The sequence below is a fragment of the Electrophorus electricus genome, chromosome 2 (genome assembly GCF_041902795.1).
Source record: "Electrophorus electricus isolate QZ-2024a chromosome 2, ASM4190279v1, whole genome shotgun sequence".
NCBI classification, from domain to species: domain Eukaryota; kingdom Metazoa; phylum Chordata; class Actinopteri; order Gymnotiformes; family Gymnotidae; genus Electrophorus; species Electrophorus electricus.
Genome location: NC_137498.1, coordinates 29386110 through 29523118, shown reverse-complemented (window position 1 = coordinate 29523118; position 137009 = coordinate 29386110). Strand labels below are relative to the sequence as shown.

The window sequence follows — 137009 nt, the reverse complement described above, 5'->3', positions numbered from 1 at the left end:
CGAGTAGCCTGGATGCTTGAATCTGGAAGCTGGGCTGTACTTGAAGTTTAAAGGGCTCAAGGTACAGGTTGGGCTTTCTCCTTTGCCATCAAGGGAGCATGTTCTTCTTTGGCCTTGTACTGGCAGCTACAGCAAGCCAGTGAAGTGAACCGAGTAGTGGGGTGTACATGTGTGTCTATAGCCTGTGTGTGTATGGGTGGGTGTATGTTACTGTATGTCAGTGTAATGTATGTTAATGTCGGTGTGTATTAGTCTGAGCATGTGAGGTTGGAAAAATGACATCTGTTCAGGTGTTTGAGATTTTGGCAAGACTCAAATCCTTATAATTTCACCAGATAACTGATTACAGCCTCTATGACTTCAGATGTTGCCTCATTGTTGTCTGCTGTTAATTGTACCGTCTTAAACTAGACCGACACAGGGCCACAACTAAAAACAACAACAACAACAACTGGCCTTACTGTGAATCCTCAGAGATTTTGGATGGTTTTAAGTGCTCAAGCTTCTCTGGATAAACGTTGGAAAAACAAACGAAGCCTCCTATTGCTCCAATTCAAACCCACCACCAAACTGAAATACTGGTCTCTGGTTCCACCTAATGGATAGTTTATGCACAGCAGCGATGATAAAGCGATCCAGCCATCCACCCATTCAGGCATCTATTTAGTTAGCTTTTCAGTACTTTCGAAGCTCTTGCTTAAATAGATCTTAAATGTGTGCATATTCCACGGGGTAACTCTTGCTTAACTATTTCGGTTTATGATTTTCTTATTTTATATAAAATATGAAATATCTTATTAGCTTAAGACCGACAAAGAATCAATTAAAGCATCTATTCCAAAAACAGTAGATTATCTTCTATACATAATTTCGTGTAGTTTCTATATACCTCTTAGATTTTCCAGAACAGCAGACACAGATGCTTAAAATTGACTGTCTAAAATTATGTTTTGTAAAACGAAATAAAGTGTCTACACAAAATGTATTTGTCAAATCAAAGCATATTTGTGGTTTAACTATTCCAGTCGTGGATTACAATATGAAGCGGTCATCATACGCTACAGAATAGGCTACAGTGGAAGCAGACTACACAAATAAGTTTACTAAAGGAAGCCACTGACTGCACAAAAACATTTTAGCAAATTAAAATTTTAAGACCGATGAAATTAACTCGTTTTAAAAGCGCTGCAGCCTACAATTGTGGTAAAACTTTACTAGAATATTGTGTTGCTGCGATACCCCCGCCATTTTCGTGAAGGAAAGTTTAAATAAATCAAGCGCACAATTGGGCAGTATAGTTACATTTTTCTCAATGACCACTAGGTGTCACACTACAACATAAAACGTACGTTCTCACCAGAACGTCACCTCTACTGGAGCGCTTAGGTGAACAGTTCGGTGCGTGCCCCGGAGATGGACGAACAACGACATCATGTCAAACTATGATTTAATTTGCCAAGGGTTAGTAAATGTCGTCTCGTTTGACGTGATATATTACTAGTAGGACAGACTATTTAAGAATGGCTTATAAATTGATGCATGCCAGTGAACAAATCCTTCTGACGCGACGTCATGTGTAAATATTACAAACACAAACATTACAAACTTTATGGACAGAATCTATCGGCGCCCATTAACTTCAGTGTTTCAGAGTAAGCGCATGTAATAGATAAGTAATACACTGACGCCACTTGCATCTTTTACAGTCAAGTTTAGAACGTTAAAAGGCCTGTATTCTCTCTCTCTCTCTCTCTCTCTCTCTCTCTCTCTCTCTCTCTCTCTCTCTCTCTCTCTCTCTCTCTCTCTCTCTCTCTCTGTGTGTGTGTGTGTGTGTGTGTGTGTGTGTGTGTTCTCAATTAAGAAGGCATGGCACCCCTAATAGATATGTAATTCGAAATCTTATTTTAAAAGATAGAATTTTAGGTATTTATAGAGTAATTGCTTTTAAAAAGGGAGAATCCCTTGAGGTTGTCTTGGTACATCAGCAAAATGACACGTATACAAACACTTACACACACATAAGTACATCTGCACACACACACACACACACACACACACACACACACACACACACACACACACACACACACACACACACACACACACACAGACACACACACACACACACACATATGTACATCTGCACACACACACACACACACACACACACACACACGCACACATATACACACAAATATGTACATAATTACTAATATGCACACATACAGAGGCATACACACATACACACTTATGTGCACATATTCTCACACATATGCACATGTATACACATACCCACACATAATCACTCCTATACACACACACACACATGCACACATAGTCACACACTCATACAAAAATACGTTCACATACACAGACATATACATTCATATAAAAACATATGTACATGCACACACATGCACACAGATATACATGCATACACACACACATATATGCACACATATGTACACATACACATATAGACACATATGTTCTATCCCTCCAACTCTCAAGCACATATGGCAGTGTCTGTAACATAAAGTGTTAGTTGAGCTTGCCCTTTCCACTGAAAATTTCAACAGTCTGGAGATCTGGCTGAATACCCATAATTCCTGTTAATTGCAGTAATTTCAGTGTGATGAGTGATGTCTAAGTTAATGCCTGCCTGTCCAGCTGCAGGGGACAGTAATGTGACAGGCGGAAGCGGTCAGGTGACCTGTTTAGGGGGCGGAGCACAGGGGCTGGATAGTGGAGATGACCATGACCCTGTTCACCTTCTGTCATTTGTCTCTATCAGAGGGAGATGCCTGCTATCCTGAAGAACACTGAACCCAAAAAATGCGAAAACAAAACGCAGGGTGGGATGTATAACACACACACACACACACACACACACACACACACACACACACACACACACACACACACACACACACACACACACACACACACACACACACACACACACACACACAAACATGCTGAGTCAGGTCCAATGTCATAAGTTTGCCCCAGACAGCACTTCCTTGCAGACACTCAGGGCCTAACTGGAGGTAACAGCAGGTAAACATTTTGCCTGTTGAATTTAAACAGATCCATAGATTTATAGATTATCACAAAAAGATTATTGCTTCTAGTTTTCTATGGCACTGATGTGAAGGGGGTCTTATCTCAGAGCACCTTTAACCCTTAACATCACAAACAAGACCAGTTTATCATCCTTCATAAGCATGCACCCACACACACACACACACACACACACACATAAACACAGGCACGGACAGTCAGACACACGAGTATACAGATCACACACATGCGCGCGCACACACACACACACACACACACACACACACACACACACACACACACACACACACACACACACACACACACACACACACTCACACACACACACTCACACACACACACCCAGTCATGGAACAAAGGTGTGAGGGCTGATAGTGCCACTGCAAAGCAATGGCTAGAGAGACACCATTAATTTCCTGTTTCTCTTCTACACTCTTCCTGTCAAATCAGCTTCTTTCCCCTGCTGTAAAGGAAAGCCTTCACCCTTGGTTATCTTTTAGCTGCTCTCCAAAATCACACAATCCTCTGCACTGGGTGATGAGCAGAGGAGAAGAAACATGAAGAGTTATAATATACATATATAATCGTTGACAACTGATTTCTAAATTCTCTGTCTTCTCTTTCACAAAGTTTCTCTCTATCTTACACTACCTTTCTCTCTATCCCTCTGTTTCATATTCTCTCTGTTTCTCTGCCTTCCTCTCTTTATCTTTTTCTTTCTTACTCTATTTCTCTCTCTCTCTCTCTCTCTCTCTCTCTCTCTCTCTCTCTCTCTCTCTCTCTATCCCCTCCCTCCTCCCTCCACTGTCTCTCTCTCCATTTGTATGCTTTGTTAATGGTATGCGTGCTGTGCAGAGAGATTGGAGCCTAGCCAGAGGTTCAGCTGCATGTCCAGGGATCAATGAGCGGTCTTAAGTTTTATCTGATTTCCTGATGGCCCTGGCGGAGGGCAGGTCGATGGGGACGCCGCCTGTGTCAAGTTGACCTTTTCAGGGCGATGGTGGGCGGCGTCCCCAGGGCTCCGCTCCGGTCCCCTGCCGGATGCTGAGCGACACCGGTCTGCTCCACTCAAACACAAAGTCGCGCCGGACGTCTATATCGCACTGTCGCCTCATTGACAGGGAAGGGCCGCTGTATTTGGAACCTGTCCTTTGCCTGTGACACTTAGCCAATGAGCCACCAGCTAATTTATGCGGATGAATCTCCTCAGCACAAAAAAAAAAAAAAAGCTAATTGAGTCATTACTGGCTAATTCGGGGATAGATTGCTTCTGTCTATTGGCTTAGGCCAGCCTTGAAATGCTGTACCCCGATAGTCTCTCCCTACATGTGCTCCCCCCCCCACTCAGAGCCCCCCACTGTATGGCTTTAAGTTACTAAGTGTGTTTGAAGGTTTATCTGCAGTATACAGTATCACAGGTTCTCTAACAAAGTGTTACAGCATGGCCTCTCTAACACAGCATTTCAAAACAAGGCTGTTGTGATTCTGTGGATTGCAGTGGCCTACTGTTCTCACTGTGTTCCTGATAGTGACAAACTGTCCAGGGTCCTTCTCTGATAACCCTACATATGTGGATATCGACTGCATATAGACTGACTAGCCCTACATTAATCTGAAAACATGAAAATTCTCAAACTTTGTCTATAAGGGAAAAATATTTTTTTAGATAAAATAGAACAAAATAAAAAGATTTCCATTTTACAGTAGGCTTTAAGTGTCTGCATAGTATGTATGTACACACACACGCACACACACATGCACGCACGCACGCACGCACGCACACATGCACACGCACGCACACACACGCACACACACACACACACACGCACATACACACATGCACACGCACACACACACACACACACACACACCCACACAGAGACATACAGACATTGATTTTGGCTTTGGTCCTAGTGCACTCATCTTCAGATCAGAGTTGAAGAGTGGACTGAGCAACTAGTGTGAGAGAGAGAGGAGAAGAGGGGAGGAGAGGAGAGGGAAGGAGCGAGGAGAGGAGAATAGATGGGAGATGTTGTAAGCCTGCAGGACCACTTAACTGTCAGATCAACCCACAAACCAACTTTTACAACCTTCTCTATTTATTTAGCAAAATTAACAGAATAATTAATTAGCTGTGCTCTAGTTAATGTTTTATCTGTAGCATCATTCGTCATGCAGCTCAGTGACCTGTTTATGAATCAATGTGGACTTCTCCAGAAGGACAGATGCACTGTCATCATCAAGATTAATCAACATGTTTCCTGCATAGCTAATGTCTCTACTGCCTTCACCATAACAACCAGCAAGCACCTAAACTGTGTGTGTGCCTACTTTGTCTGTGTGTGTGTGTGTGTGTTTTTTGTGTGTGTACCTACTTTTTGTGTGTGTGTGTGTGTGTGTGTGTGTGTGTGTGTGTGTGTGTGTGTGTGTGTGTGTGTGTGTTCTATGAACGTGTATATTTAATCAGTCAAGTTTGAAGTAAACAACTCTGACTGCAGCTGTGGTTTCTGGTGGGATTGCTGTAATGATCTTTGTTTGTCTTTAACTCTTAGTGGAGTTAAGCTGTCCATTTCTGTTCTTCTGTGGTTTTTGATGTGAATAAACACAATGATTTGTTCTTTTCTGTGGTTTTTCATTTTTGTCTAGTGCAGTAAATGGGAATGTAACAACCAAAAAACACTGCAGAGTGACTGGACAGCTCCTTGAACATCGACTTACAGCTGGTGTTAATTACTCAGTATAAAACTTTGGAACACAAATAGCAATTTAGATCATCAGCACAAGACTTTGCAAAAATCCTTTGCTTGCTTAAAAGTTAATTGAGTTATAGATTAGCCAAATAACAGTGAAACAAACCCTTCAAAATATTTACACATGTGAATATGAAAGTATATCATCTTAAATTTCCTTGAATATTGATTCTTCAACAAGATACCCTATATCTTTGTATCTTTGACAAGCTATGAAAAAATATGAAATTAACTATGACTCTCTTTAGTCTCTTTTTAAGTGATTATTTATCTGTTTTGTAGGTGGTTGCTGATGATATGGTGTTTGAAACCGCCAGATGATGATGTGGTGTTTGTAATGGTCAGGACAGACTACTCAGGGACTGGTAACCTGTTTCTGCCAGCAAAATGATGGATTATTTCATCTGCTTTAAAAAGGCCCCACAATGCCACTGCAATATTGGGTCATGCTTCTTGGATTCTCCACAGAGAGGAGAGTAGAGGAATTAAGAAAATGACAATGTTTCATGGTTCATTAGCAACATTGGCAATATATTTTTGAAAATTAAAATAACTTCCCATTTGGCAATTCAAAGTGTATTCTAGGAATGCATGTGGGAATTTTAAACACCATTTTAACAATAATTCCTGAAAGTCTGCATGAAAAAAGATCTTGCAGTCCAACATTTTTGAAAAATATTTCATACTGTCAGCTAAGGAAATACAATTGAAGATGTAACTGTGTCCATTAAGAGACACGAGTGGTTGTGAATGGCAAGAGAAAATAATGTCACATAATTGTCACACATATTTAACCTACAGTTGAACGTACATCATCAAACTTTGACCACCATAATGAACATAATGAACAGATCTGTTGTTTGTTAATAAAGCATAGCTGTAGTTTGTAAACAATCAACATATCTCTGATTCAGCAGATAAAGTGCAATCACTGCTCCATGTTAGCAAACATATAAAGATTCCATGTTTTTTTAAATCCCATTTTAATAAATGGCAACTAGAGGAAGAACTCAGCACGCACTTCATGCCTTTTTGTGGAGTTGCCATAGAAACCAGGTGTCTGATTTTGGATAAGGTCACACCCACTTCATGTCGAGTGACTTATCATAGGTGATGAGATGTCAAATCAGTCAAATTACCCAAGTGTGTGTTTTTATATCTTGTGCTGACAAGCCTTTCACAGATGGGATTTAATGGCTTAGTAATGTTCCCATCTCCATGTCTCTGTCCATATCTGTTCATGTCTACTAATCAAATATTTTTCAAGGCAGGAGGGATGAGAGTGAGAGAGTTAGAGTTCCAGATGATATCTTGGATTTCTGAATGAGCAGAAAGAGATTAAAAAAACTAAAATAAAACAAACAAACAAAAAAACAACAATACACACACACACACATATATATATATATATATATATATATATATATATATATATATATATATATATATATATATATATATATATATATATATTAGAGCTTCTCCCATTTGGGAACTGAGAGTCAGAGGCATATGTTGAGAATTGTGAATTGTTTTCATTATGAAGATTGTCTTTGAGGTGTTTCATTATGAAGATTGTCTTTGAAGTGTTTGACTGTGCCAGTATGAAGCAGGAGTGATCAGGTTATTTTCTTCCTGTCAGACACTGTACCCACCTAACAGCAAACACATAAAAGCAGCTCAGGTAAAATGTTTTTGAATGGTTAATGTTCAGAACAGGGTGATGTTAGCAATCTTCTGTCTAAATTGACTTCCTGTACATTTTTGTGCTGTCTGACTGACCTGCTGATGTGAACTTACTTAACCACCTACTTCAGGTTGTGAAGCTTTTTATGTAGACACTAAATCACTCAGTCTTAGCCCCACATTTACACTTTTACATATTTACACATTTACCATTTATTCATTTCTGAACATAACCTTCAGATGCTGCAGAGTATGGCTCTGTGACACGGCAGTGCTGGAAAGAGGTCTGCCTCCCATAAGAGCTGAACTGCGCAGTGACCACATGCCTGAACTGTGCAGTGCAGAATCAATGATGGGGTTTGCAGGTCCTGTTGCCTACACACCTCATCTGTCACTCTGTATCTTCTCCATAGCCATGAAAATCAGTGCTTTAGGATATGAAACATGATGTCGTGGTGGTAATAAAGAGCATCTACATCGTTCATGTTTTTCCCATGGAATATTTCCTGTTGGACAAGATGGCTGTTAGTTAATCAGCTAATTAGAGCCCTTGGGTTTAATTAGGACAATATAAAACACACACACACCACACACACACACACACACACACACACACACACACACACACACACACACACACACACACACACACACACACACACACACACACACACACACAGAGAGACTGCATTATAGCTCAGTCAGGATGCTCGTTAATTACTCCAGTGTTCATTAGTGACAGAGCCCCAGGCTCTAATTAGAGGAATACATTCACAGACATGCACACACACACACACACACACACACACACACACACACACACACACACACACACACACACACACACACGTGTGCATTCACACACACACATATACACACACATGCATGCACACCATACAGAAAGTGCATTGAGATCTTACTCCTCTGCTACATCTCTCTGTCCTTATCTGGTCTGAACTGTCTGTCTTATCTGCTCTGATCTGTCTTATCTATCTCACAACTGTGTTCTGATGAGATTCGCATGTTGTGTAGTATGGTGGCAATGATATGTTGGTTTTTACATAGTTCATCTAACTTACTTTAAATTAATTCATTCTAACAGCATTTCTCCTGTTTTACTTGTGACCATGATAACATCTGGCTGTCGCAGCAATGCTGCCTTCATGTGATACACTGAGGACTGAAAGATTGATGGATTCATTGGTTAAGACATCAGTTGGTGCAGACAGATGCTCTTAATTTAAAAAAGCAAATTTAGTAATTTTCAAAACATCTCACTGTAGTGAAGTGAGCTGTTTGAGCTGTGAGAAAAGATGAGCACAGTGTATCGGAACCCCATCCTCTCTGTCCTGTGCCAGCCTCTTCATTTGGGTAATATTGTCTGACTGGAACAGAAAGGTTCCCCTGCTGGAATTCCTAAAACACACCCTTCTCCTTTGTAAGCCACAATGTGCAAAAGTATCCTTATTCATTTACAGCATGCAGCAGTTCAGTCGTTTCCATTAAGCTGTATTTCTTTACTAATTTCTCTCTCTCTCTCTCTCTCTCTCTCTCTCTCTCTCTCTCTCTCTCTCTCTCTCTCTCTCTCTCTCTCTCTCTGTGTGTGTGAGGAAATGATCAGAGGATTAGTGGTCTTTGGCAGGTGAAGTGCACCAGACAGATGAAGTGTTTGGGAGGGGTATGTAGATGGAGTGTCTATGTGGGGATGTGTACATGTGATGATTATGTGGAGTGTGGGTAAAGAGTTTATTTGGGGTGTTTGGGTGGATTATGTAAGTGGGATGTGTGGGGGGTGTTTATGTGGGGTGTTTTGGTGGGGTCCATGTGTGTGTGGAGCTTAGGCCAATAAGTCCAGTAATAAATCATTCAGAACTTTCCTCTGAAATCACAACATTCAAGAGCTGTGATATATGAGCCATGTTGGGAAAAGTGACCCATGACACACACACACACACACACACACACACACACACACACACACACACACACACACACACACACACACACACACACACACACAAAGGTGACCCCCCCACCCCCCCAAACACAGACATGCTCGGGGGAGAGGAGGAGATGTTTAACTGGTACATGGTGTCTCTCAGGTGGCAGTCTCACCCCCATCTCCCATTCATCTCCCGCACTCATTGACCTTCTTCCCAATTTCACCCTGCTCTTCCTCCCAGAAGTTTCTGTTTCCTGTAAAATGCTGCCATAAAATCATGCTCTAAAACATTTACTCTGTTTTTTGGCAGGGGAGTATGTCCTGAATCTAGGCATAGCTGTCTCTGGAATGTACTCTGAGTAGGAAATTTCACTGTAGGCAGTCAGACAGGCTTGAACACATACAAGCTCACAGCCAGATGTAGTCTTGCATTGCAAAGAGGAGAAGCATATAAGGCAAACATGTTGACTCATCAGGACATAAAAAAGAGAAAGAGGAAGAGTAGGAGAGAGAGCAAAAGAGAGTGAGTGTTGCAAGAGAGTGAGTGTTCAAAAGAGAGAGTGTATGAGAGAAAGAGTCAATGAGAGGAAGAGAGAGTGAGTGCACGGGAGAAAGAGAGAAAGAGTAAATGAAATAAGAGAAAAGAGAGAAAGAGAGAGCGGGAGAGACAGAATGAGTCCAGTGGGACAGGTGAAAGCTTGTGGTTAAGCAGTTTCAACAGTGAGGCAGGGGAGGAAGACAGTCTGTCAGTCCATAATGAATATTTTAGGATTTTGGATGAGTGAGGCCTCAGCAAACAAACCCACACATGTACAGACAGCCCAAACACACGTACACACACACACACACACACACACACACACACACACACACACACACACACACACACACGCACGCACGCACGCATGCACTCGCACATGCACACACACACGCACACGCACACGCCCACACACATACACACACACACACACACGCACACACACACACACACATACACACACACGTGCACACACGTACACACACATACACACACACATGCACGCACGCACGCACACGCACACGCATGCATGCGCACACACACACACGCACGCATGCACACACACATGCACGCATGCACACACACACACACATGCATGCATGCACACATGCACACATACACGCACACACACACACGCACACACACACATACACACACACATGCACACACGCATGCACACACACACACACACGCACGCACGCATGCACACACACACACACACAGACAGACAATAGTTGCGGACAGCTTAATAGGTCGTAGGTGTGGTTCATTCTGGTAGCACTATAGACAATGCACTTTCTGTCTAAAAAAGCTATTTCATATTTCTCTTTCAAGCACCATAACAGGCACAACATACATACATGTTTTTAAAAAAAATGTCAATCTGGGAAAAAAAATGTATACTGCTCTATATTAATAATATTGTATTTTTAATTTGTGGACTTTCAGTAGAAGCAGATGGTTTGGCATAGAAAGAATTTGAGTCTCTATGCCAAACTTGTTCTTACAGGCTTCCCAGATCAATACAGTAATTCATTGTTTGGGTCATTTTTTACACCTCCTCAGTCATTGCTGTATTTTAAAAAGACACCTGTAGAGGTCAGTATGAGCAGGTGGTAAACTACAGCCTTTGAGACTCAGCAGGAAAGATGTACTACAACCAGCACACCATATTATGTACTCTCCAGTCCACAGGCATGTAGGTAGCTCTGACATAGTCTCCAGTTCCCTGACATGGTGTAACATAGTCTCCAGACCATAGGTATGATGTAGCTCTAACTGAAGCTAACTAAAGGAGTAGACATCCAATCACAGGGATGCTTCAGAGAGGTGAAATGGAGGTTATGAAAGCTCCACCTTTACCAGTTCCCCCACTAATAGACAAATAGTCCCACCTTGGTTGTCAAGGTAACTGGTGATGAGTGGGTGATTCTGATGGGAGTTCCAAGTGGTGATTGACTATGTGTGCATATGTTTGTGTGTGTGTATGTCTGTGTGTAAGCAAGAAATATCATTTAGAATTTAAAACAAATTTTAGAATTTGTCAGAGTAATGAATTGTGTAATGTTATCTCATTTAGTTCACCTAAACGCTTAAAAAAACAGAATATCAGACAGCCATACTCACAAACACAGAGCGCCTAATGGCCATCCTCTTATTGGGCTGGTTTAGAAGCAGTGGGTTGCTGTGGTAACGGTGTGCTGTTCTAGCACAGCTGTGGTGAATGTGTAGACTGGGAGCTAACCCCAGCATGACCCTGGAGGCATGGGGTGCCTGGTGTACATACCCCAGCCTCCTCCCACTGCTAGCAGACACATGTGAAGCACACATACAGCACCCTGTAGAGGGGATGAACCGAAATGAAGCCATGAAACTTTGGAAAGTGTATGTGCTTCATAGACCTGAAGGATATAAACCATCATTGCTGATGTTTCCTTTGTAATTTTCTGTCTGCTTGCTCAGACTTTCAACCACCTTGGTCAAATTCCTCAAGACTGATGAGTTTCGACCATGACAGTGATGTGCTCTCTGGTGATTGATTTACTATGGCTTCTTTAAAGTAATGTCAGAAGAATTGGTGTTCATGGAGAAGAGGGAAACATAGTTAGAAATTACAAATATTATATTATACACTGAGCAATCCCTTTTCAAATACATCTACTTCATAGCTAGAACCTAGTAGGTGGTCATATATGTTACAGTTAATCCACCACTCCTTGCATCTCTGCTGTGATCTGGTGTTTGTTGATGGATTCTACTGGATTTCTGAATCTGATGTTGACTGACTGTACTGGAGTTCTGAATGCTGTGTCAACTTTAGGCCAGTTCTTAGCAGGATGTCTTTATACATGTGTACTCTAAATGCATGTAAGCAATGTTTATGCCACCATTTCTGAATACAGCTGATACAAACACACACACATATATATATATATATATATATATATATATATATATATATATATATATATATATATATATATATATATATAAACATATATATCCAGTAATGTCAGTACTTTCTGTGGGAGTAATGAAAGTAACATAATATGCTGATATATTACTAATGTCAGTACATTGGCGTGAGTAATGGGAGTAACATATAATACACTGATATGTCTGTAATGTCAGTACTTTCTGTGTGAGTAATGGCAGTTACAGGTAATACAGGTCAACTGATATGTCAGTAATGTGAGTAATGGGATTTACCTGATATACGCTGATATGTCAATAATGTAAGTACTGTGTGAGTAATGGGAGGTACATGTAATATGCTGATATGTCAGTAATGTCAGTACTGTGTGAGTAATAGGAGTTTCATGTAATACAATGATGTGCCAGTACGTGTTGTTCTCTGGTTATATCCTTCAATATTCTAAAAGTGTGGCAAAAGATTTTATTATTACCAGGAAACTATAAGAAAATGGTTATTGTATTTCCATTATAATTACAAATGCAAGTCTGTTTTTGGCATAGCAAACTGTATATCTTATATCTAATAGTATACTATATCTACTGTATATATGTATGGGTTTGGGCTTGGTTTTAGGTACTAATTGTATCACTGTCCAACAAGTACTAATAGCCTATGTTCAAGTATAATAACAGCATCTAAAGGATAACATAGTGCAGTGACTGTGTAAATAATGTATATGTTGGTTGTGAAGATATGATAGGCTCTCACTCCTGAACTCCCACTTAGATTCACTCTGATATCAAGGTGACCGCCTTCGCTTTGCTCCTGGCACCGTCCGAATCACCAATAGTGGTATTTTGGGTAAGGGTGCATGTTTGTGGTGAGGAATGACTAGAACCCTGGTGACTGGTCTTCTTTCTGTGTGTATCTTTGTTCTACTTCACCTTCATTCTGTTTGCATAACAATAGATGTGTAATTTGCAAAGAATACACACTCAGACACAGACCCACATGTGTGTGCTTCATCTTCAACAGAGAGCACTCCTAACCCTTAAAGTCATTCTGACACACACACACACACACACACACACACACACACACACACAGACACACACACACACACACACAGACACACACACACACACACACACACACACACACACACACACACACACACACACACACACACACCTAACCCTTAAAGTCACACACACCCCCACCCACCCCCCACCCCCCGCCACACTCCTTACTCCTAAGAGAGAGATACACACATACACTCTCTTTCTCAGAGTAGGCCTACACACAAACACACCCACACTCTTTCAGTGCCTGTTTGTATATGGTTGTTCAACACCAGGGGCAGTAGTGCTCTCTGTTCATCTGTACTTTTTAGTCAGTGACTTTTGAGCTATAGCTCTTTCTGCACAAGTGTTTGACTCTCTTATATTATTATTGATATTACAATTTCTTTACAATTGTGCTCACACTTGTCTCAATACCATGTCCACTCTTTCAGAACACTTAACACATTCACCATATCAACAGACCATGTGAACTAAACAGTCTAAATATTTGCATTGCTTTGATACAAAAGGAATTCAATCACCACTTCTTCCAAAATTCATGAATACCTCTCTGTGAGAGTTCACCACTACCAAACATCTGTATAACTGCAGCAAATGTTACTGTAGATGCTGTAGACAATTATACTTTGTTCAAAACAGTTAACTTCCAGTACAAAACCAAACAAAATTCTGATCAATGTTGATGGAAATATGTTGCATTTTGACAGACAAATGAAAACATACACTTGAAATATGTAAGACAGATTATTCTGGTTATAGCAGAAGGTTACAGTTTATTGTAAATTTAAAACACTCAGTCATGATATCTATTGTGAGAGGTAATCTGACAAATCAAGTTTCTTTTAGCTGACTTGAAATATTTGTGCATGCAAAAACAGAGGAAATGGAAACACATAGTCTATGTATCTTGCAATGTTACAAGTTGTTTGCATTTTGAAGTTTATAGTACATTGAGTGACAAAGTCTTGTGGGAGAAAGCATGTGTTATATATGTTATAGTAATGGCAGCATGAGTCACTGTTGGATTAAATATTGTGTTTTAGTGGTTGAAGTTCATTTTGTACCAAAGGATAACTGATGTGCTGAAGTGTGTGTTTCAAAAGAATACTGTGAAGAGTTTTAAAGAAGTGGATACAGTATTGATATGTGTGAAAACAATACATACACACTTTCATACTACTGTGTTTCTTATTTGATGTAATTTGATCTAATATTTGTGTTTTTTGTGTATTTGTGTAAGTTTGTGTGTGTGTGGGGGGGTATGTGTGTGTGTTTGTGTGTGTGTGCATGTGTGCATATGTGTGAGTGTCTATTTGTGTGCATTTGTCTGTGACTGTCTGAATGTGTGTGTGTGTGTATGTATGTGTGTGTGCGTGTGTGTGTGTTTGTGTGTGTTTGTGTGTGTATGTGTGTGCGCATGTGCACATGTGCCAGAATGAGTGGTCAATGGAAAGAAAACAAAATGACAGAAAGGAAAACATTCCTTTTCTCTCTGCTGTGTCCATGGAAACATTTGTTGAGGTCATGACATCCTGTGGTTGTGACCGCTTCTGAGTCACAATGTCAACTGGATGTAATCATACTAGTGTACATAGACACATACAACCACTCTCATAGTGTACGGGTACAATGTATTGTAAGTGTGTATGTTTATATCAAACTGTCATAGTGCACTTTAAAAATATAAAACTACTATCATACTGCAATTATACCACAGCGGTGTGTCCACAGAGTTGTGTTTTTGTAAGAGTTGAGTGTTTTTATGTGTGCTTGGATGTTTCTGTGTCTGTTTGAATGTTTTTATATGTTTTTAGTTTTTTGAGTTTGGGTGTTTTTGTGTGGATTTGGGTGTCACTGTGTGAGTTAGGGCATTTTTGTGTGAGTTTGAGTGTTTTTGTGTAAGTTTTTGTTTCTGCACACGTTTGGGTGTTTTTGTGTGGGTTTGGGTGTTTCTGTGTGTTTGGGTGTTTTCGTGTGAGTTTTTGTGTTTCTGTGTGCTTTTGGGTTTTTCTGTGTGTGTTTGCATGTTTCTGTATGTTTTGGCAGTGCTCATTACATTGGTAATGGTCATAATTGCATACTCTTCACCTCACTGTATAAACGTAACTGCTTTACGTGTGTGTGTTTAATTGCAGCAGCTCTCTGGGGAGGCCACAGACTGCATCTTCATTCACTATACAGGGTGAAGCATCCCCTATTCTTATTCTCTTTTGATTTTGTCTTTATTTGGAGAGGAAACTAATTCCTTTCTTAACGTGTTTGTTTTAAGGATAAATAAGTGGAGTATGCTCTACTGTTGATAGGGTGAGGTATTGCATGGGGCTCCCTTGAGAGAGACACAATGAATGGTGTGAGCTTTGACCAAAAACTCTTTTAAATAAGAAACAGGATGTGTCAATGCAAAACTTACAGCCCACATGGTGAGTGGATGTGTGAGGTTTTCTGGTTGTTCACCACCTGCACCTGTGACAGTGTATCAATGGTCATTAGACCACAGTGTCTGTATTTCTTTTGAACATGTTTCTTCTTATTATTGTTTGTAAGAAATGTGCATAAAACCATGTGGTTAGTCATAAATGATGCAAATTGTCTTTATTGTACCAAGCAAGGAGGGCAAAAAGGAACAAGAACGCTGCTTTTTTTCCACTTTTTTTCTAATATTAGGATGTAAATAAAAATAAAATTAAAAATAGATTAACTGAATTTTTCATCTTATTGTAGCAGTTGCCATTACTATACGTGTTTATTTAGAATAATGCACAATTGTTATGAAAACAGATTACTGATGCACTGGTACAGAGTTCATTAACACTAACAGTCCTATAACAGTTAAGGATGGTTTAGCGTCATCAATTTCAGTTTAGTTCATAGAAATTAATTTTTGTTATCTGCGTATATTGTATTTTTTATTACTTAATTGTATGTGTGTATTAGTATTTGGTTTATTTGTTTGGTTGTTTGTTTGGATTAATTTATTTAGCATTTTAAATATTAAATACCATTAAAACTGCTAATCATTTGTTTTAATTCTAATGTTAGCAGTCATGAATAGTATTTCTTTAGGCAACCAGCAGTAGGGTGTTGGCCAGCCATCCAACAGGGCAAGAAAGAAATATAAGCAACAAATATTCTGAGAATTATTTGCAAGAAATATAATTCTGCATATAAACCACCAGTGAATGAGGTGTAATACTCTGTTTTAAAGATTAATCTTCACCTGATATGTTATATAACGCTTTATCGTCCTCATCCTCTAGCTGTTGGGTTAGCATTTTCCATAGAAAAATCTGTGCAGAATTATATTACATTTTTGCCTAATGTTAATTTAACTGAACTCTGTTGGTATTTTATATAAAACAGTGGGTTAATCCAGTAGCTGCAATGTATAAAGTCTTGCTGATCAGTGGAGAAATGTTTTCTTACTACCACTGTGTTTTTTCTACAAAATGCATTAAATGGGGTAAGTTCCCATTTCTGGACAACTTTTGATCCCGGTGTTCATCATTGTTGTCTGTTGAATATTTCATGAGGGGGCACTAGTGTTGTTGCTCCACTACCCCACCATGCCCTACCTCACCTGACTCAGCAAAATTGCTCAAAATGTTTTCCTCATTCTAGAATGTGTTGACAGAGGAGGGCATTTTCCTTCTTAATTGTGGAGAAAATGGAAATCTTTCATCTTGTGATCATCCGCAGGCTAAATAAGAAAAGACAGGACTCATTAAGTCGTCACATCATCAACCATAAGCATCTACATTAAATTATGGGAAATATTATCTTCTGCATGGACATGTGGCATATCAGTCCAAATTTTGTAAGTGATTTTGTAAGTTGTGGCAAAACTCTAAAGCAAAATAAAGAAATAATGACACTAGGTACATGTATGCTCATGTTGCATTTCTGTGCAATATCCTTTACAGAGATGACTTTTGACCTACATTTGGCACATTGCAGGTGTGGTGCTTGGTCTCTGACAGACAGCAACATTCACTGATTCCTTGCTGCATACTTTGACATGGAAGATTTCCCTGCCCTTGTCTCCAAGGTGTTTTACCTTAAAGAAGAATTGTGGTAGAATATGAGGCTATTGCAGTACTATAGCAGTGATGATTACAGTATGATTCTCTAATAGATGGTTCAGTTTTCTTGTTCCTTGGCCCTGGTTTCTGTGTAGTTTTCTTCTGTCTTGGCCCTGACCTATGTGTGTTGTTTTGTTGTGTATGGGCCCTGGTCTCTGTGTAGTTTTGTTGCTTCAGGACCCTAGTCCCTTTGTGAAAATTCCTAATAATAATTATGATTTATTATCTTCTGAACATATATGCCATATTTGCACTAAGGACTCCTACTGTGACTGTAAAACTGAAACCATGGAAATTCTTTAGTTCTTTAGAATGTTCCCAATGCTAGTCCCATGGGTCTCATGCTCTTGAAATATCCTCTTCACATGGACTTGCTCAGTGACTTATCAGGGAATCAGTGGGTTTGGGAGATGATGGGAACCTCCAAAATGTTTCCAGCTCGGGGTCTCTGGGACTGGTACCTAAAAATGGTGTGCGTGATGGTGCAACATATTCTCAGAGAAGAAATGCTGAAAAAAAGGTTTAATCAACTCAGAATATTTGTTCATATTGTCTGACTTAAAAACAGAATGTGGTTGCTAGATTTTCTTTGTCTCTCTTTAACCAAATGTAACCTACTGAACCCATTACTAATTTTGCAACAGTTTACTGATAAGGGATTACCTTACCTTTGCTCTGGTCAAGGTTTTCATGAACGAGTAACCTAAAAATCACAATGAAAACAAGCTCACCCTAAATAAGGGTTTCTTCTCCAGCCCTATGAGAGACTGGAAATGGATTAGAGGGATGTTTGTCTCACTAAGCTAACAGGCTAACACCCTGCTAATCCCACTAAGCGGCTGTTTATGTAAAAGCTTGAACGAGGAATTCCTGATGAGGCCTCTATTGACCTGGAGCTCAGACACACACACACATGCACGCCACTGTGCATTCAGATCACCTCACACACCCATGAACGTGTCAATGGAAAGATGGACAGATTGTCCCAGAGGGACTGACATAAACACACGTGCACACACACTCTCACATACACACACAGTTTTTGTTGTCAGTTTGTACACATACAGAAAGAGGGGGTAAAGCATACACAAACATATACAGTAGGATAACAAAATGCACACACTGAACAAAAACACAAACACTGTCTCCATGTAGCTTTAACAGGTATCTTTAACTTATCCAAACCAACACCTCAGAGTTCAACAAAGCTGCTCAGTTATATACAATTGCATAAAAATCTTATTCATGATTTTACATTTTCACTTATCTGAATGTTTACAACATAGTCAGAGAAACATATAATCTTATTCCCTCTGAATTTTTTCCTTAAGCATTTTCAATTAATTATTCATAAATTGTTACTTATTAGCAAATCACTCAGTTGCTACCTATGAATTATTGCATTTTAATTTGGACTTGAGAAGTATTAATTGCACATTCATCTAAAAAAGCCTTGTTAATGTGGCTTTTTGAAGCAGCCATTATGTGGTGACCTCTGATTGTCCCCATGGCAGTGTTTCTCTCTGACCCCTAAGTTAGCCATGACCACGAACAGCAGACCAATTCTCGGCCAGCAACACACGTGTCCCGCTGGTTCCAGGCTCTGAATATCACCTCAGCAGGATTAAGTTGGTGTTGTGATATCAGCGGGCTGTGTGTTTAGTATGCACAGGGGGATCTGGTGCTTGAATGGTCAAAATGCCAGTATATGGATCCAAAGGGAGGGCTAAAGATCACGTCAGTGGGCGAATGGACATGCGGGTGACGTGTCACGCAGCAGTGGACTGATCTCTGCCAGGGCATGGCAGTGACGGCCCTGTGAGGACAGCTCTGTCATTAAACACTTTGTGTGTGTATGTGTGTGTGTGTGTGTGTGTGTGTGTGTGTGTGTGTGTGTGTGTGCGTGCGCGTGCGTGTGCGTGTGTGTGCGTGTGTGTGTGTGTGTGTGTGTGCACGTGTGTGTGTGCGTGTGTGTGTGTGTGTGTGTGTGTGTGTGTGTGTGTGTGTCTGTCTGTCTGTGAGTTTCTAAAGACAGCTCTGTCATTAAACGACTTGTCCCTTCAGGCTTCAGCCAAAGCCTACTGCGGCACAGATGTCTACAGGCATGTGAGTGAATGTGTGTGTGTGTGTGTGTGTGTGTGTGTGTGTGGGTGTGTGTGTGTGTGTGTGTGTGTGTGTGTGTGTGGAGGTCAGTGGTATGCAAAGTAGATGCATAAGATCCCAAACATGCTCTTTGTGCTATCCTACAAATAGAAAATAAAAACTATGTTTGCACTTCATGTATGAATGGTGTTTAAATAGGATCAAATTGTATGCATGAGGAATTAACAAAAATATGTGAGAGTAGTATGTAAATTATGCATGCCACACATAAATCCTCATGCAAGTTCAGTTGTGCATATTTCTATGAATTTCAGTCATGAAACTACTTTTCATTTGGTTCCAGTGCAGGTGTGTTTCTCTTAGGTGTCTATCTCTTTGGTGTGTGTCTCTCAGATGCAGGTTTTAGCTAGAGGGGACAGATCCCAACTGCTCCACTCTCACTGTCTGTCAGAGGAAAGGTGTCACACTACTATACACAAGTATCACTACTCTGGAGTATACTCAAATATCACACTACTGCGCAGTATACTCAAGTATCACACTACTATACACAAGTATCACTGCTCTGGAGTATACTCAAATATCATACTACTGCGCAGTATACTCAAGCATCACACTACTATACACAAGTATCACTGCTCTGGAGTATACTCAAATATCACACTACTGCGCAGTATACTCAAGTATCACACTACTATGGACTATATTCAGGTATCTCACTGTTATGGCATATACCTGAGTACCACACCACGATGGAGTATATTCAAGTATCAATGTACACTACAATGGAATATATTCAAGTACCTGCCACAGCAGCTAGATTGAGTGAAACAAGAGAAGCCTTGTACTGTATGTGTTTGTCTCAGTAGAAAAACATCAATTTGTTTGCTTGTTTCCATGTTTGTTTGTTACGTTGGTATGGTGGAAGCTTTTACAAACTCTTAAACTTGTGTAACAGCTAAAGTAAACTATCAATCCCAAGGCTTTGTCCAGCCTTCTTCTGCCAACTGACTAATTGCTTTAATTCCAGACAATGCTTCAAAGACAGGTCTGTTACAGTGCACATGAGTACTAGTTAAATATGTGGTCCTGGATGTGTGCGTGTGTGTGTATGTACAGGAGAAATTGACTTCCTCACAGCTAAACAGTGCAGGTAGGAGTAGGGCTTGAAATAAAAGTTTCATCAGAAGTGTTGAAGTGATGTTGTCGCTTGTGGGCAAAACCTGATGAACCTTACGAATGTCACTGTTCTCTTAGACTCTCACACACACCCCACTCTGTAGAGCATTTTCACAGGAGTGTTGTCTCTCATTTAGCTTGTCCATCTGCACTAGGTAATGACTGTATATGTGAATGTTCACTGCAAGTGCTTAGGTGATGATTTCAGTTTCTGTATTTCTGTGTTGGTATACATGTGTGTATGCATTGTATGTTGCTGTGAATAATTAGAAAGTCTGTTTCTAGGGTCACAGCATGGACCAAATATTTCTTTTCAACTAAAACCATTTAGACTGTCTTATTATATATCTATATCTATATCTATATCTATATATACATATATCTATATATATATATATATACATATATCTATATATATATATATACATATATATATATATATATATACACACACACACACACACACACACACACACACACACACACATATACATATATATATATATATATATATATATATACACACACACACACACACACACACACACACACACACACACATATCCATATATATATATATATATATATATATATATATATATATATATATATATATATATAATAACAAAACGGTGGACCAGTATAGACTGAATAAGGCTAAACAATAAGGCTAAACAATAAGTGTAGACTATGGTCTCAGTTTCATTCCTGGAATAGCCTCACTTTTGCAGCTGCAGTCTTGACCCTGTGCTAACATGCCTGTCTCCCCCCATCAGCTCTTTCTCAAAGCTCTCAGCACTGCAGGAGGTTGAAAGAGTGTGCTGAACAGGAGAACACCAGCCATCACCAGACAGAACACCAGCCAGGCTCATCATAAAGCACATCTAAATGGAAACATTTCTCTGTATTTGGCCTTTTGCCTTAGTTTAAAGTGGATATATGCACTTCTCTAAGGCATTGGGGAAGAGGAGATATAAAAGAGGAGATATCAATGGCGTTACCTAATAATGTTAGAATTATAGTTTGAAAGCTATAATTATAACATTACTAGGCTGTCATTAATACTAGGCTATTGATACTAGTTTGAAAGCTACAATTATAAAATTACTAAACAATTGACATCAGCTAAATATCACCAAGCCAAAGTAATGTGAAACTACTACAGCACAGTTAAGACAACTGAGCAGCAGTATTCCATCCACACTCTTCCACATCAGGTGTGGTAGAACCACACTTCTTCCTCCTGCTGACACCCACTTTACCTATTGCCACACCTCCTTTTCTCATTGCCATGACTTCGGCATGAGGTTTATTGTACACTTGTGGTTCTCATCTCTACTCCAGGAGGCCCTGTCTACTTTAGAGTGTATCCAGCTCCTGCACACTTGATTTAACACATCCCTCTATTAGTACAGGGTTACTGTGACATGTGGAACACCACCTCACCACTAGTTATACATCAATGTCCCAGAACCACAAATCACTCTCAGAAGATTAGTTATCTATGCCCATGGTCATTCTGAGAAAGTGATGTTATGATCATCAGCCATTTTTAAATTGCTTTGCAACTAACTAGCGCTTTCGTTTAAAATAGGTGTAGGAATGGCCTGTTCATTTTGCTTAGGATTAAATCAGAAACCTGGTTTAAATCCCACAATAACACATGGGAAAGAGTGTCCATATGCACATTCATGCTTAACAGCTGCTTCGGCTGTGCATTCACGTTGGTCTATTAGAGGTACTCAACATTAGCTGCCTTACGGCAAGGCATTCTGGGAGGGGTTGATGGACAAAGACAAAACAGCTAAAACATTCAGCCCATCACTACGGTTACCCAATTTCTTGTATAGAGGGGAGGTGCCTCATTGGCTGCCTGGTGGGGGTCACCATGAGGTCAAGACAGTGTGATGGATGGACCTCTCTCTGAGTTGATCCTTCTTTTCCGCTACCCTTGCTGGCTGGCTGTTGGACTCCTGGAAGTATTCGCTCTACCCTTTCTGTCACAACCGCAGTTTTAAACTTGGTGGAGGCGATGTTCAGTGGCCTATTGTGTGTGTTCCAATAACTAGATTTGTTCCCCCCTATGGGGAGTAATGAGAAGCCATAACAACTGGAGAAGATGACAGGGCCTAGAAATTTTTATTTTTGTTAGCTCTGCATGTTGGATTTTAGCCAAATGTTTTTGTTTGTTTGCAAACAACAGCACTGGGTTCTGCAAGTAAGCTGAGGTCTTCATATTTCATTGTTTGTTGTTGTATTTTTTTCCTTTCCAAATCATATTCAATCCATATCCTATCTAGGGAACTAATTCCAAAACAATCCAAAAATTTACTACATGGAATTACAGTTACCTGAAGATGAACATACCATACAATATGTAAATATGAGCTAAAAGTGCATTTCATTGTTGATGTGAGACAAAAGTTGTACAACATAGTTGCTTTGTAGTAATTTGTTTAAAAACATGTTGAGAACAGCAGAATAATCTAAACATATAATAACATAGAATATAATAACATAATAATTTCAACACTAACAGCTTGAATGGTGCCATTCATAAACTTTGTCTATTTTCTTAAGTGGATGTTTATTTGTTTGTATGTGCTCTTGAAGAGGATAACCTATCTTTTCTACATGTGTGACCTGTGTGTAATCTCTCCTGGTCAAGAGAACAAATTCAAGAAGCCTCAATCAGTCACTCACTGTTTGATTGAAATGTGTGTGTGTGTGTGTGTGTGTGTGTGTGTGTGTGTGTGTGTGTGTGTGTGTGTGTGTGTGTGTGTGTGTATGCACATGTATGTATGCATGTGTGTGTGTGTGTGTGGGTGTGTGTGTGGGGTTGCTTTCCATGCAGTCAGCTGTACAAAATCATAGCATTTTCAGTATTTTCCTCACGTGATTATTTCAACTGCTGAAGGCTACAGGGTTGTAATGAAAGAGAGTGAATGAGTCTGAGTGCCTAATCAATGGTAAACCTTGGGCAAGAAATACACAATGAGTCTGAGATTTAAAAAAAACATATAATGAACAGAAATGTACAGTGAGCCTGAGATAAAAATACATATAATGAACAGAAATGTACAGTGAGCCTGAGATAAAAATACATATAATGAACAGAAATGTACAGTGAGCCTGAGATAAAAATACATATAATGAACAGAAATGCACAGTGCGTCTGAGATAAAATGACATCTTAGGTAGGATTAATAACCAGTTTGTTTTAGTTTCCTCCTGCTTTCTTCTTTAATATAGATTGTGGTCTATCTAGTGTATACCCATGATAATGGAGAGCTATTTCCTGTTTGATGCTGCAAATTATATTTTGTTCCATTTAGTGGAATGCATTTCATTAAATTACCTACAAACACAGCCTGCACTGCAGCATATGAAAGGGTTGATGGTATTATGAAATCTTGTATTTATTACTATCCTGGCCTGGCCTATTTATTGGACAGAGAGAGAGAGAAAGAGAGATTTTCGTAAATACATAGTAGCATACACGGGACTCACTAGTTTATATTAATCTTAAATACATACATATATGACTACTGTCTTGCGCGCTCTGCGCGTGCGCGTTGTTCTTTGCTGGCGTGAACAATTGAGTTATTCTCGTGGTAAAGTTATTTGTGCGCTTTTTTCTTTTCCTGGTCTGTGAAGGTCATTGCTATTTACAGTTCGAAATTAAATGTTCTGAAGCACTTTGCGGGAATCGGGGTGTCCAAGCAGCGATAGAATGATTCTTGAAAAATGGTTAAATATATCAAAATGTGCTTTTGAATTACATGTTGTAGGCACCTCAGGAAAGCGATGTCTGGCCAGTACTCTGCGCGAGGCTGAAAAAAATTGCAGCCGATTAGTTGCGACAACAGACCCCAGGACGCATTGACCGTGCGATGACCCGGAGTGTTTTCTCTCGGTTTAGTTCTGCTTTTGATTCAGTTGCTTCTCCCTGGTATCGAGGAAAATTAAACATTCTGCGCAATAGGCCTAGGACACATAAACAAAAAAACATTACTTTCCATATAATTTTAAATTAATTCCATATAATTATACATTTTGTTTATTTTCTACTTCGACTCTAATTGTCTCTACTACTAGTACTACTACTACTACTACTAACAACAACAACAACAACAATAATAATAATAATAATTGTGAAAACTATAAAACAATAATAAGGAAACATTATTTAATTAAGAGCAAAATGGACGATTAGTAGCTGAAGTTAATGATTAGGCCTATCAGGCACTCATATATTAACAGAATAATAATAATAATAATAATAATAATAATAATAATAATAATAATAATAATACATTATTAGTATTATTATTGTTGTATGCGTTTTAATTTGTTAATTTCAATTTAATTTCTGTTTGTTTATTTCTCTGTATGTAGTGCACTTCCTCTATTTTATGTTAACATTGCATTGCCAGGAATGTTTTTATAACTATCAAACTTTTTAAAACCGTATTGCTATAACAATAGCTATAGCCTACATCGAGAGAAAAAAAGGTCTGTGTCAAAAGCCCACATAAATTCATGTTTAACCCCCCTCTTTAGGTATTAAAAACTGTGTATATTTTATCATTATTGATATTCTTTCTTTTCAAGGACAATCTCGATTATGTTTTCAGAGTCACGAGCTTTGACTGGGTCCAGTGATTAAAGTCATGATACGGTGTTTAACGCCCGGGTACAAATCCCGAGGAATTAAGTTTGTGATATTTTGATTGATCTGGCCCATTTACATATCCTTCTTGTTCTCTCTCCCGTTTGACTGTATTTTAACTCGATTCAAAGCTATTTCTGATCATACTCTAATTAACATATTACTGTTGTATTATTTAAGTTGTCAGAGTTACTGAGAACCGAACGCTTAGCAGAAGAGATACATACAACAGTTTCAACACCACTGACGTCAGCGATATATTCCAGAAATACTGGTTTAAAAAGGGAACCGAGCTATTGGCAGTTATTTTCGCATGTATTGGCATTTTGCGTATATTTAAAATGTATATCAATCCAAACAGCTAAACATAGAAGTATGAAAGTGTAAACCTATTCCTAAGTATTTGTCGAATTAATTAACTTTTTTAAAAAGAAAAACTAAAACTGTTCAATGGAAATTTCTCGCACAGAAAGGCTCTATTTCTTGGAGATAAATAGCACAAATATGTGGACAGTTCTTTTGTAATTTCATTCACAAATAGAGTTGTCCTTTTTCTATACTTTATGAATTTTAAGGTCACGTATCAGATACAAGATAAACGAAAATATAACAGATAACACTGACAGTCACAGTATGCGAGACAACATCACAGCCCTGGTACATTCCGATTCCGCGCAGAGGCGCATATTACCCTCTTACGCAGGTGTAGTCAAGGTAAAGATGAATGATGATCATCAATCTAGGACAAATTTCACTCCTACGCACATTTTTGATGTGAATGGCGCGCTCTGTGCACACGAGGAATTAAAACATTATAACAATGAAATGGTCTTGGTTGACACAAGTAACGTGCGGAATAACTGACAAATACGCACAGTTTAATAACTACCATTAAATCGAATTTATAATATTCAGCTTTGCTCGTTTGTGTTAACAACACTGCGCTATGAATAAGTTTAAAAATGTACTTATATGTGTATGTGTTTGGGGGGGGGGGGGGAGATACTCAGAGGGGGAGAAAATTGAATCCCCTCAATCGGAATTGTCTGAATACCTCTTCCCCCCCCCCCCCCCCCCCAAAAAAAAAAAAAAAAATATATATATATATATATAAACGTTGAAAGTGCGGCTAATAATAATATAAGCGAGGCTAATAAGCTTATTCAAGTGTCAATGGCATGTCGGCTTACTAATTTCATTTTACTCGTAGCTTTTCTTATATTTTTATGTATTTGTTGTTGAATGCCCATTGTTGAATTAAGACCTGATGCAGTGTTGAATATACTCGTCCAGTCTTCAAATGACACCTACAGTTCCTGAGAGAATTTCCTGAGTTACAGAGTCCCGCTGGACTTTATATAAACAGCACAAGGAGATTTGCTTTTGTAGAGTGTTCCCAAGTAAACAAATACTAACAACCTTTATATTCGGGAAAGAATTTAGCTTTAACTATTTCCTTTCAAATCATATGCCTAGAAAAATAAGACGCTGAAGACGAGCTCCAACCACACTCACCGAGAACTGAACGCTTGCTGGCTTCAAAGTACAGTTTAATGCGGCTTACAGACACCCAGGATCTTATTGATAGTTTCGTCCAAAAGAAGAGAAGGGTATAGACATCGGTAGAAAAAGTACTGGAAAAACTCTTAGGCAGTGGGGATTTGCTCTTATTAACCAAGTTCGTCATGTCTGAATGAGCATTCAGGTCTGATATGTCATGTATCTTGAGGCCTCATTGACAGCAGTGAGGTACATGATTAGGAAATATTCTGGGTCTATCAGTAATAACAAGACGCTGGTCTTCTAAAGAGGAACTAGGAATGCGAAACTGCACAAGGGGTAACTGGCAGAGGATATTACGTCTAAAGACGGCCTTCTGTTCATCAGTCGAGATTCTTGGCGTTAAGGCTTTCTGTCCTAACTGAGGTATTGACAACTCACCAGCACTGAAGGGATCAAATGCCGATTAGATGAGAGATGATTTAATCGATGTTATTTCTCTTTCCTTTTGCCCTAGCTTTCTCTTCTGTAAACCAACAGTTCGATAAGGTTGTCATCGCGAATGACGGTGACAGCCTCGCGAATCTCTCTCCCGCGCATAAACAGGCTCAAAGTCTGCCAATACCGCTTCCTCCCCGAGGACGAGCGCGCGCGCGGACGCATATATTCACTAGTGTTAGAGAGTGCATTCCCACTGAGGATGAGCGTATTGACAAGAAAATCAATGGATTAAAGAAAGCACTGAAGTTCCCACCCAAACGGATCAGATCTTGCAAGAAATTGGGATATGGCAATAGGGATATTATAATAAAAGTGTTCATTAATGTAGATTATTTAAATTTTGTTATTTAGCCAGCGTACTCAGTTCCCTGGTAAAATTTCAGGTCATATAAATGTATATCATCCAGAGTGACATGTTGTAAGATAGAAGATACCCAAACAAGCACTGGGAATGGTACAAAGAGGCCATAAAACTATGTTGTAACAAAAAAGCTGTTTATTACACAGATATTGACCCGTATTTCTATAAGGTTTCACACTTTTTCCAAATCACGATTAATGAGCTAAAGCCATCATCCTCGACTGATAAAACTCAGCGCGATTTGTCACATAGGCTGAGTGTTTAGCATCATGCAAAAGTCACACGAAACACTAGAGCAGCTTGCTTTGTCTCCACATACAACCCCTGAGACAGAGGCTGTTAAGACAAAGTAGCCTGTCTGATTTAGGCAGATGTTACCGACAACGGTTCCGGTCTATCTCCCCCTTTAAAATAGGCTCAGTATGTTCTATTGCACTTTGACCTTCGATCCTTTGGTAAGCTATATGAGGTAGGCATTATGACGTGGTGCAAGCTACGTTCGTCCAAAGGCATTTGCATTAACACCGCATATGCCCTTTTGTGCATAAAAATGCACTTAATGGAAAAACTGACTATGGATCCAGAATCTCTTACAACAACACAATACACCGAATACACAAAACTAAGAAGAGTGCATTGTGTCAGACAGTTCCGAACATGTCCCGTTATATACTTTCATCACTGCTATAACTTTGCGGCCAGAGTTATAGTACTGGTACTTATTATCCCATCAGCAGAACACAATGATCACGCCTTTTAGCCCGAGGAGTAGGGGTCAACCGCCGAGGGTGCAGGAGACGGCGTTGACGGTGCGGAGAGAGACTTTTCGGATGCATCTTCAACCTTTTCTGCACCATCTCCCGCTTCAGACGTGGTTTTGGGCAACAGACCCTCTTTCTCGCGCTTCTTCTGCTTCATGCGACGGTTTTGAAACCAGATCTTCACCTGAGTCTCGTTCAGCTGGAGCGCAGCAGCTATCTCCACGCGCCTGGCGCGCGTTAAGTACTTGTTGAAGTGAAACTCTTTTTCCAGTTCGGTCAGCTGTTTTGTGGTGAAATTAGTGCGAACAGTGTTCGGCTGGCCACCATAACCATACTCTCCTACTTTTCCTGAAACAAAAAACAACAAAGACAGCAATTCAGTACATCCAACAAAATTATTTGTCAAGTACTGCCAAAACAGTTCACTGACATAGACATATTGTCTTTTCTTATATTTTGTCAGTGTTGTCTTCCAACTCTGTTAATTCTACTCTTAGCTTTACGTCAATGTCAAGGTTGCCTAAGGGAAGAAAAAAAACTAACCCTTATCTAATGATACCCCCCGCCAATCACCTGTTTTTGGCGGGTTCCGTTTAACTTTCATCCAGTCAAACGTCTGCGCTGTGGACGCACCATCCGAGAGAGGTGAACAACACGCCTCGAGATGAGTTACATGCAGAGGAGAGAGAGAATTTGAGCAGCCCGCCACAAACGTCAGATTTGCCTGATCCTGGCCATGACCATATGTAGCTGCCGCGTACTGGAGTTGTCCATGCAAGTGCGCGTTGCTGTTGTTGTAACCATGGCGATGATGATGGTGCTGCACAATGTTTCCGGAGTAAACCAGCGGGCCACACTGAGAGAACCCTGCAGTTGAGTCGGCGTCCTGGTTCAGGGTATAGTGATTATAACCGGCGCAAAAACTTTGAGTCCCGTAAGTTGGATGGGCACCATAGGCAACTGACAGTGTCCCGGAGGACTGGTATGAACCGGCTCGCTGTGGGTTATTTGATACAGCGTTCGGTGAGCCTCTGCCGGATATAAACCGGTCGTTCCCACTGCGGTTATTTACCGTGACAGAACACGACTGGAAAGTTGTAATTCCGTGATCAGCATGGAATGCCCTGACAGAGCAGGAGCCCCCGCCACCGCCGTCTCCGCCGCTCATCACTGAATAATCTAAGAATGTACTCATTTTGGCATCGTCCTGATCGTCTCTCCAACACTTCTGTCACACAAGGCGGTCTATCGCCAGAGTCGAACCGCCAACCTTCCGCCTCCTTCAATCAGCGGAGTATAGGGGGGGGCTGCGAGGAGGTGATATGAATGAGCAGTGACAGTCACGTGAGGCTAGTTAGCCAGTGACTGGTGGCTTTGTTGGGTCTGTAGCTTGAGTGGCCTCGGCCTGACAGGTAGTCGTTAAAGAGCAAGTTTATGTAAATTTCGACCGCTTGTCGATCACAATGACGTAGGCACACCTATTGGGTCCCGCTAGTTGAGTCGATTGATGAAACGGCAGAGCGCGGAAGTAGAGGAACTGTAGCCTGCTGTAAGGATACTGAGGACCCAAGGTGTGCATATGTAAGGACCAAAACCCTAATCCGTGTCAGAGAGCGTGAGCGTCAAATGTACCAGGTAAGATAAAACCTAGACCAGCAAACTAGGCCGAACACACAAAAAAGTCAAGCTAATTACAATTTGATCTTGTTCATGTGGGAGACTGCACGGCCGTGTTTGTGCTAAATAAGACGTGTAGTGCGCAAAAATATTAGCAAATTATTTGTTCAGGCTAGTCATACTGTCTAATTTTCACTAACGGTTTTTGATATTGTGACATGGGCTTAATTTAATATCTACATCATGTACTTACAGTATTAAAATATTTCACAATTCCCTTGTAAGAAAATATTAATCGTAATTTGAACCGCTGGTGTCTCAATAAAGGAATAATGTTGCTTCGCAACATTCAGATAGTCTACATTAATTTGCATTAAAATGTTGATTTATATAGTAGGATATGCTGAAATATTAGTAGTGATTAAGTGATTAGTTTTGAACAAATACGTAATATTTCTTGACTGAGCAAAACATCGTTAAAGAGAGGGCTGAGCGAGCAGAGGCGGAGGAGGAGGAGCTAGAATGAATGCCTGTGCGCCCCCTCTGGTTTTGAGGAGGAATAGGTTTGGGTTTTTTTTCACCATTCAAAATGGAGTTGGGTGCGGAACAGGATTTCACGTCTTCTGTCCCTGCTTCGCACATCCTGTCCGCCCCTCTCTCACCCTCGCGCGTATTCTTCATAAAATCACGCACGCGCGCGCTGACGCGTATACACACACACACACACACACACACACACACACACACACACACGCGCGCGGAAAGGGAGGGGGAGGGGAGGGGGAGGCTTCAAAGATATTTTGCCTTAGCAGAAACGTTTGCTTGAGTCTGCCATTAAGGATTTGCAGACTAACAACCTAACTAACGTCATTTGTAAATTTGTGACATGGAATAAATTTGTCTAAAATTTCATTTGCTAGGAAAGAACTATGAAATATGTACCCGAAATATTGTTTCAGCTAAGTGTCAGTATTTGAAAACGATTAAAGAATAGAAAAATATCTAACATTAATATTAAAAGTAATCATTGTTAATCGTAATTACTACTACTACTACTACTATTATTATTATTATTATTATTATTATTATTATTATTATTATTATTATTATTATTATTATTATTATTATAAGTAGTAGTAGCAGTAAGTAGTACGCCGGCAAGCATTAGTCTACATATGACCCTTAACTACACAATGTATTTTTGCTTGCAGGCCTAGATCATGTGAACCGATCACAGGCTTTGCTATAAAATTGCAATAGAAATGAGCTATTAACATTCACCACCGCAGCCTCTGGTCTTGCTCCAAAATAGTCTCAAACCATCTAAGAATAAGAGACAAAAATGGGAATGGTCCTTTATTTGTGCAGACGTCACTACTATTGTCTCTTGCTGTCAGTTTGCATGAAAGACTTTGATTTATGAGTCTGGCAGCAAGCGAAACATCCCAGGCATTTCCCCGCGCGGTGCCAAGAGCAGAGCCTCGAACAAAGAGCACAGTCGTAGGACGAAGCAGCCATGTTGGGTTTTACGATGTAAGATGAACGTTTCTAATTTTGACAAATAAAGTAACAGTAGACCACCACGCACATGCTGGAAGGTCTCGAGTATGTGCTTTTGTTCTGGGTCCTTATCGTTGCCAAGAGGACAGATCATCATTTCTAGACATTTAAGAATTCCATCAAATAAACGTGTAATTGGGAATTTTTTCCCTCCCCATTTTTCCATACTTGTCATTAAACTCTGGACAACCTGTGTAATTAAAATTATGTATTGAAAGCAGAAACACATAAGGCTGCGAGTTTGAAACCTTCACACTAATTTTGATGGTGTAGCGTTTACTATTTATTTAGATTGTGGTACTAATTGCCATATATATCTTTATAAATGTTTACCCGACTGATATGTGTGGTCTTGGTGTCATTTGGCAGTGGCAAGTAAATGTGTCAGTCCAGGTGCATTTTATTAGGTCTATTGAATTATCACGAATAGCCTTATGCAGTAACACATTTATCTGTTCTCAAAAGTTGCCTATACTGTACACGCTTTACAAGGAAATGTGTAACAGCCTATTAATTTGCATGCATATAAACGTCAAACACGTTATTTTAAAAAGACAGATTTATTCTAACAAAAATATCTCATACAAAAATAAAACGATGAAGATACACGTCCATCTTTTCCACTTTATCGCGCAGGATTCAAATCTATTAACTTGCTCTATACAGTTTACAGATAGCTTGTATAGCATTCTTAGTATTCAGGAAATCTTACCTTTGATCATTTCATCATAACCTATTTGGCAGTGGTGACCAAATAAAAATGACACGTGATAAAAATGTCAACTTCTGACGAAAGTTATTCCAGTGTTCCTGTACTCAATAGCTAAGATGCTGCAGATCGATTGTACTTAAAGCATCGGTAAAAACCCATAATTTATCCGTCGACAGGTCCTCTGGGCTACCCATTGATTCGGACAGCGTTGGTGAAGCGCCATCGGACAGATGCAAGCACGAGTCCGCAGAAAAATTTTGGAAATCCCTAGAAGACCCATCCAGAGCTAGAGGGGAGCTACAGTTGTCCGAGTTCGCGGAGTGGGGTCTAAGGCCTAGTGTAGTTCCACATTTCGTGACTGTGAGCGAGGGATTGGAGATGTTGCTAAGATTCCTGGTAATAAAACCGAGAGACGATATGGAAAACTTTTGAGAGTAGTTGTGGGGCTTTTGAGAAGTTGATAATGACTCCGGTTGAGAGGAACACAATTCCCTATCTAGGAGATGTGCCGAATCTTTACCCAGACTAGACTCAAATATAGAACTCTCCTCGTCGCTCTGAGCACTGCTGTCTTCGCCGGTGGCTATATTTCTCAGCTTTTCTCGAGTCTCTTTGGTCTGGGTCTGCCGTTTGTGTTTCATACGACGGTTCTGGAACCACACTTTGACTTGGCGTTCAGTCAGGTCCAGCAGCGCCGCTATCTCCACGCGGCGAGGTCGGCATAAGTACTTATTGAAATGGAACTCCTTCTCCAGCTCTAACAGCTGCGTGTTCGTGTAAGCGGTCCTCAGACGACGCGAGCCTCCCCCTCCAACGGCCAAAGTGACCTCGGGAAGCTCGACAGAACCTGAAATAGAAGGAGTGTATCCACAAGCGTACACTTAACGTTATAAGCATAGATACCCACAAGAATATTAATATACTGTGTTAATAAGAATAGATAAGTCAAAATAAATTCGGAGCTATTTATCTATTCCTGAAAGGTGCATCAGTTACGGAGTAGAGGTCGGCATTATTGTTGTGGTCATCTGAAAAATTCCCATATGAGAATATAGACAATGTGGCAGAGATTCCACAGGATCATATATTACAACGACAAGATATGTGTTTCGTACTCCGGTCCACTCGTCTTGGTTGTAATGAATGTACGAGCAGTTCCATGCAGGACAACAGTAATCCATCATTCTTCATTGCTGTCAGATATCAAAATGTATTTGGGATTTCTGGTTACAGAAAGTCAAGATAGGAAATGTAGAATTTTTAATTACAGAACTTTTATTTTTAGGAGATAATTGCTTTAGATGGATTGCTGTTGTAAATCGTTGAACTGAGGAAAAATCACTATTATCATTTTATTACCCTTCTCCGTATTCTTACTGGTCATAATTCTCACATCATACTCCCTGTCCCCGTTTGCCCCTACTCACCTTTAAGGGAGAAGTATGCGGCTCCTGTAACCGTTTTCGCTGCGGTGGCTGTGTGTGTACGAAGGGAATTTTTCCCGGAGGCCTTCTTTTCGCGCATCCACGGGTATTCCGGGGGCAGCGAAGCAGTGGGCAGTGGGCTGCCCCCATTCAGGCTGTGCCGGGGTCTTCCATGGCGTGGCTGGTTCACTGGACCTAGGCTAGGGATAGTGTGCTCAAAGGGAGGCGGGATGAGCGGGTGTGCGAGCGCTGAGTCCTTGATTGATGATCTCTGAAATGACTCGTCGACAGGGGGAAAAGACGTCAGGCACTCCGCGAGCGACGGCCGACTATTGATGAAACCCGTTTCACGCTCGAACTCGTAATTCATGGCTTCCCTGCGCTGCCTCGCGAGGAGCGAAAGTTTGCCTCGCTGCAGGTACTATCAAAAATGTTACTTCGATCAAGAGATAATAAGGATGATATCAAATATCCCAAATGTTATTTATTTTGTGATATAGTTATTAAAGTCTTATGTGGATCGTTACACTATTAAACTATTGAATTCATGGAAACATGGTTGAAATTGGACCGAAAGCCTGTCACATGATTGCCACTGCCCAATGACAATTTGGGGTTTAATCAAAAGAATCCACTGTCTGAACGATCGATCCGGAGGAGCCCTGTAAACAACGCCTCGCCCTGGAGGGAAGTTGCTGTTTTATTCACATCGGTGTTGTGTGTTTTTTTTCAGTAAATAATGCGATGGCCCTTTGCTTTGTGGTCATCAGGATCAGAATCTTTTTTCCTCTCGTAGTAGCCTGCGCATCCCGGTGTGTCGGGACATGAGCATGTCCCTCCTCACTTCACGGCTATTGTTGCACGCACCCGTGCACACTTCTTATGTATTGTTTCAAAAAATGTCAGGAGAGTAGGCGAGCACCCACACATCAGCCTGGCCGTCCACGCTACGCCTGCTCCGATTAGAAAAGTCAGCCATTCATCTCCCACATCCTGACATGACACAACTCCCACATTTCAGGCCAGCTCCTATTACTCTCTCTTACTCTTTAGCTAACATATGCACACATGTGATGCACATAGGTTACCCTCACAGAAATCCATTTATGTGCATGTTTACATAACCATGTGGGCAATTTTTGCACCTACAAACTCAAGAGTTATAATATAAAATACTATAATAATAATAACAATGCTAATAATAATAATAATAATAATAATAATAATAATAACAAAGTGTTACATAAGCGCGAAAATGTACCTCTAATCAGTGCACGTAATTTATTTAAAAATTTAATTAATGATAATCACCACATAATCACTACACCGATTCCATTATGTCCATTATGAAGGATGACATTAATTTTCTTGGAGACCGACAGTACATTTAAGGAAAAAATCAGTATATTATATTTACAGCTAACTTGGCAGTGAGAAACCGAGATCGAATGTTCACTGAAGTTATACATCTAACGTCAGTTCTTGCGTATTACGTTCCTCTGTGATTCACTCTACACATCAAAGCTTTATTTGTTCCCCTTTCCTCCATTAGGAGATTAGTGAGAGGGTTTGACGGTACAATATCAGTAAAATAAGGTGATAATTACAATGAACATTCTTGAGTAGTGTTGCCGTAGAGGTCTTATCATGCTACATAAACGTTAGGACTGAAGGTCATGTTGCCAGATATATGTAGTGTTACGAGGCATTTATTATTCCATGCATGCATATTTGTATTATTAACACAACAGCCTACCTAAGATGGCTTCATAGGAAACGTAATATAAAGAGCCATTTTTCAACACTGATTTATGGAGAGTGCGGAGTATTTTTTAAACGTGCAGTGGAAAGAGCACGCGGGCCTCTTGCAGTTTTAGTGCTTATATACTAAACAAAGAGTCATGGAAGCCTGCGTGCGATCAATCTTACTCGCCAAAAGGTCTGACAGCCTCGTACCCCCACAACACATTTAAACCTTCTAACTCCGCTCGAGATCAAATACAGCCAGGAAGAGAGGCAGAGAAGTTTCTATTACATATGCTCGCTTCTGTTTCCCTTTCTCATGCACATACACTCGCGAATTATCGTTTGGATTTAACTCTATCAGAGGCGCAATACACAAACGGTGAGTAGCCTAATCCGACGCGCTCTGTAGTTCTGTTTTATATTCGGTGTAATTCTTGGCGGATATTTGGAAGAAGAAAAAAAAACACTCCAGGTCACAGTTTTCGTTTAAGTAGACATTCAGAATTTTTAGCAAATCTTTCTTAAGAGGGTTTTAAAGAAAATTTAAATTTTGGATGTATGTGACTGGGAGGCTTTCAGTCTCGCGCAGATAAAAACACGGAAAACATTACCAAGAGTTTTTTTCGCAATACTTAACCGTGTTGCCATTCCATATTAAGTCACGTCTTAATGAAACTAGTTTCATTTCTATTGCTGTATCCTTTATTAGTCACCCCTTCTGTCTTTGTGGTCTCGTGCACACTAGGGATCAGTTACTCTGGCTCTCCCTGCTAACCATATGCCAGAAATTGCGCGAGGCCATGGGTTGACTGCTGGAAAAAAAATCATATTCGACCAATGCAAATTGTACATTGTATTGTCGCTTCTATGTGTCGACAGTAAACGCGGATAAAGTACTAATAATGTCATCAGACTGTTAAAAAGAAATTTTCCCTAAAGTTTATATTTCAAATGTGACATCACGTTTAATTTGCACTTACAGTAATTATAAGAAATACTATGCTTGCCCAAAAACAATTAATCTCCGGGAACAGACGAGCATATTATTTTTATCTTGTCCTTTTTAAAATTCCGAGTTACCTAGAGATATGCGTAAATAGAGTAGCCTGAAATAAAATAGGTGCCCAGAGATGTAGATATTTTGTAACCAATTATTTAGATGGTGAGTGTTCAACTTCAAACATTAATGTACTTTCCCCTCGCGTTGGCATGTGTTCATATGGCCGATGGCACCATCTTAAACAGGCGTCTGCGTGTTACAAATGGAATGGTGGGAAAAACACAGTTTAACCTAATACAATGTTTTAGTTGATCGTTACGGGAATTTTAAATATTTCTCATTTTAAATGCTTCCTCTCTTCCAGAAGCCGCTCGAGGGCCAGGCTGGCTGTGACATTATAACGGATGAGTTTCCTCGGAGGACCGAGACCTTAGCGCTAGAGCTGTATTTACAAAGCAAGAAAGACCCGAACGTCACACAGTTAATGTGTAATAATATTAACGTATTGTGCTGTTTTTAAAGGTAAATCTACTATGTAACGGTACAGAACTTTTCGTGCCACTGTTTTTTAAAAAGCCAGTTTGCAACAGTTGCTATATTATTATTATTATTATTATTATTATTATTATTATTACTATTACTATTACTATTATTATTATTATTATTATTATTACAAAAAACAAACAACAAAAAAAAAAACCGATACATTTACTGAAATGTCGGTTTATCTTATTTATTTCTTAAATTTCTTCAACTGGAGCAGCATGGAATGTATGACATTGAAAGAAATTTAAGACAAATAAAATTAAAATGTCGGATATCTAGTTGTTGTCTTTCTCTCGATCATTATTGCATGATGGTGTTTGACTTCTATCAAGTAACCTAGCCTGTTAGCACTGGTCAGTTGTGCTTCAGTATACACATAACCAGAGAATAATGGCCATCTCTGTCTTGCCTTTTCCCTGGTTTTCGGGGATCGGCAAGATAATACTGGGACTCCATAGTCCACTGGAGTAAAATAAATAAAGACCTGCACGAGCTCGAGCAGTTAGCCTGCTGGACGAGCGATTCAGCTCGCGGGTAAATCCTTCCTCAAGTGCAACAAAATGCAAATAAGAAAAATACAACAAAAGGAAAAAATCTTGGATTGAGGACAAAGATCTTAAAAACTCAACTTTGAATTCACATTTAAAAGAGAGAAGCAAAATGTGTTCACTATACCCTGCTTGTTTTTTTTCATATATATATATATATATATATATATGATGAAATAAAGATAACATTAGGCATATATGTGCTGTCGCATGGAGCCCAACACGGGCCACTAAGGCTGTGGAACTATAACACTATATTTAAAAAAAAAAAATACTAAACTACTTCATTCAAGAAAATTATAAGAAACAAAACGTAAGATTGACTGTGGCGATTGAGCAGTGAAGGGCACGCGCCAGTGAACAGAGAAAGCAAAAGGGGGAATAATCCCAGACTACAGATGAGTCAGTTTAGGCGCTTCTTGAATTCTTCCCTGAGAGTAGTGCGGTGTAAGGTCCGTGTACGTGCACGGAGCTGGCTCGCACGGCCCACGGTGATGGCTGTTCCCCATGGTAACTGCACCGTTGTAGTCGATATTGCCATGCGGAGGCTGTGAGAGATGTGTTAGGCCAAACACTGAGGCTCCCGTGCTGCCCATGCTATCCATGTAGTTTCCATTGCCACCGACATACACAGGACTGCCCTGCACATGCGTCGCGTAGTTATTGTTGCCTTGGAGATGGTGCGTATCGTACTCGGGCGTGGCTGCGCCGGTCCCCGGATACCGCTTCTGAGAAGGCGGGCAATTGCTTAAGGAAGTGTTAAGAGTTGGTGGATATGACGTAGGAAGGTTGTATGCGTTAGACTGAGATTTCCTATAGGATGTTGGGGACGGTGCATCGTAGGGTACGCTGTTTACCATCGAATGCACTGAACCTAAATATCCACCCCCTCCTCCTCCCACTCCACCTGAAGGCGGAGGAACAGGGCTGTGCGGGGACTGTCCTCCAGGTGACGGCAACATCCCGAGCCCTTTCTGGTCTTTTTTGTACTTCATCCTGCGGTTCTGGAACCAGATCTTTATCTGGCGTTCTGTCAGGTTGAGTAGATTAGCCATCTCTACTCGTCGCGGGCGGCAAAGGTAACGGTTGAAATGGAACTCCTTCTCGAGCTCCACCAGCTGTGCGCTCGTGTACGCGGTCCGGGCACGTTTTGAAGCGGCGGAGTGTGGCGGGCTCTTGTCTCCAGTACAGCTTTCTGCTGCTCAAATACAAAGAAGAGACTAATCAGCACAATGTAGGCTGCTAATATAGTGCAAAAATATAACTATATTTTGAATGTCTTCAGAAATAAGCATTAGCGAAATATATACATTTTGGCTTCGGTTCAGAGTCATTCCACGATGAAAAAACAGCGCCCCTAGTGGGACAAAGACATTTTAATGAAATCCTGCCTTGTGTGGTACATTTAATGCATTGTAAAAACATTAATAAACGTTATTGCTGTAATTGCACAGCACAAAATATATTTAATATAATAAACTTGTTGCTTAGAGCGTTTTAACACACTACATTACACACTACAGAGAGAGAGAGAGAGAGAGAGAGAGAGAGAGCGAGAGAGAGAGAGCGAGAGAAAGGAGCACGAGATAAAATCTACCCAGGAAGAGAAGCAGCGAACGTCTTGACAGCTTCTCTTATTTATGCTATACGGTTGTGTAGTTCCTTATGCACACTACACCTGAACTGGCTTGTTTTATCTTGTCGTTTCATTTTTGTACTTAGCTTTTACTTCTGTTTTCATAGTTCCCTTCTAGCGTGGATTAATACATAGCATACTAGCCAAGGTGACAAAACGAAAGTTTCCAAACAAATAAACATTATATATATATATATATATATATATATATATATATATATATATATATATATATATATATATATTTATATTTCTTTATTTATTTGTGTATATATATATATATATATTTATATTTATATTTCTTTATTTATTTGTGTGTGTATATATATATATATATATATATATATATATATATATATATATATATATATAGAGAGAGAGAGAGAGAGAGAGAGAGAGAGAGAGAGAGAGAGAGAGAGAGAGAGAGAGAGAGAGAGAGAGAGAGAGGCTTTGCAGCCTAAATGCCCTTAGTTGAAACTGTGGATCCGGAATACATTTAATCGAAAGGACTACACCAATCTCTAAAAAATACGATGACAAATTGAAACAGGTGCCTGGTTTGTTTATTTTTGTTGTTTATGGCTACTCTAGCACAGCGTGAAAGCTCTCTACAAATTACTGTCTAATATACAAATTAGGCCTACATTTTAATTTCGCTTTCACCTGTAACCATAAAATCACGATTTTACAAAAAGTATTTTTTATTATTCTTGGAAGCGCCCAATTATTATCGCACTTTATATTGAAAGCAAATATTTTGGTTCTTTACACAGGACATTACACTTTGTCTCACAACTACAATATCGACTAAATTAATATAATATTTAAGTTTCAAAAATGTCTACTGTAATATTGAGGGGAACGATAGATTATTTATAAGTGTAGCCTATATACTCGATATTTATAAACCTATCATTTCAAAGTCTGCCACTTATTTCAGAGTCTCGGTGTTCCAAAAACGTTATTATTAGACTACACGCAGCAATAACCTTGCCAATAGCCAGATTATGGACAATTACAGGCTACATGCCGCACTGGACAATCAAATTCTCGTGCTACCGTCATCTTTTACGTTATCTTACACCTTTTCAAATGTATGCCAGTAACAAATGTGGGGCCATACCTCCTAATTACTTACGACTGATTTATTAAATACTAAACGTCATACTAAACTTATGCCACAGTTTATAATTTTTTCGTGCAGACTTGCTAACTGTTAGAATCACCTGAACTGGTGCTACAGGATTTCTGTTTGGTGTTCTGACGTGACTCCTTCATCCAGGGGAAGATTTGCTTCCGGGTGGCCGATGTTGGGGAACCTTGGTTCTTAGCACTGTGGCCATTGCTTGAGTTTTGGGTTAGGGCACTGGGGGACGGCGCCCCGACGGACACCGTGGTGGGCTGATCACCGTCGGGTGCTGGGCTCTCCTGAGTGCCTTCGCCCTGCACGCAGCCTTCTGTGATGTCGCTGGGTTTGTGCAGCGTCGCGGAGCCTGCCGGGGACTGTAGGGAGCAGGCTGGTCGAAGGTAGTCACTATCCACGTGAAGATACTGCTGCGGATTGGCATCATAACCTAAGCCATTCGCTCTTTGATAGGAGTAGCCGCTGTAAATTGCCGAACTGTCGTAGTAGGTCGCCTTTTGCATCTCGCCGTTTCCCAGTGTTTATTTCACTAGCTGACAGGGTCCTGACACCGTTGTAGAAGAACATTGGCACAACGTGGTCACGTGACTCCCCTCCGCCAATTGGCTCCTCGGGTGAACCTAAGGCGAAAGGAGATACGGTGGGCGAGTGAAATAGGCCCTATCCATCTTACTTTTCAAAGCCTGGCTGACACTGAAGAGAGATCGGGAGGGTCGGTCGCCACTTACCTTATGGTGGACTGCAACAATAGCCAAATAACCCAGCCAACATAACACCATGAACACTGACAATACATAGGCTATATTCAAAAAGCATTAACAGCCATGGTCGGAAACTCCCTGTCCTGCTATAATAAAACTTCCCTGATAAGAACCTGTGTATATAAGTTACATACACGTGAGACAGCTACATTTTCTCTGCGAAACACACTTAAACTAACCACCCCCAAAACAAAGTCCGTTATTTCAGACGTTAGCTTGTGCCCGTTTTTCCAGTGTTGTGTGTAAGTATCTGGAGCATATTTTCTGTGTCCCGGCCTCTACGTGCAGGACTGAGCTCTATAGTCGGGAGAACCTCTTCCATTCCCACTCTGAAGCCTTAGCCCGCGCGCCACAGCTGTCCGTGACACCATAACGACCGCATTCCCCACCTTTCGCGAAGGCACAACAAAGATGGATGGCGGTCCTATGGGAAACCTGAAAAACCGGGCGTGCGTCTCTATGACCACGCCGTGAACCTTTCCTCGCCAGCCCATAATAATGGGTGCTGTCGCGCCTATACAGCACCCGCTGATGTATGAGGATTACCAAGTTAGGGAGAGAAGCAGATCAAGAGCCCCGTCAACTGATGGCAGGCGCATTTACGTATGGCATTAACTACAGCTAACCCATTAACGGAAATTACACAAAAATCAAAATACGATCTACATAGTAGACAAAACGTACTGTCTATATTGATAAGTCATAATAAATTCTAACCAACAATTGGAATGAAAATGCTTAAGCATTAACAGTGTCAATATGATAGCAAATGAATATAGCCTACTCTGTCCTGCCGTTGAGATGTCTTTAAGTACAGTTATTATATACCGTAATTTTACCAAAGATTTATACTACAAATTACTGAAGAATTTCATCCATTTTTTTTCCTACGATTTCTGACATTTTGGTTAGTCCTAATAGGTTGCATTCAATTTCACATAAATGCTTAGAAACAGAAATATATAATCAAGGTGTCCCTATAAGCTACAATTGAACATATGAAAGCATCAGCGCTTATGCATTTCGGACCCAAACTGTAGACTACCACAACAATATGGCCAACCTGTAACCTGCGAAAAAATAAAATAAATTATTATTATTATTATTATTATTATTATTAATAATAATAATAATAATAATAATAATAATAATAATATAGTTTTCTATTTAATAATATTCTTATTATATGGGTAACACAATGGAAACACGTGAGAACAGAAAACAGCTCTCGCAGCAGAAGCTGCTGGAACACAACAAGCTGAAGCAGCAGAACATAAACACTCATAAAGTGAGAAGAAAGGCCTTTTCTGTTTCTACACAAGCCATCCAAATTTGGCCCACATCAATTTTCTCTCTAATGCTATCTATACAGACAAAAGCTGTGAGAAGAGCGAGTCTCAGAGCATAGAGAGCCCCGCTGCCGCGCCGGGTGAAATCTGGTTTGCCTGTGAGTGAATGTGTGCATGTGTGAGTGTGAACTCTCCCTGAACCGAGATTTTAGTCGCGCGGTCATAAATCACAAACTCCGCCATTTAACAGCCACGCGAGAGCTCTGCTTCTTGCTCGCTTACCTTCCACTCTGACGAGCAGTGCGCAGCACGGCGCGAGCTTCTCTCATTCAGCGGCAGAAATCGATCAAACGCGGGTCCAGAGAAAAGTTAATTCGAGAAGACAGCAACAAAGCGCAAGCCATGCTTGGAAGAGTCATGGGAGACAGCAGCTGTAAAAGGAAGCGGCGAATCACACTCGAGCTGGAATAGAACTCAAAAATTCCTTTCTTGTTGATTTTTCCTTTTTCCCAACCGTTGAAGACCAGTAAAACCGCGAGATTACAAAAGCAGTTCCTTCTGCCCCGGTCATGCAAATAGGCCGCTGCCCATTCGCTTTAATTTACAGATGAAGTGCCCGTGTTCTAACGCTCGTTATTAAATCCGGCCATGGGCTGCGCTTAAATGAGTCCTGCAACATACACATTCAGACACGCTAACGCGCGCACACATTCGCTCGCACACTCCAGTGAACTCCCTCGAAACAGCGTCACCACAGACAAGAAAAATTATGCAAATGAAGTGGCGTCTTAAACCTAACTCCCTAGTTCTCCCTTGTAAGCGTGAATAGTTCATAGCTCATTAAAAGTATATAATGACCCCAATGGAATTTTGAGCACGTTTTCGGAATAACTAAAATCTGGTATGAAGGTCATAAAAACGATTTTAACATTTCTAATTTACAGTAAACACCTCTTTTTTTCTACTACCGGTGCTCCAGCTGGTAACCCTAAACCAACTTCATATCATTTGAGGCAATGTATCTTACACGTAATCTGATACATAGTTATATCTCGCAAGAGCAACACACATTAATTTCACTGTCGATGTGAAATTTACGTGCATTGTCAGGTCAAGCGACAAAGACAATATATTAAGGACAACGTAAAATGAGATGATTTCGGAACAATTGAATGATGGTGAATCATTTTATTTAATATGGCAACACGTCTTCAAACAAACGAATTTTCAGAAGTGGGTCTAGTGTTGCATCTCGGCCAAACATTTTTTACGCCTCCCAAAAACAGCTGTAAACAGGACTCTTTACCTCTTACAAACAGGGGAAGACAGCGAACAGAGAACGAGTTTTGGAGCGCGTGGGCTGACGCGTGGGATCCTAAAAATCCTTGAATGTGCATTTTTTGACAGAGTCAGCATTTCTGAACAAAAAATAAAGAATTATTTACGTAATTGTTTATATTAAACTGATGACTCTGGGATTTCTTTGACGAGTCACTAACTGTGAGGTTAAGTGTCAATAAACCAGTCAAGAAGCCTCGTGATATTCCATTACAGCAGACAAAGAGTTGAACGGGTATTTCATTAAACCTCGGCTCCTTACTGCCACGTCGCAGTGATTTAGTTAAGGCAGTAACACACGAAGAAGATATTTCTTGAGGAAGTGTTCAAAGAGACGAGTTTATAATGAAAAATTGCATCAGTAAGACAAGTGGAAGAGAGCAAATTATTCATAGGGATAGTGTGTGTGGGGGGGGGGATGTTTGTGTGTGTGTGTTTGTTTGTTTGTTTGTTTATGTGCGTCAGCCTTTATTAAGAAATATAAGCGAACAATAAAAAGCAAACTTACAGCAATAATCGATGAATGGCACAAGCGAACTTACCTTGGAAGGTGCGTAGACTCTCGCAGGCCTATGGCTGGATCTGTTTCATTTAGGTGGAATTCTGCGGGAAAAAAAACAAAATGAAATTAAAAGCTTGCATGCAAAGCCATAGTTGCTTTGAATAAATGGCCGAATCTCTTTGTGAAGTGTTGTAAAGTAGTAAAGTAGTGTATTGACTTCGTTTCATCAACATTATAAAAGTAATAATCTTAAAGATTTGAAATATATTAAATGCACCCCACAAAAACTGGTTTTAACAACAGTGGTAGTATGCATCATATGATTATAATCTAATAAAAGAGAATCAACACTTTGCTTGATCACATACAAACTAAACACAAAGGCTAATATCAAAGTAAAAGCCAGTTTCATATTAAATGAATCAGTTCGTAATTATTACAGTTGTATCGGTCTACTAAAACGAACAATAATATGCAAAATATACGTTTATTTTACATTAAAACTTAAACTGAAAAAAAAGGTTGCAAACCAAACAATGTAAACATTCTGATGGTCCACATTAGACAATACCAATGGGATTAACATAATGTCGGAGTTCAAAAAAATAGAAGCAATTGCATAAAACTATTGAAAATGCATCCACTGTACTTCTTTCTTTCTTTCTTTCTTTCTTTCTTTCTTTCTTTCTTTCTTTCTTTCTTTCTTTATTTATTTCTTTCTTTCTTTCTTTCATTTATTTCCTTTTTGTCTCCTTGCTAGCGAATTTGGATCGAATACTCATTAGCTCGTGAACAGCGGCTGCCCAAAGTCCCCCAGCCCATAAATCAAGGCTCGAGCGCCGTGACCTCGGCACAGTTGCGCGCTTCTGCACGATACTCCGTCTTGCATTATATCCTCGTTTCCCTTGCGAGCTCCCACATCAAACGACCCGCCACTGTTCCAGTGAGTTTTATTCGTTGTCTTGTGATTTATTTTTCCGGAGAATATCCCGTTTACACACTCTCTACAAACAAGTATGTTTAATAGAACATAACCACACACTAGAGTCCCAGAATAGGAGACATACTCAGCAGTTAGTAATTATTTAGCCTATACAAGCAATAACTGAAAAGTAAAATCTTTCTCAGGTGGCAAAACGACACAGGCCAGGAGACCTACATAACATTTTAAAATACAAAATATAAATGCCTTTGAATTAGTCAGGTTTTATCAGCTGCTTCAGAATATAAGATAAATCAGAACATAACCAACACGTTAAAACCAAACAATAATTTTTAAAAATAAGTAATTGTATAACAGGAAAACGTTCATTAAGCCTTATTAGTTTAACTGAATAAAATGGGACCGAGTAAAAAAAAAAACCTTTTACAAAACATTCATTTGGCCGATTTTATTTACAAACATCAAATAGGCCACGGCCGCTCCTGACAGTCAGTACACTCCTACGTCAACATTTAAGAAACAAAGTATCGGTCATACAACAAATAGAGGAATCAAATAGCCCAGTCAACAGATTCCAGGTGGAATACCGGATCGAAAGCTTTTGAATCCTGGTTTGAATTTTGGTTTAGAAATAAAACCAGTAGCAGTTGTCCAAGATAAATGACGCCAAGCCTGAGTACACTTGGCTCTGTTTCATAAGCGTGCTGCATGTGTAACTCTGATTGTTACAACATCTGTACTGTAATGAGTAAATATCGATTAGATTGTAAAGTAATCCTAACCTCATGGATAATCTTAGGCTCGGCTCTGTCATTCTCTGTTCTACACAGGTCTACTGCCAGTGACCTTTTCCGTGAGCTGCTATAACGCACGAGAGTAAGGAACAATCAACGGAAATACCTCAAAATAAAATCCATCCTCCTCGCACACAGGTCCTCACTCCTCGTCCGTGAAGAAAAACATACTAGTGCATGACATATAATACCGTCCACAAAACGAGCCTCTGGCCTGTTTCTCTAACCCTGTTTTACCCTTCTCTCTATCTATCTCTTCTCTCAATGTATCTTTCTCCCCAGTATGGTTCACAATGGCCCGACCCCACTCTCGTGAAGTGGGTTCGCATAGTCAGCACCATATCAGACCAAGGCTTTCCAGCACGCGCTCCCCCCAACCCCTAGCCATTATTTTGCACCCATATTATGCGCCCTGCTCACGTGATTCACGTGGTCTAACTTAAAAACCTTTATTTGAATCTGTGAATCATTAATGGGGGCCGTCTGGCAGGCAGACGAAGGGAAGAGCGAGCGGTGAGTGCTCGTGGTCCCGTTACTTCCGCTCGAAACTTCGGATTACGTCTGAGGTAGTCTTTTTCTGTGGCGTTTGAGTTCGTTGATTTCTTTTAACACCTCGCATTAAATGAACTTTTTTTTTTAGGTGACTGTGTGTAATGAGGTTGTTGTTATGGTGGAAGTGGTGTGTGTGTGTGTGTGTGTGTGTGTGTGTGTGTGTGTGTGTGTGTGTGTGTGTGTGTGTGTGTGTGTGTGTGTGTGTGTGTGTGTGTGTGCGGCGCGGGATGTGGTTGCGGGTGGTTGTTAAAGGTGAGGAGTGCCCCGGACGGTATATGAATGGATGTAATGAGTGGAGGGACTGGAGCTTTTCTGCGCGAGGAAATCCCTGTTTTATGGCTGGCATGCAGATCACTCAACATTGGCGTTTCTTCCTTTTATCAGGCGCTAAAGGGGCTTCCAGTTTGTTTTTTTTCGCATTGCTCACCCCCACCCCTTCCCTTTCTTATGAACGGAAATCATGTGCCCTCTTTGTATGATAGCAAAGGAGTACGTAGCTATCCAACAGAAATATGTGCAAAATTAACGTAGAGTTAATGCACTCGAGCGCAAGGTGGCCCTCTCCCGGTCATAACGGTCTCTATTTTTGTCGTTTTACTGAAGCGCCTGTAAAAAGGTTTAAACCTTTAAAGTCCAAAATGCAAAGTGCCCGAAACACAAGCTCTCCAGCAATACCGCGGTTAAGCATTTCAGATCAACAGATAAACCTGAAAAGTTCAAACCTTGCACGCTGTGAATGGCTGGAGTCGTGTATGAACTTGAAGTCCAGCTAATATCGCAATACAATAGAATAATGACAAATATTTCATGTAAGTTAAATAATCTACAAAGGAGTAACGATTAAGGCAAAATGAACAAGAAAACAACTGAAAGATTGGTGAGGAATGACCTGGCCCACGAAATATGTGATGTGCCACTTTTTGGCGCTTGTGTTCAGGCAACAGTTTTCAAACCGCAGGCTCGTCCAGCGGATGTGGTAGTCCTGAGCACCATTAATCAACTCACTTGGGCATGGAACCTCTCCCCATTCTCCAGCGTTCCTTTGTCCTATGAAAAACTTTAAACCAAAGTAAGAAAAACTTTATTTGACATAGTTGATTTTTACCTTTCGGGAAGTCATTTTAATGGTGTAAAACTATACTATCATTACTGTTAAAAACTCTTTAAGCAGAATTTAGAGTCCGACGGTGCCTACGACTTTGTAAAGATTTTATGAAGCCTAAATCCAGATTTTCACGTAATGAATTTTCTTCTCATAAACTGGGATTATATTTTGGGCTTCAAACATTCCCAAATTATTTTTAATTAGTGGATGTAAAGTTATTGTTTTTGTTTCTACTGAGTACTATACCGCGCTTGTCCTCTAAATCTGTATGCTCGCGGCGTCAGAAGAAGCTTCTTAAGTCCTTTAACCCGATACATTACTCGATACGTTTTCACTGTCTCACCTGAAAATAAATGACAACTTTACACTTAAATGATCTGGCTGGCAGATGTTCAGATGGATGCATATTCAAGCGTTACAGACACGTGTTGGCCTACGGAGCATTGCAGATTTCTTCCCGCTGTTATTCCGTCAACAGATTGTTACACAGCAAGGAGTTATCAGACAATTTGCCGGTCAAGTAAAGGAGCATGCCTTTCCTCAGTGTTGACATTTAGAGCTCTTACAGCGTGGATAACGTTACCGCCGCTCTCATTCGAAGACAACTCTTCTTTCTGGGTTTACAGCAGCCAACATCAAGTCTAATAATAACGCGACACTCAGCGCCCTTGGAGCAATCTTACGACGTTGTCCGCTTATTTGAAAGTACAACCTCACTGAATTTGCTATCCGAGACGGAAGACTGAAGGAACTATATTTTGTTTTGAGGTATTTTGAAAAAACAGCCTAATCGCATGTTGTTACTTTGACGCGCTTCTCCACATCCACAAATAAGTATGATATTGTTTCGCGTCATTATTATCATTAGTGTTATTGTTGTTGTTTTAATATGTGTCTAGACATTTTTTTTTCTTACTGAAGCACGGCTATTGATTGCAAGCTCAGTTAATATGTAACCACTGATTTTAAGGAGCTTTTTATAAGACTCAGAAGGACATCCTTACGTCAATCATGCCGAACACTGTAGACATTCATGCGTAAAGGCCCTTGGGTTGAAATAGGTCTTGTGGTAAAGATAAATAATTAATGGACACGGCAATGTTTGAGATGATCACAGTTTCTAGATACGTTTCATTTTTCCATGTTGAGCGCTTGTGTTGCGATTTGTTAGAACACTGTAGTTGCAATATAACGCATGAAAAATTAGACTTATTCTCAAATCATAAAATCATTTTACTCATCTAAACCGCTGTTTTGTCAATCTTGAACAGATTAAGTTATGATGTTCAGGTTTTAAAACTTCCTAATTACTGAAAAAACAAGATGTGCAAAAACATACCACTTATAATTACAGCTTATCGCGATATTAAGAATATAGCCAGGATAACATGATCGTTACTGACGTTTTCCTCTTATGATTTTGATATGTATATAGCTCTATAGCCGCCTGTCTGCACCGTAAAGCTTGATTTGGAAGCCTACTGTAAGATGTCTGCACTGTAAAGATTGAGATACTGAAAGGAACTAATACTGTAACCTGACAATTGTTAAATCACAGTGCTGTGTTTGGACATTATTTATCATCAAAAAAAATTTGTCCCAGTAACATCAATACATTTGTACATTATACCTTTCCAGTTTTCTTATGTTCAGTTTTACGTCATACTCACAGTGATGAACAAAACGATATGAATAATGACATAATTTTTTCAAAATAATTGAAATTTCTTTTTGTACTTACACTGACGTGCGGGAAATGTGAAGATCAGTTACAGAAGTAGCAAGACCTGGAGGCGGAGGACTTGGTGGTTACTGAATCAACGGTCGACGATAAAATGAAAAATATTCTCGAATTCTGGCATCTATTTCTGAGCTGGAGATATGTATTATTTAATAGGGTCACGTGAGCAAGTCAATTAAACTTTAAGCACGGTAGGTTGAGAAGTGACCTCAGTCTACGAGAGAAGTTTAAATTTCTGTCTGACGAGATCTCAGTCACAATAAATGCGCTGTCATTGATGAAACATTTAATTTCATAAATACTTCAGTGTCGCTAATTTCAACACACCCCAGAATCACGCGTGGGCCTCACTGGGTTGGCGCCAAGCAATACAATTACTTCACACGTTAAGGCCTTTCAGAACTATATATCAGGCAGATTAGTATACTATACAAATACATTGTTTCATTAATTCTTTATTTAACAGTTCTCTACACTTGCTCTCTCGAAAAAAAATAAATAAATTATATATATATATATATATATATATATATATATATATATATATATATATATATATATATATATATATATATATATATATATATATATATATATATATGAACTCCCTCTTTAGGCAAGGCTATATTTAAGTTCCACTACTGCCCCATGCGTCCAAGGAAAATACGTTCCCTGCAGGAGAGGGCCCTGGAGATGATGAGGTCAGAGGTTAGGGGTCATGCATAGTGCTGGAGTTTCATGATTGGACAGAGTCCCTGTGTCCCTTGCGTGAACTCAAAACGGTCAGAATCCAGCAGGTACTGCCTGACACGGAAAAAAATTAAACCCGACAATTTCAACGAAGACGAGCTTTGGGAGTCTGTTATAACAATAAACATTTCTGTTACAGCGTAGAGTCAGAGCAGGGTCGTAACTATCAATACATTTAGCTTTTGAAATCTCTGTTGCTGTAACGTTAATTTAAAAATGACGCGGTTTTATTCCATTGTATCATCATTGAACAGTGTTGAACAGGTTAAAAACCACAGTAATAATAATGGAAAACAAAGTATACCTTAAATGTAGTATAAGCAATATAAGCTGTAGTATAAGCGTAGACACGTGTGATTTAAGCACTACGCCTATGCCTAATTATCTTTAATATATTTATGTAAATCAGCTACATGTCTCATTTAATGAAAAATAATTCCTTAACATAGAATTCGGTATCATTCAACAAATATCACGTCAGGCCCAGCTACAAATAGAGGTAGGATTATGTAACAATAAAATATTATTTACAAGTTCATAAGTTAGCATTAAAAGTTTACATATGAAATTCTGCAGGTGTGTGAATAATATTCAGTTCCGTACTCATGACTGACCGACGCGATAAGAAGTAAGAAAAAATGTATGATCGTACAGATAAACCGAAAGGCGTTTTTCCTCAGTTTGTTAAAATATATATTTACCGTCACACTGCAAGACATACTGATACATACTGACAAAGGTGCAGAGGAATTACATGATTATGTTAAGCTGTATAAAGTCTACCTTTTATTTGTAACCTGTCGATATTCATTACGTTCGTGAATAAGCCTTCTGCAGAGTAATAGCACACCACATGAGCTATGAAAGTTGCTTTTGACATCAATACATAGGGTAACATCTAATCAAAGAAACTTTAACAAAGATTCAATTATTTTGAAATTTAGCACATAGCTCCATGTATAGGCCCATGACAGCGTGCTGATCGTACTGAACTGGCCAATTAACAGCGTGCTGATTTGTTTATTATTATTAAGTGATGGGATTCTATATATTTAAAGTGAATGCTCGAAGTTTCCCCCAAAAATCAACCAAGGTGCGTTTGCTGTGGTCCAAAGCAGCGATTCAGCAACTAATTAACTCATCTAATAACAGCACGTTTATATAGGTCAGACGAGTGTCTCCTCCGTAACGTGTTACTTAGAGTTAATGAACGCTTATTAGAGAAATTCTAATGAAAACATCTTTTGACGATGTTAATGTAGAATATAGCTTCTTATATATTTCCTGGACATAAACGCGTCTGATGTTCGCTTAACATGTTAAATGGGTCTATCGTAAAATTAGAACTCCTAAATTTTAACAAGGGATTATCTAAAGATTATTCACAAAACATTCATTTATTATTTATACTGATACAATTACTTGCGTATATACTAAAACAGCACAACAATATCCACCAATATACAAATAACTAAATACACGATTATTCACAGCTTGGATGACGTCATACAACACGCTCTAATACGTGGGACAAAGACAAACAAAACTGGGGTTTCCCTCTAGCACGAGATTTGTGCCTTCATGAGCTTTGTACACGCGCCATTGGACCCATCTCCATGAACTGGACATCGACCCGAATGCAAGCTCCACGCTTAGTCTACTATCCGCTGTAATAGTGTCTGACAGAGTTTAATATCGTTAGCAAACACGTTATCGTCCATACTTCAAGTTTAGTTATGCTAGGCTACGCCATTGTTCAATAAAAAAGAAAAATGCCATCTAACCATGTCGGACGGATACATTTTCCATCTGAAAATGTTTGAATTCAGAGGATAAGACGAGCGATGAAACAAACGAGCGGGTGGAGTGTAGCTGTCCCACCCAACTTTAAATAGAAAGTGACCCTGTGAAGTTTCGATGCGAATACTGTTCCGTGTAGTGTTCTGCCTCGCGCAGTTCTGTCGGTTCTGACGTTCCTCCGTAACTATAGGCTCGTTGAACACGGCGTGGGAAGCAGTGTCTGCTGATGCTGGTTCGCGTCCGTTTTGACTGGATGGTTGGAGGACGAAGAGTTCGCGGAGCGGATCTTTGTATTGGGCAACTTGTGATCTTTCTTCCACTTCATGCGGCGGTTCTGGAACCAAATCTTTACTTGTCGCTCCGACAAACACATGGTGTGTGCTATCTCCACCCGCCGACGGCGGGTCAGGTATCGGTTAAAGTGAAACTCCTTCTCAAGCTCCAGCGCTTGCTGGCGAGTGTAGGCGGTGCGTGACCTCTTAGGCGCTCCTCCAGAATAGTTAGCGGTCACTAAACAAACAATCAAAAATCAAGTAGGTGTTACCGATATTCACGGTCATGTGTGACTATGAACTCCACGTGGTTACTCACTAATAGTTTTAAACAGCACCACAATAGACAAATAGAGTTATTTGTTATATGACACGGGCTACGTTTCTTTATGTATTACTAGCCTATTACATTTTAATATAGACCTACTTTGAGACTTTGAGATAAGAGCCAGCAGCCCCGTATCTAAGAAAATTATTACCGAAAACACTGGTTAAATGATAGGTCGTCTTTGAGTTAGAAACAGATGCAGATGGCCCGGCAGAAACAAAACAGACAAAATTTACGACGGTTCCTAATTACCGCGGCAACGTCTCCGGGGTTGTAAATCGCTCAGATGAGGGACGAAAATGCTACTGAGCATGTTCTTGCGTTCCGATAGACGTTTTCCGCTGAGTTACCAGTGTTTTACTACCCATGACGTATACTTACTGGTATTAACGTGGACTTTCTTCATCCAGGGATAGACCACGGGCTCTTTCCCTTCTTGTGGGTTAGAGAGCGCCTCTGTGGCGACGCTGCAGTCCTTGGTTGCCGCCGCTCCCGTGCAGCTCTCGGTACTGAGGTGGGGCCCATGATTTGGGGTAACAGACTGAGGTTGTATGTGATGCCGATCGTTGAAATCGATTAGACTGTTGGTTGAGAGGTTACCGTAATCAAAGCTCGGGTCTTGATAGTTTGACCGCGGGTATGTTGCCTCTTCGTGATGGGGAAAACCCGAATCTTTCTGTCGCTCGTAGTAGTCAGAAGAGACGGGGATGTAGCCATTCTGTTGATACTCCTCACACGGTGGGAAAGAGGGTTCGATGTAATTTGAATTGATCAAGTAGGAACTCATGGTCATTAATTTGTGAAGTGCAACAATTCTAATTTTTATCGCGCTGTCGTTTTCCTGATCTCTCCAAAACCCACCTACTCCCCCTGTCAAATGTACAAAGTTGACTAGTCACGTGACTAAAGTGTCCAATCACAATCTACTGTGAGTGCCGTGTAAACAAGCACCAATAGCAGGCCAGGCGTAACGAAAAGTCGAATGGCCGATATTGCGTCCGTTTTCTTCTTAAATTAAAGTATAGATGGAAAATTCTACCAAGTTACCATCTGGCTTCATATAGATGACGAAAGATCGCACTGAGGTAAAGATGCCTACTAATAAGAATCACTATTCATTCAAAAACACTGGCCTATTTGGTGAAAAGGAAGAATTTCTGTCAAGGCATACATCTAGGTAATATCACACAGCTGAAGCGGTGATATAACGGTTAGTTAAGGTGATTTCACTATTCGAAGGCAACTACATTGTCTACTAGGCGATATTTGATAAGAAAGAGATCAACCAAGGCTCTGGACACCTTTTTTTCCGATTACCTAGTTATTACCAACATAAAACGTACAATTTATATGAGGTGACATCGAACAAGCATAATGAACTATCTAAATGTAACTGTCCTACGTACAGTACAGCAAATATCCTTCCTTTTAGAATATTTTACAAAGAATATCCTCAAAAACAACTACTAGTGCGTTATTTTTTCGAGAGGACTGAGCCAAATATAGCCAAAGCGCAGAGAGGCCATGCGATTGTAGCGTTCAGCGTGAGCAGGATCTCACTTTCAGTAGTGTTTCGTTGCATCTGCACCAGTTTATGTCATAGAAAATAGTGTGCTTGCGAGAGGCGCATTCCTTTAAGAAAACCTTTTGTGCCCTCTCCAAAAACATAAACACACTGCGTAACAACTTACCACACGTGGCTATAACACCTGGATAACAACTCACCATATACGGCTACGTGATAACAATTGCATAATAACTCGCCACATACGACTATGTGATAGTCTATGAATCAAATGGGAAAACAATTTTGTTACAATGTCGTATTATAATGCGTTACCCCACAACAAATTCACTAACGGCTCTTTAGAGGGATAGTGACTGATGTTTTAGCAACCAGATTAGATCAAGCAGTGATAGTGTAATCTATCTATCTATCTATCTATCTATCTATCTATCTATCTATCTATCTATCTATCTATCTATCTATCTATCTATCTATCTATCTATCGCTCTCTCTCTCTCTCTCTCTCTCTCTCTCTCTCTCTCTCTCTCTCTCTCTCTCTATATATATATATATATATATATATATATATATATATATATATATATATATAAACTTTGCTTCTTTTTGTTCTACTGACGTAGGTTCTGAAGATTTTTTTCCACCAGCTAGTTTTGTTTTTGTCTTCATCTTTATTCGCGCTATTAATGATTTATAATAATTTCAAAATATCTAAAATCTCAGTTATCAAGGTTTCACATAAATCAAGTTAAAAACACGTTTTTCTTTTATTTTACACAATATGGCCTCCATATTCATGTTCCTCTTTAATAATTAAACCGGCCGTAATCGGTTACATAGTCTGATTTAGTCTGTATCTACAGCAAGGCCACTAGCAAACACTTTAGCAACACCAGTCTGAAATATACAAATGCAAATACACTGGGATATTCAAATAACCTTCCAATAAACAATTCAACAACCTTTCAATAACGAAACTATGCAGTCTCCTTCTTTCAAATACTACACTGTCTTATAGAAAGACCCGTCAACCTTGAGCCCGCAGGCAGGAAGGTATCTCTGACCTCACGTGCCACGGCGCCTGCCCAAATAAACTGAAATGATGCCTACCTCCTCCTCCCGTCAAGTAGCTTGAACTCCGACAGTGTTCCATGCAAAACCTGTTTTTAATATCTAAATAAATATTTAGGTAAACATTTATTATAAATACTTTTACATTTATTTAAGAGTAATTATGTTTTTAAATTCCAAATCGAGAAATTTTCCAGAGCTCTCTGAGTCGCTTATTATTGAACTCAGGAGAGCATGTGCGGCCATACAGCGACAGAAGTGTTTGACTTCGTTTTGCCTGGCGAATTAATCGTCACTCAGAGATAACTTGGACTGACCTCTTAATGACTCGATTTCCATTCCTCCTCTGATTAATCTTGCTCATTGACAGTCTTTGTTAAACAACAAGGCGTGCCCTCAGAAACGACGACATTTTCATATTTGTTAGACGCAGTGACCTGGCTTTCACCCCGGCCTTGGACTTAGCTTCCTCCGCTGGGTTAGTGCCCAAGGGAGTCATCAGGGGTGCTTTCGGAGGTCGGCACTCAACAGCACCCAAAAAAAGATGAAGAATCATCAGCAAAAAAGTAGGCCGATGGGGCGGAGATCTGAATTTAAACCATTTGTATAATGCAGGCTTCCGTCTGTAAAAGACAGTGATCATCCCAGGGATTGCTATTAATATATTATTGTTATTGTTAATTAATATTGTTGTTGTTGTTGTTGTTGTTGTTGCTGCTGTTGTTCTTGTTGTTTAAAAGACACTGATCTTCCCAGGGATTGCTATTATTATTATTATTGTTTTGTTATTCGTGTGGTGGTGGTGTTAACAGCGTACTAAGTAGGCTAATGAGCTGTAAACTCAAAGGTTTAGTTTAAAAAGCTGTAGCAACAGACCCACCGTATTAGATTATTAATATATACATTCACAAATGCTATTAAAAGCTGTTTGCGTCCTTCTGGAAAAATAGTGTAGGCCTTCAATTGAACGGTCAGCGTACCTACAAACCTGAGCGTTACCACATGATCTTTCACGCAGACACAATGTCTGATTCTTAGGAGACCCGTAAAATCTGTCATATTGCCATTTCTATAAACTCCTATTTAAACCTTCTGGTTTATAAATGTTATATAGGTTCTTGTTATTGACACATTTTATTCTCCCAACTCCACATTCAGATAAGTAATTTGGAGAACAACCTACATGATTTACAGAAATTATAGAAAATATAGCCTGGAATTTAATTAAACTAATTTACGCAGAGCAGGATGAATATCCTTTCCTCAGACAGAACGCTTTATATACCATGCACTCACTAAGTAAATCCAGATCTTATTCACAATTTTAAATTTATCAGTGCACATGTATTCCCAAAATTTACCAATATAGTGTAAAAAAATCAGATGAATTTCTAGAGCATTATTTCTGAAATCAGCATTGTTTTTCTCAAACATAAAATTCTAAATATGGCGGTAAAACCACACAAGGTTTTGACAAAAGACTGACAAAGTTAGCATAGATAGGCATTGGAAAGATGAGTAACTGGCATCACAGATACGATGGTAATATGGCACACTTGGCTGTAAGATGACTTACCAGGGCTACTCGCGCAATACCGAAAATTCAAACAAAATAATTTGTAACCATATACTTACGTTCTCATTTGGATACACATTTACGTTCTTATGTCAACATTTAACATGTCAAAACAATGGTGCTACTTTCCCACTGAAATAACCAAAACCTAAAATTAAACTGTGTAAATAAATAGCGCAGTTAAAAATCTTACCTAGAGTTACAACACCTACGCTGAGAAGACATATCTCTATATCTAACTGCTCTGTCTAGCCCAATTGTACTGTTAAGCTATTTGTCTGTTTTGCATGTTTATGATAATTTCACACTTTTTACACATAATATGACAAATGCAATGTATAACATTTACTTAAACGAAATCGAAATTATTTTGTATTAACTCTTTGCAAAGAAAATATACTCAATTATTAAATTAATAATTCGCTTGTTACATTTCAAAACCAGCTTTTAAAAATATGTCTTTGATTTGTCAGAGCGGAATACAAATGCAGTTGAAAAGCGTTTATGGGATTGCGAACTGATAAAACTGCAAGCCTTAGATGTAACAAGAAAAGGTTCATAGCCTATCCTGTAGATTCAGCCATTCTGACGAAGTAGAGATAAGGCAACAGTTAATAGATATTTAAATGAATTGATTTCGGTTTTGTGCTATCTACTGTTTAGACAATTAATATGTTAATGAAATAACACCCTAAAAAGTATTACGGTGCCATTTCTTGCCATTTCATTAATTTCGTGACGGGCAACTAAGGAATGTTTCACATGCTATAATGTACAACTAAGGATTATTTAGGTGAGCCAAAATCCCTTAAAATGAGCTGGAGAGACAGCCTGCCCGCATATATACAGCGTGAGAATATCAATCGTAGCATGTAAATGTTGCCCGGGTCTTTTGCTCATCAAATCTGATTTATTCAAAGGAAGTTCACCAATCAAGCCCTCCAATAAACCCCTGACACTTAATCTTAGCGGCACAGGCGAAGGAGGCAGCCTCTGGAGGTTGCTAACCCAGGGTCATTCGGCTTGCAGAGTTCATCGCGAGGTTAGCCCCGAACTCGCGCGATTCACAGCTTTTCGATCTTTTGTGTCATTATAACACTGGCATCGCACTCTACCAGAACAGATGACGGCGACGTGTTCATCAGTACACTTTTGACCCCAGCCCCCCCGACCAACTCCTACCTTTTATAATCTTTCTCTTCCCCTTTACAATGTTTCTCTGTCTATGCACAGATAGACACAGCTCTTTTACAATAAAGTTTTCAATGAACGCTCTTGAATATTTCAGTTTCAACATTTGTCGTCTCTCCCTCCCCCTTTCTCTCTCTGTCAGCGTGTGCGCACACACACAAACTACTAATTAAGGTATAGATGCGTGATGATTCTTTCTCTTAATCTGTTTCTCCCGTACCGGGTGCAGGGGCGCGCAGTGCGGGTGACAGTGAACTTGGCCAAAAGCGAGCTCTGCTGGTGGCTCACGGCGCGTGCACGTTCATCTTCCTGCCGCCGCTGACCTCGCGGTGAACCAAGAGTAGGGACATTTTTTTCTCTCTTCTGTCTCATTCACTGGTTCATTCTGTCTCTCCTGCCCCCACTTTCCTAAGTAACCATTTTCTAATTAACCAGAACCTCAAGAGGATTCCGTGGTCTAATTGTCCTCTGGCGTCAATAGACCGTTATAGTGGACGTTAATTAATGGTTATGGTACAATTTTAAAATTTTGGTAGTAAAGGCTAATGATGAGAAAGTGTGATGAAAGATTTTGATAAACGTATTTTTGATAAATGTAATATTTACATTCCTCTCGGAAAGGTCTTATTACTTTTCTGATTCATTTATGAGTCTGTGTGCAGCAGTTTATAACCTAAACATCACTGAAAAACATGAACGTATAAATTGACGAGCTCAGACAGTGAACTCGGATTATTTAAAAGTCAGTACAGGAATCTACATAGCCGTAGAAATAGGCAGGAACTACTGAAGTGCACCTGAAAAGACCAACCCGGAGGCGCCGAGTTGACTGTACAGACGGGGACAAGGCATGTGTGGAAGAACATTCGAATCCCTTAGTAAACTTTCATTCGTGCAATCAAACCGCACAAACATTGAAAACCGCTACAGAAACACGGACACTGAACAAAAACATAACTGTATATTGTTCTGTGCTCGAGGAATATAGGATTCATTTGTGACCTAACGTTTGATTCTGTACTAGTGCATGTCATAAGGTGACGTCTGAGTGTGTTCTCGCTCTAAATGAAAGCCAACATATACAATTTCTAACCTTGCAGACCAACAAAGGGAAAGCATCAAAAATATACAGTTTAAATATATGTCATATTTCAGAAGTATTCTATATGCGCCATGTTTACTAGAACCATTAGTATTTGAAGTTTGTTTTCTACACACCAAAAGGCACCCTTGCACGCGGCTCCAAATACTGGGTCTGCGCGCGCATTGAACGACGATGCGCTTCACATTAAAGCAGATGAAGAAAATAAGGACATATTAATTCAGGGTATCACTATATATGGGTACAAACGGCTCTGTCCTCGCTTCCAAAACCCCGAAAACGTCCTAGAGTTCTGTCTGTGTTTACAAAACCACCTCTGCAACATCACGAACATAATGCAGAGAGGGGAAACTTTCCTGAGAATGTAACTTAACAGCTCACCACAGGAGAAAAAGATTTAAAACACAAGGAATCAAAACACACTTACCACAAGGCAACTCTCGCCCTGCGGAGCAAACCCAGTCGTCGTGATTCCAGTCCATAGCGAGATGATATGCAAGAACCAACGGTTGCAACTTTCAAGGAACGCCTCTACCGTCTACAAAAAGAATCAAAGTAGCTCCGCGTCAGTGCGATTAGATGTTATATGCAATATACTGTCGACTCCCCAAAACCATAAACCCCCTTTAATGGCCACCACGTGACTGTTTAATGGGCAGCGAGCCTATCTGTCCTCGCGCCCTGGATGATTTTTACGACCTGATTCATGGGCTAAGCCTCCTTCTTAGTTCCACGGCCCAGTGTTATGAAGGCAGAATGCCACAAGGCCTAATTAAGTTTGCAAGTGAAAATTCTGAGCTATTTTCCATAGAGAAGTACAAACTGGTCACTGAAGTACAGTCTCTGCTAAGACAACAGCAAGGGAACCAGATGTTCCCCGCACGCACAAACCTAGCACGAGTGCTCCTACCTGTTGAACGTTCTGACAAGGCGTAGAAAGTCAACCTTTCCCCCCAGAACATATTGGCTTCCTCAAAGAAATCTTAAACGGAAATACTTTCATTCCGTTGAACTGAATATTTAAGATAACATTTGAAATCCAATATTTTAACTTTTGTTAATGTTTTATTTCATGTAACAATATTTTACTTAATACTAGCCACCACATAATGGTTTAGCAATACACTACATTTTTACAGAAATCAAATCAGTTACACAGTAAACACTTTAAAGAAATGTGACGCAGAAGCGAAATAAAAATTTTTATTGGCTTAACCTTAAACCATAATTACCAGCGACATTATTATATCCGCTGAATTTCCAGTTGTCGCCTATTTATTTACAAAACTTCATCAGATAGCAAAATTACAATAATTTGCCTAGAACGTTAATTAGAAACTAAAGATGAATACTGCGAGTAGTTGTCTTTATGGGATAACGTGCAAACAAATTTCACAATGTACTGCTATGTTTTTACAGCAGTGTTAAAATATAGTAGGACCCCCCCCACACACACACACACACACATACACACGTAGACACACGAGCGCGCGCGGCCCACTACCTCCGCCTAACTGCAAAAAATGTCTATAAACTCACCTGAAATTTGCGATGAACAAAATAAACATATCCATCAAGACATATTTACACATTACACAACACAGCACAACCTTTATTACCCAATATGATCTTCACTTTTATCATCCTTTTTATAAGTGCAATATAAGCTACCGTTTACATTTTACGAAATGCATTCGGTGGATACCTCAAACACTTTTCTCCAAAATTGTAGATAAGTAATAATAAGTTAATTTACACTTTCATATGGATATTCTAATTCTACACACGACTTTAATATGCAGCGGTGCATTTTACTTCAAAACCCATAGGAAATGCTCAGATCACAAGCAACAACGGGGAGTTCAATGTGTCACAGACTGTTGCGCTCAGGAAAGGGGAAAAGCTCATATCCCGTATTAACTGAGCGGACACTTTTAACACAGACACACACACACACACACACACACACACACACACACACACACACACACACACACACACACACACACACACACACACACACACTCAGGGCCGGTATAAACCCCCCGCAGCCGCCATGCTCATACTTTTCATCTTGTTGTCCTTTTTCCATTTCATTCTCCGATTTTGAAACCATATTTTGATTTGTCGTTCTGAGAGGCAGAGCGCATGTGCAATTTCTATCCGCCTGCGACGAGTCAGGTACCGGTTGAAGTGGAATTCCTTCTCCAGCTCAAGTGTTTGGTAGCGCGTGTAGGCTGTTCGCGCCCTCTTTCCCTCTCGGCCAGCCAAGTCTGTAAATATCAAAAGGTCCAATTCCTTAAACACCAGAAAACGTAAGATAAACAAACAGATAAGCTCAAAAAGAGGCACTTTTAAAACTGAAACTACGGTGTTTTGAAAATTAGCTCTACACTATTAAAATATACACCTGTAGACAGCCAACATGCAAAGAATTAGATACACATAAGGTATCTAAATAAACATTTCGACTGTATTTATTTAACAAAAATAATGCATACATGCAAAACATAGTCTTATTATACATTCATTTACCACAACATTTTTCCGTTCTTAAAATGGTATCGATTGAAACTTCTAAGACACAAAACATGGCAAAATAAACAAGGGGAAATAAGAACTGCCTTTATCTCTTTTTTAATAATATTTTACCGTGACTTAGGTGAAGTTTTCGCATCCAGGGATATATTTGTGGTTGAGGGGTTTCAGACACACACTGTGAAGTCGCCTGCACACTTCCCGTCGCTTTCTCTTCCTCCATGCTGGTGCACGTTTTGGGGACGTCTTCACAACTCAGAAACGCGTCACCGCCACTGGACGCAGAACCGGTAGAATTCGGCATGGAGTTTTTTAGGGCGCGATGAGAAGGTTCTCTAACTGGAGAACATTCGACGGAGGAGCACGCGAGAGTGTCAGGGGGTGGCGATTGCGAAGGCGCATTACTTGCGGTGACCGGTTGATTGTATCGTGCATCGACAGGCGTCGCCGTTGGGCTATGACTATAGCTTTGAGCTCGTTCACCGGAGGAGACGAAGTGGTCAGTCGTGGAACGGCCGGTGCTGAGATCCATTCCATTGTATCCATAGCCATACCTGCTGGAATGCATGCTCGTAGAGTTCCTGTATTGGTCACTAGAACTATGATCTCCATAGTTGTGTAACGGATAATCCGCGCCATTTGGATAGCGACCGCAGAATGAGTTCACAAAATAAGAGCTCATTGGTTGTCACTGATTATCTTATAATTGTTTAGTCGGTGTTATTACAGCCGTGGAGAGAACAATAGCGGATGCGCTTGATTTGTGTCTCTTGATGGTTTTGAGCGTCTATTGCGCCTTGCACAATTTATGATGAATTATGGAAATGACTGAGACACAGACTTCACGCTCTCTTACGTATGCGTCCAAATATGGGGTACGGCTTGAAGTCACGTGTTTTTGTTGACCAGTCGTAAATCCTCTCCGATGACCTCCAGCGGTAAACTGGCGCGCAAGCAGGAAATCTGGGTGGTATCTTTTAAGACGAGAGCGCGCACCAGTGTATAGGTAGTGGCCGGTGTCTGTTTAGAATTGTAGTTGTGCGCCACCCTTTGGTAAAATAAGGGAATTTCCAATATCTCCAGTCCCAGGACAAAGCAGTTACAGGGTCATGCAGAGGTTAACGGCTTTGCTGCAGAAAAATTATTGCTTCTAAGACAATGCACAATGCTCTGACGTCTCTATGAAAGACGAAATATTTGTTGAATGCAATGGAGTCTAATAGATCAAATTAATCTAATGATCAAATGGAAGACCACTACCAACAATTCTTCAAAGTATGTACATTTATATGCTACAAAAGGCTAGTCCAATCCAAATGGAATTGTAACTGTTTTTTTTATGCCTTGCATAAAATTAATGTTACTTTCACCGTAGCCTTAAGTTTTTGGTTAATACACTCTAATAAAATCGTTGGTACTGTCTCGAGATAAGATAAACATTTAGATGACCTTTAAATTCTGAATATGTATGCTATTCCTATCTTTTCGTGGCGATATAAATAGTTATTAGATTTAAGAGATAGGGTCGCAGCTTTATTGATTATCGCGAACGGTAACAAATCGATCGGTTGAGTAACTGTTGCTTTAAGTCATTGCATATATTAATGCAAAAAGATAGGTCCTATGTGTTTTTTCTTGTGTTGGGGGAGTTTGTTGCCATTGTGATGTTTTTCTTGTTTATGTGATTGTTGAGTACAGTGGTCATTTAAAAGGAAGATGAATTTCTTCTTCAACATGCGATTTCCTTTTTTATATTCTCATGCACTCTTTTATATGCTCATTAAATTACCGATTTTACGCGACGAACATGGGATTCGGTGTCTAACGTCGTGCCTCAGCAGCGGAAGAGCGCCAGCATCTTTACTCTATACTGCCCAAATGACGTAAATGACAATGACATTGTGTCATGTATATCGAATCATCAGCTAGACATAATATAATATAAGTAGACCTTTACACATAGGCAAATAAAGTAGTCGGATCGATTCATAACACTGGAACATGGCTAATTGTGAATGTTTGTCACAGTGACACAATTGTACCTCAGAATGACTGCACAGATATCATTATTGACACCTTAAAACGTCAGTGACAAAAATCAAGGCTCTTAAATTTGGAAACAAACTTAAGGTGCATATATTCATTTAACCTTGGGAACTACAGTCCACTCCCTGCCAACGTCCAGAACATAATTGCCTCAGGCGTTATTCATTTGTAACCATGCAAAGCAAAAAACAAACAAACAAACAAACAAACAACAACAACAGCAACAACAAACGCAACATAATCACGCAAAAGGTTGTTTTCGGTGCTGATTATTTTCAGTTATCTTTAGCGTTTATAGCACAGCAAACCTACAACACCACTTCGTAAAAACAGTATATGATTGTGGTGGTGATAATGACGCCGATGGTGGCAAAGAAACAAAACACTTCATTTTATACATTAGACACTTTCGGGCTACGGTACGTAAAAAAGGCCTAAGTGCTCGACAGGGAGATAAGTAAAACAGAATAAATAGCATTACTATAGTTCGAATGCATGTAAAGATAAATGCAAGACTGTCATGGTAGACCAAATGCAGGATTGTATTAGGATACTCAAATACGAGAAAAAGTCACAAACACACATTCACTGCTGCGGCTGACCAAATGCTGCTAAATATGCTGTTACGTTTTAGGATGGACAGTGAATTGCAGATAAAATCACATGCTTCAAGGGGAAGTTATAATGGCTAGGTTGGTCCATTAAAATTGCTAAAAATATCTGATTAAACGCGTCAAAAAAGAAATAGCTTATGGAAAGCAATATAATATCTACAGACGTACAAATAAATAATACCTTCTACTGTTAAAGAGAAATGGGATATTCTAGAAAGCATGAATTTCTAAACAGCCAGGAATTCTTCATTTAATTTTAACATGCAGAGCCTTTAGTGTCTTTCATAACATTTACTTTAATATGAAACCAGGAAACTGTTGTGTTGCTAACTGCATTGAGCATTATGTCACAGCGCCACCAGAAGGCAGGTTTAAAGTGTATCTTCAGTTCAAACTAATCCTAGTCCAAAACAGAGACATATGTTGCATATGTTAAAGTAAATCTGTCTGGCGCCCCAAAACTGGCGTCACACAACAAACTTATATTCATTCAGTATAAACTAAAAGCAGTACGTCTTGCGAACACAAAGGTAATGTTTCCTCCCTCGACTTGATTACATGAATCGATGGTTCTATTGACCCACGACGGAATCAAACGCAACACAGGCAATAATAACTACAGTAACAAGCATTATTATTGTTGTCGTTATTCGTGTACTCGTGTCCTTTGTATATTCTTATTAAATTAAAAATCGCATATGATTACAGCTGTTGGTGCATTTAAACATGACGACGGTCCCGTAATCCTACCCGTGACGGTGTTCGGTGCTCCTTCCAAGCAGCAGAAACAAGTACAAACAGCTGGGCACGCGCGGGAAACGGAAAGCATCTGACAGCTCAGTTCATTCGTCGTGCAAGGCTTCATCCCAGTAGTGGTCAGCACTCCGTCTAATTGACGGCGCCTTGCCAATGACTCTAAACAAACCTGTAACTACAGAACTACAAAAACAAACAAAATAACAATAATCCAAGCTGTCGAAACGAGAGAGAGAGCAAGCGTAGTACAGGGAAGAATGCAACCCTATTCTGGGGAAAGGACTCGCGCAAATAAAAAGTTCACGGTCCTGGGACCTTAAAATCATGTGACTACCACCATCCAATAGGAAACCATATGGCCTCATAAAGTTCTACAGCAGTAGTAAATTTTCATAAACAACAGCAGATTTATAGTCGCGCTCTGGGGTAGCAGGAGAAGCAAGGGCGGGAAAGCAAAGATCTTTGCAAGGCGCCATTTTACATTCGATGTATTTATAATGAAACAGTGTACTCATATGTGTACCTTTTGACCTTTGTACTCATATAGGTCTAAGCACGTTTTTATCACTATACACATATAGGACTATGCACCTTGTAATCAAACAATGTACTTATATAGGTTTACGCACCTTGTGACCAGTGTACCCATAAGTGAATGCACCTTATAATCAGTGCACAAATAAAAGTCTAAGCACTTTTTAATCAATGTACTCATATAGGTCTATGCACCTTGTAGTCAGTGTACATATACATGTCTATGCACTCTTTATACTCATGTGCATATTTTAATCTTTGTATTCATATAGGTCGATGCCTTTTAATCAAATTATACAAAAAATCCTGTTTTTTATAGGCCCCTGAATCACGAATGTGTGAAGTACTTCAGAGTGAATGTGCCAGATTGTTTGCTAAACCCATGGTCTATTTTTAGAATACTATACATTCCAAACCAAACTAAAATTTGAAAATGTGTGTACTAAAATAAACTGTATATTGGCTCTTAGTGTGTGTGCATTCATTTTGGGTAGACAGGATCAAGCAGTAGGCTACTGTTTTAGGTAGGCTTCTTAAATTAGTGCTAAGTCTTAAAGAAAGACAGCACAAAAATGATCTCCCACGGACTTCCACAGGACATACACAAAATGATCACAAAATGTTTTTCAAATGCACCACATAATGTTGCAACATCATATTCAGCGACAGCTGGTATATTACACTGTTATGTTGAGACCTGATTAAGAGCATAACATTTATAAGGATATAAGCATCATATAAGTAGATGTCACTGCCCTCTGCCCTCAATTATGGGGATAGCAATACACTTGCATGCTTAATTTCTTTCGACTGCTAACTTACAGAGACCCATCACTGGTGACCTGCAGAGACGAATTACTACTGAACTACAGAAATGCATCACTCCACTCAAAGTTCTGGATTTTGCAGTTTTATGGTTATGCCACGTAAGTCTAGAGACCCAGCATTTGACAAAATCACCCTACAGCCATGTTTAAACTGCTGTGAATATTGAATAAAAAATGTTTTTCAGGTTTAAACCTGGAGTTTTTCTTCAATAATGCTGGCGTTAACTAAAGTGCACAGATATAAAAAAGCCTTGCGCCTTTTTGCTTCTATTTTTTGCAGGCTGTTATAGCAGTGGTTGGCTCTGTAGATCTAGTTCTTATTTTATAGCAGCACTTGGATCTGTGGCTCTGTGGTCCTATAGTCCTTATCCTATAGTGGTGGTTACCTGTAGGTGTAGGGTTAGTGGACAGTAAAAACTGATATCTCATTGGATACATATGATGAACTGTAGTGTGGGCACAATGTGTTGATGTTAGTTAGGTGTCTAATAATTAGGATTTGTGTTTTTTAAACTTCAATTGATGTCTCACTGATTACTGAGCATGTTGCTGTGGTCTGGAAGATCACCTAGTCAAACAAGTGCATTTCTTCCTTAGAAATATTTATCCTTTAATTAGGAAAGATTACTGTATAAAAAGGAAGAAAGAATACTAAATTAGCCTTCATGTTGGCAAACCAAAGAGAGTATCAAGTGAAGTTATAATGCAACTACTGACCTAGCAAATAATAAAGTTAACAGGCTGCCCGAAGTGGTGCATCGCGGTGGCGACTCACACTCACCAGCTCCGCACACATGGACACCAGTATCTTCAATACGAACAAAACTAGATTCTGACCTGACGCTCTTTTCCAGTTTTCCATTTTGGGGCCGTTGGTAGGGGATATTGTTTCATGTTTTTCGATTAAGTTGTAAATGTATTCGCGTCTTAGTCAAAACTCTGTCCTTTTAATAAAATTCCCCTGAATCGTGATTAGCAATTATGAGCAAATTTACGAATCATTTACTGTGCTTGGTGTGCACCGTCCTTTTGCTTGTGGCTAGGTATGAGAACTACGCATTACTGCAAAAAAAGCAAAACAAAAAAACAAAAACAAAAACAAAAAAACAACCATGCGCAATACAGACGAATTTTCTTTCTTCCAATTGATTTGTTGACCAAGAATCCTTAATGTCGTTTTTACGAGGCAGAGAGATATATGATGCCATTACAGCTGGAGTTCAAGCCAGCCTTACAAGCAGGCGAAGAGCTTTTAAAATCACGTGGCCATACGATGTGCTTTGATCAGCCAATCAGACAATCCATGGTATTCAGTCGCAAAGATAGTCCCTGCAATTTCATTGCTGTGAAATTGTAGTCACACTGTAACTTAAACTGCGTGCTCAGTGCATTACTTTGTTCAGTGTGAACATTAATAACAAGAGCTTAAAAGCGATTCTTACGGATAATAGTTTACTTTACGGTCTACATTGGTTCGGCAATTAAGGCTCTGGGATGATTTCGACAAGTGATAAATTACGTTATGAACAAAAAGAACAAAACCTATTTATTAACAGATGTGTTTCTATATACATTGCAACAACTGAATTACAAAATTCAATTGAACAAACAAAAAAGGCGTTACGAATTGTTACAAAGGCACTAAAATTTATTTTTCTTAAGTGCGCCAATATGATTCTTTGGAATTAGTTCAACAACGTTAGTATTTAGTTAACTTCACTGTTATATATATATATATATATATATATATATATATATATATATATATATATATATATATATATATATATATATATATATATATATATATATATATATATATATATATATATATATATATATATATATATATATATATATATATATATATATATATATTATATATATTTATATTTATATTTATATTTATGGGGTCACCGTGACCCTCATGTTGCTACAGCGTACGGTCCGTCTAAAGCTGCATAATATTGTTATTTCTCATTTTTTGCTGTTAGCCTAAAGCATTGCATATGTACATGTTCAGAAATAAAACAATTGACATTTTTGTTCATGATATGTTTATGGTCAAAAACACAAACAATCAAATCATTTTAGGGATAATGGTACATTGCATATTCGGCTTTTAGGAAATAGAAATTTAACTCTTCAAGTTTATAGACACTATTATAAATACTATTACTTAGTATTGTTTATAAGTCAAATCAAGAAAGAAATACCTATTTTATTACATATTTTATGTTATGGGAAACCCCAGAACATTTGAGGAAATAAAGGAATGCAACTTCACTTTCACAGGCATCTGGTTTAAATGCGTGGATCGGCTCGGGAAAGGCAACTTTGAGGCCACATTTAAAGGAGCCATGCAATAACAATCAACATTATACAATGCTTTACACAGGACTATCGAACAACTCAATATCTAAAGCCCCAAGGTATTTACCTATACACCTTACAGTAAGACATTCAACGATAGTTTAAATTGCATATGTTTTAGAATATATATTTAAGTTATATTTTACTTCTGTCTAAAGTACAAATACTGAGCATGACTATAAATAATGAAGATATAAAACGGAAAATAAGATGTTTTACTATTATTAGTTATTAATCATGAACCTGCCGTTTACCAACTAAATCAAATATATTTTCCACGAGCTTTCTGAGTCACACTGTAGTCCCTTAGACCAGTCCGCCAGAAGAAGAATGTAAATATACCTAAAAACGGTAAAAAGATGTAGGGATTAGCAAAATCGCTACATTATATATCCTTATTATTAGAGTGACCATTTGAGTCCGTTGTGCATAACAGAGGCTAAAGTGAAATGAACGAATAAAAATTCAAAATAAGAGTTCATTAAAAAAGAGAAATTTCATTATATAAACATTTTCTTCTAAATTATTATTTGAAATCATACTGCGTCCTTTGTATGTGCTTTACATATGGTTTCATAAAATGTTGTTATGTATGGCCTCACATATGTCATAAAATATAACACTGCACTGAAAGGGTCCGGTGTAGCCGTGCGCAAGCATTGATTTTGGTAGAACGTTGCTGACATCCTGTGGTCAGATGTTGTAAATGTTTTAAACGAAAGGCGTGTTGAATCGGCCTTCATACGTCCGCTTGGACTGAGGTAGATATTTTGTTGGACGGATGTTATGCGTCATTATTTCTTATAGCCTGCAAATCATCAAACAATAAATAAACAACAGTAATAACCGTAACAATAAACATATAACCCCGTGCCCTCCTTATCGCCATGAAGGTCCACGACACAAAAGGTGTTTGAGAAAGCTGCGGGTCTGGCTCCAGCCAGAGGCACCAATAAAACTAGATTATTTCCGCTGCGCTTTACGTGCATGCAGCGAATTCTATTGGAAAGCAGAAGAGGGGAGAGAGAGAAAGCGCCAGTCAAAATGGGTGCACAGCTTCAGAAAACGGCCTAATTGTGTCTGGACGGCCATAAAAACATTAACCGGGGAATGCCTGAGCGTTGCAAGGCCTTAATGGCTGCGTCTCGTGGAGAGGCCTTTGAAGTCGTCGTCCATCTGCGGGTTATGTTCGTCACAACGCTTCATGTCCAGTCTGGTATATGTTTTACACTGGAGTAATGTGTTAGAGCTATACTGTACTGCTTATGCTACATTCATTGATTGGCGGCGTACTTAATGGAAGACTAGAGAGCTTGTCGCCATTTGGCACGAAGCTGCCTCTAGGAACTATAGTCCTGTTTGCCGACGTCACGCATTGTGTTAAAACAGCATTCGGATGAATTTATGGCGCAATATTCCCTGATTTCAGCTTCTGGGTCTAATAACATCTCTCTTGTGTTCTCTTGCGTCGCAGGGCTTTGCACCCCATAAATGGTTATGGCGGTAAGTGTCTTTTATGGCAATATACAACTAGCAAACTCTTATAGCAGAAGCTGCACTGCAGGATGGGAGAGACAGCTTAGTCCGTGTCTCAACACACCCTAAAATGGCTTTGACTAGCCATAGTCAACAGAACTATGGATAGTCGAAGCCATTTAGGGTATGATGAGTCAAATATCTAAAAGCATAGCGTATGAGTATATATATTATAGAGAGACTAAGGGGGATTGTGGAGCTTCTAGAGTACTGCAAAAGGAAGAGGGCGCATTTAAAGAGGGTACAAGTCACGCATTTCTTTGCCACATTTGTGAAACCACTTTGCACTATTGAATAAGCACGTTGTAACACGGGAAATAAAGATAGAACATATACAGAAACAAGCAGGTTCCAGTTTAAGATCTGTGGAATTAATTTGAGACGACCTTGCTATTAGGTGATAATATAATAATAATAATAATAATAATAATAATAATAATAATAATAATAATAATAATAATAATAATAATAATAATGTCAAAATATTTTAGCGGGTGTTTAGAGATATATATCTTTATTATTCAATAAATAAAGTATAAATTACATTAGTGATATTTGAAGTAAACAAAAAAATCAGACCGGTCATGAGACCGTGAGGTATATTTATGTTGGCAACAGTGTATGTAATTTCTATTTTATTTTAGTTTTTTAAATTTTATGTTTAATTTTGCAATATTGAATTTTAATTTGTTCACCGACTCAGTGAAGAAAACGAAATCTTTTAAACCGGAGTTTAGATGCCATCACGAAAATAATATTTTCATTCTTTTCTATTTAAATGTAGGTAGGCAAGAAAGACTAGGTGGTATTAAAAGCCCAATTGCGTACGAACAAAAACAGGAAATATTTCTAGATTTCTTACGTCCCCTCCAGTGGGGATACATTAGCGAGATACGAGCCAGGTTTACAGTGGCCGTCTTGAAATGCATGGAAATGTAGTAATAGACAAAAACATAAGCAAAATATTTTCACAACTATGCTCTAAATGCATATTAATATACTAAGATACAATCGAAAGGGAATTAATACATAAATGGAATCTATATCTATTAGTTAAACAAAAAATAAAGGGCTTTGTGGAGTCCATAAATCAGTCCGCGTTCCCTTTCCGTACAAATAAACTGGATTGGTGCAACATTCGGTAAGGTAGAAATCACGTAATTCACACGGGTAATCCAGTATGCAGAAGAACTGGATCCTAGCATGCTTTAAGACAAAAAATGTTCATGAAATGATCGACACAAGACCTATTGTAAGAATGCCCCTTTTGTTCAGGACTGCTTTGCCAGCGTGTCCTAGAACAAGTTCTTTCTGTCATGCCTCTTTCGTTCCGTCTTTGTTCAGTTTTTTCATCTTCATCCTGCGGTTTTGGAACCAGATTTTGACCTGTCTCTCGGTGAGATTGAGGAGACGGGCGACCTCGTACCTGCGGTCGCGTGTGAGGTAAGTGTTAAACAGAAACTCTTTCTCCAGCTCGAGGATCTGGTGCTTAGTATACGGGCAGCGTTTTTTGCGCGTAGAGCTCGCGTGAAGCCAGTTGGATACGGGATTGTCTGAAGAAAGGTAGAGAGAGCAAGGAGAAGAGGGGAGTTCGAAATTATGAACCAATACCGACCCGACTGAGACTTAAATCCAAATCAGCACACATCCAAATTTAGCAACACCCAAACTGAAATGCATCACGATATTTAAGTTATTACCACGTTTTTCAGAGGTTACAGCATGAAAACTCCAGTAAACCTAGTCAATAATACGATGATTCCACGAAGCTTATGACATGCATGTTCCAAGGCAACCCAGCCAACTCTGACATGCATCTTCCACAAAGTGAAATTCATTTCTGCACGGATTGCAATCTAAAACCAATTGACTCGCGTATATATGCCGGTAACCGCTTACTCTTACTTGGATCAATGCCCGGATTCTCTTGGCTGTCGTGTCCCGCATCTCCATTCCGGCCGGACAGCGAATCCGTGTCCGTGGTACGCACCCCGTTTGGGAAATCTTCGTGCAGTAGAATAGCGTGGGAGCTCGATCGTGTACTGCTACTGTTCGTTCCAGTCACATCGGGTTTGGCGTAGTAGTTGGAATGGATAGTCGGTAGTTCGTTTAGACGGAGAGGTCCGCAACCAGATTCCAACAGCCACGACTGTGCGAAGTCTCCCGCCAATGGGGGCTGGGGTTGTGCATGTGAGTGATACACAGATGAAACCTCGCTGGCCACGGGTGTCGGTATGTGGCCCCAGTTCGTGCTGCCAAACACTGGCTGTTTTGACAGGAATATGGAAGGTCCGAGCTCGTTGCACTCGGTAGGCAGAGCTGACTGCCGCGCGTGCAGAAGAAGTCCTGGGGCGGATGGGACATGGGATTCCTCGCTCTCCGGGAGAATCAGTGAGTTTACGTAGTATCCTGTCACAGCTCCGGATGTCGACATGGTGGGGGCAAACGCAAAATCATATACAAAAGTAAAACACCAAACAAACATACACCAACACACTCGCAAAATAATAAACTCTGTGAATCAAAAGGCAGCTTCGCCCTCGCAAAGCCCAGTCGGTTAATAACTTGAAAGACAGGCTGCCATTCGATTGGGTGACGTGTGCACGTGACCATAGGGACAGAACAATAAAGGATAAATCAATCGCCCTTGCTGTAAAAAAAAAAAAAAAGAAAAAGTTCATTTTGCTTAACATTATGAGATCTAGAACAATATCCGTCTAATGAAAAATAGAAAAATACCAAGTAAATGTTATAAAGTGCCGATGCCTATAGGAATACTAAAGGCATACTCGCATGCCATGTAAATGGGATTGATTTCAGAATTCTCCTGTTTGTAAATATGTTTCAAAACATTCCAAAGAAGCTGGGGATAATAGAACATTTTAAGCGCAAACTCCAAAAACCTAATAAGAAACGTAAACGAAACAAAAACAATATCAAGTACTGCTATTTCATCAAATATCAAAAATGAATATGTTAAAGAAAAAATAAAGATATATTATGCATTATCTTGATAAACAGTCCAAAATTTACGACCAATATTCTTTACATCAAAGATTGTATTTTTATGTATTTATTGTATCTTTATGTATTCTTTACATTGTAATAATAGAGCATAATTTGTAATTGTTCTGTCACCGGCCTTGTCATTGCATTGAAAGAAAGAAAGAAAGAAAGAAAGAAAGAAAGAAAGAAAGAAAGAAAGAAAGAAAGAAAGAAAGAAAGAAAGAAAGAAAGAAAGAAAGAAAGAAAATAAGTACACGAACAAACAAATTAACAAAACTTATGCCACTTTCACTTTTAAGCGAACATCCAGTTCGTTTTAATATTAAAGTTAATGCAGAAAACCGCTGCACTTTAGTCTAAAACAAAGCAGAACCACGATAGCTTGCTTCAAGATGTTTCTGTTAAGTGCAATAACCGTATTAAAATACATTTTCATTTACTAGCAATTTACTGGATTTAATATATCTTACCTCATGTTTATGTAATTTGTATAATTAACTGGAAGAAAAACAAACAGAAAACAACCGCCAGACAGTACGCAGTGTGCAAATGTTTGTTTTCTCTTTAGGTGTCTAATAGACTACCTCAACCATAAGACACCATATAATCAATAAATTATTACCATTCATAAACAATATTTTGTGGACCAATTGGACCAAATAAATAAATAAAACATGAAATACACTTAAAAGACGAAATAATTAGCTTTATGGTCGACGTTATTAAGCTACTGCATTTATATGACCCACTTCTTAGACCTAGGCAAGAACAACAACCACAACAACAACAACAATAATAAAGAGGGGTCGAAATGTTACATATGTCTTTGCCTTATGATATTTGGAAGGATAATAAAGAACAATATTTAGAAAACAGAAATGAGAAGACTTGAACAAAACTTATTCTTAAATAATTTCCTCTAAACAGCAGCATCACCACCACCATAACTACTACTTCTACTACTACTAGTAATAATAATAATAGTAATTAATGTTAAAATATCGTCGTACTGATAATTGTCTAAAACAGAACAGCAGCTCAACTAAACAGAGTAAAATAAATTATTTCTGTTAATAATGAATCCACCCAAGAATATAGCTGTGCCATTATAACTGAAGGACATAAATTTAGGCTACTACTACTAATATTACTGCTATAAAACAGCTTAAATGCATTTTGGTTCTTCGCGTATATAATGATATTATATTATCGATGTGGTGTAATGAATAAAGAATAACATTTTCAAATATATCTTATAAACCAAACTTTCAGGCAGGCTGCTCTAAAAGCTTGTCCTTTAGTCTTTTCGGTTTGAGTTCTATTTAAACAACAACAACAACAACAACAACAACGGCATTTTCACTAAAACGGGTACTAATCTTATAAAGTAGAATCACTAGAGACCAGACAGGCTAATCCTGGCGAAGAGCGACTTTTTACAGCAGGAAAGAAAAAAGGACGGAAACAGTATGGCACTTCGGGGCCGTAAACGGCTGAGGGGTGTTTGTTAACACGGCCGAGTTTTACCGCAGGCACTATTCATGTCTTTTAGACCCAAGATAAGATCCCGTTGAACGTGCTGAATGCCATCATAAAGCCCCTGCAACCTTTTGTGTCCAGCCGCGGTGTATAGGGCACAACAGAAGCACCCTCGAGCTTACTGGTGCTTTACTGAGGTCGCTGGTCCCCAGGAGACGTCCATCCCTCCCCTAGACTTCAATGTGGTGGACGTAACCGAGGCCTTGTCTGATTCCGTCATCAACTATCAGTTTCAAATAAATCCCGAAGATTTCATCTCTGCCTCTGTACCACATATCATTACAAAAATAATTAGGCGGTGCAAACATACATATTGAGATGTACTTTGTACAAAAAAGTACTACCTATTAAAAAAGATGACAAAATTACAGTTCTTGTTCTTGTGGACGGAAAATGTAGCGTGAAAGCACGGCTGGCCTCTCCTTCATTATTTTCACAAAAATGCCATGGAAAGTGATCAAATAAAATATAGATGAATTTAACTGTGGCAATAAAGACAGTTTCGTGTTGCTGAGGTAGAAATGCAATCCCAACAACATGAAACTACCTAAACCACTCGACAGTCTAATCTCCGGATAAGAATGGCAGCCAGTAAAAACAACCAGGACTCAAAACGGTAAATAAGTAGAATTCAGGTTCTAATTTAGTCTATTATGTATCGTATCCAGTACTCTGAAGAAGGCCGATCATTGCTGCAAGTTGAACTCTACAGTGTCAAGACAACAATATGCAACATTAAAATAGGTAACCTAAGATATCGTCTCACCTGTGTACTCCAGCGCAGATTTAAATCCTACAATTCGAAGGTACAGATCCTGCAGCCGAGAATAGCCTAATATTTGTAGTGCTAAACCAAGATCCGTCTCTCCCAGACTGTGTTTTAGAACTGCACGGAAGGTAGACTCACAGCAAAGTGACGAGCCTTACACAGTAGAGCGCTATAAAACGTCACAAAAGCGGACTAAACTGGCTATACTATACTAGCTCATGACACGCCGCCACCTGAACGTTTCTAAGCGATTTTCAAAGAACTACGCCAGCAACACTCATGATCTAAAACACCACAGAAAGAGGAAAAATACGATAAATAGATATAAATCCAGATTAGAGGGTTAAAATACTCCAAGCCACAACGCCCCCAAATCAAATTATACCAGCGCATGCATAAAAAGCGTTTGCGTTATGCCATCTAAATTAACGTGTTTTCATTTTTAGACATTTCTAAATAGGTTGATCATTTATGCTACTGTACAATAAAACAGAAATGAATTAAGACAGTTTATGAATGTGCATATAATAATTTATTCAGTGGGAAATACACAAACATTTGGGCGAAATAAGTAAGTTACACAGAAAACTAATCGGAACAATGACTAGGCTACATCAATATAGCATCTACTAAACATACATTAATACACGCGCACACACACAAACACGCACACACACGCACACACACGTGCACTCGCACACACACACGCACACACACACACACACACACACACACACACACATTCTCATACCTTCTTACTTTCTTTCACTCCCTCACAAACACACGCGCGCTTGAATGCACTCAGAGTAGTGTCACTTGCATATGGAGAAGTCATGCATAAAACAAAACTAATCGACATCACATTTAGAGACAACGAAACCGCCATGTTTTCGAGTATCCCTCTCAAGTGAAGAATGCGCTGGCATTTTATCAACAAAACAAGCCGCATATTCAGGTTTGAAACGCTAATAAATTAGCCTTGAGAAATATTCACTATGAGTTGAAAAGTCTACCCTCATACAGAATTCAAAGCAACGTGACTAACCGCAACATTCATGTCGTCATTAGCTTACACGGAAAATACCGACTCGATGCATGTCTATAAAGAGCGTGAATATGAATATAAATAGCGTTTTTTAATAATATAAGGGCGCAACATTCGTTTTAAAATTCGTGTCAAGAGGAAAACCCACAACAGTGTGACAGTTCACGGATTCGATTCTCGCGGCTCATTTTCTTCAGTTTCATGCGCCGATTCTGGAACCATATTTTGACTTGCCTGTCGGTCAGGTGTACGCTCCGGCTGATCTCTAGGCGACGCTCGCGAGTCAAGTACATATTGAAAAGGAATTCCTTCTCGAGCTCCAGGGTTTGGTGCTTCGTATAGGGGCAGCGTTTCTTCCGGTCGCTCTTCGCCGTTAGCCAGTTAGAATCATTCTCTGTTTTAGAGTTTCCTGCAAGAACAAGGACAGAGACAGATACACGAGTTATTCATGCAGGACTCGCATGATTCTCTACAGACCCTGAGTGGTTATGTGTAAGTGCGTGCGTGTGTGTGTGTGTGTGTGTATCCTGTGCTCAGTTTTGTACTAGCAAGATAGAGTCACTGTAAAATTAAACAAAAATATATGATTAATTCGGACTGCTTCTGACTTTAAGTACTTGACATTTTGAACGTGGAAGAGAAGAGAAAAATAACTTACACATGTACTTGATAGCGTACAAATTTGTCTGTCTACCTTCCAGACTCTTTTTTTTTTAAATCTAGTTTTGCTGCATTAGACTTATGTTAACATTATTATACGATCGTTATCTTGTTTTCATTTTACAAAGCACCGAATGGATATTTGATGGCCGTATTATGAAAATTAAATGGTGAAATTAAATGTTTACTTACAACAAATTTTTATAATTGTTTAATTCAATTGACTACAGGTTAAGAACATTTAATTATTTATATATGCATAAAATGGAATAATGCATGCCACACTTGTTAAAGTCACCTATCAATACATACAAATTACAAATGGCTAGCGTTATGTTTCATTTTAAGCACAGGATGTGTTTACTGGGAATCTGCGAAACTCACCCTCACTACCTTTCTCTTTACACTGTTTCGAGTTTTCTGGCGGCTTGGGAGGTGACGTTCCTTTGTTGGTGGACTCCGGCATCCACACCTTGGCTCCGTGAGCGGGAGGCGCGTGCGCCTGGCTTCTGTTCCTTACGGACGCCACATTGTCTCCGTGTATTTGTTCCGTTGACTGCTTTAAGCTTGGCAGTGGGAAATCAAATCGAAAAGTGCCTATGGTCGTCACTGGAGTTTGATGACGCGTGTAGCCCTGCATACCGTGTCGATAAATCTTTGCAAGACCATGCATCTCAGAGAGCCGGAAGTAGCCTGGAAAAGGAACCGATCTACAGTAATTAAAAATAACTATACTGGATCCTGAAGCAAACTGTGAATTAGGGAAATCCTTCTTGCAAGAGACTGGTTCTCCAAGCCCGTTTTGTGTCTCGGGGAGAAAACACGCTCTCTTCTGTTTGCTGTTCGCTGGAGAAATACAAGAAGGCAAGACATCTTCCTCATGTCTGGCGAATGATAGCAGACGACCTCGACGTATTCATCCACATGACCTAAATCGTCATGGGGAACTTTGCGCGCGACCTGTGTCTTCGCCACTGGCTTCTATGTAATTAGTGAAATAAAGATATAACACCGTTTGGTAATTCCTAAGACTCAAGGCTGGGTGGCCGAACGTCGCTACTCCCGTGCCTATAGTGGGACAGCACTTTTGTTGGGTTCAGTCCGCGCGATGTTTAGATGTTCATGACTTTTGAAGCTATTAGTGCACACCATTACCGGGCTGTGGTTTAGTGGAAATAGAAGTCATTTCTGCTTGTCATTTCCACAGCCCAATATGCTGCAGTTGACGAGTTCTCCCGAATTGTGTGTACTTCTATACTAGTGCAAGTCCACAAACAGAGAGGGACACGCCCACATCAGAACAACGTAATCCGTAAGATCGAAAACAAGCCTGGGCAGGAGTAGATGACACATCGTTTGTTTTGTTTGTATTTTTCTCTTTCTTTCTTTTCATTCTTTCTGTGTTTCATACTTTCTTTTACACTCACAACCACACACACACAACCAGAAACACACCTACACCCACGACCACACCCACTCACTCACCCAATCACACACACGCGCGCGTGACTTCAGCATGCCCGCAGATAATGCAAAATGGAAATACCTTCACATATAGAAACAAATATGACCTTTGAAATATGAAATCTAACCTACATTTTGAGTTATTTTTCAAACACGCTTAACCATAACAAAATCTTAGCCTATAATTAAAATAAATTGAATTCAAATGACTACTTATATGTAGGCCCAATAAAGTGTAAACAGCACCATATAAATTTTTCTACATTGTTATGTGTTATTCAAGTCAAGATGATAGCCAAAATGTGAATGATTTGTGCACTGCGTTTATTTTATAGGACACCTGCGGAATGTAGTATATTAATTTTTTTTTTATTGTGTTCAACATTATAATATAGTTTAATTAATGCAGCCAAGCCTCCATTCTGTAATAATATTCATGTATGTTTTTATGTGAGTGCGCTATGTATAGTAGCTTGCAGCAAAGCTGCAGAATAGGCTTTTTCTTGGTATGAAGCATATGTTGTGGATAATAGGCCTAGCGTGTATTAGAAGGCCTAGAACACCTTCATCTTTATAACAGGATCAAATAAAAACTATTTTAACATCAGGACAGGGTTTACGCACAACGAAAAAACAACAATAAAAAATAATAAAATATAACGTGAAGCAGGTTTCCGTGAGCAATAGGAAAAAGCGCGTCGAACATATGTAATTTTCTCATTTACCCTCAATAATCTCACAATTCTTTAAGTTCTTTAATTTTTCTTTGACTATTTCAGTTCCAATAAGAACATGAACTCACGTCTTCATCTCATTTAATGTTCCCTGTAAGCGGAAATCGTGAACAATAATCTAACATTTTATTTCGAAGAGAGGAAGCATTTATTTTTCACTAGAGACAAAGGTTCCACGTGAATGGTAACAGGACCCTTCTTGCCCTTCTCTCCCCTCGCGCGCTTTAATGTTGTCATTGAATCTCTCTTGCGGAAAGACCTGATCGTGTTACACAATTGCAAATCTATATTTCAAAGTACATCACTGATGTTAAGAAAGAGAGAGGGAGAAAAAATGAACCCTGGAGACATTCCAGACACTGCTAGCCAAAACAGTGTCCGAACAAGGATTAAAAGACCTATAGTCGTGACTGCTAAAGTCGCAGTGAATTCGCGTAGCCATAATTTACGTTCTGCTTCATTATTGATCATTTTAAAAATTAATTTCATATATGTGGTGGAAAAGACCTAGCTTGCTGAATCCTTAATAGATTTTCACATTGGTGAAGCTAAATCGTAACTCATTCACTGTGAAACATCTGATTAAAATGGTAAAAGAGAGATTTTAATGGGCTCCATATCTCTACACACTTATATTGAATTTAATAAAAACAGTAGAAGATTTATGTGTGCTATTGGGACAGAAAGTTAATTGCATGAAACATTTCAAACATGAATGTCGAAACACCTGTAATATATTAGATAGTGTTTACACTTAGAGCCTTACGTTCCTCACAACGCTTTGCAAGAATATTCTACCTGTCTGCCTGTATACTAAGTAAGTATGCCTATATTACCTGAGTGTGTCTATACTTCCCACGCCTGCCTAAATTCAAGCTTACTATCTGGTCCACCATACTGAATCGGTGAATAGTAAATTTTATATAACCTGAGTCGGAGCCTCAGATTACCAACACCTTAACCGATTCCACAATAGCTATTGTACACTGAGCTAAATAAAATCTTCATCATAAGCCTTCATTTTGTTTGTGATCATCTGTGCAAAAAGGTTGTGAAAGTCTCGAGTCTTTGAGTTTCTGTGCGACCAGACATTATCCTATACGGTCATGACATTGATCTCAAGAGCGCCTTTTGTGGAATTGTGGATTTGTGGAATCCTCATTTATTTGAGAAACGGGTACTAAATAAAGGGAGGTGGTTGAACCCGTTTTGATAAATTAATTAGAACTAGACGCAAGGAACATGAACACTGAGAGCAGTGGTCTTTCTTGCCTTTTCGTCTCGAGCCACCTTGGAAAAGCAGCTTATAACCTTGGTTCTGAGACGGTTTATGGCACCACACTGCAATCGTCCATATGCTCTAGACGCAGACAGCTTTTACGACCGCGTTGCTGCGGCAACAGAGAGGATGTCAAAGTAATTACGCAGAGATTCCTCAGCGCCTCAAAGGATGCGCCGGCCATTCTCAAGGCTTCAACACAGGTGAAAAATCGTCATTGATATATGTACATCATATATTCTTATATATAACGTATAAATGCTACAGCTGAGATCATACATACAAATAAAAACAGCAAATATGAAATGACTAATAAAACTCTAGTGAAAACAACTTTAAAATCACCTTTCCTGGTGAACAAAAAAACTATTTAGATGATTTTATGCGGGAAAATCTTTAAGGTTAAGGTAGGCTCGCGACTACATCTCAAATTGTGAAAAGAAAAAAGAAATTCGAAGTCAGTAGAATGAAAAAAATAGATACATATATACAGCTGGAAATCGTGCAACACAAAGAGAGAAAGAACGAAAGAACGAAAGAACCAGGTTTTAGGTTTTTTTTAACCTAATCTAGATGGGAAACAATGTACCACTAAACTATAGGACAAATAATGTAATGCGACGGATTCCTTTATCAAGTCGCAGTATAACATAGCGTATAAGCAACTTCACAACTTCCGCTATGATTTGTTTTTCACGCAAGCAAATTGGGAAAAGGCCTATATCTATAGTTTTGGAGCACGCGATGGGCAACACATACACCCTTCATATTTGTCTGAATAGTTTAATTGTTGTTTTGGAAATATATAATACATAGCATTATAAGCAATGACGTTCATTTGCGTGTATAAAAATTAAATGTTCATCACGTTCTTACACAGAAAACGTGGATATGTAATCCTAAAAATAATCCTTCGTTTTTTGGTGAAAAGATAATTTCATGGAGCAGAGGAAATATCTTGAAGAGTACCACCTTCTCCAAATCGAGTTGAAAAAATCACACGAGGAGTTCACAATAGGAGTTTCTTTACAGCCCATGAGGCTTTGGTGAGAGTAGTCATCTCTCGTCTTCAGTTCTGCATCTTTGTCTTTAGCTGATCTCATAAGAAATTTTAAATATCTCACAACAAGAATATTTCAGAGTCCATCATAATATTAACAGTTCAAGTGCAACTGTGAGCGCCGTTTTACTGGTAGAAAATGTTATTGCTTCAATAATCCTGTCAGACGGTTTTCTTCAGTTAATGTGAAAAATAAAATAAAACGCCACTACAGATGTGGAGCAATAAATAAACATTTTGTTTAATATTTGGTCACACCAAAGTCTTTAGCATTAAAGACCAAAATGTAATTCCACGTTAACGTTACTAGTGCCTAGATATGCCTCTGAAAATATTTCAAAAGCACATTTTTCATCAGAAAATAAATTCAGATCGCAAACTCTGTATTAGATTTCAAGCAAAAATATTCGATACGGTTGAGTGACTTGGGCTTTCAAAACAAAACATCTCTGCTGACCATTAAAACCGTACGAGCAACATGCACACAATTACCCGCAGTAAAACGTCCATAGGTTCGTGTTCACTGTCACTGCATCAATCCAAAGGCCTCCGTCTTCGAATTTGAAATTACCCTCTGAGCACCATTATCGCCTCGCGGTTAATGCTGTTGTTATTACAGCAGGAGTTGTGAGTTATGCCGGTGTCCTATAGCAGAGGGTTCGTGGTGTAGTAGTGTAAACGGTCCCGATTTAGTTTTTTTTCTTTCATGCGTCTGTTCTGAAACCAGATTTTGACTTGGCGGTCGGTGAGGTTGAGCATTCGGGAGAGCTGAAGACGTTTCTCTTTGTTGATGTACACGCTGAAGAAGAACTCCCTCTCGAGCTCACGGATTTGGTATTTAGTGTACGGACACCTTTTCTTCCGTGCTCTCGGCACATCTGGAAGGCACACAGAAATTCACGATGACATTGTATTTTGTTTTCGTTGCGAGGTCCCAACCAAACTGAACTGAACATTAATAAACAATACTCATGAATAAGAAATACAATGACAGAAGCGCTGGTATTTATCTTCAGTAATGTGGGAAAGCCAATAGCACACCGTCGCTAATGAACGGATATAATCTATTATATAAACGGATATAAAGCTCTTTCTCCTTGGACGTCGGAAGAACATGTAAGCACAAAACGTCTTTTTTTCATTTTCTTTTTGTTGATAATCCTCTATTTTTCGTGATTTTTAGATTCTAGCATTTACACAATAGTTATTACTACTACTAATACTACTACTACTACTACTACTTTTGCTACCGCTGTTGCTGCTGCTACTACTACTATTATTATTAATCTGGCTTTAACTTTATATTAAACAGGCCCATGCAAAGCATACAAAATCTAATCATCTTTACGCAGATATGTAGTTAGAACATCGTTTTTAATCTAAATCTATGTATCTTAATATACGGGACACAAACTGGCTTTTATCTTTAGCAGAAGCGACGTGTTGGTTACCTTAGTGCACTCAACACAGCGTCCAGGCGTGCACATTCCTCAAACACTCATACATGTATGAGGGCCTTTTAACGCTACTAACCCGTGAAAGTAGTATTTATAATTTTACAGTCATTAGAAGTTGGTTACTATGGTTACTAGGCTCAGGGTTCGATGACTATTACTATGACTTCTTCTAAACCACTGCGCAGAGAAACTAGATTTTAAAGTTCAAGTCAAAAAAGTTCTGGCCTGGAGTATTTCATGGCCAATTTCAATTCCAAGCACGTGATTCTCACGGTTTATAAGTTAGCTTTTGTCGGGGAAATCTCAAGCCCTCAATAAACCTTATACGCGTATAAAACAGCATATAAAATTTTAACAGCAGTGCGTAAGATTGAAACTTTCTGTCATGACAGGGTCGCTGCAATCAAACATACTGTTCACACGGATCCTCTTTTCTTCGTTGTTGCCGGAAGAGAACTCGGGACTACTGGGCTCGCCTAGCTCCTTTCCCTCTGTCTCATGCTCCGGGGCGGGTATTGGCGTCTCGTAATTGCTAGAGTGCTGTTTGTCCTCACCCATGTATTCCTTGTTGTGCGCGTTTTCTATATTTCCATATGCGGTATCGAAAAAGTGATCGAAGGCGTGTGGAAGCACTCCGTTCCTCCCTGTGCTCCCGTAGAAGTTCGACGATGTGCCCGAGCTTGCCGTGGACTGATGGTACACGGCGGAACTATTCTTCGCGAACATTTCTCCGAGGTTGGTAGTGGAGGTTGGCAAACAATCCCGGTGCAACACGTCCTCTCCTGTGTAACACTGAGCCAGCGAACCCCGGTGAGGCCACTTTCCGGACCCTTCAAAAGCATATTCCCTAAATGTAAACTCTCTAACAGGCTGAACCTGCGGCAAATTTGTCGAGTAGGAGTAAGAAACGTGACGAGAACTCGGGTTTTGAGATAGGAAAGAGGGCAGCGCGGTGAAGTCAGCACCCGGGACATAGTACGTACAACTGGGTAGATACATATTAGAACCGACGGGAACTCTCTCATCAAAATCCATCATTAGCGGTACCGTTTCTAGCTAGGGCTAGCGAGACCCGAACACAGCGCCCTTAACATGGCTTACAAGCGCGCGTGCCTCTTGCCCTCCTTTGAAGCCGTATCCCCGAGCCAGAAATTTTGAGACGTACACTGACGTGGAAATTCATCTCCATCCATTCCAAAGGAGGCCACGGTCACGTGTTCCACATCAGATATTGACAGATCTCTCTCTCTCTCTCTCGCTCTCTCTCTCTCTCGCTTTCTCTCTCTCTCGCTCTCTCTCTCTCTCTCTCTCTCTCTCTCTCTCTCTCTCTCTCTCTCTCTCTCTCTCTCGCTCTGTGTGTGTGTGTGTGTGTGTGTGCCTGCACGCGCGCGCGTCTATTCAAAGTAAGTGAGACCTTCAGGATATAGGGTTGTATGCTGAAGGCGCTGCTGCTTAATCGCTCCACTCTAGGTGAGACACTGACACGACTTCTGAACATTCTAGCTTTTGTTTGTTTAAGCAAACGCACAAATCAAACATTCTGAACTTATTAGGCAATTCTGAACATTTATGAGGGTTCACAATCAATGCCAATGTCATGGCAACTTGTTTTAAAAAGAACACTGCTACAACAAAATCAAGAGGCAACAGGCAAAAACTGTACCCGTAACAGTGCGTCGTCGCTGAATTAAAATCTTCCTATTCTAAGGGTGTACCTTTCCGTACATTTTTTAGTTTTTTTTGTGTGTGTGTTTCGGTTGAATCCAGAACGTTAAAACCATTTACTTATATGATTGTCACATATAGCTATTAGTATAGCTGCTTCGTGAGCTTGTTTGTTGCTTTATATACCAAGACACTTCTTGTTAATGTTAAAATAATAAGCGATCAGAGTCATTTTCACTTATCCCTGCAGTACAACGCGTGACTGCAGACAAAACAACGGAATCAATTATATTTAGCCTATTTGGCGTTCACAGTGTATGCGAGTAGTGTATTAAAACATGACAAAATAATTTTTGAAATGTCACAGCTGTGGCTGAATATTACAAGCGTTTTGCGATTCCTGGCACTGTGCATGATCACTGCTTTTTATTATTATAAACTGTCTGTGCGGATGTGGCAGATATTAAGATAGCATGGTGCATACATGGTATTATTTGCAACTTACTTTGCCAAAACTTAAACAAAATAGATAGACAATCTCCACATTATTTTTCCAGTTTGGTTAATTACGTTATTCCTTACAACAGTGCAGATAAGACCTTACAATATAGATTCTATAAATTCTAAATAAGTCTCACTGGTTAAAGGTAAACCTACTACTGCTTTTAACTACATATTTAGTTTGTCAAGAAATATGTTGAAGCAGGATATTTATATCCACATAGCAAAAACGCCATGTTCCAAGAAGGCTATGTGAATCATTTTACACGCATGAAATATGGTAAGCTGTAAAACGAGGGAAAAATGAAAACGGTTGGCTCCTTTAGGACTACAGTAATAAAATCATCTCATAAAATATTGTTCGGCAATTCCGTCACTGAAACGTCACAAATAAAAACTGTACGTTGTTCTGAAAATCTTACTGAAAAGAATCTTCAGTATGGAAGTTCAAAAAGATATTCAGGGCTATTGCAATGGAAAGAACAGTCGCTATCGCAAGGAACTTATCACACCCAGGCCTTAGAAGAAAACATAAAGATACGTTTATTTAACATAAATGTAATTTTTTTTTGTTTCTTAGTCTATTGTTCTTATTGAGGTATGAGGTGGGATATAGTCTCGGAAATGACTGGCAAAGATAATTTGGTGTGACCATGAGTGTTAAACCCGATGAGGCTCTCGAGCGCCGCACATACCCAGACACACTGTCTTAATTCCCGTGGATGAAGCATGTTTCACCAGAACGCACATAATGACCGCGTAACTCGAGCTTCAGAAAGCGCAACCCCCCAGTCTCGCATAGCCTTTCAAATATTGCGATTGTAAGAGTCACAGTAATGTCACTGTAATCCGGATTCAGTGTTGTCCCAGTGATGGAGTGTACTTTGCCAGCAAAAACCGACACAACACTAAACGGTGGCCTCTAAACCACACGCTCCGCCTTTTCGTCAACTCTTGACAAATTCCACTCCATGTGTTGGAAAGCATTCAGCAGTAATTGGGCCCCAAGTACAGAGACAGAACTTTTACAGTGCCGTTTTAACAGAGCTTTTTGGTTCTATATGGTTGGTCGTTTTCCCATTTTACAGGTATGACGGCGTAACAGGGAGGTTACACTCAGATAAACACACACTTCAATAGGCAATGAGTAACAGCTCAAAACCACAGAAGCTCTGCTACATAAGCAAGGCAAGAATATATGCAGTCACATAATTAGAAATACAGGAACATTTCGGCCTCTGAAACGTTGTAAACGTTATTCAGTTAATTGTGTGGCATTTTATAACTTGACTGTGGATGTTAATTCATTAAGACTAAATGGACGAAAATGGACTATCAGTAAGTTACGCTTTTATTCCTCTGTGGGGAGAGATGTGTAGTGCAACAACCAAACGCCCTTGTGCAGCGGTCGACTTCAAGTTCGTGGGAAGGAGAGGTCATCACCAGCGTGGAGAGTAGAGACGAGACGACAGACGCCATGCAAATCTATGGTCTGGACCAGGTGGAGTTCCAGCGATGACTCACTCACTCCCTCCCTTCAGTGGACATGTATATGACCTACCTCAGAAAAACACACAGCATATCACGAAAGGCTCGAGAAAGATAGTGAGCAGCGAGCAAAGGAACTACCACACAATTTAGTAATCTTAGCACAATATGAAAACCTGGGGTGGTGAATAGAGATGAATTTGCACTGAATAATATAATGGTGATAATGTGTCTACACAAGTTTGAACTGTAAAGAGTAAAACACACAAAAGACACCGCGCACTGTGAGTTGCAATTTGTTAAAGCGCCTTTAGTACTGTTAAGACAGCGATGACTCCGTCAGGAGACTGCACGTGTCATATTGTAATTGGTCTCAGTGGGTTTTATTATGATTCCTCACAGTGTGTCAAGTAACATACTGATTTTGATCTGAGTGTACATCAGGAATAGGCATTCAGAATATTCCCGTGGCGTTTTTATTCATGAAGCTCCACTCTGTAGTTTATTTCATTTTATTTCTGTTGCATTTAACCTCGAGACGTCCGTTATTATTGAGTTCGATTAATTTAGAATATGTTTAATTAAAAATATGTTTTCTATGAGCGGCTTCACAGTACAATAATGAGAACACGCCGTTTTAAGAAATTGTCTTTATTAGATTTTGTCAAAAAGCAAAGGAAGATATACACTAATTCTGTGGATTAAATGTATCCTTTAAAATTCTAATAGCAAATTCTTCAAATGTGCTTATGTATGGACGATTAAATAAATAGTGTGTATATATATATATATATATATATATATATATATATATATATATATATATATATATATATATATATATATATATATATATATATATATATATATATATATACTATATTCACATGTAGACCTATTTCTGACAACTATACACACACACACACACACACACACATATATATATATATATATATATATATATATATATATATATATATATGTGTGTGTGTGTGTGTGTGTGTGTGTGTGTGTGTGTGTGTGTGTGTGTGTGTGTGTGTGTGTGTATATATATATATATATATATAGTTGTCAAAAATAGGTCTTCATGTGGATTATCTAAAAATTAATTCATTGTTTAATTCGATTAATTCTATTTCTCGTCAACGTTATAGTTTTGAACTTGAATGAGGCAATTGTTAGTAACCTTAGCTAATGAGTTACTGGTTACAACTAAATGGGAAACTCAGCATTCTTATGAAGAGAAACCTTCTTCTGGAGTGAAATTTGAGGAAAACCTTTTCTCCGAGAAATGAGCCAAAGCGTCGAACTCGGTTGGAAACAAAAGGACTAAGGAAATCGCGGGTTACAATGACCAAAAACATTTCAATAACCACGTGATTGCAGTCATGGAAAAAAGTCTTATCACTGCATAATAATAATAGACAAGTTTAAAAATATTTTAGTTGAAGTTGTAAAGTTTTACATATATGTTCATCAAAAATATAGGCTAATGTATATGTAAAACATATTCAGTGAACATTTTGTTTAATCTAAGTATTCTTTTTTGTCTAGAATAATTGGGGGTTATATTCCACGGGCATAAAGTAGACTGGATTTAATTGTAATAACGAACAATAGCTCGCTTATTTAGTTATTGCACATATTATTTGCATTTGTATTTTATTTCTGTTGCTACTTTACTCTGGTTTTCCGGATATGAAATCTTTGCTGATCAATCAATTTTGTAGAAACTGTATGTGTTGAAAGATAAATTATTACTAAACTGTTATCAAACTATTTCTAAACTGTAACTAAACTTTGACTGATATTCTAGGGAATGGTTTGTATAGGAAATCATTTAGGTACAATAGTTTTCAGCAAAAAACTGTTTATTTTCACAGCAAATGTAGTTTATTTAATCAGATAACACGTTCATGTCTAATGAACGTCCAAGCTCTCTGTACTCTAGAGTATAGAGAACCTCATCTAATGTGTACTTTTATTGGACGCACTTGTCTATTGCGTACATGTATTTGAACTCGTGACTACAGGCTTGGATAAAATAAAGTGTGAGGATGGGGTCAAAAGCGGAAGGCAGGCCATAAATGCATGACGTGTCTACGTTAACATGACTCCGCTGCTGACTTTGTTGTGTCTCTAGTAAGATAGCGAATTTACCGATTTTAGCCTTAAAGCCTAATATGTAGAGTGCTGGCCTTAGACAGAACATGTGAAACTGCCTAAAACAATAAGATCAAATAAATGTAGGTATAGATCACTCATTTGTAATATAACACTAACCTAATCCATATTGTATTTTGGAGTCTTTATCAGTTTATGGGAAAAAAAGAATTTAGACACAATCAAAATATGATTATATATAAACCAAGTTATACATAAGGTTAAATTACTAACTTGCTAACAAAAGGCGTCATTGTTTGTGAGCCAAGCGCGAGCCAAGTCTGAGACATTGGTAACTGCCTTGGCTTTCATTGTGTAGACAGACTCCCTCCCCGCTGTGAACGCAGAGGCCAAAAGTTGAGAAAAGGAACGTAATTTTATTATCCATTCATAAAATCTTATCTGCATTAATCCTGTAGTGCGGCCAGTGGTCTAGACATGCGTCGAAGGTCAGTGTCCATAGGTCCATGACGCAGATTTTTTCTCTGTATTGTATCACATATACAAGCAATGTCTCAGAAACTTAGTTTGGTGTTGCGTAAACTCTTAAATCCGCACTAAGGTGCTCAAACTACGTTTTGCACAAACCCACAATAGGCTATTTAAACGTAAATCTTAAAATATGTCAACAGGCAAGTTGAACGTATCCTAAAGTTTAATGTTGTAGTTGAAGTAAGTTTACTTTTAGGGCAAAGTTACTAAAGACTCGATCTCAGTGTTTCACTAAATTGATAATTTAGTGCGAGGAAATTCCTTATAAAGCACAAGGCACCATTAAGGTTGCTATCTTAGTTGCTATTTTGTGTTTGCGCATTAGGTGGCACCATAAGCTTGTTTCTTTTCAGGAGAGGCTGTAATCCATGAATGTATTTTTTTCTGCCTTGTCTTTTTTCCTCTAAACGACACGCCCACCCTTCAGTAAATGCGAATGCAAAAACATGTAGACTTTAGACACGAATACATACCCGCTGCGTCGCCAACGCAAGCCATAGAGAGTTCATGTAAACAAGTTCATAAAATGTTTACATTCGTAATTATAATTTACCATATATACAAATATAAAGTATAACAATTAACCTACTATTGTTATCATTGTTACTTCTGTGTTCTTGTCTTGTACTTGTACTATTTTATATTCTTTGTTGTGTTTTGTTGGTTCTGTATTTAGTTTGTGGATTCTTTGTCAATTTCGTATATGTCTTTGGTTTATTGTTATTATTATTATTATTAGTAGTAGTAGTAGTAGTAGTAGTATAAAAAGAAAAAGCAATAAAAGTGAAATGGCGTTTATGAGTGATGTAGTTATGAGTTATGAGTTATGAGAATAACTGATTGATCACGTTTAATGAACACGTTTTCAGTCCTGAAATGAAACCATTATTTAAATAAGCGTTTTAAAATAAGGTTTAAAAAGACGTGAAAATATTATTATCCACTGAAGCAACATTAAAAGTAGAATCCTGCTATACTCTTCTCGTCCTCAAAAAACGTTAATATAGCATTATCACAAAACCATACACAGACATCAGATTTAAGATTAGTTACTCTCAGATTTAAGCGTAGGAGAGCGATATAGTTAGGTATCAGACGTAGATTGGTCCTGAAAAGGGTTTGCCTACAGCCAAAAGCGAATCCTCGTATTATTTCAAGCTCGTGAGGTTTTTGCTCATTAAATTTTGTAAATTAGAAATAAGTTCCTCTTAAGTTCCTGCGTCATTATCTGCTCTCCGCATGTAGTTACAGCATCAGCCTGCATGAAAGAAAACTTGAGTAAATAATTACTGTCATTTAATTAATTGAATTGTGATGTATAATATAATAAAATATTAATAGTAAAATGTGTTACAGGGAGGCGGCGTGGCTCACAGTGATCCGGGCTGGATTCTCGTGCCGGCCGATACGGAGTTTGCAAGTTCCTCCTGTGACTGCGTGTGTGTGTGTGTGTGTGTGTGTGTGTGTGTGTGTGTGTGTGTGTGTGTGTGTGTGTGTGTGTGTGTGTGTGTGTGTGTGTGTGTGCGCTCCCTGTCCAGGATAGCTTCCCGCCTTGTGCCTGTGCTGCTGGGTTGGCTCTGGTCTCCGTCCCCCTGAATTGAATTAACCGGTGTAGAAGATGAATTTTTTAAAAACAGCTATAATAATAAAGCCAATGTTTAAAATATATTGGAAGAAAACTGCACACAAACATGCTTTAGAAAACTTTACCCGCTTCTATCTTGCCTTCGAAACTATGAAATAAGGAACACAATTATTATATATACTGAATAATAATCTGCTTAAAAGACATGGTCTGTTTGTGTTTAGAAAGGAGGTCTACAGCCTGTATGAGAAGTACACAGAGAACTACTTAGGCACGCATTACTATAAATAGGCACAGAGCGTTTTATTGATACATTATGGAAATATATGTCACCTAAATAATAACATATAATAACAGCCTATATTGTGTCATCCAAAATAAACAAAAGCTATTTATGATTATGTTTTTGTCTGTTTATTATTATTGGCATTGTTTTCGAATATTATTATTGTTGTTATGTAATTGATTTTACATTCCAAGTCGGAAGGCTTAGGATGTTAAATTCTGAAATATTTTGTGGTCGCGTGCTATTGCTTTGACGTGCTGCCCATGCTCCATGTGCGGCCATGTCCAGATACAGTCAGAGTTATGAGAAATATGACCTATATAATATCAACAAAATAATAACCATATAATAACAGCAATAAAACAATAATAAACACTATTTGTGTTGTTGTCGTTGTTGTTCTAAAAACTGAAGTATAATGACACAGGTCTATTCTGGTAAATGAAACTCAACACTTATCTAACTGCCAAACTACCAAACTACTTGACAAAACGTAGCTCAATTACTGAATTACTTATGACAGCTAATATGACAGCTATAGTAAGCGTTGATATGTGAGTTTTGTTTTAATCTTTATATAAACTTCATCTATATTAACATATAAATGTATATCTTATTTATTCTACTTATCATCATACATCGTTTCACATTTCAGGGAAATCAGTCCAGGATACAGTTACCCAAAATTGTGTAATTAAAAGTTCAAAGTGGTACTACCATGTCATTTTATGGTACTGCAAATCTTTCAGGAAAAGGCGCCTTATATCTGTGAAAGACAAACAAACAGCTATAGGAACTGGATTCAAACTGAGATAGACAGATCAAAAAATTAATATTGTCAGGTATCTTCCAAATATTATTTGCAATTTCTTCGAAATGAGTAACATACTCTCCAAACCACACTTTATAATATTTTGCATAGCTCTATATTCAGTACATGACAAACTGCATTCAGATTGTAGATAGTAACACACAGAACGCCTGGTGTAGATCTTATTGTAGGAAATGGAAGTGAATAATTCAATTCAAGTCGTTATATTTGCATTAAGATGAACGAATTTTATCAGCTACTCTCAGTCTATTTAGCCACAAAGTCTATTTTGACACAATTGTCAAACGATCATCGTGAATTATATTGTGATTCTTGTTTTAAAATGTAGTAAACATTGTAATAAACTATCCGTTTTAGCTCGCTGTTCACGGTGACGGAACCATAACAAGCACATCAGCAGATGGCGCTGTTGCTCTTCCGAAAGGGCTTCTTCCGAACTTTGAATCGTGCAAACTTAGAATTGTGCAAATTCTACTCTCCCAGTGCAGGGAGACGAGCGATATACATTTCGAGCATGAATCCACTTCGCGGTAAATAATTTTGGCATACATGAGTAAAACCCTGGCGACCTTCCAAAATGAACATTAGGTAGTCCAACTATACACCACTCCTCCCTCGTCTAAAGAAAAACGCCATTTAGCTGACTTAACATGAGTATTTAAGACAGCGTACTTTTGGTGGTTAAACCTTAAAAAGGCGTTACTCATATCAGTGGTTTATTGGGACGGACTCATCAAATAACACTAATACGAAGATATAGATACAGACCAGTCAGACAGATAAGGACGTATTTTGGCACAAACAAAAGCACATGTGTTATTGTACATGAAATAGGGAGACATCTACATCCTGGATTCCTCCTCATAATCTTTATCACTGAGCAGAAAGCGTGAGACAACAAGCAAGACACTTGAATGAGTTAAAGACAGAGCCAGAGAAAAACTGGCCTACTGTCAAGCAAACTACAATATTGTTATTTTCAGTCAACATCCAAATGTTGAAGCAGAGTAAATAAAAATAAATGCGAAAAACACTTCGTTAGTGACCATCTTTGTCCTGAGTTGAAGTTATACCCACAAATATTGTGCACCGTAATCTGGCGCAGAGCAAAAATGATGCACCGCGTCACCATCGAACCTGTCAGATCCAAAAGCTTCTCTGCAATGTAGTAGTCCAGGCAGCAAAGAATTACAACGTCTGTATTTGATAGCTTTGAAAAATATATATATATATATATATATATATATATATATATATATATATATATATATATATATATATATATATATATATATATATATATATATATACTTGACGTGTTCCCTTCAGTTTTTTTCTTGAATAGCTAACTGTTATTTTTTACTTTATTGACAATTTTCTTTTCCTTTACGCGCCGGTTCTGGAACCAGATGGTAACCTGTCGTTCGGACAAATTGGTCTGAGCGGATATCCGCCTGCGCTTGTCCTTGGTAATGAACTTGTTGGCGGCATACTCTCGCTCGAGCTCCTTCAGTTGTACCTTCGTATATGGAACTCGCTTTTTTCTCCCTCGGCGAAAGGAACTCCCCTCTGGTCCTCCACTATGCAAGGCGTCTAGGGGAAAGTGGAAAGGAAAGCTTTAGAAATATGGAATTAAACTGTATTAACTTTTTGTTAAAATTAGCAAATAGGTCTATGTTATGGAGAGCTCTATTCCTACAGTAACTGTAGTCTATAACTACAGTCAGCATGAATGATTTCTTATGTATATTAATTGACAGCAATATAGCAGATGATAGCAAAATCTGTTTGGAATTTACGGTTAAATCGTTGATAATATAAATTCACTTTACTTGGTAAAGATGACTTCCACAAGTGTCCTGTCTGCGGCTCCTCTTTGGTACAGTAGACCTGCCCGTTCCAGCCACTAGCGATCGCCCATGGCTGATAACTTTCCATAGGCAGTAAAGGCTCATGCCTTGGCTCAGAGGGTCCGCTGACTGCCTGCACTACGGGCATATCCAGGTAGCTGGGAACTGGCGGGTATGGAGTCGATGCGTAGCTTGGATAGAAAGCGAATTCCTTTCCTCTGGTCGTGGAGTAATCCTCCAACGATGTGGCAGACATGTCCATGTATTTTTCCCCGTAAGGCGAGGCTGGAGCGGGGGACTGAGCACACGACTTTACTCCACCTCCGCCCCCGTGGTGGTGGGACACGCGGCATGGATAATATCCACCACCGCCAAAATAGCCATAAGGTAATGAAGCGCCACCGGAACCCTGCGTGGCCGAACACGGGCTGCATTGCTTTCCAGGCTCACCCGCTCCTGCTCCAGCTACCTCGCTTGACGAGTACGCAGCACTGGGTGCGAGAGGCGCAGTGTGAGCTATCAGATTTCTGCATGAACTCGGTGGGAAGTTGCTTCCCGCAATCCCGTCCATATTCTTGCCTGGGTCGTCCGAAACGCCGTTATCATAGAGAAACATGACTGGGTCGATCCAACGCGGGCGGAGAAGCAGTGACGTTGTCATAGCCCGTCGGACATCGAAACTTGTGTCTCTTTTGAAAAAATATTGCAGACTGAAAAACAGGAGATAACCGATTCTGCAAGAGTCAAGAGACTCTGACGCACCCCACGCACGTCCAAGGTCGTGTTGTCATTGGTTCATATTCGGCCACGTGATATGTCTAGGAGGATGAAACATTTGAAGTGCAAACAATTAAAATAAAGGAAAACGCGGCGCTATAAAAGGACAGCTCGTATCACGAACTTAGTCCATCTCACGTGCTCAAAACTATACGTCAGTAAATGTGCAAATGTGTATAAACCCCTCAATGGGTTATTCCTACAGCCTGATTATCCAAAAAATATCTGCAATACAAATGTATAGAGGAATATAAAGTAAGATCTGCTGTTGCATGAGGCTCAGGAGCTCTTCACGAGGGGATTCATGGTGTTTTGAAACGAATTTACATGTTTGCAGCCATAGCCTGAACAGCCACCCTGTCAACATCCAAGTATGAGATTTCTGTTTATTCAAAATGGGTCTATCTCAATGGCGGGCATGTTAATCTTTTTATGCTATTCTGAGGTATAGTTTTCTCCCTACAACATTCATAGTTGCGTTTAATTACTGGTTACATTGCTTGTAGACTACAAAACAAGGAAAATATGAAAACACTTCTTACTGTGGATCACTGAAACTGAAATATTCAACGTGCAGCGAATTAAGCCATTTTCAGTATTTTAATACTTCATAGTAATTATTTAACGATGGCCGCAAAGGTGTAATCATTAGTACCAATGAGTGTAGTGATATTAAACAAGGACTCCAAATGCAGCACTTCGAGGCTTTAATACCAGTACCACCCTCCTCAAAAGGAGGCCAAACAGGAGAAAGGTATTCACTGACAGTGTGATTCGAACCTGCGACTCTGCGGCTTCCGTTGTGCTTACGAGTTGCTCAGACACAGAACCGAGAGAACACTGGTTGCGTTTGTCTACAAATTTTACGTACGGAGCTGACACGGCTACAGGCCAAGGTCAAGTTGAAAGTTGTCGTCTGGCCGCGAGGCTGCGTCTGTCGGACCGCTGAGACGTTCAACTCACGGAAGGGTGTCCGGGTCGCAATAGTGAAAACTGCTGAATGAATCGCTTTTAAGAAGCTTTACACTATTACTAATCACTTTATCTCACAAATATTCGATACAAGGAACGAATTCGTAATTTTGCACGCACTCGCTTGGTTGCACTTCATTGCAGTTCAAGAGATTAAAAAACTGACATCACCTCTTTCCCTCTTTGGGAATGGGTCGCGGATTTTGTCGTGCACATGTCAAAAGTGTATTTTGAATGGATGTCTAGCGGATAGTTCACCCGCATGGATGTCCAGTCTGCAAGTCCATGTTTACTGCAGTGAATTTCCCAGCAGCAGTGTTCGTGTTTCCATGGACACGTCTTTCATCCGTAATTGTAGGACGGTGTTTTTGTTTCTTTGGTGTGCTGACCTATGCAACCTTTACCTACTATACAATTCTTTATAATTCTTTATACATTTGAGGCTCACGAGTAGGCCTAGAACAAACTTACTATGCTATAACAGTGAGAAATAGAAGAGAGTAGCGGCTTAATGTAATTAGCAATGTTCATCAAGATGCCCCATTCAGAGCAGACAATGGGATACATTAAAACAATGTAATTTGTCATTAGGCGCACAATCCTGGGTCAATTTGCGGAAAACCCCTGTCATTATACGCATAATATTTATTTATTAGGCGTATAATCCCTGGGTACAACAAAAGTTTATTTATAGTACTTTGTCCGCCACATTCTTTGTACATCTTCAATTTTACGGACTGTTTTTATATCAATTTCTTGTTTTTCTTATTTTTATGATGAAAACAAAAACTAGTACGCATCGAACCTACGCACATTTATTCCATTAGGCCTCAAATCATGCTTTTAATACAAATGAATAATAAAATTCAAAATGCCTATAAATGTTTGTATATGTTACAACTCTAGAACAAGCAAAAAATAAAAATAAAATTATCAACATGACGTCGCTACCCAAGCTCAATTAAACTAGCAAAATGGAATTCTTCATTTTGCCAGCGGTATAAAATTCACGTCAAATACTGAAAAAAATAATTATTAGTGAAATTGCATGCATTCAAACATGGACGTCTTACACCCAGAATGCACCGTATATGCGGTTCCGGGACTCCAATGATAGCTATCTACTGGAAGGTTTACCATATTTGCGTTACATTGACTAGTAATTAGGCAACAAGAACTGCATACAGTTCGTACCGCTCACTGTATATGTGTATAGTTAGTCCTGCTAACTGAAATGAAAAGAACAAACCTTTACGATGCCGGATTACCATCGTTAAACACCTGTGTTTTAACGGTAAGGTTTTCATTTAGTGAACTAAGATTCTAGATTAAATTGGGAAAATGTGATTTTTAAAATGTAAATTGTTCAGCTTTACTTTCGAGACAAGACGGTGTATACAAGCAGGGTACATTCTTTGTGGTTAAACGGGTTATATGCAAGAGCTGTTCAGATTCAGGTGCGACAGGTAAGACAGACCCAGCGCATCGGCTAAGGAGAATGCTTGAAAGAGGCCAGTGTGTAATAATATGGACAGTGAGAATGTAAGAGAATGTGTATATAAATCGGTGAAACCAACCTCAAGCCTAAACCAAGTTTTTAATAGACCAATGACTTACTTTGTGAAACAAATTGTACTTTGTTCTTTTCTTCGTTCTGTTAAAAAACTCAAGCAGTGAAAAAAGAACACAATGTCGTGACACATTGACGTTGTGCTGGCCGTACTGTTGCCTAATGACCAAATGCAAACCTGTCAACATTTAATAATAACTACAGAAAATAATGAACCAAATCCAAGTATATTTCAAATTCCTAGTACGTTTCTTAACATATATTGGATACACCTTTGAGTATTTCACATTTTTAATTCAGTTGTGGTGTTGTGTTTTAAGGAAGCCTTTGAAGTTATTTTTGTGCAAGCTAACGTTACAGGGAAAATCAACTGAAGTACAACAACTCACATAAATAAAGGCAACAGTCCGGCTTTAAATAAAGTATTGTTGCTCAATTCATTCCTCAAAACAAAGATGCTAAAAATTAAAGAGAGATCATTGCATAATGCTCGGCGCTATCGGCCTGCCAATCAAATACTCGCACGTTTTAAGCACATTATTAGTAACAGTGCCTTACGCCGATTATTGTGAAAAAGACAAGCTTTAGGCTACTAGTTGGTAGAAAACTCCACGTGCTTCTACATTAAAAGCTCGAGGAGGACATCGCTGCTAGATGTAAAATGACAATAATGTGGCCCATAAGAGACAACCTCGAATAGATGTGAACAGTTTCATTACAGAAGAGAAGTAAACATTTACGTACGAATGTGCGGCAAACCAATGTATACATTTAAAACGCAGACAAAGTCAAAATACTTTTTTTTAAATTCGTTTGATTGTGATTTCGTATTTTAATTCCAATTTAACTGAATTTCTCTAGGCTATCTAGTGTGAAATGTTGGGTGTCAATTTTTCAGTTGATAAAATCGTTTACGAAATTTTGTTTAAAAGCACTGTTTAGACTTTATTTAAAGCGTCAGAGGCATGGTAACCGTGCTAACATGAGAGACATTCTAAACGTAATTATAATTCTTGACAGAAAACAACTATGTTAGTTCTATTTTTGGCGTTCCGAAGGCTCTGGAAATAGTAGCACTTTATAACTTCACAACTGACATATTATAACATATTATGACATATTGTAAAGTGTACGATGTTCTTGTTCTTGTTTGGCAAATTTGAAATCTGATCTAGGCTGCATATAACTGCAATACTAATACACGATTTAATGATAAATATGGTCCATTCGATGTAAAATTTTATTTGCTAGACCAGGGGTGCGCCCTGCAGATTAGTTTCAACACTAACACACTTAAGACAATTAATCACGTCATTTAGTAGCATCTATATATTAGGGTTAGGTGTGCTAGATTAGAGGTGGAACTAAACTCTTTTTCGTTTCTACCGTGTCTAAGCATGAGATGAACAAGTTTTATTATGCAAACTATAAAACAGAGATTAGCTCCAAATGAGCACGGCTGCACGTGAGATCCATTTTGTACGGCGTGGTGGCACTAGTGTAGTGTTTTCCTTAAGGTTTGTCTGCTTAATTCTGCTTTGAGGAGCGACTAGTGCGTCATGGGTCTAGGAGGGAAAGGGTCAGAGGGCACGTGAAGAAGGCTACAGGAGTACTGATTCTCACAACAAAATCCAGACTGCTTTTTTGTATATGGTTTAGAACTATGTCCATTTATGTACAATATTACATAACGTATCATATAACGCATACTCAGTAATGTAGCGGCACGTTTACGCTGTTTCATAAATAAAATCTAAGTGGTATTTGTAGTGAAGTTATAGCCTTCTTCCTGCACGCGCGCCATGGTCAAGTTCAAGTTGGTTAGGTTCATTAAACCTCGGAAGTGTGTCGAGTGTGAGGGGCGGGTCTGTTATATCACACTGTGACCAGGTCCTTCCCCATATCCAAGCGAGTTAGAGAAAGCGCAACACTATAAGCCGTTAATACGCTTGTAGAAGTAGAAAGAGCAACGCAGTCAGTTAGTAGAGGAAAACGTATCCTTCTTTACCCAAGCACAAGAAAAACGTCATATACATATATACATATATGCACATATACACATACATATATACATATATACATATATACATATACATATATACATATATGCACATATACACATACATATATACACATATACACATATACATATACATATATACATATATACATATATACACATACATATATACACATATACATATATACACATATACACATATACCTATATACACATATACATATATAAACGTAAAAAAAAAAAGAAAAGAAAAGGCCAAGTTAAGGAGAGCTTTTGAATTACACGAGTATGCGTGTCCTTGAACGTTTCCGCACACAGAATTCAGTAACAATAAAACAATTTTGTTTTCTGACCAAGGTCTCGCTCGTTGCACAAACGCACAGTCAGCAGCCAGCGTGCTTTATCTCGCTAGAGATCACGAGCTAGTATCACACACAGAAATATAACTCGCTACTAGTTAAAGATATGCCTTAATCCTGATACGGTCACTGCACTTACCATTTGATTAACGAGGGCCTCATTTCTTGAAAGTATTTACTGTAACTATTGAAATCTCATAGCAAGCATCACTTTGAACACACTATTTTACTGTCATTGGAGTTTACAGACAGTTTCTCTCTTTGATAGGTCATTTTATAAAGAAATACATTCTCAACGCTTGTATCCGCTTTCCCTCACCGCTTTTTGAATATTTTACTATTATGGAGTAACTATAATTTGTTACTAGATCTTTTGCATTGTTAGTATGAGTATGATATAGATTATAGTCTATAGTCATGACTGACAAATTAATTTTGTTGTAAATGGAAACTCGACTGCTTTATTTTTCAAAACCGATGGTGTGTCACTTCAAATTTTAGTGTTACTGAGCGGCATTTAAAAGGAACGTGCATAGTCAATATTGTATGTATAGTGTTCTAATCGTGTTCCACCCAGTTCTATTCATGAATATGGTGGTGATCTAGATTTTTCACTAACGTTACCAAAAATATAACGGAACGACCATTAAACATAAACGCTCCCTTCCTCTTTACAGGCTGGTTGGTGGGTTTTGTAACACGCTACTGCATATTTTAAGTTCATATGCATTCACTACAGGGACTTCAAAAAACGTGGACCTTTCGCAGATATGAGACAACGGTTTTGATGTGGAAAATTCCAGTACAACGTTATTAAGGCAACTGTGGTTTAAACACACTGGAAATTATGTTTTTAATTTCATATTTTGAGTAAACATTTTCTGCCCCTTTAACCTTTGGTAATCTGTTGGCATTGTGGCATGTTTTATTTGTACATTGTACCTCTGGGATTGATCATGTTCACCTAGATTATTATTATGTTTTTTGTTGTTGTTGTTGTTGTTGTTGTTGTTGTTAATAATGAGGTTAACAGACTACCCAGTAATGACTTTCGAGGAGAAAACAGTGGTAGTGTTCTTTTCACTTGATAATATAGTAGTTATATAGTTGGTAATGTGGCAACATAGTTCTTTTTATGTTACCACTCTCTTTAACATCATGTTCTTCAAATCTGGCCTAGGCGGGCCACACCCTACTACACAGCATATATGTTTCGCCGCTGGTGTGTTAGAACAAGACCAGCTGTTCTTAAGTGCCAAAGGACTGCTTTAGAGTAGCACTGTTCTGAGAGTCCATGATGGAAGGGTCCAAACCACTGAAACATAAAATCAGCCTTTGCCATATGAGTGAATTCTTAGATTGCAGTTCGAAGTATCATGCTGACAAAAGCAGTAAATGACATTCTGTAAGACTTGCAGTGGGGTAAGATGTTGGAACAGCAGGAAAGTGAATTATCTTGGTTACTTAACTTTAGATCCTCTCACACAAAGTCCTTCAAATGTAAACACCACAGTTCTTATCTTTTCTTCTGTCATCATTCAAATGATGGATTGAAAAAAATGTGACAAATACTCAATTTGGATACCCATTTAGTTAAACTTCATTGAATAAATCTGCTCTTGCTAGCATGTCACATACACGGACTGAAAACTCCAAAAACAGTTTTGTACACTAAATCTGCACAGAATCTATATTGAATCTACACTGTAAATATTCATCCCATCTGAACATTTGAGTTAGAGAAACAATTTTATTCAGGGCACATAACATACAGGTTTAAAAGAGGGATTGATAAATAAGAACTGACAATATTAGAAATGACAATATTGCTGGACAGTAGTGTGCATGGTTAGGCAGCTTCAGGAGGTGAGTTTCTTAAAAGTAGCATGTCTAAATTGATGAACAGTGGCTACGACACTTGAATAGTTATGTTGAAAACTGCAGATCAGTTTTTGTCTAAGCAGCCACATTTCTCTACAACTGTGTTTGCCAGGTTGATACTGGGGGAAACACCCCTACTTCACATGTTAGTATTATACTGTGCATAAAAGTGCTCAGGCAGTATGGGTGTGGAGGTGTGTGTGTGTGTGTGTGTGTGTGTGTGTGTGTGTTTGTGTATTTGTGTACCTGTGAATATGTGTGTGCATTTGTATATCTGTGTGTGTGTGTGTGTGTGTGTGTGTGTGTGTGTGTGTGTGTGTGTGTGTGTGTGTGTGTGTGTGTGTGGAGTTGTGTGAATGCATGTATATTTCTGTATATGTGTGTATGCATGTGTATTTTCTTTGTGTGTATATCTATGTGTATGTGTGTGTATGTGTGTGGTGGTGGTGGTGCTGGTGGTGCTGGTGGTGGTGGTGCTGGTGGTGGTGGTGGTGCTGGTGGTGGTGCTGGTGCTGGTGGTGGTGGTGGTGGTGGTCAGCTAGATTTGCAAGCTCAAGTCATTCTTTTTATATGCCAGTGTTCTGATAGTGATTGTTTCTAACATGATTTTTAATGATATCAACTATGAATGATCTAAAAAAGGGACACTTGGGAAATTAATCATATCTTATAGACATCCAGAATGGGAGACATCTTAAAGGTTGAAAGATCTGATATTAGATTCCAGTGACTTCAGACTCCAGTGATATCAAAATCTCTAAACACCCAAAGTTGAATGAAGAGCTTACACCATTACATAAAGAACTTAAACTGAAGACAAAATACATTTATTTCATGGATGCATCTTTTTAGATAGACTGTTCTACAGTTTTGTATAGTGATATTCAATTTACTGCAGCCTTGTATAGTGATATCAAATATACTACAATCAAGTATACTAATATACAATTTACTACACAAAAGTTCTTTCTATGAATTCCTATATGACACATTTTATTTCAGCATTACATAAAACAATAGCTTTCAGCCATGTTACATGAGCAGCACCAGTGAATACACTCAGAGGTTGTATTGGTACAGCGTTACTGGAGATTCAGGTAAACTCAGAGCTGATACTGGGATAGCCTGACTGGGAACAGACTATTTGCACTTAGCGATAATGATAAATGTCCTAAGGTTCAAAGTTCAAGGATGTCGCAAAGAAACATCTAAAAGTTTATTGCTGCTGTAGGAATATACACACGAAATCTGAGGGCTAGGTGAAGTTCTATTCTAGCCTTATGAAACAAGTTACTCTAAACACCATGCATAAGTCTAGAGTTTACTGGCACTCCGTGTTGTGCTTGCAATTGGACTATATATGGAAGTAACGTATATATAAAATAACTTATGTTTTCCCAAACTTATTTAAAAGTCAACCACTGAGCTTTCTGCATTCAAAGACAGAAATGTGCGTTTAATGTGTTTAAGGTTTGGCAGAAATGTAAGAATTCAGAACGACAGCTGTATTAGACTATCATTGCCTTTCGGCTTAACCAATTAGTTTAGCCTACTAATTAATGCACAGTTCACTTCAGAGTTTTCAGAAAATAAAGAAAAAAAAAACATAAGTAGTATAGTAACAGATTTGAAAACCCGTTATTATAAATGGCGGTGTTCAGTGTAGCAACATCCTTCGAGCAAAGCTTATGAATGGGGCATGAGTCAGTAGCAAACAACTCTCGTAGACATTTACCTTTAAAATCGCAAAATCAGTCGGTAGTCCCTGCGTCCTGCCTTGAAAGAGTGTAAATGAGCACCGGGTTAACTATAATTCCGTTATTTAATACAAAACACAAAACAAACAAAATAAAATGTCAGCGAGAGCGTTTATGTAGCGTGTCCAACAGCTAACGTTGGACACGCTAATGTTTCTTCTTTTCTTCTGACAGGTGAGGGCGCACGAGGACAGCTTTGACTGTCCAGTCACTGCAACGTCACTTCGGCCACAAAAATATCGAGCCTCTGACGTCATTATTATCGATGCTCTGTTTTGAAAAACATAAAGTTGCCGTATCAGTATTTTATTAACTCTCCATTTTAAACCCAAGCGAAAATTACTATTGGGTAACCAATCGGCGTGTCTTATAATTTCGTCTTCCTCGCTATAAAGCATGAGGAAAATGTTCTTTTATCGAGGGTTACAGGGCCACGAAATCAAATTATATCTAACATAACATGTTTATATATATATATATATATATATATATATATATATATATATGAGATAGATAGATAGATAGATAGATAGATAGATAGATAGATAGATAGATAGATAGATAGATAGATAGATAGATAGATAGATAGATAGATAGATAGATAGATTTGAATGCTGCCAAAACATCGCTCTCAGCTTTACACAGCAGTGTGCATTTGCTTCATAATTCATTACGGAGAGAGAGAGAGAGAGAGAGAGAGAGAGAGAGAGAGAGAGAGAGAGAGAGAGAGAGAGAGAGAGAGAGAGAGAGAGAGTTTTAATTAATTATCTTACATGCTTCTTGCGTCAGTATCATCAATGTTACGTGCCGTTTAAATACAAGCCACAGATTTGTAGCAGGCTATATAACGCCGCCAAAGGTTTCTTGATAGTTGATAAGTAAATACGACGTTGAAATCCCCAGAGCCCATATCCTTAAAAGCCACTATACTTCATCACTGTTCTTCGTGAATTTTTACTACCAGAGAGCACATCAAAGTGGCGTGAAGCGAGGCCTCCTCCCTGAAAGCAAGCAGCGCGCGGTGCTGTCTTTGCTTTCGAGATAACCTTCCCAATAGAACGCGCCTCATCAAGTCCGACAACTAATGTCGGCAAAATGGTTCTTCCTTTTAGGATTTGTCTTCAAAAGACGCAGATCTTTTTATCTGTCGTCATATCCAGAAACGGAATTTCAGTTGTTCAAAAAATCCAGTGAAAAATGCACTGTGTTGCATTCCATGTGAAAACCTAACATCTTGTTTGGTCTAATGGTTAATCCGTTAACGTGCGGTACACAAACAGGCCAACTAATCACGTGTGCACATAAACCCGTAGTGAACGCACAAGTCATTCAGCAGGGTTAGGACACAAATATAAAAGGAATTATTTAATCTATCAGTTCTAAGATATTTAAACTAAAACGGGGTCATAACAGACCATAATGTTTTATGTTTAAATTGCTAACGAATTTAAAATTCAACAAATCGGCGATCTATAACTCAATTTCTTGTTCTAAAAAGCTTATACTGAAAAGAGATGTTCATTTTCTGGCTACTTAATTAGAAAGGACAGATCCCCAGTATAAAACCAGAGCGACGTTGTTAGCCTTAGCTCAAACAAATCCAATTAAATGTCAAATAGTCTGTTATTCTGACTACTGGTCCGAAGGACCTGACCTTTCAGCACTTTCCTTGACACCACTTTGGAAAAACGAGTACGGACGGATGAGAGAGAGAGAGAGAGAGAGAGAGAGAGAGAGAGAGAGAGAGAGAGAGAGAGAGAGAGAGAGAGAGAGAGAGAGAGATACAAAAATGTGGAAATATAAAGCGTCACTTCAAAATACGCCGCCTGCGGGCATAGAGACCTCATCATCTTTTAAACATTCTTAATCGTCCTCCCGATCCGAGAGGAACATGTGCTAATGTATTCCTAGGCTGCCAGTATGACTTTCTCCATCTCAGAGCGGCGGTGTCTAGGCGATAATGGACAGAGCTTGAACTGATCAAGTTCTATGGCATTCTCCAAGTCTAGAGTACCATCGTTATTACAAATTATGTCACCTATCAGAATTCTTTACAAATGATTCCAATTATTCGGTTTTACCCCCAACCCACCAAAATGACTATCTTAGTGACTTCTATTATTTCTGCCGCATTTAAATTCCTCTCGTGCATGCAAATGTTACCAGCCTAAAATACAAACAGGTTTTTATCCTGTTCAACCCAGCAGGTACACACACTCACATGCACGCACGCACGCACAGTGTGAAACCACCTCCTTTCAGTCTCCAGTGAAAAAATGATGATCGAGGTAGCGTGCCACTGTCCTGCGGAAGAAAATCTGTCTTATATACCAATACAAACACGCAGCACGACACACGAGACGTATAATAGCCCCACGTAACGGTGAGGGTTTCCTTTCTAACTACCTAAATGTTTGCTCTATAGTTTTAAACGATCCCCATACAACTATTTTAGGATATAATGGATTTGTAACATTTAGCCTTTCTTTACAAAGGCCAAAAAAGGGAAATTACTGCATTGTTTCAGATGTGTTGCCAGAGATATTTTAATATAATCTAAACGTCACCTAATCTATACGGTCCATGATGATGTTTGACTTAATGTTATATAGTTAAGACATGTATATATATAGTTAAGACATTTCTCCTGAGAAAACGAATCGTGGAGAAATGCGTAAATTTCCAAGTCGCGTCGAAGTTCATTTTGGCATAGTTTAGACTAAAAAAAGGTTTTAATTCTATAACTAACAGTTTGTGGAATTTCCATTTTTATTCGCCATTATGTCGTTTCTGAACGATGGGTTTCGTTTCTTCCCCAGACCTGTAACATGCTGGCTTACTTACGTCCTTGCGCGTTTTTTTTTTCAAGCCTAGCCTTTGATTCACCCCCTGCTGCGCGGCTTACCCTTGTTGTTTATTCACTTCGAATCGACGCGTGGCGTCACCTAGCCTTCTATTATGACGACTACCCTATTAAGAATGACAGCTCCAGAGGAGAGAGAGGGCAATGGTGATCCGTCCCAGAGCTCGTGCAGCACTCTCGATAGCTTGCAACGCACGGCCAGCACGTTTGCAGTTCTGACTGCGTCTCCTCTGTTTTCCACGCTGCGATCGACCTCTGTGTAGGTTCCACAGGATTTGGCAATACGTTCACACCGCGTGTAACGGTCATGGAAGGCAGAAAAGACACGCTGATACGCGCAGAGGGAGGTCAGATTGGCACACCGGCATCCAGGACGGTGTCCGAGATTGCTAGCGACCTTATGTGCGAGCAACAGGACAAGCCGACACACCGGAATTGCCAGAACCCAGACTCTTTTCCTTACACACGAGACAGAATGCACGAAGCAAGGGAGGAACAGCGGAGCGGCACATGTGAGGAAATGAGGCAGACAACCAAGTCCTCCGCGCAGGAAAGGGAGCCCTCAGATCTCCCCAACAACGAAGCCAGCAGCTCCGACGCAGAATCGGACTTCTACGAGGAGATAGATGTCAGTTGCACCCCAGAAAGCATGGACTACCCTGCAGAACAAGGTATAGAAAATACACACACACACACGCACACACACACACACACACACACACACACACACACACACACAGTAAACTTAATAATGCGTCATGTATCATTAGCAACATATCGGTTAATATTTATTAATATGTTTCAAATACGAATTCATGCATAATTTAAAAATGAGGGATATAATCGTTTAATCAATGTACCCTACCACATGCTTTTAGGCTGGTGACAAAGTGTTCGATTGCTGCGTTCTGAATTGAGATAATTACCAAACCACAGTACACGTGAAGCGTTCAACGAGATGTCGCATTATCGTGCTGCTATAAACTACATATATTAGATACGTATACAACACATACAACTGAATCTCAAGCTGCAAACATTTTGTTCTGTTAGAAATTTAACAATGGCTCAACCCACAATGGTATTTAAACAGGCTGCACGCTACAGCATGTTACCGTGGTTTGTGGTGATGACCCTGTCAGTTGACGAAGGATTCTGTTCAAAGAACATTTTAGCACACCAAACTTACAAAACAGAAATACGTACCACTCTCCATCTCAATGTGCCCCATATAAGAACTGTGAGGGATCATCACTGGACTATCAATGAAAACAAACTGCTTTGATCTTTTTTTATCTACTTCCTGAGTTAAAACAGATATAGAACCTGTTAGTAGACATTAATGTAAAGAGGGTGAGAAACTGAATTAACAGTATTCCCTTTTTACACAGGCTATTATTTATAATAATAATAATAATAATAATAATAATAATAATAATAATAATAATAATAATAATAATCTTATTATTAATACCAAAACTACTACTACTACTACTACTAGTAGTAGTAGTAGTAGTAGTAGTAGTAGTAGTAGTAGTGGTAATAATAATAATAATAATAATAATAATAATAATAATAATAATAATAATAATAATAATAATAATAAAAATGTCATTGTAAGATAGCGGACAGTCAGGAAGCTTCATAATATGTTTGTTAATAAGCTTCGATCATATGGTTTTAATTTGAATGCTTTGGTGTACTACAATACCACAGAAATTGATTAGTCTAATTTTAAAACAGAAAAACACCTGTACATGTAATTGTACAAGCCATATATTATATAATTCAATAGGAATAGTGGGAAAGCTTACAGCTTGACACAGAACCAGTGGGCCTGAAGCTGATATGCTTTTAATTCCTACAGGATGTGAAAAGGAGTCTCCGAGCCACATTAACGAGAGCGGTGTGGACGGCGGGAAAATGGGCACGAGCCCAAGTACCATTTCATACGGTGCTGACCAGATTCGGCGATACCGAACAGCTTTTACTAGGGAGCAAATAGCTCGACTAGAAAAGGAATTTTATCGAGAGAATTATGTGTCCCGTCCACGCAGGTGTGAACTGGCAGCCGCCTTAAATCTTCCAGAAACAACCATCAAGGTACAGTAAAATCCAATTTTGATGACAGGTCCTTGTATTAAAAAAATGAACAATAAGTAACGAAGCAGCTAAATAATAAGAGGTTGGGAATGTTATTTCTGCCACAAAGCGAAGCTGTCTATTAAACAGAATTAAAGTTTTGGTCACTGGCACGTCTTTGCATTGGTTGTAGCCAAATAACAACGGATGTTTTAGAAACTGAAAGCGTGAAACGTACGCTCTGATAACGGTAATTTTATTTTTCACGAAGGCTTGTTCAACTGACTGCTGTATTTAAGTGTTTTAAATGTTTTGATTTCAGGTCTGGTTCCAGAACAGACGCATGAAGGACAAGCGCCAACGGCTGGCTATGACATGGCCTCACCCAGCCGACCCCGCTTTTTACACCTATATGATGAGCCAAGCAGCTGCCACGGGAAACCTCCCTTATCCGTTTCCATCGCATCTGCCTTTGCCCTATTATTCTCCGTTGAGCGGAATGTCCGCGGGTTCGGCCTCCGCAGCTGGCGGGCCATTCGCCAGCCCCTTACGTTCACTGGACAGTTTCCGGGTCCTTTCTCATCCATACCCGCGTCCGGAGCTACTGTGCGCGTTCAGACACCCTTCACTATATCCAAGCCCAGGTCACGGTCTTGGTCCAGGTGGCAGCCCGTGCTCCTGTCTCGCGTGTCACTCAGCCAATCAGACAAACGGGATTCCACAGAGATCGACTAACGCAGACTTCTCGTGTTCACCCACTACTAGGGCTGATTCCTTCCTCACATTCTCGCCGGCGGTTCTCAGCAAATCATCTTCTGTTTCTTTGGATCAGAGGGAGGAATTGACACTGACTAGATAAAACTTTTGGACCTTGACCACTTGCTGGCAATTCTGTCACAAATGAAAAAAAAAGCATGAATGACCCAAACTCTATGCGCCAACCACCCACAGTCTGCTATGCAAATATATGAACCGAGTAGAATTTCTGATCATGAACCTAGACTTTGCATAATGGAAGGCTAATTTAACAAGGATATGATAATAATATCACAAAGTAGATCTGCATAAAAAGACTTTTAAGAGAGAATATAATTCCACTGCCCTTGTAGATCGAAAGGAATTAGAAAATTGCCCAGTACTGAAATTAATGAAGAATAAATGTTTATTATAATTTATTCTTTTTCTGCTTACATATCCAAACTGACCTACATATGGTTTCCTTTAGTACTACAAAAGATGTTTTTCATCTTTTAACAAGAGGATTCGTTAACTGAGTCCGGTCTCATTATTCCTCCCGCATGAACGCTCGGTCCCGGTAGCAGGCCGAAATGTGCAGATGCGAGGGGAATTAAGGGCTGATGTATTCGAAAGGGAGAATTTTTGAATTTTGAATTAATGATAATGCGGCGCGCGCAGAGACTTGTCTGCCAAACCGGTAACAAGGCGCCAGGGGAGCGGATTAGGAAGCTCCGCAAGAGGCTTACGGGCTTGACGGGAGGAGATGTGTGAGAAATCCATTGGACAATCACATGCGGCAAATTGGGGCAAGCCCGAGATGCCTGTCTCATCCACCCGCCCTCAACTGAACGCTTTCACCCCCCCTCATATATCTTCATCCTATGCCACCTTTCTCATTCGTGATCTCGCGCTCTCATCCCTGAAGGAATAAAGCATACAAACACACCCAGGACGAAACTCGATGGACACACACTTCAAATAAACAGTATTAATAGACACAACCAGCTATATTTATTAACGAAATCTTTGATTATCTTTGGCATACCCCGTCCTCCCCCATCTTCCACCATTGCTTGGTTCTTATCAACGAATAAGTATAGCCATGTTCATATATGACATAAGGAATAGTCAGGCAGGCAGAATTGGACTTCGGAAAATATCTTAGTGTAATGTTCTGAGTCCATTGCTTTTTTCATAATAAATTGTATTTGAAATGAAAATTGCTGAATGTACTGAAATTCATTAAAAATAAAGTATGAGAAATGTCCTTCAAAAATAGAACAACTATAGTTATTCTTTGCGTAACACTCCGTTAATACAATTACTCTAAGATACTGGCTGTGAAGAACACATATGCCTACATTTATTAACAGTTTTATTTAAAAAATATATTTTAGTTAAAAAGAAAAAACAATATATTGCATGATTATTCATTACAATCAGTATTTATTTCACGTAAAAGACCACGTGTTTCGGTTTCGCCTGTGCAATTTACTATATCATTTTTATACGAGAATTAAGAAAACTAAGAACGTACAGAACTCATACCTAGCATCACATGTTCGTTCTTGAATATTAATTAATATAATTATTATAATATTAATGTTGCCTATTAATGCTCCTGAATATTCAGTCATAATTTGTCATTTGCGATGACGCAATCTAAATGGTTACCAGTGAGGCACATCTTTAATGTTTTCTTCTCAGATACTGGAGTGATGTAGCCAAACGGGCGTAACCAAATCCTCTGCTCTAATCTCGAGAAGATATTGTTTTTGACAGTTAAATAGTCCCCAGTCGCAGTTAACGGAGTTATATTTTCTCTTGTGCGCCGGTAAGAGAAACAGTGGAATGAGATGTCTCGAGGAGATATTGGAATATAGAGAGATCGATGATTCCTCCACCTCGCCAATCGGCGCACGTTAATTGGTTGGATTTACCGGGTAACTGAGGCACTTGCGCTGCAAATCGAAGCTTTCTGGACATAATGGGTAGAGTTGGATACTACCTCTCAGGCTAGCGCGCCACCACCACACCAAAGCTTCAGAAGACACTCTGAAATGCCCAAGGGGTAGATTAAGACGTACAGTAGCAGATCAGAAGTGACTTTTCACGTTTTAACCCTGTGGAGATGAACTAAGACAAGGGAAAACTCCCACAATGAAAATGCCTGCGAAAAGTCAATAACATAATCTAGCCTTAAAATAATATTAGGCCTATGATGGAACATGTAGAGAAAAATAGACTGTCAAAAATTATATTTCATGTGCGTTCAGGTTTTATTTCCGTTTCCTTATAGTGCAAATTTGGACTGATTCTCCGTTATATTCACGGATATAAGGGGCACCTGTTTGTGTTTTCGCGGGGAGGGCGGAGTGTCTCCTTTGCTTTCGTTAATTGGTGATCCTCTTATTTTATGAACGGGTGTCAACAAATAAAGTTTTCACCCGCACCTATCCACGTGAACCACTAGCCTTCCGCCACGGAGGGGCCGTGTAGCGCGGGGTGATTGATGGTCCTATTAAGCGCAGTTCTTGTAAGTGTGACCGGGCTGATTTAAATGCATATGTTTGGAATAATGCGCCATTTAAACGGACGGGCCATAGCTAAACCGAGAGGCAGATTTATGTCCTATTACGTTAAGGCCTACCCAGATCACGGGAATGGCCACGAAAGGAAAATAGGCGAAGTAAAATTACAATGAATAGTAAAACAAGGTAAGAGAGTGATAAATACCCGGCTTGATAAAAAATCACCCTTTATACAGCTGCTTCACTGGCTGTCTAAAAACAATATAAACTATATATTCAGACTTCAAAACATGTCTCGGCTAACGGCTGTATCGTCTATAGCTTCAGCGAATATGCTACAGGGGACGAAGAATTATGTACAAAGTCGGGCACCTCTTGGGCCAAACATTAACCCATCGATCTGACCTGGACCATTGCGCGTGCACATTCAGTACCGTCCAACACAGCAACGGTGATAAAAACGACACACACGAGTGGTTAAGCTTTTGAAGGTAACATAGGCTAGTCTAAACTATTAGGCACCATTTATAATTATTATCAGTTCTACATTTAGGCTACATTAAGGCTAAGAACCTCTCTTTGGACTGACAATAAACCAGGAGCTGGGGCGGTACTGTGCAGATGCCCGTTAAGCTGCCCGCCTCTCGAGGTGGCGGCTGTTTAAAAGCTTGTTTACGTTCTAATTTACGGCGGACAGTGCAAGGCGTGAATAGACCACTCGCTACCTAATGATGATGAATGGCAAATTAATGCACACGCGCGCCGGACAATCTGAGCCTTCATCTGGTTAAATAGGCTTTCAATAGCATTCAGAAAGTAGAGGTCACCTTAAATCAGTCGGGCGGTGTGTGAAAGTCATATTCCAATAGCGTCTATCAACATTATTTACGGTGCAGCGGAGACAACACCCTGTCCAAGATAGAGAAACAAAGCACCGACAGGCGCGCCATTAGATAAAACGTCCCGAGTAATTTATTCAAGGGAAACCGAGCAGGTTGAAGACTGTATTAGACCTGGCTGGCATGTTGGCCTAGTAGGCATTACCTCTGGGTAGTGCGGTGCAGTGATGTGGGTCTTATTCTCATGTGGTTTCTCCTGTCCGTGTCTCAGGATTCAATCACCTACATTGAGAGACAGCTCGGTTCTCATCGGTTCTGCATAGAAAGGGAAAGGCTTATCATCGCAGGAGCCTAATGCCTCTTTATATGTGAAATAAGATGATTTAGGGGATCTGGTGCAGGTCATTACAAGTAACCTTGCTGTCACTAACTGCTGCTCCCATTACAGAAACCCAGCCTGCTTTGTATGAGGGGTCAGACATAGATGTGAACGTGCTGTGACAAATATTTACATTGTCTGTACACTGGTTTGGTATAGTACGAGCTTTTATTGGACCGACAGGGATGTCATTTTTGCAGGTGCACTGTTTGGCCTTTGTCTGCCCAACAGAGCTTACTTAAGAGCAATCTTAAACCATGCCAGGAATACACGCACTTTAAAAAAAGCCCCCAACAAGAAAGCACTCCTATCCCACATAATATCCATCAAAATATGTTTGTCAGCCTTTCAGAATAACTGTCCACGGCAAGCAATAAGAAAATATATGTGTAAGATATTCCTCAGAGTTCAAATATGAATGTCCATTTTTGCATAAAGAGAAGATATCACTCTTGGTGCTCATCTGGGGTGTCATACTGGTGAAGGCATTGGAGTCTGTGGCACAGCGCAGTTTCAGTGTCTCTCTCTCCTTTTCCTTTTGTGGTCCCATATGTCAGCGCTACATTCACTGCTAATCAGCATGTTTTGTGTGTTGCATAGTACACAGTAGCTAGCATTCTGTTTCCTTTGACCCTGTACTCATGGTTAGCAGTTGGGGTTCAAAATCTGTTATTAATCCACTTGTGTTGATATAGTCTTCATTGAACACAAGTTTAATCTTAGACACAATCACTAAAAAGGAAAGAAATATAAGAGCGAACGAGTTGTTTGCCTCTATATTATTCTATATATAGGAATAAATAGTGAATTCATCTCTTATGGCTAGAATGCCCATCAGAAAGATTACCAACCTCGATTAATACAAGTTGAAAATTCATTTGTTTTATAGTTTTATCTATGCTCAGCAATACAGAAAATCTTTCTTTTGATACACTTCTCAGGAAAAAATGTAAAATATTTTTTACTGTGAAAATATGTATCATTTACTGACACGATTGTATTAAGTACTCTGTGCAGACTTCATTTAACAAGGTTAAATCACTGAGTCTTTTCCTTTGTTTGATGAGATGGAAGAACACAGAACAAGGGATCTGAATCTATTCCTCCATGCAGAATCCCTACAGATCGTAGGGCCCTTGCCTGGGGTCTCTCATACTCACCTCACCCAGGAAGTTCTCACTGGAGTTTAGTTTAGGGGAGAAGGATAGCCATGGTGTGATTATACATCCACTCTTGTGTGGATTTGAAGATTTTTGTTGGATCATTGTGGGAAAAATCCACTACAACCCAGTTCTAGCTTTTTCATAACCAGATTTCAATTTTACATCTTGTGTTACTTGAAGGAGTTCATGATACCATATAATCTGACATGTTATCCAATTTATTTGCAGGAAAAAAAAACTAAAAGAGCACCCTTAAAGTTCTCCCACCATAACTCTCAGTGGGAATCAGGCTCTTTTCTTAGATGCCATACTACAGTCACTGGTACCACAAAGCATTATGTTTTGTCTCTTCTGACCATAGAACCTGGTTCCAGTAAAAATTCTAGTAATGATTAGCAAACTCCTGAGATGGAGGCAATGTCCGACTATAGAGACTTGGTCTATGTAGACTTGATGAGCCCAAGATGAAACCAGTCTCTGCAATTCCCCAACCATGGTCCATGGAGAAATGTTTGGCTCTTGAATCATCGTCCCTTGTGTTCCAGGCAGGTTTAAGAAGGCTCCAAACAATTAAACTATTATGCTTTTGTAGACATTTCTTGATTAATAAAGGTCAACAAACATTTCATGTTTGTGTAGTTCCATGTTTGTATGTCTCTGAATTTTTTTCCACTCATGTTGATTGATGATTAAGGGAGACTAGTCATTGTGCCACGTCATATTTATAACCCAGTAAAACAGGAAGTCATGGAAACTACTTACGAATTTCTAAAGACTCATGTCAACTTAAAATATCTATAAATGGGAATACGATAAATATTTCAGCTCATAATGTCTTATAGAATAAATTTACTTCAGTAAAAGGTTAGAAGTCTTTCATATTTTGAGTAAAAGATTAATCTCATTTATAGCTAAGATACTTTTCCAGAAAGTCCATGCTCAACTGGATCTAGGCTGTCAGTGGTTCTGGATTTAGAGTGTCAGTGATTATGCATCTAAGGTCTGTGCTCATCTGGATCTAAGGAGACTGTGACTGTGGATCTAGTGTCCAGGCTCATCAGTATTTAGGTTGTCAGTGATTTTGGATCTAGGGTGTCAGTGATTCTGTATCTGTGATATTAATGATTCTTGATCTAGGGTCTCAATGATTCTGTATCTGTGGTCCATGCTCATCTGCATCTAGGGTGTCAGTGGTTCTAGGTGAAACTGTGCTTTGATTGTCTTATCATATATCTCATCATTTATCACTGGATACTGCTGCCTCGGGAACTACAAATCCCATTTTAAAACATTAATCTGTTCTTTACTTGCAGTCTTCCTCAGTGATTTCAGACACCCACACAGATGTATAGGTCTATACAAGGGGCAAGACTATTACCATGCTATGGTGCTACACAAATGGTCTTTCCCAAGATATAATCACTCTCAAGAGTCACAACTCATCCTCCAAGCAGAGAGATCTGTAGTGGCTGTCTACAACAGTGGCCATGGATAACACCATTTCTCTCCATCTCCTGCTCTTATGGCTCTAAAGCATCCAGGCGAGGCAGATCCAGGTCTATACCTCCTTCACTTCACTGCTCCTATTAGGCTTTGCCAGCATAATGTGCTATACTGAGCAGAAACCAGCTAAATGTTAAGGCTACATGCAGAGTCTATAATGGCTAGCAGGGGTATCAGCACAACACAGCTGTCATTCAGCCCATATGTAAATAAAAATGTAAAAATGTTGATGACTATGAACATGTCTAATAAACCATCACAGGAAGCATACCCTTTGCTGGAATAGCAATCATGATACAAAACATCCTGTTATTACTACTGTGCTCACATTCTGGACTTTTTGTGTTGTTGTTTTTTTAAAAATCATTTTTGTGCACAATTCTACAGTCTACTTGATGGCAATATTAAAGTTCTAGAAAATAATATCTGATCAGTATCCCACTGGGATTTAATACCTTATAAAACAAGAAATCAACAATCAATGGGCATAGAATTAGCTCTCAGCTTCTTATGACTTTTATATATTGTTTAGAATGATCAACCTCTCAACAGAGTAACGTACTAGTACAATGATCGTACCAGTCTTCCATTGAGATCTAATTTACCAAAGTTGAACTTTATCACTGTGCACTACATTTGCCAATCAAAACCACTAAACAATCTTATTAGCAGATTTCTAACTTTAAAAGTTTTAATGTTTACTACTAGCAACATCATCATATTTGATAAGATGTGTAACTCTAATTAAATATATTTGTGAAATTGAGGATCATGGGAAAATCACTTTCTTGGAGATCTCACACTGGTGTACTAGTGTGATAATTATGGTTCTAGCTAATGCTGCAGACATTAATGCTCTTTTATTTCCCAAAACTCTTTATGCACCCCAGAAAGCTTTGCCAAGGTTTGAAATATCCCCACATCATGCAATACTGTTTAAAATAATTTAATAAGCACTTTGTTTTATGGGAGTGGGTTATTGTTTTATGATAGCTGAGGCAGCCAATGGCTTTACAGTGCTCTCCAGTTCTCTCTCCAGCTCTCTCCGAACCTCATTTTATTTTACAGCACTATGCTTTGCTGCATGTCAACCATGCTGTCTAACTACAACCACACCAGCCCAGACTTTTCCCAACCATTCACAGACTACCAGAGTCAAAGGCTATCAAGGGTGGAATCTACAATCTAAAATTTACACAGCACTGACTCACACACAGAATCTGCTTCTGTAAGGTTTACAAATACTAAAGTTCTTATGAATTACACACAAATAGCTATTCTACCTATACTGATCTCTAAAATGTATTACAACCTGAATACATTCAATGTACAAAGGTATCTAAGTCTATGTCTGTGGGAGAGAGAAACAGAGACAGAGAAGGAGGGAGAGAGAGAGACATTGGGGGATGTGAGATTGGCTCTGGAACCAATTGATGCATTTCCATTCCATCTTTCTGTCGCTCTTACTTGTCTCTGATATGCTCCAGCCTCCTAACCCCTAAAGAAAACAGGGCAGGGATTACGTTTACTCACTTATCTAGAAGTGCAAACACACACACACACACACACACACACACACACACACACACACACACACACACACACAGAGAGAGAGACCTACGCTTGTTTTTGTGAATTGTGAGGGTCACCTGGAGGATTTGTTATACTGTGGGAGTCACCCTTTCCCAAGGTCCTACAGACTTAAAAAAAATCATGATTTGTCAAAATACACTTGTGAACAGTAATATCACTTCAAATTACAAATATCTCACCATAATGGGTTCTGACCTGAAGCCACATGTGGGGACACAGGGGACATGTATACCTGAGGACCGTCATTACACATTACCTGTTTTCATTCTTTGTGAGAGCCAGTTCACTCACACACACATACACACACACACACACGCATGTACATGTACCCACATAGTACACACGTATCCATACACATGCACAATTGCATGTGCATATGCACACACATGCATACACACACAAACACACTCTGTTTGGTGAATTGTTGAAGTGTGACAGCCTTTCGGCATTTCTTTCCGAACATGTAGACAGCAGTCACACAACACTGAAAGGATCTAATGACTCCTGACTTTGAGAATTGATTTTGACAATCTACATGTAATTGATTTTGACAATCTATATCTACATGATTTTTGAAATATGTATTGGAATTGAATGAAAAAATGTGTCATTTGTATCAAGATAATTCTGGGATCAGAAATACTAAAAATAGAATTATAGTTCCTTTTTTTTGTAATAATAAACTAAAAATAATTCTGAATATGAATAATAATAATAAAAATGAAGAGCATGTCTTGGAGTTAGCAAATCTTAAACCCGAGAGGCTAGGTCAGCACCTGGGGCCATATAGCAATAAAATAATTGTTTAAAGCCCAGGGAGCCTAAATCTATTTCCTTTTTAATTTGGTTAATCCTGCTGTTGTGGCCACACAATGTGCATGTACAAGTATGTTCTGTGAGTACTGTTTACATAATCTTTACTCGCAAACACTCCAAATTTGAAGCCCACCCAACACTCTCAACTTCTCTATCCAGCGAGCAAAGGCTTTAGCCAAAATTACAGCATAATCCGCATCATTGGGATGATTAACTTAAGTGTGTAGTCAAAGCTGTGCTGAAATGTCAATTATAACATTTATACATATCAGTATAAAATAGGGATTGTATTTGAGTAACATATTCTACAGAGGCCAGTTTTATTTTTAACTACAGGAAATTTCGACCATAGTCAGTGCTAGGCTGAATTATTTAGTAGTGAAGTTTATGCAAATTTTCACTATCCAGGTAACTAGCCATTTGTTTCTAAGCCCACAGTTTTGCTTTCATCCTGATAGAAAACATAAAAAGTCATCATTTCATCACCACCCTTGGACAAGGCACATCTGGTATCTGAACTTCACAATGATATGCATCAGTATACATTGCACTACGTTTGTATGTGCATGTACACATAACTCTGATTGCTTGTGTCTTTGTATTCAGTTCTGATAGAGTAACATAGCCGATTGTGAGTCTGAGACAGTGGGATGTCAATCAATCATGCTTATTGGAGCATTAGGATCACACACTCCTGGTTTTCAGAAAGGACTATAAACAATGTTTATTGTGTATTGTTTTAATTAAGATTTTTTTCTTAATGATTAATAAAACTTGTAATGCTTCACGATTTGTTCCATGGGTTGTTATACATTAACAGTTCAATAACATAGCCAGCTAAACTACTCCTGTAGCACAGCGAGATTTGATAAGGTAATGTAGAGGAAATTAGCCTGGTACTGTTTAGAATATTCACCAATAAGAAGATAAAAATACAAATTAAAAAATATTTTACCAAAAATACAAACATTTCAGATAAACATTTAAAAAGATGAACATTTTACATCCATCATGTAATTACATCAAAGAAACAAGTGAAGTGTGCAGGAATATATGTGAGATTAAATGTCCTTGCATAGCAACACACACAGCACAGTTAACATCTGTTACAATCAGAAACTTTGGTAAATATACCTGCTTTTGTGAATGTCTGGACATAGCCCTAACCCAGCCCTAACTACATCTACTCCAATGGGTGTCAGCCAGTTCAGGAAAGATTATATTGTACACATACATCTGGGATTCAAACAGCAGGGATTCAAACCATGAATCATGGTGGTATGGGTTGCATCAATAAATAGTGGGGGGTAAATGACAGAAATAAACTACAGACTAGCAAAAGAAATGTAATTTTAATGTTAGTGTGTAAATTCAAAGTGAACATGATCTATTATAATGTTTGGGACACTGGACATTATTAAAATGTTTGCTAATGTGAGCTATAAGAGGTGGAATGAAGCTACTGGAAGATACAGGCCAGGACAAGGGCAGTGGTGTGAGAGAGAGGTAGGCCACTGTCTTTAATAGATGTCTTTAAAGATCACTCAGTGTTTATGCTTTCCCCTGACCCAGGAGAAAAAAAAACAAGCACTGGATTTCTCCATCTTACACACACACACACACACACACACACACACACACACACACATGCACGCACACACAAAGACACAAAGACACTGATTTGTGGTTGTAGAAGGGGGTACGTGGGTGTACCTGTGTGCATGTCCTTTCCGCCTGGGCCTGTCTGTTGATGGGAAGAAGGAGCCAGACAGAGTAACAGAGAGTAAGGAAGGTTTTTATGGTGATGTTCTGTTTGTGGTAATTGTCTTCTGCTAAGCTGAACAGCCTCTTAACTTTAAGCAGGTTAATGGAACTTTTATGAGCCCCTTCTACAGTCGGCTGACCTCTGGAGTTTCTCTCTTGCTCACTCTCTGATGACAAAGCTGAACAGAGAACCCACAGTGCAGCACGCACGCCATGACCACCATTTCCTTCTCTGCTCTTCATCCAGCTTTCTAATGATTACAAATATATAAACATAAAATTATTATTCCTATGACCTGAGTAGCAACAGGGACTTAAAATCATGTATTCTCTCAATCTCCACTGTGTGCCACTAATCAGGTTTACAGTCTCCGTTTAAGACAGAGACTTGAACAGTGGAGACCCTGGGCAACACACACACACACACACACACACGCACACACCACATATACACACACACACACACACACACACACACACACACACACGCACACACCACATATACACACACAGTGTGAGAGTGAGAGATAGCCTCACTAAAAGTCTTAACTCATCATAATCACTTTTATTCGAGTTCATCATCGCAGCGTCAATAGTCATCATGTGGCCATCAGACACAGTGTGATGGAGCACTGTCCATCTGAAGGGACACACACATCCACACACACACACACACACACACAGTTAAAGAGTTATGTGCTCAAGTAGGTGCATAAATGCTCACCTCTGTAAATGTGAATATGAATTATAAGCAGTAAATTGATTTTCATTCTGTGATGCAAGATCTTATTTGCATGTAACTATCTGAGAGCAAAAAAGGAACTTTTATATACACACACACACACACCTCCTCACCCCATAGTGAGTGAATAATACGGGCTGCGGTCTTCATCAGTCTATTCCTCTTCCTCTCATTTCCCCCTTTTGCTGTTTTCTACCTTCTCTTACGAGCTGTAACTCCTGCACAGCAGAAATGATAATGATGATGATGATATGAAATAAAATATTGCACCCAGACAGGCCTCTAAAGATAATAATCAATATTGATCCTCAGAGAGAGATACACAGTGAGAAAGAGTGAAAGAGAGAGTGAGAGAGAGAAAGAAAGAGAGAGAGATGGATGTAAATAAGGAGTCTTCTCTTGACAGAATCAATGAACATTGTGGACAGATTCTCAAGGTGCTAAAGAGGTGTGTTGTCAGATGCACAACCAAATAGGTAAGTGTGTCTCACTTTTATCTAAGTATTGTTTCTGAGACAAAACTGCAAATTCAGTATAAACTGAACATATAATGAGAGCTTTGCTCCAGTTTATTTTAGACAGATGCAAAATGCATCAAAACTAGGTTTGGATCTCAGAGAAAGAACAGTCTCATTCCCTTCTATTGATTTTCTGGCACTGAAACGCTAGCCACTAGCAAGCACAGTGAAGGATGGCCAATACATGACAGTTATTCGCTCAGATACAGACTGCTGCCCTTTGAAGGAGTTACTATCATAAAGGAGAGATTCACTAAGAGCTTAAAGCTCCTACTCTAGAAATGAGGAGTAATTTGGAAATGTGAGCTCCAGATTCAAACAGTGGTTGCAACGATCTCTGGCTGTGATTTTGCTAACTGACTTTGTCCACAAGCCTACCAATTTTTAAGTGGTGCTTGGGGAGATTAAAAAACCAGTTAATGTTATGAGCTCCTCTCAGCCTGTCCTGAGCTGGAGAGATACTGACACTGATAGTGAGTGCTGTACTACACTCAGAGCTCAGCTGTACTACACTCAGAGTTCAACTGTACTACACTCAGAGCGCAGGTGCAATACACTCAGCAAAACAACATGCTCATTCAGAGTAAGCAAAGTGGCAGAGCGACAGATCTATGACACACAAAAACTCTTAATAAACAAAAAGTAAAAATGGGGCAAAATACCAGAATATCTCGAATTTAGATACACAAGAGCATCACACTACCAATAATTCCTGATATATTACAAACCAAATCCAAAAACTGGATTATTCCATGTCCATTGTGGGTGTGTTAGGAACAAAACATTAGAGTAAGGGAAAAAGGGGAACTGTGCATCTATTTATTATGTTTACTCTTTGACAGCCACATAGGAGCTTGTTGGCCAGCTCTATTCCAATCAAGAGCCAATAGTACCTAAATTTACCCATCTTCCCCAGCCAACACACCACTGAGCATGTTGGGTGCACCTATTACCTGTAAAAGTGGCTACGCAGCAGGCAGTGGTGACAGATGAAGATTTAGCTCTGTGGATGAGAGCACTGCATTAACCATGACATTGTTACCACGCTATCCCATCATTCCGTGTTCAGGGACGAATCCCACAAACCCCAGGCCTGTTCCGTCTCTTCGAGGGGGCATGATGAGGTGATAAATGAACAGACCCATGGGAGGAGACGAAAAGGAGAAACAGGGATCCAGAAAACACAGATACAGTGGTTGCCCTCTGACCTAGTCTCAGTCATTTATTTTCTTTTTAACCTTTTTATTTCTTTTTCCATTCCCCATATATAAACTCAGCACAACACAACTGTCTGTCCAATTACACACACACTCGTGCGTGCACACACACACACACACACACACACACACACACACACACACACACACACACACACACACACTCACACACATAAAAGTACGTAACAACTCTGTTATTGGGTGTCCTTCCTGTAAGAACTGTGGGTAATCCTCCTCTTTCTGAGAATTTCTCTGGGTCTTTCCTCTTTCATAATCAGGCATGTCTGATTTGTACTGGTTTGTATTCAAAGCTGCAATGAATATAAACTAGAGAACAACTTCAACATGGTGGGGCTAATCAGAGCTGCCTCAGAATTAAGTCAACCTCCTTAGTCCCGTCATCCTGCCTTTCCTCTCTCTCTCTCTCTCTCTCTCTCTTTCTCTCTCTCTCTCTCTCTCTCTCTCTCTCTCTCTCTCTCTCTCTCTCTCTCTCTCTCTCTCTCTCAATAAAGACATGGATGAGATACCAGGTCAATTGACCATGAAGCAAACCTCAAGTGTGCAGCAGCAGGAGAGACATTGGAAGCAGTTTCTCTTTCATTATGGCAATAGAATCCTGTCTCCTTAATGCAGATTCCTCAAATAAAGTGTTTAGACACACTGATTACCTTGTTAGGTCATTATGGAAACACAATGAACTCTGACTACTCCATTTTATATACTTATCAGCAGATGAAGAGGAAACTGTTAAAGCAATATCTGCACAACATTGAATTCAATTTTGAAGTATCGGGGTTCAACAAACAAGCAACATGATGCTGTAATTGAGACATCACTGAAAATTTACATTGAGTTGAAAAATAAGCTATAAGATATGTTAATACTGCTAACATGTTTATGGTCAATAGCGCTCTGTTAGCACTGTACAAGAACCATGTCTATGTTGTCCAAATATGTGTATGAGAGCATACACATATTTTTTGCAGCAACAACTGGGCATAATTTTTACTGCTTTTTTTTCCAAGCCAAATATGGGAGAGTAGTGTACATACTGGAGGATTAACATTAGATAGCTGAGTGAGGTTAGATTTGATAATGCCCACAGTGAGGGACTAACATTAGTTAGCTGGGTGAGGTTAATTGTACTAACACTCATACTGAAGGACTAGTATTAGCTGGGTGAGGTGAACACTCAGGAAAGCATAAATGGCTAGCACCAAACCACCTAAGACTAGCTCACTCTATCATAGATAGATGTGTACAACCCCCACCCCATGGGTGCTAGAACTGTCATCATTTACTGAACTAGTCATCATGGGAATGAGCGGAGATGGATTTTGATCATCATGGGAACCAGTCTGTGATGGATTCTGATTGGGCCGATGATCATTCTTCCAATATGAGTAATTAATATAATGAGGGGCTCCTGAATGTGAGGAGTAGAAGGTAATGTATATGGGACACACACCATCATTAGTCATATACGACACCATACATTCAGTGAGAGAGAGAGAGAGAGAGAGAGAGAGAGAGAGAGAGAGAGAGAGAGAGAGAGAGAGAGAGAGAGAGACAAAGAGACAGAGAGAGTAAGAGACAGACAGACACATATAGTGAGGTACAGAGTAGCACAAAGCTGAGGACAATAGCATATCTTAAATGACATACTGAACTTAATTTGAGGCTACATGGATTCATCCTACAGCAAAAACAAACAAAAACAATCCCATAATACCCATAATTCAGTGTTGCAAATCAGAAAAGCTAGCGAGGAACTCATGCTACAGGGCAGAAGACTAGAGCCAACATATGCACTACAGTATTTCCCACTTTACTCTTCATCTGCAGATTTTTAAATAAACATTTTACCATTAAATACTACTGATAATCAGTTAGTATAATTACTCTGTTTAACCAATTAGTATAATTACTTGGAATAACCTTAATTGTATGCAGTTAGCCAGCCCAAATTTTATACCATATTAGCAACCCTACAGTTTATGAGTGAAGTTTACCTTTAATGTCCATTTAGCTGTCACCTTGCCTTACTCTGATATGAAGCCACTAACAATAAACCATGTATCTTTCTCTTTGTCAATGTTATGTACTAAAGAGCAGTACAATACAGTTCCAGTTAATTACAATAAGATAATGAACACACTGGAGGCTCTGTGTGAACCTGCAAGGCTTGCTGCACAGGGATCTATCTGTGCTATCAGGGATCTATGTCTCCATACACACACAGGGCAGAGGACAATTAGTGTAGGCCTTTCCATCTGACCCCCGGAACACATGTAAATACACACACACACACACACACACACACACACACACACACACACACACACACACACACACACACACACACACCCATCACCCAACAAGCATACACATGAGGTGGTGTTGCAGGATGTGGCTAATTGGCTAATCTGGTGTCTCTCACACACTTAATCATTTTAAGCACCTTAAAATGCTGTGCAACAATAAAGTAACGAGCAAAACACCTCAGACACCCAGTAGTGCACCATATTTTGACCCCCACTCCAACCCTTCTCTCCCTCTCTCCCTATTTCTTCCTCATCTTCCCTCATTCCCTTTCTCGTCTCCTAAATCTTCCCACATTCTTTCTCCCTGCTTTCTTACTCTCTCTATCAGACTCTCTGCCTTTAGATTTCAGTTCAGCTTCAGGGCAGTTGTAGATACTGTTCAATATGGCAAATGTTCTTTGTTTAGACGATTTGGCTCTAAACTGGAAATAAAGAAAGTTTTTTTTTTTTTTCAGTTATTGAACTATAAACAGTTCATCTACTTTCCTTTATGCAGAGCTTGCACTTCAGTGACTAGGCCTCCTGTGCAAGGTGTGTTGAAAGGGCAGTGTCCATGTGTGTATGCATCAGGGTTGTGTGGATGTCTTTATCTACTTTAGTTGCTGTGTGTGTGTGTGTGTGTGTGTGTGTGTGTGTGTGTGTGTGTGTGTGTGTGTGTGTGTGTGTGTGTGTGTGTCTGTGTGTGTGTCTGTGTGTCTGTGTGTGTAGGTCTGCATGGTGTACAGACGTCAGTGTGGGCTGGGTTCACCGCTGCTCCCTTTATAGTCACTTTCAAGTTTCTGTTAATGAGGCAACCGCATCTCCCAGCAGCTCCCTTGTAAACAGCCAAATTAAAAACCCAAATATGAATCACACTCCACATAGCTGACGCTCAGCACTCATAGCTGTCATAGAGGTCAGACTGGACAGCAAGCTGTCAGAGTAGCTTACTGCTAGGGTTACAGCTAGAGTTAAACCTAAACTGACCACTAGGGTTACAGCTAGGGTTAAAACTATTAAAACTATGCTTACTGCTAGGGTTACAGCTAGGCTTACAGCTAGGGTTAAACCTAAACTGACCACTAGGGTTACAGCTAGGGTTAAAACTATTAAAACTATGCTTACTGCTAGGGTTACAGCTAGAGTTAAAGCTAAGCTTACAGCTAGATTTGCCACTGCTGGTGATGTAGGACATCAGTTTCAAGTCAGAAAGAAGTAGCATATTCTTACACTTGCATTCCTACTGTTTAGAATGGATTATTCCTACACACCATACACCATATATTTAAACTGCACTTGTTACTTTACTGTCAGTGCTATAAAAACTTCAGCTATAATAGTGGACAACACAGCTTCTGTGCACTACAAAACATTAGGCTCCACACTGACAGGTTCAACATCAATTTCCAGACTGCAGCAGAGTAATTAGCTGAAGACCAAAATGTTGCCATTTAGTGTATACCCTAAATTCCAGTTTAAACATGACCAGTTATTGCCCAATACTCCCAGTTAACAACTAGCCATCAGAGCACTTATGGAACAGGGGATTGTCAGAGCCTGCTGCCACATAACTGCACATCACGAGCTTTATTCATAAAATTAACTACCACGATTAAGAACGTAAGATAAAAGCAGCTTTTACAACCTTTGCACTAATCCAGACAGGGTTTGTCTGACTGCCTGAGGTTGTCTGCAGACGCAAACAGGGCTGCAGGATTCATAAAAACGTGAAATAAAAAGACCAAAAAACACCATTACAAGGTTCTTTTTTTGTTTCTGATTGTGATGATGGAAATAATGACATTTGCAATGGAGAGTGTGTGTGTGTGTGTGTGTGTGTGTGTGTGTGTGTGTGTGTGTGTGTGTGTGTGTGTGTGTGTGTGTGTGTGTGTGTGTGTGTGCGTGTGGTTGGGCTGTCTGCAGCAGAGCTTTGTAACAGAACAATAGTAAAACAGACAGACCACAGAGCTGGAGCGGCTGGCAGATGACACACAATGGTAGACGACACACACTGGCAGACGACACACACTGGCAGATGATAGAAGAGAGAGCAGATACAACCTCACCCAACACACCCTCAGTGTCACTGACCACTGTCTGGATGTTTTGAAGGGCATGTCCATTATTCTTTGAAATTTCAAAGTATATATTGGACTTTAACAATCTCTGTTCCTATGTGACACACACACACACACACACACACACACACACACACACACACACACACACACACACACACACACACACAATGGCTTACAACAGCTTCCAAGCCAAGGAACACAGCACAGTCTTATACAAATATACAAGTGAACAGGAGGCTAATATTAATGCTAACTCATGCTAAAGAAGAGTACAAATATCAGACAAGGAAGACAAACAAATGGGTAGTTTGTTTAGGAAATGAATCCAAAGGTTAACAGTCTCATGCAAAAGCTATATTTAATTTTCACCTTTATTGAGATACTGGTCTGAAAGCATTGTAATTACAACTGAGATGGAGACCTGTGTGGATCACTTTAGCATGACTATCTCCAAATAACAGCATAACCAAAAAATGTCAATCAGGAAGTGAAAGAAATTTACATGTACAAGTACATCATGCAATCAGCCTAGTGAAATATGCTTACGTGAGAGAGAGAGAGAGAGAGAGAGAGAGAGAGAGAGAGAGAGAAGAGAGGGAGAGAGGGAGAAAGAGAGAGAGAGAGAAAGAGAGAGAGAGAGAGAGAGAGAGAGAGAGAGAGAGAGAGAAAATTTAATTATAAGCTATACATTTTTTCTTTCTCTATATGATGCATATCAGTTTTCATAAACAATAAAGACTGGCCTCCATTAGAAATGTAAAAGTGACTAAATCTCAAACAGATTCATATGAATGAAAATCAAAAACATATAGAACCATTTACAATGGCCAATATCATCATCTTTCCCCATTAAGATTGTAATGGAACAGTATCCTTAAAACAGATACCTGCAGACTTTATTTGAGTACTTCTTTGACATACTGTTATTAACTTTTACAATTTACATTTACAGCATTTAGCTGATGCGTATCCAAAGCAAATTACAAATATGACTGAATTTGAGCATTTGCGGGTTAAGGGCCTTGCTCAGCAGTGACTACTTGGAAGTGACAAGTACCTTAATCATGAGCACTGCCATCTGGCTAGTACTTAACATAGAAACAAGACTGAGTAGCTTTAAAGGAATTTCCTCTATTAGGCATAAACATGCATGCCAGTGCCTCACTGAATAATCACAGTGACTAGTACTCTCTTTGGTGGCATGAGCCACCCATACCTTTATGAGTGACATCTACTGTCCCTCCTCCTTTCGTAGGAACTAAAAGACAGAGAAGACTTTGTTGGCATAGCCACAGATGCACAAGGTGAGATAGATCTGGTGTGCCATAGAACAGAGAGGGACAGGGGTCTCAGTGTAGGTGTCAGTGTTCTGGGCAAAACTCAGGACCTGCCAGGAGAGAAATGACAAACAGAAACATGACAGTACATGTTTCTCTTCATCCTAAAATAACTGAAAACTACATGTCTCACTTCAAAGGGTCACATGGTCCACATCCATGTCTGGAACCAGGATAAATTTACAGAGTGGGACAATTATAAATTGGTTGCACAACAGTAGGTGGTTTGGTAGTGCTCAACAGTTCCCTTTTAACACATATCTGTAAGCATTTATTTTGATAGTAGGAAATAGTTGACTAGTATTGGACTGACAAAGTAGACCTATGGAGATCACTAACACTCAGCTAGTGGGGGAGGGAAATTGTCAAGCCCCAGCCGTTATGCAGTGACCGGTCAACAATCACCCCAGCCAGTATCCAGCCACCAATCACACAGCACCAATCACACATGTCAATCACAACACTCAACCACTCTTCTGCTCTAAGTCACCTGTTTATGAGATCATCTACTGCACCTGTTCCCTGTTTATTCCCCTTCCTATATAATTCCCACAGGCACTTGAGATTAGTGTTTTGAGCCCAACATCCCTAGAAGCCTAAAGACTGAGCAAGCCTCGTCTTCTTGCCTTCCTTTGTAATCCTTTCTTTTTTTTTTCTTACTTGTTTGGAATAAATATTTTTGTGCTCCCACATTTACATCTTGCTCCTGCTTCCCAGAAATGTCAGAGAAATCACCATAACACCTCCTTCTACATTTTATTAAATGTTAATACCATATAAAACTCTTTTCCCCTCTAGGGTTTTCTAATTGAAATAAAGCTGTAGCATATACTTAATGGATCTAGTGTATTTGTTGATATATATTGTATTGATTAATACATTTCTTATACTAGTGTAATAAATTACACCTGCCAACTGAACTGCCAAAAATACAAGACTATATTTTCACACAAAATGTACTAGTGCTGGGATTTTTAACTTGTTCCTCAATACACTTCCTCAATACATACTAGTAAAGTGGCATCTTTTCATGATTATAGAATATATGAAATAGCAACTAAATATGTAAATGTATCTATCTTTTAATTGAAAACAGACAACAAAAACACACTATCATAAAATTTTAAAATAGCATAATGCTCTCCTGGTGTTAACACACTGCTCTAGTGGTGGGTAACAACACTGCCTCTCCTGTGGGAGACCAGGGTGCACAAATCCAATCCGGTTAAGCGCTCTATGCTACACCAATAAGAGTCTTTGGGCAAGGCTACTAACACTGCATTCACCTTCCTCTGTAATATTCTTGAAACTGTAAGTCAGTCTGATTAAGAGCATCTGTCTAATGTGTAAAATGTAAATGTGCCCGTGGTGGTGTTACGCATGCTCCTCTAGAACTTCCTTACCATCAACCTTGTACATTGAAATCTCAGATATAGAATGTTATTCTGTCTAACTTAAAACACAAATGTGTTGTGTAGTGTACTGTAACATCAGGTCTTGGGAAACTGTATTGTTGCACACAAAGGAGGTTGCATGTCATATAGGATCAAAACCACATTAGCATCTACCCATCAGTGTGATGTGGAGACCTCATGGTAGTTGCTAGCAGAGGGTGGAGGGCCGGGTTACACACATCATTGCACGAACCCCAGAGCTCATATTCACAATCTTAACCAGCAGCTTCGGGTCCAGGCCCATCCTGACACAGGTCAAAGGGCAAAGGTTAGAGAGGCTGCTGACCTGTAGGCTCAGGGCCAAATAATCCATCAGTGCAGTACTGGATAATACAATATTGATATCTGTGAGGTGCAGTTCATCATTTCTCATTCTTGCGTGCACACACACTCACACACACAGAGTAATAAAAGTGACACATACAGCATATTAACTGGCCCTGCTCATTCAAGTAATTCAATCTGCTACTTATATTGGGAAAGAAAAATATATTAAATCAACTGTAAGACTGGCTTTAACATCACTTTGTTTTCCTAGACACATGCAGACCTTATAGCTTTCTTATTTAGTGCCAAATCAAAATATTATAAGATAATGTTTAAAAGAATATATAATAGGCATAGTAAGAAAACTAATAAAGAGGAACATTAAGAAGGAGGAAATGAGTTGAGTTTGCGAATTATGAAAAAGAAACAGACAGACAGGGAGAGTTGTGTGTAACTAGGCACAGTGCTACTCCCTCTTACTTTAACAGGAATGTAAATATAACCACATGAAGAACAACCCCCCCCAATACACACACACACACACACACACACACACACACACACACACATACCACAAACACACTGGAGTGGCAGTGTTAAGACAGTAAACTGTTTCTTGCTTCTTCTTTTTTTTTATATCTTTTAAACTATTATGAGTGTTTAGGGTTATCCAGTAACTCTGCCTGTCTCTCATTCACCAAGGCTGCACCTGCCCACATACAAGGACAGACCCACACATTAGTATGTGAACACTTTTATATGTCTGCAGCAATTGCATTTACATTGGCTTCCAGTAGCTGCATGCATCAGATCTAAAACCTTGATGCTTGCCTACAAAGCCAAAAATGGACCAGCCTCCTCATGCATGAGGTCATTGGTCAAAGCCTGATCCATTCCTCTAGTCTTTCAAACCTCAAGTACGGCTCGGCTTAAAATACCATGCCTCAAGTCTCATGGAAGATAAGCATCGAGACTATTCTCTGTCCTGGATCCCAGAATGAATGATGGAATGAATTGCTGCTTGCTGTTCTGACAGCAGAGTCCCTTGCAGTCTTCAAATACAGACTGAAGAGCCTTCTATTCATGGAATATTTAAATGACAACTGACCCAGCTCCTATATTGACTAACTAAACTAGTACTTATTGTAGGGTATTGTTTATTACACTGATGTTGTTTAACAAACTCTAGTACTTATTGTTTATTGTACTTATCATTGTTTAAGATAGACCTTGTGTATTTTGTACTAATATACTTTACTGACTAGGATATATTCTATGAGTAAATGACAAAGCACTTTTGTAAGTCGCCCCGGAGAAGAGTGTCTGCTAAATGCCAGAAATGTAAATGTATTCTGTGTTCAAAGGTGTATTCTGTTTGTGTGAGTGTATACTGTGTGTTTGTGGGTGTATTCTGTGTATGTGTGGGTGTATTCTATGTGTGCAGGTGTACTCTGTGTATTTGTGGGTGTATTCTATATGTTCAGTATATGTGTGAGTGTATTCTGTGTGTGGAGGTGTGTGTTTGTGGCTGTATACTGCATGTTTATGAGTGTGTACTGCATGTCTAGTTCTGATGCATGGATCTTTATCTATTTGAATGACCCTAATATTTCTCCATTGCTTTGGCTCTCCATGTCTCAGTGTCTCAGTATCTCCTATCTTCTGTCTCTTGGGACTAGTGGGTGACATATGTTTAACATTTACCCTTCCATCCCCCAGTCTATACACACACACACAGGTTCTGGGTCAGTGACTGAAGAGGTTATTGCCGCCCTTCTAGGCAGACTTGTCTGCTATTACAGCAACCACTCATTTACTACTAGACCCATGTATATGCTACAGGAGTGAGGGTGTGTGTGTCTGTGTGTGTGTGCGTGCTTGTGTGTATGTGTTTGTGTGCGTGTGTGTGGAAGGGTGGGGCCCATTTGATTGTAAAGCATGTGCACGCCTGTCTTATGGGCATTAACTAAATTATTTACCTGCGCATGCTACAATTGGAAGGAATCCCTGGTAGAAACATGTCCACGTGTGCAGGCCCAGTAAGTCCAGCACTAGAAACTCCAGTTGCTGATGTTAAACCACATGTAACTTCAAATGGAGACCCCCTCCTCCAATTTTGTGTGTTAATGTGTGTGTGTGTGTGTGTGTGTGTGTGTGTGTGTGTGTGTGTGTGTGTGTGTGTGTGTGTGTGTGTGTGTGTGTGTTTGTATCTGTGTCTTTCTGTGTTTTAATGCCACTTGCATGTGGTCCAGTGCTATAGCTGCTGATGGAAGAAAAATTAATGTAAGAATTTATTAAAACCAAATGAGTTAATTCAGTGGAAACAGAAAGAAGGCGTCTTTTGATGTGTGATCATGGTAGTAACAGAAGAAACTGGTTTTAAAGACTTGAGTTTATTAACTACTACACTTGTCCTCGTTTCATCTTTAGCAAACCCTGCATGAGGCTCCAACAATAAACACACAGACTCACACACACAAACACACACATCTGTGTGCACCCTCTCAACTTAAGTGTATAGTAATGCACTAAAGAGGAAACAAACTAGTTTATCACCAAACTTCAATTATCGTTGTACACATCTGTACACAGTCTGTGTACTTGACTGGAACAAAGTGCAGACTATTCAGCATAGCAGCTGAAGTGTTTGTTCATGAGCGGGGGGACACAGGGCTAATAATCCTTCAGCGTGATCTATTTTCTAATGCCACACCAGATAAAACATTACTCCTAGAAGTCACACAATGGTTTGCCTAAAAATAAACTCCTATAATCAGATGTATTACACTGTGATCAGTGTTTACTACACTGACCAGTTATGCTACATACTCACCTGTTCTACCATAGCCTGACCAGATCTATTACACATTGGCCAGTGTTTTACTGCACACTGACTAGTGTTCTACTACACACTGACAAGTTCTACTACACACTCAACAGTTCTACAACACACTGACCAGTGTAATACTACACTCCTTTTACTTTATATTTAATAACAGTTGTTTATCTTTTTTTATAGTTCATTTAAAATTTTGCCCCTTGGTCACCTTTTCTTAATTAATGCTGTATTGTTGTTATATTATTTACTGTAAATTCTGTTACTGTAACAATTACAAATGTCACCTGGAGGGCTCTTACCTTACTATACATACTGACAAGTGTACTACTACACACTGACCAATTCTACTACTCTCTGACCAGTGTTCTACTATACCATGATCAGTTCTACAACACTGTAAAAAGTCCAAGGGTAGTGTGTTTTGTATGGATGGGGTTGTGTATTTTGTACGGATAGGGTAATGTGGTTTATATGGATGGGGTAGTGTGTTTTGTATGGATGAAGTAGTGTGCTTTGTAGGGATAGGATAGTGTGTTTTGTATAGTGTTTTACTACACACTGACTAGTGTTCTACTACACACTGACAAGTTCTACTACACACTCAACAGTTCTACAACACACTGACCAGTGTAATACTACACTCCTTTTACTTTATATTTAATAACAGTTGTTTATCTTTTTTTATAGTTCATTTAAAATTTTGCCCCTTGGTCACCTTTTCTTAATTAATGCTGTATTATTGCTACATTATTTACTGTAAATTCTGTTACTGTAACAATTACAAATGTCACCTGGAAGGCTCTTACCTTACTATACATACTGACAAGTGTACTACTACACACTGACCAATTCTACTACTCTCTGACCAGTGTTCTACTACACCATGATCAGTTCTACAACACTGTAACCAGTCCAAAGGTAGTGTGTTTTGTATGGATGGGGTTGTGTATTTTGTACGGATAGGGTAATGTGGTTTATATGGATGGGGTAGTGTGTTTTGTATGGATGAGGTAGTGTGCTTTGTAGGGATAGGATAGTGTGTTTTGTATAGTGTTTTACTACACACTGACTAGTGTTCTACTACACACTGACAAGTTCTACTACACACTCAACAGTTCTACAACACACTGACCAGTGTAATACTACACTCCTTTTACTTTATATTTAATAACAGTTGTTTATCTTTTTTTATAGTTCATTTAAAATTTTGCCCCTTGGTCACCTTTTCTTAATTAATGCTGTATTGTTGCTATATTATTTACTGTAAATTCTGTTACTGTAACAATTACAAATGTCACCTGGAAGGCTCTTACCTTACTATACATACTGACAAGTGTACTACTACACACTGACCAATTCTACTACTCTCTGACCAGTGTTCTACTACACCATGATCAGTTCTACAACACTGTAACCAGTCCAAGGGTAGTGTGTTTTGTATGGATGGGGTTGTGTATTTTGTACGGATAGGGTAATGTGGTTTATATGGATGGGGTAGTGTGTTTTGTATGGATGAGGTAGTGTGCTTTGTAGGGATAGGATAGTGTGTTTTGTATAGACAGTGCAGTGTGATTTGTACAGATGGGGTACTGTGTTTTGTATAGATGGGGTGGTGTGTTTTGTACAGATGGTGTAGTGTGTTTTGTATGAATGGGGTAGTGTGTTTTGTATAGATGGTGTAGTGTTTTTTGTATACATGAGGTAGTGTGTTTGGTGTACATAGGGTGGTGTGTTTTGTATAGATAGGGAAGTATGTTTTGTATGGATGGGGTAGTATGTTTTTGTAAAGATGGGGTAGTGTGTTTTGAACAGACAGTGTAATGTTTCTTCTACAGATAGGGAAATATGTTTTGTATGGAAGGGGTAATGTGTTTTGTATAGATGGGGTAATGTGTTTGGTATACAAGGGGTACAGTGTTTTGTATAGATAGGGTAGTGTGTTTTGTATAGATGGGGTAACACGTTTTGTACAAATCTGGTAGTGTGTTTTTTTATGGATTTTTTTTGTAAAGATGCGGTAGTGTGTGGACACACCTGTCCTTTACCCACTTGGCCATTTATCTCCTTTACGGGTGAGAAGCTGACAAGCAGCTGTAAGCACCTCCTCCACCCCACCACTGTTAAGGTGAGTCTAGCAAGTCTTGCAGCACCAACACCCAAAGGCACACAGGTAAAACCGACTATGAGTAAAAATAGGAACACCCTCAAATCCATACATTCAGAGAAAGGTCTGGCTTTCAGGATACAATTCTTCCCATCTACCATTTCCACTGTCTACTTCTCTGTCTATTGACACCTTAAAAAATATCAGAAATGTAGAACGGTCTTCCCAGTGCACAGATGACACAAAATAACTTTTATATGACATCCTCTTGATTCTGTAAGGTTGTTTCATGAGTGCTCTGTTCACTTGGACTGTATCAGTACCTTTAGCCATATGTAAGATGTAGGAGTCTCTGAGCATGTGGGTACAGCATCCATAGCAGTGTTGTGGACATTGCATTGCATACGGCTACGTGGACACTGGTCATTTAATAATAATCAGGAAATACAAATGTTTACAGCTAACATTACTGAAAATAATCACCATTGGCTTCTAACATTCACATTCACATGCACAGATGTAGGTTGCAAAACATCTGTATTTGCTTGGTGACAGAGAATGCATGAATGTTGAATGTTGAATAAAAGAATGTTGAATAAAAGTTGAACATGGCTGCATGGAAACTGGGTCTGTGAAAAGCACATAGATGATGTACTTCCGTTTCATTTTAAGCTTCTGTAATTAAAATGAATAAGCAAGCATTTGTGTTTGAATGTCCAAGGCTAGGTAAGCAAGCCCAAACATTTGTGAATGTTTGATAGTGTTTGCATTGTGGCAGAGGGTAATAAGCTTTTTGGTTCCAGAGAGACAGCACTGGAGCACTTGGGTTTAAAAGCTGAATGTTCAAATCATCCGTCACGCAACTCCCAAAGGACATGAATCTATTGTCCACTTCTCGCCTCACACACACACACACACACACACACGCACACACACACACACACACACACACATACACACACACACACACAAACCCGAACACTTGCATACGACAGCTGGACCTAACGCAGCATGCCCCCTTAAGTGTACACGCCCCCTGGGGTATGAGTGACAGCTCTAAGGGGTAATTAACTTTACACTTTATCATGTTCAATTAAGTGCCCCGCCTTAAGAGGACCATGCGTGGCCAATCATGTTAAAGCGTGCCATGTTCTACATCAGAGTGCTAGTCCAGAGACTGCTGACACAGATGTGTCCAGGGAGTTAACACATCAGAATGTAATTAAAACAGTAAACTCTGATGGACCGTTAACACTAAAGCCTCATCTGCTACACTAGCCTCACTCATGTGCTCACACACAGATACACACACACAGATACACACACACACACACACACACACACACACACACATAAACACACACACATTTACTTTGATTTTATTAACAGTTACTTTTTGTGTGATTAACAATTTCTATTTAAGACAATATATATGTATATATATATATATATATATATATATATATATATATATATATATATATATATATATATATATATATATATGACTTACAAAACAATTATTTACAATAGACTCATTAGATCTTTGATCAACTGTTTCTTGAAATGCACCAGAATTTATAGGTGATGCTGTGTGTCTTGTGTATACACTAATGATCAGGATGTTTACTGAAGAGCTAATAATTCCGAAGTTAATTATTAAAGACCTAGATCAAAGAGCTGATACGACAGAGGGAGAGAGAGAGTGTTAGTTTATGACCCACAGTCTGTCTGTATTGATCTGCAATGTAGTTGTCTGTCATCAATAATTCCCTCATTAGCGCTGCATTTCTACTTTCTCTCCATCCATTCACCACAGTGGTGGTGTGTGTGTACAGCACACTGGAGCAGTGGGTTATGCGCCCAGCACACTAAGGAGGTAGTGTGTGTGTTCAGAACACTGGAACAGCAGTGTGTGTATAGCACACTGGAGCAGTGGGATCTGTGTCTAGCACACTGGGCACAAAGCCCTTATTATCACCCTTTTAAAGTTTCTGATCACTGGATTCTCAAGTTCATAATAGTGACTTAAATCTTATGAAATCACCAACACTTTCAGCAGGTCATGTTTTAGGGGCCAGCAAAGAGACACACTTAAGTTCACTTAAGTTCTCAGTAAAGAAGATTCCTGAATATGTAAAGAAGATGTATGCCTGGGGCAGAGGAAGCACAGAGTTCCAGGCCTTTACCAAAACATGCAGAATGTTTTCC

The 137009-nt window shown here is 39.3% G+C and overlaps 10 protein-coding genes and 1 long non-coding RNA gene across 21 annotated transcripts; 2 read left to right on the top strand and 9 right to left on the bottom strand.

Moving 5' to 3' along the window:
- Positions 1 to 27796: 27796 nt before the first annotated feature.
- Positions 27797 to 30075, bottom strand: hoxa1a (homeobox A1a). Of its 2 annotated transcripts, none has more exons than XM_027014910.3 (2): positions 29231 to 30075; positions 27797 to 29005 (listed from the first exon to the last, which is right to left on the bottom strand). In XM_027014910.3, exons 1-2 carry the CDS (start codon positions 29850 to 29852, stop codon positions 28653 to 28655), a joined length of 975 nt encoding a protein of 324 aa, XP_026870711.2. In that variant the 5' UTR covers positions 29853 to 30075; the 3' UTR covers positions 27797 to 28652. The 2 variants fall into 2 exon arrangements, with proteins under 2 accessions (XP_026870711.2, XP_081554205.1); XM_081698079.1 differs by having other exon boundaries at positions 29201 to 29854.
- A 91-nt stretch (positions 30076 to 30166) lies between these two features.
- On the top strand, positions 30167 to 37188 carry LOC145651374 (uncharacterized). Its single transcript, XR_014117287.1, has 3 exons — positions 30167 to 30292; positions 32723 to 32942; positions 37081 to 37188. It is a non-coding gene; the product is annotated as an uncharacterized LOC145651374 (long non-coding RNA).
- LOC113580394 (homeobox protein Hox-A2a-like) lies at positions 32275 to 37168 on the bottom strand. The gene is made up of 2 exons (XM_027014909.3): positions 33974 to 37168; positions 32275 to 33393 (listed from the first exon to the last, which is right to left on the bottom strand). Exons 1-2 carry the CDS (start codon positions 34338 to 34340, stop codon positions 32651 to 32653), a joined length of 1110 nt encoding a protein of 369 aa, XP_026870710.1. The 5' UTR covers positions 34341 to 37168; the 3' UTR covers positions 32275 to 32650.
- A 946-nt stretch (positions 37189 to 38134) lies between the features above and the next one.
- Positions 38135 to 65309, bottom strand: hoxa3a (homeobox A3a). Of its 6 annotated transcripts, none has more exons than XM_027014908.3 (4): positions 65179 to 65309; positions 44521 to 44581; positions 40673 to 41210; positions 38135 to 39008 (listed from the first exon to the last, which is right to left on the bottom strand). In XM_027014908.3, the coding sequence occupies exons 3-4, from the start codon at positions 41091 to 41093 to the stop codon at positions 38203 to 38205; spliced, it is 1227 nt and encodes a 408-aa protein (XP_026870709.2). In that variant the 5' UTR covers positions 41094 to 41210; positions 44521 to 44581; positions 65179 to 65309; the 3' UTR covers positions 38135 to 38202. The 6 variants fall into 6 exon arrangements, with proteins under 6 accessions (XP_026870709.2, XP_026870706.2, XP_081554192.1 ...); XM_027014905.3 differs by lacking the exon at positions 65179 to 65309 and adding an exon at positions 59658 to 59768; XM_081698066.1 differs by lacking the exon at positions 65179 to 65309 and adding an exon at positions 55401 to 55674.
- Positions 51559 to 54675, bottom strand: hoxa4a (homeobox A4a). Its single transcript, XM_027014915.3, has 2 exons — positions 53147 to 54675; positions 51559 to 52675 (listed from the first exon to the last, which is right to left on the bottom strand). Exons 1-2 carry the CDS (start codon positions 53556 to 53558, stop codon positions 52350 to 52352), a joined length of 738 nt encoding a protein of 245 aa, XP_026870716.1. The 5' UTR covers positions 53559 to 54675; the 3' UTR covers positions 51559 to 52349.
- On the bottom strand, positions 60397 to 65168 carry hoxa5a (homeobox A5a). Its single transcript, XM_027014914.3, has 2 exons — positions 61883 to 65168; positions 60397 to 61503 (listed from the first exon to the last, which is right to left on the bottom strand). The coding sequence occupies exons 1-2, from the start codon at positions 62448 to 62450 to the stop codon at positions 61256 to 61258; spliced, it is 816 nt and encodes a 271-aa protein (XP_026870715.2). The 5' UTR covers positions 62451 to 65168; the 3' UTR covers positions 60397 to 61255.
- Positions 65310 to 68474: 3165 nt separating the features above from the next.
- Positions 68475 to 78146, bottom strand: LOC113580421 (homeobox protein Hox-A10-like). The gene is made up of 3 exons (XM_027014961.3): positions 77858 to 78146; positions 77048 to 77222; positions 68475 to 69260 (listed from the first exon to the last, which is right to left on the bottom strand). The coding sequence occupies exons 1-3, from the start codon at positions 78144 to 78146 to the stop codon at positions 69176 to 69178; spliced, it is 549 nt and encodes a 182-aa protein (XP_026870762.3). The 3' UTR covers positions 68475 to 69175.
- On the bottom strand, positions 70536 to 75481 carry hoxa9a (homeobox A9a). The gene is made up of 2 exons (XM_027014912.3): positions 72360 to 75481; positions 70536 to 72007 (listed from the first exon to the last, which is right to left on the bottom strand). The coding sequence occupies exons 1-2, from the start codon at positions 72937 to 72939 to the stop codon at positions 71769 to 71771; spliced, it is 819 nt and encodes a 272-aa protein (XP_026870713.2). The 5' UTR covers positions 72940 to 75481; the 3' UTR covers positions 70536 to 71768.
- Positions 78147 to 81719: 3573 nt separating the features above from the next.
- Positions 81720 to 84726, bottom strand: hoxa11a (homeobox A11a). Of its 2 annotated transcripts, none has more exons than XM_027014955.3 (2): positions 84022 to 84726; positions 81720 to 82888 (listed from the first exon to the last, which is right to left on the bottom strand). In XM_027014955.3, exons 1-2 carry the CDS (start codon positions 84503 to 84505, stop codon positions 82656 to 82658), a joined length of 717 nt encoding a protein of 238 aa, XP_026870756.2. In that variant the 5' UTR covers positions 84506 to 84726; the 3' UTR covers positions 81720 to 82655. The 2 variants fall into 2 exon arrangements, with proteins under 2 accessions (XP_026870756.2, XP_026870755.2); XM_027014954.3 differs by having other exon boundaries at positions 83881 to 84716.
- A 4915-nt stretch (positions 84727 to 89641) lies between these two features.
- hoxa13a (homeobox A13a) lies at positions 89642 to 95158 on the bottom strand. 4 transcript variants are annotated; one of them, XM_081698034.1, is made up of 4 exons: positions 94312 to 95158; positions 93999 to 94072; positions 91151 to 91368; positions 89642 to 91034 (listed from the first exon to the last, which is right to left on the bottom strand). In XM_081698034.1, the coding sequence occupies exons 1-4, from the start codon at positions 94988 to 94990 to the stop codon at positions 91022 to 91024; spliced, it is 984 nt and encodes a 327-aa protein (XP_081554160.1). In that variant the 5' UTR covers positions 94991 to 95158; the 3' UTR covers positions 89642 to 91021. The 4 variants fall into 4 exon arrangements, with proteins under 4 accessions (XP_081554160.1, XP_026870754.2, XP_081554168.1 ...); XM_081698042.1 differs by lacking the exons at positions 89642 to 91034; positions 91151 to 91368 and adding exons at positions 91487 to 91509; positions 92365 to 92413 and having other exon boundaries at positions 94312 to 95148; XM_027014953.3 differs by lacking the exon at positions 89642 to 91034 and having other exon boundaries at positions 91261 to 92413; positions 94312 to 95148.
- Positions 95159 to 106803: 11645 nt separating this feature from the next.
- Positions 106804 to 109469, top strand: evx1 (even-skipped homeobox 1). The gene is made up of 3 exons (XM_027014977.3): positions 106804 to 107199; positions 108396 to 108631; positions 108933 to 109469. The coding sequence occupies exons 1-3, from the start codon at positions 106836 to 106838 to the stop codon at positions 109467 to 109469; spliced, it is 1137 nt and encodes a 378-aa protein (XP_026870778.2). The 5' UTR covers positions 106804 to 106835.
- The last annotated feature ends 27540 nt before the right edge of the window (positions 109470 to 137009 follow it).

Bases quoted from the DNA above. Each gene is read 5' to 3' on its own strand.
- hoxa1a (XM_081698079.1), bottom strand. From the start codon at position 29,852: ATGAGTACATTCTTAGATTATTCAGTGATGAGCGGCGGAGACGGCGGT. The intron at 29,006-29,200 runs GTTAGTTTTTTT...TTTTTGTTTCAG, and splicing joins GGGGGTATCATTAGATAAGG to GAAAAGTAGGAGAGTATGGT.
- LOC113580394 (XM_027014909.3), bottom strand. From the start codon at position 34,340: ATGAATTACGAGTTCGAGCGTGAAACGGGTTTCATCAATAGTCGGCCG. The intron at 33,394-33,973 runs GTGAGTAGGGGC...CTTCTATTTCAG, and splicing joins CGCATACTTCTCCCTTAAAG to GTTCTGTCGAGCTTCCCGAG.
- hoxa3a (XM_027014908.3), bottom strand. From the start codon at position 41,093: ATGCAAAAGGCGACCTACTACGACAGTTCGGCAATTTACAGCGGCTAC. The intron at 39,009-40,672 runs GTGATTCTAACA...GTATTTGAGCAG, and splicing joins ATCCTGTAGCACCAGTTCAG to CAGAAAGCTGTACTGGAGAC.
- hoxa4a (XM_027014915.3), bottom strand. From the start codon at position 53,558: ATGACCATGAGTTCCTACTTGATCAATTCAAATTACATCGAACCCTCT. The intron at 52,676-53,146 runs GTAAGTATACGT...TTGTTTGTTTAG, and splicing joins GAAAGTCCACGTTAATACCA to TGACCGCTAACTATTCTGGA.
- hoxa5a (XM_027014914.3), bottom strand. From the start codon at position 62,450: ATGAGCTCTTATTTTGTGAACTCATTCTGCGGTCGCTATCCAAATGGC. The intron at 61,504-61,882 runs GTAAAATATTAT...TGATATTTACAG, and splicing joins AAAACTTCACCTAAGTCACG to ACTTGGCTGGCCGAGAGGGA.
- hoxa9a (XM_027014912.3), bottom strand. From the start codon at position 72,939: ATGTTTGTTTGGTGTTTTACTTTTGTATATGATTTTGCGTTTGCCCCC. The intron at 72,008-72,359 runs GTAAGAGTAAGC...ACCTTTCTTCAG, and splicing joins GAATCCGGGCATTGATCCAA to ACAATCCCGTATCCAACTGG.
- LOC113580421 (XM_027014961.3), bottom strand. From the start codon at position 78,146: ATGCATGGTCTTGCAAAGATTTATCGACACGGTATGCAGGGCTACACG. The intron at 77,223-77,857 runs GTGAGTTTCGCA...TTGTTCTTGCAG, and splicing joins TAAAGAGAAAGGTAGTGAGG to GAAACTCTAAAACAGAGAAT. The intron at 69,261-77,047 runs GCAAGTCAAAAT...TACCGTTTTTAG, and splicing joins AGCGTACACCTGACCGACAG to GTATATTTACATTCTTCTTC.
- hoxa11a (XM_027014954.3), bottom strand. From the start codon at position 84,505: ATGATGGATTTTGATGAGAGAGTTCCCGTCGGTTCTAATATGTATCTA. The intron at 82,889-83,880 runs GTATGTTTGATT...TGTGCCTTCCAG, and splicing joins AAAGAGGATCCGTGTGAACA to ATGTGCCGAGAGCACGGAAG.
- hoxa13a (XM_081698034.1), bottom strand. From the start codon at position 94,990: ATGACAACGTCACTGCTTCTCCGCCCGCGTTGGATCGACCCAGTCATG. The intron at 94,073-94,311 runs GTAAAGTGAATT...ACTTTCCCCTAG, and splicing joins GTGGAAGTCATCTTTACCAA to ACGCCTTGCATAGTGGAGGA. The intron at 91,369-93,998 runs GTACAACTGAAG...AATTCAATTCAG, and splicing joins AGCGAGTTCCATATACGAAG to GGGGACGGAGACCAGAGCCA.
- evx1 (XM_027014977.3), top strand. From the start codon at position 106,836: ATGGAAGGCAGAAAAGACACGCTGATACGCGCAGAGGGAGGTCAGATT. The intron at 107,200-108,395 runs GTATAGAAAATA...TAATTCCTACAG, and splicing joins GGACTACCCTGCAGAACAAG to GATGTGAAAAGGAGTCTCCG. The intron at 108,632-108,932 runs GTACAGTAAAAT...TTTTGATTTCAG, and splicing joins TTCCAGAAACAACCATCAAG to GTCTGGTTCCAGAACAGACG.